General features: G+C 38.0%; 1 protein-coding gene across 1 annotated transcript; it reads right to left on the bottom strand.

The window, feature by feature from the left end:
• Positions 1-14,739: 14,739 nt before the first annotated feature.
• On the bottom strand, positions 14,740-99,884 carry MTX2 (metaxin 2). Its single transcript, XM_049773499.1, has 10 exons — positions 99,624-99,884; positions 59,655-59,702; positions 58,653-58,699; positions 37,315-37,387; positions 31,931-32,007; positions 29,932-30,024; positions 29,451-29,489; positions 28,937-29,062; positions 26,881-26,957; positions 14,740-15,194 (listed from the first exon to the last, which is right to left on the bottom strand). Exons 1-10 carry the CDS (start codon positions 99,661-99,663, stop codon positions 15,014-15,016), a joined length of 801 nt encoding a protein of 266 aa, XP_049629456.1. The 5' UTR covers positions 99,664-99,884; the 3' UTR covers positions 14,740-15,013.
• Positions 99,885-144,179: the final 44,295 nt, after the last annotated feature.

Here is a 144,179-nt window from a genome sequence, read left to right on the forward strand (position 1 = left end):
AGTATTCCATTGGGTAAATGCACCACAGTTTCTTGAGCCACTCATCTATTCTCCGGCACTTGCATTGTTTCCAGATTTTGGCTATTTTGAAAAGTGCTAAAATAAATACAGGAGAGCAGATGCCCTTTTTACATTGTATTTTTCGGTCACTACAGTATATTCCATGAATATATCCAAGTATATTCCATGAGTAATAATACTGGGTCATTTGGAAGCTCAATTTCTATTTTTTGAGGAATTTCCATATTGTTTTCCAAAAAGGCGGATCAATCTACATTTCCACCAACAGTGAATGAGAGTCCCTTTCTCCCTCCATCTACACCTGCACTGCTTATTCTTTTCTTGCTCTTTATGATGTGTACCAGTTTCTGTGGTTCACTTGAGATTATATCTCATTGTTGTTTGATTTGCATCTCCCTGAACAATTTTTTTTTTTGATTTTTGGGTCACACCAGCAGCACTCAAGTGTTACTCCTGGCTCCAAGCTCAGAAATCGCTTCTGGCAGGCTCAGGGACCATATGGGATGCTGGGATTCAAACCAATGACCTTCTGTATGAAAGGCAATCGCCTTACTTCCATGTTATCTCTCTGGCCCCGTGAAACCATTTTTTATGTGCCTTTTGGTCATCTTTTTTTCTTCTTTGAGGAAATGTCTGTTCACTTCTTCTCCCCACTTTTGGGCTAGATTTTTTTTTTTCTTGTTAAGTTCTACTAGTGCTTTATATATCTTAGATATTTACTCCTTATCAGATGAGTACTGGGCAAGTTAGTTTCTCCATTCTGCAGGCAGTTTTTGTATCTTGGTCCTCCTTCCCTTTGAGGCACAGAAATTTATTAATTTAATGTAGTCCCATTTGGATAACCTACCACTTTCAAAGTAGCTTTACTTTCTTAAAGGTCACATATCCAAAATTGTTTCAATAGTCAGGACTATTTTTCAATTTACTATTAAAGTAGAAATGTAGTGAAGTATAAATATATTTCTTCTACTTATGTTATTTGCTAACAAAAAAACAACAAATAGTGTGACTGGCAACAACAATCTGTTTATAGTAAGAATATAAATAAATAATGAGAACAAGAAGGGAATGAAATAAACAGAAAAATTAGTCTAAACAAGCTGGTTCTTTTTTTTCTTAAATGCCCCTCTTAGTATTGGTAAGACCAGATAATGAGTAGCACTTTTTCTTTGTAACAATTCATTAATCAGAGAAATGATCCTTGCTAGTGTTTAGATGTTTTACTTAATTTGGTACCTCTGGCCTGCTGCCCCACTAGTATCAAAATTATTATTTCTCACCCAGCAGGTGATAAATAACAACTTCAGTCGTGATTAATACCATGAATCCTTCAACCTGACTAATGCAAAAAAATAAATAACTTGAGACCTAAAGAACAAGTGGGTGATAATTGTTGGGAGAACTGTTGAAGCTCTGCTCAGCTTCGGAAAAAAGAAATCCAGGGCAAATGAAGCGTTTGCCGCAGTCCAGCTGATCCTAAGAGGCTTCATTAAACCCATCTCAGTGGCATTCACCATTTGAATACCAGTGCTAGATACTTCTCCCTTCCAACTAAGTTGTAAGTATCTTCAGAGAAAAGAAGCACTAACTCTTTTTTTTCTTTTGCACACATTTAAACATTCATTGAATGGATGAATGAATAATAAATGAGAAAATAGGATTCTAGCCCAAGTACTAACCATTGTAATATGGGTCATTTGAGAGCTGTATATGGTAATCTTGTATCATTTCTGTAAAAGTATACTATTGCAGTTTTGCTAAAATACATAGCAAAATCAACATTCTCTGTGGCAAAAAAACAAAACTGCCAATAATGGTCAGTATCTAAAGCTACATGGTATCATCACTTGTTTATTATCATTTAGCTCTTGATACCAACATAGTTGACTAGTGCAGTAATCTAGTATCCCTTCTACTAGGGAAATATGAATTCCTTGAAAAGCTTCCCAGTATATTCCTTGATCAAGTGAGAAGATCCTTAAAATGTTATATGTTGAGACTGGAGCAATAGCACAGCGGTAGGGCCTTTGCCTTGCATGCAGCTGACCTGGGACAGACTCAGGTTTAGTTCCCACCATCCTTGGTCCCTCAAGCCTGCCAGGAGCGATTTCTGAGCTCAAAGCCCAGAGTAACCCTTAGCGGTGCTAGGTGTGACCCCAAAAAAACAAAAACAAAAAGTTATGTTTTAAGTTCCATGTCATTAAACTAGTAAAGGTGGTTAAATGGCATATAAACATACTTGTCTGGCAAGTTTCCATTTGTCATCTAAATGCTGGAGTAGAGGACTGCCTATTCCAGTTTCACATAGCCTCCACTATTCTCTACTGCCTTATTGCCCAATCTGTCTTGCTTTATTTGCTTATTGTTATATGACTGGCTAGTCTGTTTAGCTCTCGTTCATGGAAGGCAAAGTCATGCGGAAGAAGTATTTTTCAAATCAAAATCAATAATAATTTTCTCTCAATATAACCTTATTAGTAAGCAGAAAAGCTGAAATTAGTACATTTTAGTGCTGAAATAAGATTTAAGTAAATCGAATTATGTTTTAGAATTATAAAGATTGGTTACAATATAAGCACATGTGCTTAGCATTCTGGCAATTAGATCTATCAATTAAGTGAACTAAAATTATTCTAACTGATTTTAATAAAAATAACCTTGAAGAATTATAGTATAGCAGATCACTTTCCAAATGCCAGTCTGCAGTGGTGTGAGTCCCTCAGTGGAAAAGGCTGAAATCCACTGTCCTAGAGTGCCTGCCAATTCACTGAGAAATTCAAATGATGTCTGATGCAATCTAATCATTAATTATATTCTCTGGTTCTTATTTGCTCAAGAAAGTCATCCATGTAGGAAACACTGCTTTAATTTATTACAATGACTAAGGTTATTGTAATAATTTCTGTACAATAGAATAAATAATAAACTAAAGAGAAAGCCATGAACAGAACAGAATGACATATCTCGACATTTTTTTCTTCACGTCTGGAAAAAATTAAGTCAAAAGCAAATAACAAACTGAAGACAAATACTGAAAATAATAGATGAATTTATCTGTAATACAATGATCACATATAAATCAGTGAGGAAAAAACTAATCCATTGGCAATGGCAAACTAGGCATTACAAAACACAAAACATATATAATATATAATATATATAACAGGCACTCCAAATTGTTAATCTATTCCTCTAGGCCAATTTCATCATTTGTTTGTTTGTTTATTTGGGGGCACTCACCAGTCTTGCTCAAGGTTTATTCTTGGCTCTATGCTCATAAATTAACCCCAACAGTTCTCAGTGACCATATTGGTGCAAGGAGTTCAAACTGGGGTTCGTAAGATGCTAGGCACACACCTTACCCTTGCAGTCTCTTCAGACTCTCATCTTTGCTTCCATCTGAGTAGTCCTATTGTCAATATAACTTGTTGACCTACTCATTTGCTGAGTTTTCCAAATCTTGTATTATAGTAAATATAGGAGTGCATATATTTTTGAACTAATGTTTTGTTACATGTTTATACATGGTATTTTTGTATCTTCTTAGATATCTAGGAATGATATAGCTTTATTATACATGTGTGAAAATATATGTGTGTATATATATGTATTTGATCTGAAGGTTTTGGAGGTACATCCAGAAATGCTCAATGGCTACTACTGAATTGGTACTTGGGAAACTATGTGTCTAAGCAAATTCAGGTCTCCTGCAAGCAAAGCATGTGCTTAGTTTGTTGAACAGTCTCTCCAGCCAAAACCATGTCCAAATATATTTAACCTCACTTATAAACTAAAGATATAAATCTAAGAGTAATGAGATCCTTCTCTTAAGTTAGCAAATATTTAAATGTTTCATGATAAAACACAGTTTTATAGGGACATATCTTGATATAACGTGGTTATGTGACCTTGAACTAGTTTCTTTCATTCTTTGGGGGTGGGGGAAGCCACACCCACCAGTGCTCAGTTATTACTCCTGATCTGCACTCAGGAATCACTCCTGGTGGACTCAGGGAATCATATGGGATGTGGGGGATCAAACACAGGCTAGCTGCATGCAAGGCAAAGCATGCTACACACTATACTCTCTCTGCCCGCTGAACAATTTTTTAATAAATTCTCAAATTGAATCACCATAAAATATATTTACAAAATTGTTCATGATTTTTAGTCCTACAATAAACACTTTTCACCTATGCACATTTCCCACCACCTCTGCCCTCTCCCTGACAGCCTTTTTGGCAGACATTTTTCTTCTTCTTGACTCTCTCTCTCTCTCTCTCTCTCTCTCTCTCTCTCTCTCTCTCTCTCTCTCTCTCTCTCTCCTTTCTTTTAGATACTATGGTTTGCAATATTGTTACTGAAAGGATATCATACATATCACATTATCTTCTTTCAGCATCCAGTTCTTGTCTAGAGTGATCATTTCCAATCATCATAGTCATAGTGGTCATGGTGGACCTTTCTCTGCCTAACTGAACAAATTTTTAATCTCCCTCAGGCTCCTTAGTTTTTTCATCTCTAAAGTGGAATTACATTATAGAATTATTGTCAAGTTAGTCATTTAATACCTACAAAGAGCTTGCCTCATACACTAAAAGCAGTATCTGTATTAGTTAAATAACATTTTTAATTAAGACTTTCCCTATTTTGCAGTGTCAGAATTGAACTAGGAGCCTCAAATATGTGAAATATGCATCCTTAATACTAAGACTTAATTTTTATAAAGCAATGTTAGATTCACAGCAAAAATAAGAAGGAACCTAAAAAGCAAATTTAGAAGAAATCAAAATTCCAAGAAGCAGTGGAAGGCTCTAACCAAAAACTAATTTAATTAAGAGCAAGAGATAAGGGCCAGAGCGGTGGTGGAAGTGGAAGGGCATTTGCCTTGCACATGCTGACCTAGGACAGACCTAGGTTCGATCCCCTGATGTCCCATATGGTCCCCCAAGCCAGGAGCAATTTCTGAGGGCATAACCAGGAGTAATCCCTGAGTATCACCGGGTGTGGCCCAAAAACCAAAAAAAAAAAAAAAAAAAATAGAGAGAGAAAGAGACATGGCAAGTCCTTTGGTCAGTGCATTGTATACAAAAGCACAAAAAACAGTCTCAGGTATTGGGGTAAATAAGCTAAGATGAAAGGCCAGGGTGAGAGCCAGTGGGTAGGGTGTTTGCCTTGCACACAGCTGACCTGGGTTCTAGATTTAGATCCCAGCATCCCAATTGGTCCCTTAAGCCTGCTAGAAGTAACCTCTGGGCACCGCCAGGTATGCCTCCCCCCCCAAAAAAAATGGCTGATATGATAGAATTCTCCACCCCCTTCAGCTTTTTGCTAAGTAGCCAGTCGTCAATACCAGTATTTACTCTCAGGATAATGCAGTGCACACAGATCTTCAATTAGAAAGAGTATGGGGCCAGAGAGATAGCACAGCAGTAGGGCCTTACACACTGCTGACCCGGGACAAACCCAGGTTCAATCCCCAGCATCCCATATGGTCCCACGAGTCTGCCAGCTGCCAGGAGTAATTTCTGAGCACAGAGCCAGGAGTAACCCCTGAGCACCACTGGATGAAGCCCAAAAACAAAAAAAACAAAACAAACAAAAAGAAACAAATCATCCAAAGCACATCTTAGGCAGATTCTAGACATCTAGATAATCTTATCTAGAAAGATTTACTAGAATAAGTCTTTCTAGATAAGATTATCTACACAGCACTCCTAAAAAATAAATAAATAAATAAATAAATAAAGGCCCGGCAATCCTCAAATTCGAAGAAAATAAAACAACCAAAACCTGTGAAACGTAAAAGAAAATTACTCCCAGAAAAGACCTAATCTCAACATAAAAGTTATCATCAAAAACAGTGAAATTCTGTTTTGCGTGTGGCTAACTAGTTTTCCCAACACCATTTGTTGAAGACTTTTCCTTATTCCACTTCATACATTTTATTCATCAAATATTAGCTGTCTGTCCATTTCCCTGTCTCTAGATTTTCAAAACTCTTCCACTGACACTGACCTGTCCTTACTCCAGTAACAATGTTTTAATTACTACAGCTTTGTAGTACAGTTTGAAATTGGCATGAGCAATGCCTCTTTTTTCCTACGATTACTTTGGCTAGGGCAGATGGGGGATACTATTATCCCATATGAATGTCAAGAGTGTTTAAACTATTTCTTTGAAGAATCTCATTGGTATTCTTTTTTTGGCGTTTTTGGGAAGATACACCCAGTGGTGCTCAGGGGTTACTCATAGCTTTGCACTCAGAAATCACTCCTGGCAGGCTCAGGGGATCATATGAGATGCTGGGATCGAAACTGGGTCAGCAGCGTGCAAGGCAAATGCCCTACTGCTATGCTATCACTCTGGTCCCTCTCATTGGTATATTCTTACAGAGACTGCACTGAATCTGCATAATGCTTTGGGGAGCATTGCCATTTTGACAATGTTAATTCTCCCAACCCATGAACTGATGCATGTTTTCATTTCTTTATGTCCTCTTTAATTTCTTTTAGTATTATTTTGTTTTGTACATAGGTATACATCTTTTATCTCTTTTGCTATGCTGGTTCTCACATACCTGATTATTCTGAGGCACATAAGTGAATGGAATTCATTGTTCATTTTTTTCTCTTACTTGCATATAAAAATGAAGTAAACTTTCTAACACCATTCATTAAAGTCAAATCAAAATGGATTAAGGACTTCAATCTCAGACTTGAATCCATAAATTACATTGAGGAAAATTTAGGCAGACTCTCCATGACACTGAAGCTAGAGGCAATTTTAAGAAGTTAACTGGCCAAGCAATTGGAAGCAAAGATAAACTAATGGGGCTACATTAAATTAAGAAGCTTCAGCCATTTAAAGGAAGTGATGAACAACACAGACACCTAGAAAAAATAATTGCTGACCAATTATCTGCGAAAGGGTTAATATCCAAGATGTATAAAACCTAGATAGAACTTAACAAGGGAAAATAAAATAAGGCCCGGAGAGATAGCACAGCGGCGTTTGCCTTGCAAGCACCCGATCCAGGACCAAAGGTGGTTGGTTTGAATCCTGGTGTCCCATATGGTCCCTTGTGCATGCCAGGAGCTATTTCTGAGCAGACAGCCAGGAGTAACCCCTGAGCACTGCCAGGTGTGGCCCAAAAAACCTCCCAAAAAAAAACCCAAAATAATAATAATAATAATAATAATAATAATAATAAATAACCCCATCAAATAAATGGGACAGTGAACAAAAACTTCCACAAAGACATCCAAATGGCCAAAATGGTACATGAAAAATGTTCTGCATCACTTATCAGGGAAATGCAAACCAAAATGAGGTAACATCTCATTCTAGAAACTTCTTACACATTACAAAGAACAAAAGCAATCAGTGTTGTAGATGTGGGAAAAGAAGGGACTCTCAAAAAAAAAAAAAGAAGGGACTCTCGTCCAATGTAAGACTCTTATCCAATGCTGATAATGACTGGTTCCAGTCTTTTCTGAAAACAATATCAACACTTAAAAAAAAAACAACAGGGAATTTAGCTCCCAAATGATCAAGCAAATACACTTCTTGGCATCTATCCAAGATAAAGCAAAAATCTATTCAGAAAAGATATTTGCACTATGTTCAGTGCAGCACTATTCACAGTAACCAGAATACGGAAACAACCCAAGTATCTAAGAATAGATAACTGGATAAAAACACTATCATATACAATGGAAACTAATGGGATGCATAATTAAATCATGCGATTTGCTGCTACACAAAGATGGAGAGTATCATGCTGAGTTATGAGTCTGAAGTAGGAACGCAGAATGATCTCTCTTATATGTGGAATATAAAGGAATATAATAGGGGTATAAATGCAACAAATTCATAATAGGGATATAACAAAGGCAATAGAAGATGAGAAAAGGTCTTCAGTAACCTTGCTACAGGGGAGCATTGGGCTGTATTAAGGTAGAGAAGGACACTGGGACAATAATGGAGGAAAGTGGACATTTTGGAGAAGGTGTGATGAAGGATTGTCATGCATAAAACCTTATCAGTAAGTGTTGTAGTAAACAGTTGCCTAAAATTAAAAAGAATATTTTATAATTTGATGTGCTTGGGAAATTCATAAAATGTGTCTTCTTGGTATTACTTTTGACATCTGATTTTATTGTTTTGGTTTGATCTAGTTTTTGGACCACTCCTGGCAGTGCTCAGAGACTACTTCTAACAATGCTTGGGGGAATATGTGGCATCAGAGATTGAACCCAGACCTCTCACACACAAAACATGTTCCAGTCTGTTGAGTTTTTGCTTCAAACTAACATACTTAAAAAATAGTAATTGATAAGGCATATAAAAGTTTATAAGGAGCACGCTAAAGTACATAGTAATGTGCTCAACAGTGTACAATATAAACAATAGATTGTTTCCAGATATCTAGATCTATGACTCTAAAAATGCAGAACTCTTAGACTGTATCCACCAAATGGATTAAAATACAGAAATCAGTCATAAATTTCAAGCACCACTTCCTACAAAAAGCAAGGCCTGCCTATTGTGTATTCCCATGAATGACAGACCCCAAATTTAAACACAAATATTAGGAAGAATTCCTAAACAAAGCACAAAACCTCACAAGAAAAGAGTAAACTCCATTTTGAAATGGCTATATGAAAATTAAGTACATGGAAGATACTCTTCTGTATAAGAAGACACTATTGGAGTTGAAAAGACAAACCACAATCTAGATCTCCTCCCTTCCCCTTCCCTTCCCCCTTCCCTTTCCTGTGGTGCTCAGGGATTACTACAGGCTCTGTGCTCAGAAATCACTTCAGGCTGGCTTAAGGGACCATATGGGATGCCAGGGATCAAACCCGAGTCCATCCAGGGTCAGCTGTGTGTGAAGCAAAAGCCCTGCTGTGCTACTGCTCTGGCCCCCTATCTAGGAGACACTTCTAATGCTTATAACCAAGTATTTAATAGTATCTAAATACAAATAGAACTTACATAAATCACTATGAATAGGTCAACAACCCAAAGGAAAAATAGGCAAAGTTAGTAGAAATAATTTCCACTTTAAAAAAGATAATAAAGCACGCTAGCCTAGGATAGACCTTGGTTCAATCCTCCAGCACCCCAAGCCAGGAGTGATTTGAGCACAGAGCCAGGAGTAATCCCTGAGATTCACCAGGTGTGCCCCCCCAAAAAAGATAATACAGGAGCCAGATATCAACAAATATCAATCAATCAATAAATTTATCAATCGATAGTTTGAAAAATAAAAATAAAAATAGAAAATGCTTGTTAATAAACAAATTTGTTTATTATGGTATTATGATAATATAAAAATTTCACACTGGAATTAGCTCTTGAGCTCTGACACAGAAATTTTCCACAGAGGGAAAAACGTAAGTGTAATCATTTCAAGTGTTGGCACAAGATGTAAGTAAATGTATATGTATCAACTGGAACATACATATAGGAAGATAATTTAGAATTTCCCTGTAAAGCTAAATAAACAAATACTTGACAATGCACAATCAAGTGTAGTTCAAAAAAAACCAAAAACATCAACCAAAAAAAAAATTAAACTTCCAGGAATTTTATACCCAAATCTATAGAAAACAAAACCATATAGTAACCAAGCTCAATGGAACAGAATTAAGAGCTTAGAAATAAACCTTCAGCTGTATGGACAATTCATTTATAACAAAGGAGCAAAATACACAAAGTGGAGTAAGGAAAGTCTCTTCAACAAGACTGGGGAAACTAGGTTGTCACATGAAAAGAAAAAAAGAAAAACCCTCTAATGCTATACACAAGATTAATTCAAATTTATCGAAGACCTATTAAATCTGCTTAATATAAAATATATTGAGAAAAACAAAGGAATGGCTCTCTAAGATTTGACCTCAAAGTTTTCATGTTATGATCTCTCTAGCAAAAAATAAAAATAAAATAAACAAAAGTAGATATAAATAAGTGGGACTATATCAAACTAAAAAACTTCTGAAACTGCAATAGAAAACAGAATCTATACTAGAGACCCTAACTGGAAGGAAATATTTGCATTTAATACATCAACAAATGGTTAGTATCCAAGATATACAAAGCTCTACAAGAAGAAAACAAAGAACCCTATCAAAAATGTGGAGAAAAGGCCAGAAAGATACAACAGTGGTTAAGGTACTTAAAGGTAGCCATGGTTTGGTTTGATCTGTGATGTGACGTATGGTCCCCTGAGCACTACCAGGAGTGATCCCTAAGCAGAGCCAGGAATAAGCCTTGAGCATAGCATGGTATGACCAAAACTCCCTTCTTCACACACACCCATACACAGAAAAGCATAATCCATATTTTAGGTTTATAAAGTTGGAGTTCATAAGAATTAAAAACCTATTCTCTTCTAATGATACCAGTGAGAAAATGATGACAAGACACAGGTCATAATAAAATGCTATGTATTATTCAAATATAGGCTCTGTTAGAGATTTATACTGTGTGGTTCATTGGTAGAATGTATGCTTTGTGTTAAGTGACCACAGTTCAATCCCCCATACCACAATATAAATATTTTAAAAACCCTAAGTAACTACTACCAAGAAATTTGGTATAGTAGTAAGCCAAAAATAGATAGTTTTTAATTCAAAAGAAGAGCTAAAAAGAAATACAGAATAGCCACAATAAGTAGAACAAAATCCGTGGCAAATCACATATTTTAATCTTCCTACATAGATAACAGCTTTAAGTGAAAACACCTTAGAAACAATTAAAAGAGACTATCAAGTAATTCAAGATGCAATTCTAATCTGTTTATTTTTTTAAATATTACATAAAATTTGCATCATAAAGGGTCAGTTTTCTACAAATAAAACCTAACCCCAAATGTATAATACTTAACAAGAGGTTTTCAAATAAAAAGCCACAATTCAACACTTCTAAACAATATACAATGTCTCTGTTACAAAATAAGCAGTAAACAAATTAATAAGAAAAAAAGGATATGAGCAACTATCAATAAACTAGATAAACTTAACATTTATTAAATACTCTAATAAATTTCATTATCTATTATTTGTGGAACAGTTGCCAAGATAAACTTCATTTTGGATGACAGGACAAACAAGAGCCACTGCATGTCTTAACAATTTTAAAAGAAATAAATGTTTTAGAAATACAACAGAACTAGAAATCAATAACAGAACAGAATGATATATGGAAAAAACATAGTTTGAAACTAAAGAATATATATAAATATCCATTGGGTCAAAAAAGAAATCACAAAGGAATTGGAAAATATTTTGAACTGAATAAAAATAAAATAACTTAAAATATTAAATTCCCACAAATTAAAAACATATTAAATGTGTACATTAGAATTTCAAAAGCCTATGCATCTACTTTAACAAACTATAAGGCAAATTATAATCTAAAGTAAGAAGAAATAGCAGAAAAGAAATTGAGAATAATCAGATAAAAATATAATGAAGCCCAAAGCTGGATTTATAAAAAAAAATTTAAAAAAAAATTCAGGAATATCGATAAACCTCTACCCAGACTAGAAAAAAAAAGAGTGAGGGACAAAAACTCCAAAAGATGAAGTAAAAAAAAGGCACATCAGTACAGATGTTGCCGACATCAAAAGAATAGCAATGCAGTACAAAAACAAAGCTATTCTGACCAACTAAATCTACGGAAAACTAATTCTGTAAAGGCAACTGCCATAGCTCAAAGAATCAAAAATTTCAAAAATCCTAAATCTCTTAATATAATAAGACTTTAAGTTTAATCTCTCCATAGCTGCATTTGTAAATTCTACCGAACATTTAAAATATACCATATTTTAAGTTTTCCTGAATATGAAAGAACAAATTCCCAATTCCTTTACTGAACCGTGTGCTACTTTATATCAACCAAAGTCTGATAAGCATCTCTAAGGAAGATAGATGCAAAAAATCCATTCCTCAACAAGGTCTAGAGTTATGAGAACGGTGCTCAAATTGTAGTGCACATGCCTTTCATGTGCAAGGCTGAGTTCATCCCTAGTACTGCAACGCCCACCAAATATTCTGAAGTGAACCAGCAGTCCAACAGTGCTGTTCCCATAAAGCTATGCATTACTGAGCTGAGATTCAAACCATCAGGCCAACATCACTGGGAACAGCCTTGGGGCCACTGAGGAGCAGTGGGGAGGGCACTATTGGAACAAAAACAATGATAAAAGACAACTGGGGCCGGGGAGGTGGCACTAGAGTTTGCCTTGTAAGCACTAGCCAAGGAAGGACCATGGTTCGATCTCCCCGCGTCCCATATGATCCCCCGAAGCCAGGGGCGATTTCTGAGCACTTAGCCAGGAGTAACCCCTGAGCATCAAATGAGTGTGCCCCCCCCAAAAAAGAGAAAAAAGACAACTATACTGACATTAAGAAAACTAGTCATCAAAGAAACTATCCCTCAAAGAAGCACCAAAGTATTTCTCAGACTGAAATATCATTTCTATTTTTCTAAAATTAGTGCACTAAATGAATACTAGTTACTCATTTGCTATCAAAGGCAAAGAAAAAGAATCTGTATTTCAAAATGACTTCATAGAAAAATTAAGCTGTCTAGATTTGGCATTTCTATTTATGATTAAATAATTATGCAACATAAGATTCACTACATACTAAGTATTTTGATAGCAAAACATTTTACTCTTTTGTCAGCAAACTAAAAACAAGTGAAAATTTTCGTTGCTGTAACTTGCCTTTATGTAACCTTATTTAAAATATAAATATAATTATATATAATATTTTATTTAAAATAGAAAACAGGAGCTCTGCACATTTTGAATTGTCTCCAAAATAAAAAAAATTAGAAAGGTAACAGAATCATCATGATGGGATGATAATTATTCTATTGTTTTTTGTTCTGAAGCTGATTTATTCAATATAAGAGAAACAAGACATCACATATATCTTTTGCCTTTTACTAAGGATTTCCAGGCCCAGAGAGATAGCACAGCGGCATTTGCCTTGCAAGCAGCCGATCCAGTACCAAAGGTGGTTGGTTCGAATCCCGGTGTCCCATATGGTCCCCTGTGCCTGCCAGGAGCTATTTCTGAGCAGACAGCCAGGAGTAACCCCTGAGCACTGCCGGTGTGGCCCAAAAACCAAAAACCAAAAACCAAAAAAAAAAAAAAAAAAAAAAAAGATTTCCATGGAGAGGAAGACTCCCTTGAAAGTAATTTTTGCATACTAAATTCTAAATAAGAGAAAATAACCCAATTTAGAATGTCTCAATGTTCCTTGGATTAAGAATACAGCCATGGGATGGAAGTGGTGGCACAGGATGTAAGGCATCTGCTTTGCATATGTTCACCTAGGATGGACCGAGGTTCAGTCCCACGGTGTCCCATATGGTCCCCCAAGCCAGAAGCAATCTCTGAGTGCATGCCAGGAGTAAGCCCTGAGCATTACCAGTGTGGGCCAAAAACCAAAAACCAAAAACCAAAAAAAAAAAAAAAAAAAGAATACAGCCAGCTTTAATTATTGAGATCAAGATAAATTAATAGTAAAATACAAATAAGTACATGCCATACTATCTTTATATCTCAAACTACTGAAGAAAAAAGCTTAGATCTTATACACTGTGGCACTGGGAGTACTTGATCAATTAAGGGATCATAGCCTGGAGCTATAGCATAGCTAGTACAAGGTGTTTGCCTTTGCACTGTTGCTGGATCCACAGCACAGCATATGGTCCCCTGAGCCACCAGGAGAGCAAAGCCAGGAGTAAGCTCTGAGTATCATCAGGAGTGGCCCATAGAAAACAAAAATAAAAAAAATGTTAGTATTAAAAAAGTATCAAGCAGAGGGCTAGAGTACATGTCTTATAAGCAGACAGCACAGGTTCAATCCCTGGCACTCCACATGGTCCCTTGAGCCATACCAGGAGTGATTCCCTGAGAGCAGTACTATCAGGAGTGATTCTGGAGCACAAAGCTAGAAGCATATATAATGAGCACAGCAAGGTGTGGCCCCAAAACTACAAAATACACATACTTTAATCCGAACCATTTAATCTGTTAAGCTTTAAAGTTTACTTTTAATAAAAGACAGAATCAGTGTTTTAATCTTTAGAGATATTTTTCTTAAAAAAAATAAAGAATAAAGTAAAGTGCGCAAAAAGATATATATTGAGCCAAAGACTGAACCCAGGTCAGCTGCATGGAAGGTAAGTTAAGTGCTTTAGCCACTGTACTATCTCTCTCATTCTAATGAAACATATTTAATTAAAATCTAAGAGTGAAGGATGCTCTTAAATTATACTAATTGCTTTGAAATCACTCACATTTTCTTTCCTTTTTGTGGGCAATGGTGGTGGAGGGGGGTTGGGCCACACATCAGCAACTAATCCTTAATCCTAACTGAATGCTCAAGAGTGACCACTCGGTACTCAGGAAACTACATGAGGCAGGAATTAGAACCAGGATAGAGGCCACTACAGTCTCAGGTTAAGTAAGTTCACTATATCCCAAACTTGGCAAAATTACTCATATTTTTTAAGTATATACTGTTAGGAACATGTCTTCACATACTAGATTCACAAATACATATTGCAAAGTGATCTTTGGAGAATGGAACACAAAGAAGTTGCCTTAGAAAAGTCATAATTCATTCCTTGAAATAATGTAAGACTGGCTTTTAGAAAAATCAGTAAAAGACAAAGCATATATACCACCCATACTGTTGTTTAAGCTTTATTTTTATATGCATACATGTTCTGAGAAAACAAATTTCAAAGACAGAGTACAATAATGAAAGAAAGTCACTGAAAATTATTTTAATGTGTATACAAATAATATAAAGTACAAGTATAGGATACATATAATTTGTTGAAGTTTTAAAATGCATTTCTTTTTGTTTTACAATTCAAATATTAACTTCTTCTGCAACATTTAAGCAGAATATTTTTAAAGTGACTTTTTAAAAAAATAAAACAACTAAACACCAAAATTTTACAAGTCATGTAATGGAGCACGTTTGCCACGCTCTTCAAAGTAGTGCTGTTCAATTCTTCTACAAAATTCAAAGAGGTTGCTATAGTGTTTCACCTTCTCAGAAAGCTCCTCACTGGGCAACTGAGTGGTAAGAATGGTGTACAGGTGGCCAAACACCAGAGCATCTAGTTCAGTAGGGCTAGAATAAGCAGAAATGAGAGCAACATAAATACCACATTGTTTGCATAAAAGGAAAAGACATCACTTATAAAACGTTTATTCAACTATCTAACAGAAAACCATAAATCCTAACCTAACTTAAAAGAATTTAACGTTTCAATTTGAAGTTTCTGTCATAAAGGAAAAGGAAAAGTAGTCAATTATGATTTGCTAGTTGTTTGTAAAAGTTGTGGCATCATGTAATGTGCCAAATAATATTGGTGTAAATCCTTTCTTTAATTATTATTTCATTCACTAACTATAGTAGATCCTCAATTTGCCAGGTTTTACAGCAGATGCTTATTTATATGGAATCAAGAATAATTTAAGCAAAAGCACAAAGGAAAAATGACCATAACACAATTCAGTAACTGTTTCTAATTGACACAGAAATGTTGTCAAAGCACCGTGAATTTAGCTGGGATAAGTGATATCTGATGTAAACTAAATTTTACCATTTTAAATGTAATAGCTATTAAAGTAGAAATTTCTAAAAATAAAAAATAGAATTCCCTTATTAGGCAGTGTTATCACTTCTTGGCATCTACCCACTCAAACATAAAAACATCATTTTGAAAGGACATGTGCACACCTATTTTCATTGATACACTTAGTAAAATAGTCAAGTGGTGGAAACAACCCAAGTCCCCAACCACAGATGTCTGAATCAAGAAGTTGAAGTACATATACACGCAATGAAATATTAAGTAGCTCTAGAAAGAGCAAAATCAACTAGAAGTCATCATGCAGAGTCAAAAGGAAAAGAACCGGGGCCAGAGAAATAGCACAGTGGTAAGGCATTTGCCTTAGATGCAGAGGATGGTGGTTCGAATCCCGGCATCCCATATGTTCCCCCGAGCCTGTCAGGAGTGATTTCGGAGCATAGAGCCAGGAGTAACCTCTGAGCGCTGCCGGGTATGACCCAAAAATCATACAAAAAAAAAGAAAGAAAAGAAGGAAGGAAGGAAAAGGAAGGAAAAGGAAGGAAGGAAGGAAGGAAGGAAGGAAGGAAGGAAGGAAGGAAGGAAGGAAGGAAGGAAGGAAGGAAGGAAGGAAGGAAGGAAGGAAGGAAGGAAGGAAGGAAAAAGGAAAAGAACGAATATGAAAAGATCCACTCATAAGTGAGACTTAAAGATATACAGTGAGGTAGCAATGAAGATCCAAGGCTAGATAATGGGAGAATTGAACCACAAAACCAAGTTGGGAAGATAAAAAGGAGGGACATTGGGGTCCTTGAGGGAGAGAGATTAGCTACACTGGTAACAGATGTGATGTTGGAATTCTGTGCACGAGAAATCATTAGTAACAATATTATAAACCAAAAAATCTCATAAAAATGAAAATAAATTAACTAATTATTTAATAATGGGGCTGGAGCAATGGTGCAGCGGGAGGGCATTTGCCTTGCACACAGCTGACCTAGGACAAACCACAGTTCCAACCCCCCGCATCCCATATGGCCCCCTGAGCCAAGAGCAATTTCTGAACGCAGAGCCAGGAGTAACCCCTGAGCATCGCTGGGTGTGGCTCAAAAACAACAACAAAACTGAAATTAATTTGGGCAATATAGAGTGTTGCATTAAATAATTAATAATGGTGGTGGATAGAGGGATTTTTCTCTCCCATCCCAGGCCACGTGGCTCCGCACTCCCCATTCAGCTGGCAGGTCCCAGGTTTAGGTGAACGGCGGCGGAATCAGACTCATCCAGAGACAGGCATCAGGAAGTATCAGCTTTATTCATGCCCTATTCACCACATGTGTGGCTTATATCATAACCTTTCAAGCACAGCCATTCTTCACTAGCCCTGCATCTTAACTCCTTTCAGTCATCTTCCCTTTCACCTCCATGCTGGCCAAAGACCAAAAGGGCAGAGACCCAAAAAGCGCTGAATCCCCTGGGTCAAAGGTTTTATCTACCTTTTCCAAGACCCCTCCCAGGAATGGGCAGGGTCTTGCAGGTAAGGTGAAGTTACCTAGGGAGAAAAGAGGGATGAGGCTTCAATAGAGTACAGCAGGTAGGGCACTTGCCTTGTACATGCACAGTTAACCCTGGTTCCATCCCAGCATCCCAAGCCCACCGAGAGTTATTCCGGAATGCAGAGCCAGGAGTAACCCCTGAGCACTGATCTATGGCCCACAGCAATAAAAAAATAAAACAAAATAAATAATAAAAAACAACAGCTTTCTGAATACAATAAAATTTATAAAAGCCTCAACATAAAATTTAATTTTCCCCTTTAATCATTGCTGTCAGTTCCACAGAAATAAAGTTTTTGAGATATGTTAGCCTACCTAAATGTGAAAATATGAAACAGTAGTATGATTTGGTAGAACAGCTTTCAAGGACTATATCTGAACTAAATATGAATCTCTTTTTATTTTACTCTTTTTGGTTTTTGGTTTCTGGGTCACACCCAGGTTCAGTGTCTACTCCTGGGGAACAGGAAACACACTGAAGGAGCCTTTCCAGCAGTGCAGGGAATCAAACACAGGCTTCCCATACAAAGTATGAACTTCAGCCCTTTGAGCAATGTCCCTGCCACTTTACTTACTAGCTATGTTGCCTTGATCTGTGCTGGGCTGTACTGACCAAACAGGCTCAATGCTTAAATGCAGCAATGCAGTGCGACTTGGACCCACCCAGCAGCACAGGGGATCACCATGGATACACCATATGGGAGATCATGTCAAACTGGGAAAAGAATTGGAGGCCTCAAGGATGTTCGGCATGCACTCCAGCCCTTTGAGCTATCTCTCAAGCAGTATTTTCTCTCTTTCAATCCTATAATCTAAGTTTCCCATTCAATTTTATCTAGTTTCAAACATTGAACTTCTTCTTTTAGGTAAGAAGTTTTTTTTTTTTTTTTTTTTTTTTTGGTTTTTGGGCCACACCCTGTGACGCTCAGGGGTTACTCCTGGCTATGCGCTCAGAAGTTGCTCCTGGCTTCTTGGGGGACCATATGGGACGCCGGGGGATCGAACCGCGGTCCGTCCTAGGCTAGCGCAGGCAAGGCAGGCACCTTACCTCCAGCGCCACCGCCCGGCCCTAGGTAAGAAGTTTTAATTTAGAAACCAGATATACAAGAGTTCGATTGCCAACATCCCACATGGTCCCCCAAGCCTGCCAGGAGTGATTTCTGAGCACAGAGGTAGGAGGAGCCCTTGAGCACCACAGGGTGTGGCCCAAAAACCTAAATATATAAATAAAATAAAATAAAAATAAAAATAGAATCTGTTATCTTGATGGTGGTCCCTTTTGGGGAAGAGGGAAAAGGGGAAGGTTAAATGGGCCAGAAGAACAACTGACATTGATTAATGGTAACCAACCTTTTGTTGTTGATCACAATACAGTCTATATACAGGTATGCATGGATAAAGCTGTATGCCTGGGGCTGGAGAGACAGCATGGAGGGAGCAGAGGGGAGCGGAGGAGATAGGAGGGAAGGGGAGGGGAGGAGAAGGGAGGGGAAGAGAAGGGAGGGGAGGGAAGTAGGGAGCGGAGAGGAGAGGGGAGGGGAGAAGAGAGGAGAGGGAAGGAGAAGGGAGGGGAGGGGAAGGAAAGGGAGAGGAGAGGGAGGAGAGGGGAGGGAAGGACAGGGGAGAGGGGAGGGGAGGGGAGGAGAGGGAAGAAGAGGAGAGGGGAGGGAAGGGAAGGAGAGGGGAGGGGAGGGAAGAGAAGGGAGGGAAAAGGGGAGGAGAGGGAGAGGGGAGGAAAAAGGGGAGGAGAGGTTGAGGGGAGGGAAAGGGAGGGGAGAGGAAAGGAGAAGAGAAGGAAGAAGGGGAGGGGATAGAGGAGGGAAGGGGGAGAGAGGAGGGGAGGGAGAAGGGAAGAGAGGGGGGGAGAGGAGGGGAGGGAGAAGGGAAGAGAGGGGGAGAGAGGAGGGGAGGGAGAAGGGAAGGGAGGGGAGGGGAGGGGAGGGGAGGGGAGAGGAAGGGAGGGGAGGGGAGGGGAGGGGAGGGGAGGGGAGGGTAGAGGAGGGGAGGGGAGGGGAGGGGAGGGGAGGGGGAGGGGAGAGGAGGGGAGGGGAGAGGAGAGGAGAGGAGAGGAGAGGAGAGGAGAGGAGAGGAGAGGAGAGGAGAGGAGAGGAGAGGAGAGGAGAGGAGAGGAGAGGAGAGGAGAGGAGAGGAGAGGAGAGGAGAGGAGAGGAGAGGGAGGTGTCACTAAGATAGCTTTCTAGCCTCTTAATCCTCAGCACCTGTATCTGGAAAAAACTGAGGAAATGGATCTAATTCTCAAAAGAATTCCCACTCCACCCCACCCTGTCCCAAAAAAGGCCAGGAAGAGAGCCATGTAGTAGTGGAAATAGGGTACATCCAATGGATCTCCTGCCAGCTGCCTTACCCAAGGTGAAGAGGTCAGGCCAGCATGATACAGGAAATAGTCCACACAGGGGCAGTGGGCCAGGGTGTCATCGTGTAGGGGTGCAAGTCACAGATGGAGAACTCCTGGGACTTGGAGAAATAGAAGGGGAGGACGCAAACTAGAAGGCCCTCATCAGAGTCATTTGCTTGGAGCAAATCCCCACTCCTGGCCCCGAAACCTGCTTAGATATACCACAGCTGGTAAGCTCTGGACATTTTTTATGTTTTTGTTTGTTTTTCATAAATGGTTCTCAAAGAAACTGCTCAGCTGCTAAATGATAGTCTTCTTCATGGCATCTAGCAACTCTGAGATTTGACTTGAAGGTCAAGTTGTTGCTTTGATTCTGATTCATTTGGCCCAGTTGACATAAGTGTAAATGGAAGCAAGAGACCATTTCAATGGTGCCAATGTGAAAAGAGTAAATACTCTACTAGAAAAAGGCGGGTTGGGAGAGAAAGGCAGTTTCTTGTTATCAGTGCCATTGACAGTATAGAGTTTTGGAAGGGATAGAGAGACAGTAGTGCAGGGATTTAAGGTCCTTGTGGGCACACAGCCAACACATATGGTCCTCTAAGCACTATCAAGAGTGAACCCTGAGCACAGAGCCAGAAGTAAGCTCTGAGTACCATGGTGTACCCACCCCAAAATAATGATGTGGTTTTGAGGGTTCTAGTGTGTCTATGAAGGTCTAACTAGGAATTCAAATTCCCTTAAACTTCTTCCACTTGCTGACTATAATTACACTAATGACACCAAGAATGTTTGGAGAAACCCTAAATCTACACTGCAACTGTTTGTTGCTTCCCAATTAAATTTTCTTCAGTTTTCTCTCTCTCTCTCTCTCTCTCTCTCTCTCTCTCTCTCTCTCTCTCTCTCTCTCCCTCTCTCCCTCCCCTTCCTCTCTCTCCCTCTCCCTCTCCCCCCCCCTCTCTCTCTCCCTTCCTCTCCCTCCCCTTCCTCTCTCTCCCTCTCCCTCTCCCTCTCCCCCCCCCCTCTCTCTCTCTCCCCCTTCCTCCCTCCCTCTCTCAATAATATCCAAATCTCAGGAGGACCAGTCCATGATAGAAAACTTGCCACAAAGAGCAGTGAGTGCAGTTAAGAGTCTATTATAAAAATGACAGTTAGAAATGATCACTCTGGACAAAACTGGGTGCTAAAAGGGGATAAAATGACATGTATGGACCCCTTCATTAACAAAAGTTCAAACCTCAGTGTCAAATAGGAAAGAAAGAGAGAGAATGGCAGAGAGAGAAAGAGAGAAAAGCAAAATGCCTGTCTTAGAGACAGGCAGGGGAATGGGGGTGGGAGGGAAATGGGGAACATTGGTGGTGGGAAAAGTGCACTATTGAAAGGTGCTATGCATTCTGTGACTAAAAACCAACTATAAACAACTTTAACCATGATACTTAAGTAAAGGAATTAAAAAAGAAAGAAAGAAAGAAATTAACACAGAGCTGTCTGTGTTTCTTTTCTTTCTTTCTTTCTTTCTTTCTTTCTTTCTTTCTTTCTTTCTTTCTTTCTTTCTTTCTTTCTTTCTTTCTTTCTTTCTTTCTTTCTTTCTTTCTTTCTTTCTTTCTTTCTTTCTTTCTTTCTTTCTTTCTTTCTTTCTTTCTTTCTTTCTTTCTTTCTTTTTTTTTTGTGGTTTTTGGGTCACACCCGGCAGTGCTCAGGGGTTACTCCTGGCTCCATGCTCAGAAATTGCTCCCGTCAGGCACTGGGGATCATATGGGATGCCGGGATTCGAAAGGATGACCTTCTGCATGAAAGGCAAACGCCTTACCTCCATGCTATCTCTCCAGCCCCTGTCTGTGTTTCTTGAATACCTGAAGGTCTCTTCAGAGGCCTAAGGAGCGCACCCCCAAAACAACTGCATTTTGAAGCTGCCCAGTGAGTAAACTCTGGCTGTGGGGGTCGCCATCCAATAAGCTGAGCTCTCTAGCCTGTGGAGGCTCTACCCTGCTGTGCCTTTGATTACTCTGAGGACTTCAAGGAAAATTTCTCCTGTGCCTGTCTGTGTTTCTCAAATACTTGAAGGTCTCCTCAGAGGCCTAGGGAGTGCACCCCCAAAAAACTGTCAACTAGAGGAAGCAAAAGAGCACGGCCGCTCCTCTTCACTTCATGGCCGCGCACTCTTTCTAACCAATAAACCCCACAACACACAGGAAAAACCACACTACAAGCGTGACAATGGGGAAACCTCACAGGCAAACACCATGCACAGAGAATGAAGATGAAAGCTCGGATGACCTAATAAATTCCAACCACCTGATTAACCTCTTGGATAAGGAACTTAAAATAGCAATATGGAAGATGTTTGTAGAACTCAAAGAAAGCATAGATCGATCTGAACAGAACACAAAGACAGAAATCAGAAAACTCCAAACTGAAATAACAGATCTGAAAAACACGGTAGCTCAACTGAAAACCTCAATGATGGCCTCGCTAGCAGGGTAACAGCAGCTGAGGAGAGGATCGGCATACTGGAAGATGTGATGCAGAAAAACTCAACACAGCAGAAGAAATTGGAAAACAACCTTAAGACAAACGAACAAGCAATGGAAAAAGTACTCAAGGAATGTGAACAGATGAAAATACAAGTCTTTGATTAACTCAACAGAAACAACATAAGAATCATTGGAGTCCCAGAGACCCAGGTAGGAGATCTCCAGGAAGAATCAACTGTCAAAGACATCATCAAAGAGATACTCCCAGAGTTAAAGGCTACATGCAATCAAATCCTGCATGCCCAAAAAGTACCAGCTAAAAGAGACCCAAAGAAAAACACCCCAAGACACATCCTCCTTACAACGACAAATCCCACAAATAGAGATAGAATACTGAAAGCAGCAAGATCAAAAAGGGAAATTACATTCAAAGGAGCATACTAAGACTTACAGCAGACATGTCACAAGAAACTCTAAAGGCCAGAAGACAGTGGTGGGATATTGTGAAAAGACTGAATGAAATGGAATGCCTCACCGAGAATACTGTACCCAGCCCAACTCACGTTCAGGTTTGAAGAAAGAATACATAGCTTTATGGATAAACAACAGCTCAGAAACTTCACAGATGAAAAAACAGACTTAAAGGAAAGACTGACAGGTCTACTCTAAGACAAGAGAGACCAACAAACACAGCAAACTTATCTACAAAGATGACATTAAATCCTATGACAATCATCTCCCTCAATGTCAATGGACTAAATTCACCAATTAAAAGACACAGAGTGGCAAAATGGGTCAAAAAGATGAATCCAACCTTCTGCTCCCTACAAGAAACACATCTGAATAGTCAGAACAAACATAGACTTAAAATCAAAGGCTGGAGGAAAATCATCCAAGCAAACAACACCGTCAAAAGAGCTGGGGTGGCCATATTAATATCTGATGACACCAACTTTATACTCAGAAAAGTGGTAAGGGACAAAGATGGACACTATGTACTAATCAAGGGATATGTGCAACAAGAAGAAATCAAACTATTAAACATATATGCACCCAATGAGAGACCAGCAAATTATCTAATACAGTTACTGACAAATCTGAAAGAAGAAATCAATAATAACACAATAATTGTGGGAGACCTCAACACGGCCCTATCAACACTTGATAGGTCAACCAGACTGAAACCCAACAAAAACATAGTAACCCTGAAAAGAGTAATGGAAGAAAGAGGACTAGTAGATATATATAGGACACTCCATCCCAAAAAACCTGGATACACATTCTTCTCCAATGTACATGGGTCATTCTCCAGGATAGACTACATGCTGACACATAAAACATACCTCCATAAAATCAAGAGGATAGAAATCTTGCAGGCTACCTTTGCTGACCACAAAGCTCTGAAATTAGATGTGAACTACAAAGGCACACAGAAGAAAAACTTTAACAATTGGAAATTAAACAGCCTGTTACTGAACAACCAGTGGGTCCGAGATGAAAGCAAAGAAGAAATCAAAACTTTCCTGGAAACAAATGATAATGAAGAAACAAACTGCCAGAATCTATGGGACACAGCAAAAGCGGTCCTGAGAGGAAAATTTATAGCTCCACAAGAACACATCAGGAAGGAAGAAGGGGCATACCTGAATAACTTAATGACACAGCTCAAAAAATTAGAAAATGACTAACAAAAGGAAACAAAAATAGGGAGACAGAAGGAAATAACAGAGCTGAAAGTAAAATCAGTGAAGTGGAAAACCAAAAAAACAATCCGAAAGATCAACAAAAGCAGAAGTTGGTTCTTTGAAAAAAATAAGATTGATAGCCCATTGGCAAAACTCACAAAGAGAGAGAAATCTGATAACCTGTATTAGAAATGAAAAGGGGAAGATCATGACAGATATTGCAGAGATCCAAAGGGTAATCAGAGACTACTTTCAGAAACTTTATGCTACTAAATATGAGAACCTAGTAGAAATGGGTAAATTCTTGGACACTTATAACCTTCCACAGTTAAGTAAGGAGGATGTAGCATATCTAAACACCCCCATCACTACTGAGGAAATTGAAGCTGCAATCAAACATCTGCCCAAAAAGAAAAGCCCAGGCTCAGATGGATTTACTAATGAATTTTTTCAAATCTTTCAAGAGTAGCTACTACCAATCCTAGCCATGCTCTTCCATGAAATTGAAAAAACGGGAACACTCCCAAACAGCTTTTATGAAGCCAACATCACCTTGATACCAAAACCAGACAGAGATGCTGCCAAAAAAGAAAATTACAGACCAATATCCCTGATGAATGCTGATGCAAAGATCTTCAACAAAATCCTGGCAAATAGGATCCAATGCATCATCAAGAAGATCATACACTATGACCAAGTAGGTTTCATCCCAGGAATGCAAGGATGGTTTAACATCCGTAAATCTATCAACATCATACACAACATCAACAACAAGAAAAATAAAAATCACATGATCATATCAATAGATAGACACAGAGAAAGCATTTGATAAGGTCCAACACCCGTTCTTCATCAAAACTCTCAGCAAGATGAGAATGGAAGGAACCTTTCTCAATCTAGTTGAAGCCATCTACCACAAGCCAATGGCAAATATTATCCTCAATGGAGAAAAAACTAAAAGCCTTTCCTCTAAATTCTGGTACAAGACAAGGCTGTCCGCTCTCACCACTCCTCTTCAACATAGTACTGGAAGTGCTTGCTATAGCAATCAGACAAGAAAAAGATATCAAGGGAATCCATATAGGAAAGTAAGAAGTCAAGCTCTCATTGTTTGCAGATGACATGATACTCTACTTAGAAAACCTAAAGACTCTACAAAAAACTTCTAGAAACAATACTCATATAGCAAGGTGGCAGGCTACAGAATCAACACACAGAAATCAATGGCCTTTTTATAGCCCAATATTGATAGGGAAGAGAAGTAAGTCAAGAAGGCAATCCCATTCACATTAGTGTCACAAAAACTCAAATATCTTGGAGTCAACTTAGTCAACTTGACCAAAGACGTGAAGGATCTATACAAAGAAAACTATAAAGCCCTGCTCCAAGAAATAAGAGAGGACACACGGAAATGGAAACACATACCCTGCTCATGGATTGGCAGGATTAACATCATTAAAATGGCAATACTCCCCAACGCATTATACAGATTTAATGCAATCCCCTTAAAAGTATCCATGATATTCTTCAAAGAAGTGGATCAGGATCAAACACTTATGAAGTTCATCTGGAACAATAAACACCCTCGAATAGCTAAAGCACTCCTAGGGAAAAGGAAAATGGGAGGCATTACTTTCCCCAACTTTAAACTGTACTACAAAGCAATAGTTATCAAAACAGCATGGTATTGGAATAAAGACAGACCCTCAGATCAGTGGAATAGGCTTGAGTTCTCAGACAATGTTCCCCAGACATACAATTACCTAATTTTTGACAAAGGAGCAAGAAATCCTAAGTGGAGCAGAGAAAACCTCAACAAGTGGTGCTGGCAGAACTGGTTAGCCACTTGCAAAAAAACAAGCTTAGATTTTCAGTTAACATCATGTACGAAGGTAAAATCCAAATGGATTAAAGACCTTGATATCGGACCTGATACCATAAGGTATATAGAACAACACGTCGGTAATACATACCATGACATTGAGACTAAAGGCATCTTCAAGGAGGAAACTGCACTTTCCACACAAGTGGAAGCATAGATCAATAGATGGAAATACATTAAGCTGAGAAGCTTCTGCACCTCAAAAGAAATAGTGCCCAGTATACAAGAGCCATCCACCAAGTGGGAGAAACTATTCACCCAATACCCACTAGATAAGGGGCTAATATCCAAAATATACAGGGCACTGACAGAACTTTACAAGAAAAAAACATCTAATCCCATCAAAAATGGGGAGAAGAAATGAACAGACGCTTTGATAAAAAAGAAATACAAATGGCCAAAAGGCACATGAAAAAATGCTTCTTGTCACTAATCATTAGGGAGATGCAAATCAAAACAAGATGAGATACCATCTCACACCACAGAGATTGGCACACATCACAAAGAATGAGAACAATCAGTGCTGGTGGGGATGTGGAGAGAGAGGAACTCTTATCCACTACTGGTGGGAATGCCGTCTAGTCCAACCTCTATGGAAAGCGGTATGGAGATTCCTCCAAAATCTGGATATTGAGCTCCCATTCGACCCAGCTATTCCACTCCTAGGGATATACCCTAAGAACACAAGAATACAATGCAAAAGCCCCTTCCTCACACCTATATTTATTGCAGCACAATTCACAATAGCCAGGCTCTGGAAACAACCAAGATGCTCTTCAACAGACCAATGGCTAAAGAAACTGTGGTATATATAAACAATGGAATATTATGCAGCCATCAGGAGAGATGAAGTCATAAAATTTTCCTATACATGGATGTACACGGAATCTATCATGCTGAGTGAAATAAGTCAGAGGGAGAGAGAGACACAGAATAGTCTCACTCATCTATGGGTTTTAAGAAAAATAAAAGTCATTTTTGTAACAATCCTCAGAGACAATGAGAGGAGGGCTAGAACTTCCAGCTCACTTTATGAAGCTCATCTCAAAGAGTGGTGAGTGCAGTTATAGAAATAACTACACAGAGAACTACCATAAGGGACTACATGTGGGGGTGGGGTGGGATGGAGGGAGATTTGGGACATTGGTGGTGGGAATGTTGCACTGGTGAAGGGGGTGTTCTTTACATGACTGAAACCTAATCACAATAGTATATGTAATCAAGATGTTTAAATAAAGAAAAAAAAAGATAAAAAAGTAAGAAATTAACACAGAGACACAAATTTTCTTACTGCTTATTGAAGAAATACGGCTGTGATCCCAGTCTTTGAGCAAGAGCTTGAAAGCACTGATCCACATCTTCTAGAACCTAGTTAGGCAATATAGACCAAAGGAGGGGAAAATATCATCAGAATAATAAAATATGTCGAAAACTCACTTTGTATCAAGATTTTAACAAAATATAAACTTTGGGGCCTTTTACTAAAGCAGAAATTCTACATATACTCTCCATTTATTTATCTATGCATCTACAGTGTGTGTGTATATATGTATACATATACATATATATTTATGCTATATAAAAATGATGAAAGAGCATTTAAAAGAAATTTCCCTAAATTCAACTATATTGGGACCAAAGAGATAGTACCGTAGATAAGGCACACAAGTGGTTGACATGAATTCAATCCCTAGTAGCCCATATGGTTCCCTGAGCCTGCCAGGAGTAATCCCTGAGCACAGAGCCAGGAATATGCCCTAAGCTCTGCCAAATGTAGCCCCCAAAATAATAAAAGAAAAAATTTAATAATAAAAATAAATTCAACTATATTCAAGTTACTTAAGTATCACTGAAGAAATGTTAAGGGCTTAAGATACAGTCCAATGATTTGAGCACATGCTTTGCAAGAGAGATGCCCAAGTTTAATCCAAGAGTACATGGTTCCCAAACAGAGAGCCAAGAGTAGGTGCCAGCACTGCAGAGTGTGGCCCAGCAAACAAAAAATGATTTTTCTGAAACCTTTATACTCCTATAAAAATGTTTCCCTGAATTCATATCATTATATAGATCTGTATGCATGTATACATGTCTAGATGCATATATGTAAAATATATAGTCTGTTTCATAAAAATGACACTGCTGACTATTCAAGAGTGAAAGCATTCAAGTTATTTTCCCACTAGTAGAGACGGATCATATTTATTTCGGCCCAATTCTCTTCTCCAATTCCCCTTGTGGCCAACAGCAACATCAATAGAAGTCTAGCCAGGATAGGTAGAGCCTGGGAAAACATTTAGAAGTTAATAAATCTTAAAGCCCTGACCTTGACAAGACATAAATGTTTTTTGGTTTTTTGGTTTTGGGGCCACACCCGGCATTGCTCACTGTCTGCTCAGAAATAGCTCCTGGCAGGCCCGGGGGACCATATGGGACACCGGGATTCGAACCAACCACCTTTGGTCCTGGATCGGCTGCTTGCAAGGCAAAAGCCGCTGTGCTATTTCTCCGGGCCCGGACATAAATGTTTTTAATTTTGATACTCCAGTAAGTTTGAAAACAAAGAAAAATAGATGTATTAAGCACTACATTTAACAAGGATTATTTTTTAAGTCCTGGTGTAGCAGATCTATATTTATTGGCATAAAAGATGCTCACAAAGTATGTGGAATGGGGTAAAAAAAAAAACAGGTTATAGAATGGCAAATATAATGATTTCATTTAAAAAATAAAAACATGCTAAAAGACATCTAAAATAATGTCCTCCAAACTTTGTATAGTAACAATTCCTAGGTAGTACAACTTAAGCCCATTTTTAAGAGCTTGCCAGAAAGTTCTGGAAGGGGAGTGCAGCTATTCTATACATTTGACTTAGAAGGATGATCTTCCTACAAGCTGGAGCAATAGAGTACAGCAGGTACTTGCCTTGCACACAGACCATCTGGAGTGCAGAGCCAGGAGTGAATCATAAGTACCAGCAGGCGTGGCCCAAAAGCCAAAAAAATAACCAACAACTAAATAAATGGTCTGTCTCCTTTCAGGAAAGTCATCCTCTTTAGAGTGTAAGAAGATCGGAAGGCAAGAAAGACATGGGAATCAACCCTGACTATAGATGGAGAGCAGATGTCATGGCCACATTATCCTCATATCCTTTTTTTTTTTTTCAAACTGCCCTGTAAATATATCGTTTATTTTATAATTAGTATGAGTGATCTGTAGAAAACAAAAGTACTTTGTGTTAGAGAAATTAAGAAACAGTTGCTTTCGTTATTAAAGATTTCTCAGTCTCCCAAAATAAATTCCTTTATCCTTTAAAACAGAAAGGTGTGTCAACTTTAGTCTGAACTGACCTGGTCCAGAGTCTTGTTACCCCAGCCAATAGCTTTCATCTTACGTTTAACTTCCCATCGTTTTTGATAGGCCAAAATATGATTCAGAGGCCAAGGATAAGGAGATCCATATCTAGCATGAGTTATCTAAAGAAAAAAGGTTTTGTTAAAATATAATTCTAATCAAAATAAAGACGGCTTTAAATAAAAAGAATTCTAAGAAAAATATATTTTCAAAGAACATGAATACAGCAATGGGAGGAGAAAAAAACAAAGCTTGCAATTTAAAAAATTAAAATTTTAAACCATTCCCTTTAAAAATATATAAACGTTATGTACTTTGCAACCAGTTATATCAAACAATGACACATAGCTTCCCTAAAATGTATGTGCAAGCAAAATTAAAGTAAGTGAAAAACTATATCACTAATGGTATAAACCACGATGTTTCATTTATGAGCAGGGACTTACGATTCTGAGCAAAAGTGTTTTCTCATTAAATTTTAATTAAGATAAATGTTACTGAACCACTCACCTCCCCTACTGTAGCTTCATCACACCACTGAAGATACAACTAGGAACAAAGGAACAGTCACTAAACTTTAGAATACCAAGAAGAAAATGGATAAAGAAAGTTATCTCTTCCCATAATAATTTTTATAGGCATCCATTATAATACCTATGTGAGAGTTGGGCTTTTTCCCCTTGGCTAAAGTTAATACACAGAATCATAAAATTTAATGTAGTACTTTATAAAAATAGTTCTTATTGTACAGATATTATTAAAGGGAAATAACAAGTAGATAAAAATCATTCCTGTTTATAAAAAAAGAAACTAGAAATAAAAATATTGGACAACTTGTTCAAAGATAATAATCAAATTCATGTAATAATCCTAGTCCCAGTTTGCTTAATTATTTTCTAATTTCTCTAACTATAAAATAACTCATAAGGAATAGTATCATTTGAGAATAAAGCCCTATTATATATTAAATATTAGATATAATATATTATACCTCAGCAGTCAACAGCATATTGTTGACTAATTCCATGTAGGCTTTCATTTCTGCTTTTTGGACTTCATCCAGCCCATCACTAAGAGAATGGCCCTAGAGAAAATTAAAAAAATTTAAGTGTACCACATTAAAAATATAAAAACTTTCAGTTATCTTCTACCAAGTAATATAACATTACTTGGTAATATAACATTACTACATATGTTCAATGGATTAATCTCCAAAATATCTTCTAATACAAATTATTTTATTTTCAATAATAAATAATACTTAGCCACCATTATAAAATATAAATAAGTAGTTTCTTTCACTATAAAAATATCTCTGTTCTCTTTTGATTTTAGGTCACATCTGCTGGTGCTTAGGGACTACTCCCAGATCTGGACTAGGAGTCTGCTCCAAGCAGTGCTCAGGAAACCAGGCAGTGCTAGGGACTAAACTCGAACCCCTGACATGCCAAGCATGTGCTCAGCACATTGAACTATCTCTGGTTCAAAAAACTGTATCTTGCAATTAAAAAAAATTATATTACTATCTTATCAAAAAAGAAACCATAATAGCCAGTAAACTTTGTTTAGTAACATAAAATAAATGCTAGAAATTAAGATATTGTAACTTATAATGTGGTTAAATATGAAAAATGTGAGTAAAAGTGTACTGAAGTAGATACGAACAGATATCCTATAATACTGCAATGTCATTCCTAGGAATTAAATTTATCCTAAGAAGATAGTCTGATAAGTGTAAAAAAAAAAAAAGTATGTACAACATTATTTATCCTTTATCCTTACACTAAATAATATGAAAAAATAGTAACAACTTAAATAGTTCATCAATAATGACTCAGTAAAACTATTGTTATATACATGTGTATAACAATGCAGTATAATAATCTTGAAGGGTTATTGTTTTATCTGGGGATCACACCTGGTAGTGTTCAGGAGTTACTCCTGGCTCTGCACTCAGAGAGCATTCCTGACACTGCTCTGGGAGCCATATGGGGTGTCAAGGATCAAACAAAGGTTGGACCTGTGTAAGGCAAACATCCTACCTGCCTTACTATTGCTTCCACCCAGCAGGGGACCTCAAACTTTTTAAACAGGGGGCCAGTTCACTGTCCCTCAGACCATTGGAGGGTCTGACTACAGTAAAAACAAAACATATGAACGAATTCTTATGCACACTGCATATATCTTATTTTGCAATGAAGAAACAAAACAGATACAAATATAATATGTGGCCTGTGGGCCATAGTTTGAGGACCACTGCATGGCTTATTTTTATGTTTAGCTAGTATTAACATGGAAGAATTTCCAAATACTCTGATGATTTTAAAAGGCAGGTTACAAAATAACAAAACTTATTTTGGACATGTTGTTTAGGCTCTGAGAAATTTCTGGAAGTTTCTCAAAAGGTTCACAGATTTTTATCCCTTGAGAACTAATGAAAAGAATACTAATTTAAATGGATAAACTGAGACACTCAACTTCTGAACATTCTATATTCCTTTTCCCAAAAGTTAATCTTTTTGTTTTTGTTTTTTGGCCACACCCAGCGGCACTCAGGGGTTAATCTTGGCTCTGAGCTCAGAAATCACTCCTGGCAAGCTTAGGGGACCATGAGGGATGCTGCGGATCAAACCCAGGTCTGTCCCAGGTCACCTTGTGCAAGGCAAACATCCGACCACTGACTATAGCTCCAGCCCCAATCTAATAGTTCTTAACAACTTAATAGTTTTCTTTTAAGGCCAGCTTCTCATATGCATAAGCTACAAAATTATCTACCATTTTGTAAAGGTTTTCTTTTACTCTTTTTCCTACTAATACACACATTAGGGAAGAGGATATGACTTACATTTTAGAAATATTTATCTAGTAGTTTGTATCAGCATTTTATAAAGCTATGTAAAATCAATTTAAATGTTAAAATATTAAAAGAATGATAAATGACTTATTTAAGAATAACTGTGATCAAATGTATTTAATATTTTTTTTATTACCTTTGCTTTAACAAATTGGACTATTGGGCCAAGTTCCGATACTACTTGATTTCCTACATGAATAAAAGGTACTTTACCTGTTGAGAAAAAAAAATTTATACATATATGTAAATATAATATATATGTAAATATATATACACACATACACGTATATGAAACACTCAGTAAATTAAGGCTTGTTCTAATCACAGAAAACACAAACTGAAATATGTATTAATACAAAGTTTCATAAAACTAAGTCTTGAAAAGTATAGTCATGCATGTTAAATTCTATAAAAATGCTTAAACACCTACTACAAACAAAAATGAAAAAAGTTCAAGGAGTTCGTTCTGAAGATATCACTTGACTTGAATGGAGAAACATCACATTCTTTTCAGAACTAATACTAATAAATCATTATCCACTGGTATATTTAAATTATTCCCAACCAAAAGCAAACATTGGTTCATAAGCACTGATATATTTCAAAAAAGTGCACTAGGACCTTCCTGCAGAGTAAAATTAATAGATGTACATTTAAAACTACATTAAGAAGCCTCTTTTATATCTTCTAATTTCAAATCTCAGATATCTTTTTTTTTTGTTTTTTTTTTGGTTTTTGGGCCACACCGGCAGTGCTCAGGGGTTACTCCTGGCTGTCTGCTCAGAAATAGCTCCTGGTAGGCACAGGGGACCATATGGGACACAGGATTCGAACCAACCACCCTTGGTCCTGGATCAGCTGCTTGCAAGGGAAACACCGCTGTGCTATCTCTCTGGGCCCTCAGATACCTATTAAGGTAAATTTTAATCATGAAAGCTCGTTAATAAATGTCTTTGACTCGACAATATTAGGAATTAAGATATTACCAATCTTTGAAGGTATGCTATTTTATAAATTGTAATACCAGGTACGTTCCCAACACGTTAGAAAAAAAGAACAAGTAATATATTTACAAAATCTGGCTTCTCCAAATAAACACCATGTTAAAAATCTAGTATTTCATTCTTATAAGTACTGTGATTTAATTAAATTAGCAAGTGATGTTAAGAACAAAATAACCTTCATATAGCAATGAAGTCCTCTCCAAAAGCTAGAGATAGAACTCACTATCAGACCTAGTTCAAAGAGTTCATACTAATATCAGGCTTCTTCCTGGTCCTTTTCAATATTCCTCTGGCTCAGTCAGCTAGAGAGTAATGGATGAGGTGCATAGCACCAACAAAAGCTTCATCGCATCCATAGGACTACATGCGTCACAAAAAAAGGCAGGCATTTGGTACCCAAAAACTCAATAGATAAGGCATTTCCATGTTACCAATATAAAATACTGAATTCTAATTCTGCCTTCTTTTCTCTGCTTTTTAAAGCTTGGTAAAAAAAAAAGAATTTATTTTCTACATATGTATTAGGTAATGTGAGATAAAAATCTTTCTCGTAATAAAATTTTTTGTAACTACTATATTGTTTAAAATAGTACAGATTCACTGTGTAAAAATAAAACAAAAAATATCGTGATGAGGGCCTAGATCAAAGGTTATTTGGGGATGTGGCATTTTAAAAATTTATTTATCATTTTTAATAACTAGTCAGTGTTCTTGGAAGAGTTTAGTTTTTTCCTTAAAAATACTTCGATCGTTGTAGGTTATGAAGCAGTGAAGCAGTATTACCAACTGTGTAATAAAATCTCTAAATAAAAAGAAATGAATGCAACAAATTAGAAGTGAATAATTCTGTCACTACACTTACTTAAAGTGGAGCTAATACTATATCCTCATTAAATTAGGTGTCAGGCAAAAGCATAGGAAGACAGTTCCTGAGGGTCTGATCTTCCATCTTAGGCAGTATAATAGTTTTTAAAACTTTAAGGGAAGCAAGGTGTTGCCAAGCAGTTTCAAAGAATATCATAAAAAGAAAGAAATCTATACATGACATATAAGTCAACAATCTCATATTACTGATAAAGTAACTAAGGTTCAAAAAATATAATTTTTCAAAGAAAAATTAAACTTAAAATCTCTGAAATCTGTCAAGCATGTTGACACTTTAAAAAGCTATACCAAGATCAAGTAAATAAAACACATTTTGTCCGATTACCTCAAATCATATGGAGAGAATAATAACAGATATGATTAAATCTAAACACCTTAATAGAAAACATCAGTTTATATACCTATAAGGCTCTTCCTATAAATATATGTATGTAATGTAATCTCAAGATTTATTTGCCTTTCATATGAAAATTTCATAAGATAATTAGCTATGTAGGTGATATTAAGCACATTAACACAGTAATTTAGGAAACAAGCAGATAAACTATGTATTTCTATCACTGCCAAAAATATGATCTTTAATATTATATTATCTCTTGTATGTATACCTATACTCCGCATAACATAGGCAAATACAAACAGAATGCAATATAATTAATTTCATTAGAATTCAGCAAAATTATAAAAAAACTGATACATAAATTTAAGATCAAATGTGCCAATAAGTGACTTTTAATAATTTAAAATGACTTCATAACTCTAGAAATTGTTCTATTTTAAATGTACACTGACAAACCTGTAAATTCAAATTTATTCAATATAGAAGAGGATATCTTCACTGATCTTGATTTTTTTTTTAATTTTTATTTTGATCATAGTGGTTTACATAGTGTTGACAATAATATTTTAGGTACATATTTACATAAAATCAGGGGGGATTCCCATCACCAAATTGTCCTCCCTACACCTCCGTTTCTGTCCTACCTCCCATTTCCTCTTCCCTAGAATATGTGGTCCCCTCTGTATCTAACCCACACCTTAGTAGTCTTGCACCTGTTTGGTCTTGATGCCTCCCTTAGTTCCCCCTCTAACTGGAGGCAGGACTAGCTAGTTCCAGTTGCGTGGTTTTGTTTGAAAACGAGAAAAGTAATACTGGGGTAAGGGTCTAATACACCGAAACTGGGCGGAATCCTTCTAGAGGCTCTCATCATCGAATTGAGAGATGGAGAAAAAGAAGGTGAAACACTCCACCAGTACCAAAAGAAGTGTCAAATATCCAGTGAGGGCTCGAGTTATATCGATAAGCACCACAAAAAAAAAACAGGCAAACAAACAAACAAAAAAAGCAAAACAAACAAAAAACAAACAAAAACAAACAAACAAAAAAACACGCCATGGTCTTGAAATGAGAAACATGGCATAGCACATAACGAAAGAAAAGAAAGGAAGAGAAAATATAAGTATGATTGGGGACAATTTCAATACTCACTCCCAAACAGAGAAATCGATCAAAATAGATAGGTAAATAAAAATAATAATAACAATAATAAATGGAGGTAAAAAAATATATATAGATAATAACCAAGGTTTTGTGCTTTTTGTATTTTTGTTTTTTCCCTCCTGCCCTGGATCTTGATTTTTTTTCACCCCTTGGCCACATTCAGCGACACTCAGGTTACTTACTCTTGGTTTTGCACTCAGAAGTTGCTCAGGAACCATATAGGATGCTGGGGATCAAACCTCTACAAGGCCACATGCAAGGCAAAAAAACCTACCCACTGTGCTATCTCACTTTGGCCCCCTGATTTTGACTATTTTTTACCCCTTAAGAAATTTAAATGAGGCGCCAGAGAGATAGCATGGAGGGGGGGCATTTCCTTGCATGCAGAAGGAAAGTGGTTCGAATCCCAGCATCCCATATGGTCCCCTGAGCCTGCCAGGAGCGATTTCTGAGCACAGAGCCAGGGGTAACCCCAGAGTGCTGCTGGGTGGGACCTAAAAATCAAAAAAAGGAAAAGAAACAAAAGAAACAAAAAAAAAAAAAGAAATTTAAATGAAAAAATACTTAACACATTACTATTATCATCCCAATAAAGAGAGAGAAATGTCTGCATTTAGCTCAATGACACACTTAGTGTGTCACAACAGACTCATTCATAAAAGAGTGATTCTAGGGTTAGAGTAATAGTACATTGGGTATGGGTAGGCACTAGCCTGGGATGCGGTCAACCCAGTTCAATCCTCATCATCCCATATGGTCCCCCAAGCCTGCCAGTTGTAATTTCTAAGCAGAGAGCCAGGTGTAACCCCTGAGTTCCACTAGATGTGGCTCAAACTCTCCCCCGCCTCAAGGAGTGATTCTGTATACTGTTATAGCTCCAGCAAAACCATAATCCTAATAATCCATCCCAATCCTACTTAGCACTTTTATCAGACTTATGGCATTGTACTTTTGTATTAAAATTATTGGAGTATTAAAAAAATTATTGGAGTATCTATTGAAACTGTATTCTAACCTGCTACCATATAAAACACAGAAAAAACAATGATGGGGGAAAAATCAGAAGGGCTAAAAATTTCACTTAAAGTATCTTAAACATCTGGGCCAGAGAGATAGCACAGTGGTAGGGTGTTTGCCTTGCACACAGCGGATCCAGGATAGATGGTGGTTCGAATCCCAGCATCCCATATGGTCCACCGTGCCTGCCAGGAGCGATTTCTGAGCACAGAGCCAGTAGTAACCCCTCAGCGCCGCCCGGTATGACCCAAAACAAAAACAAACAAAAAAATTAAATATCTTAAAAATCTGTCAAAATTTCATTTTTGGGGGGTGGGGGGTTACATCTGGTTGCACTCAGGGGTTACTCCTTACTCTGCACTCAGAAATCACTCCTGGCAGGTTCAGGGAACCATATAGTATGTCAAGATTCAAACCAACATCTGTCCTAGTCAGCTGCGTGCAAGGCAAATGCTCTATCGCTGTGCTATCTCTCTAGCCCCCTAAAATCTGTCAAAATTTCTAAGAAAGAATTAGAAACCAAATACATTTAGAGATGATATCAACAACTTTTGCTTCCATAAATGTCCTTTTTGTCTACATATAAGAGATAATTTAGATAATGATTCATTAATATTATGTTTTCTGAGTAGCCATATATGACAAAAGAAATGAAAGATCATATTTGCTTAATATTTAATTAAATTATTTTTTATAATAGATTAAGTGACAAGGTTATAAATATTCAAGTTTCCAGTATTGATGCACAAAAGTCAAACCATAGTCCTGTCACCTCATTAAATTATGTGAATCTATGATCTTTCCCTTTCTTTCACCCTGCCCTCATTTTCTGTTAGCTGTAGTGTTGGTGCATACTAAAGAAGGTAATAATATGCAACATTTACTATTTAAAACAATACCTTTAATATTCTAGAAACCATCACAGATCAGATTTAAGTAGTCATCTCTCCACCAAAGTCACCAAAGTTTGCGACTGTACTTTACAAAACCATCAGAAAAATTTAAGTGGTAGCCCCCACTCTCCTTTAAAAAAAAAACATTTTTAAATATAGGTACAAAAGAGACCAACAGCGCTATTTCATCAGCACAATAACTAAGGGGGGAAGCACTTACCTGATGGCGACATGTATTCAGCATTTGCCCTACAAACCACTTTGACAGGCAGATTACACATTTGTAAAAAGGCCTGTAAATCAAGAAAAATACACTAAGTCTAGTATATATACATTAAAGTATTTTTATTTTGAATATAACTTTTTACTCTTTTCTAAACTCAAACATCAAAACCCTTGGAAAAGAATAAATCAATTTAAGATGAAAAGTTAGTCATTTCATTACTAAAAATCAGTATGATTTAGACAGCAATAAATGAAGTTCAAAACATTTATATATTGTTATAGAGGAAAGTTAATTATCCACTAATTTTATAGGATAATATTACTATAATATCACTTTGATTTTCCTTATCAGATGACTAAAATCCAAATTTGTTTATTTTATATTTGTTTATTCTATTGCCTTTTACAAGAAAGATCATTTTGTCTGAAAGGGAAATGTCCAAAATGTTATTTCAAATAAATGTTCTGAAAATGTTGGGAATGTTAATTGGTGCAGTTACTATAAAAAACAGACACATGTTATTACTAGAAATAACACTTTTTCCAGTTACTCCACTTCTGGGTTTTTCTCTAAAAATATAAAAACACTAACTCAAAAACAGTACTACTTACAATAACAAGACAGGAAACAAATTAAGCTTAATATATTGTGATAAAAATACATCTAACATCTACACAATGAACTACTTGCTCAGCTATAAAATAAAGAATTAAATCTTGCCATTTGCAAGTGTGAATATCCATTGAAGATATTAAGATATTAAATTAAGTGAAATAAATCAAATGAGGAAAGTCAAATATCATACTATTTCATTCACACATACACTATAAGACACATTGAACAAACAAAATAAAAACAAACTCCAGGAAAACAGATTGACAGATTGGTGGCTCACTGTTCCCCAGGGAAGGGACTGGGGAAAGGAGTTGAACTAGCTAAAGGAAGTTGATTACATGATAATGGACAGAAGAATTGTGATTTGCAGTATCTATATTTCCTCAGTTCTATAAAGTTCTAGAAATCAGTCTTAAGACTATTGTAGTACTAATAGTCTACTGTGATTTCTATCTTGTCTACAAAACTCAATTTATATAAAAGGACATCAACTCTTCTTCAGACTTGTTTACCCAGGACCAGAGAGATTCTGGGGTTAAGGCACATGCCTTGCATCTAGCCAACCCCATTTCATTCCCAGACACCATATGGGTCATACCCCTCCTCCATTATTAATGGGTATACCCCTAGAATACCCCCAAGCATTGCAGTAGTAACCCAAAATAACCCCCAGCGTCTTCACAGAGCCTCAGCAGCACTACACTTACAGGCCCCCAGACTAGACCAGTTGTCGGAGAATTCGAGAATTACCAAGAAAAAAATCACAAATCCTGCTCCTCACACCTCTCACTACTAACTCACCAGCACAACTTGGGAGACCAGTACCTGCCTCCAAAGTAAATGACACCACAAACTCCAGCTTTCTTGGAATGCTTCTAAATTTAGCCATGGTCTGATGCCACTCTACTTATAACTCTGATTCCTGCTTTCAGCTCCTCAAATGCAACTTTTTTTTTTTACTTATTTAATAAGTGATTATTTTACTTATTTAATTAAAAGATAACAGTAAATTTTCATGCTTAAACATTTAATTTACCACAGATCTCAACAGATAACAAAACTTTGGTTAGCTAAAAATGTTACAGCACTTACTAAAATTATTTAATCCCTGATGCAAAAAACAGTATTGAATTAATCTTTAGCTCATAAAGTCAAATTCATAAACTTGCTATTTTTGCCCAAATACTAAAAATACAAAGCAAAAACATTACTATAGCTTCTCAAATATATAAAACCTTTAAAATCTAACTAGACCTTTGATTCAAAGAAAAATATCTCCAAGAGGTTTGAGAATCGTACTTTCTCCTTGACTTCCATCTTTAATCTCTTGTCAGCAACCTCAAATGTTTTTCATAGGAATGAGAGGGTTTAACCTACATCCAGCATGCTCAGAGATGACTCCGAGTGATGCTCAGGGATCACTTCGGGTGATACTCAGGGATCATGCCTGGTGGTGCCTGTGGAGACCACATGTGATGAAATCCAAATTGTGTGCAAGGCAAGTGCTGAAAGACCTGTACTATCTCTCTAAACCCAACCCAAATACTTTTAAATAAGCACGCATGATTTGTCAAACTAATGAAACACTTTTATTTTTATTTTTGGAATAACAACAGTTTGATTCTTACATAGTGCCAAAAAAAATTTCAGTTCCAATTATAATGAACATAAACAAGCTTGCTTACCATTCCTTAATTTAATATTGTATTCCAAATTAATGTGACTAGCAACATAAAATAATATGAAGCAAAGATTAAAATAATAAAAATGATCTCTGTACTGTACCAAATGTCTAATAGTCACCTTATTATTAAAGTCAATTTTCTTTCTTTTTTTTTTTTTTTTTTTTTTTTTTTATTTTGGGCCAACCCGGTGACACTCAGGGGTTACTCCTGGCTATGCATTCAGAAATCACTCCTGGCATGGAGGACCATTTGGGGCACTGGGGGATCGAACCTCAGTCCATCCTGGGTCAGCCACATGTAAGGCAAACGCCCTACTGCTGTGTCATCGCTCCAGCCCCTAAAGTCACTTTTAAATTGACTAAAGTTGAGCAAAATCTTAAATGATGGCTCAGCAAGAGGGCCCAAGTTTGATCTCTACTGCTGACCACATGCACCGAGCACATTTCAAGCATACATTCCAGGCATCTGCTATAAAGTATCCCAGTGACTCAACTGAGTATGCCACAGTCAGCAATATACAAGGTATACTACAGCCAAGAGTGCAATCCCCTTGAGGATACCATAGCCAGATGTGCTCAAGCAACACAACTTATAAAGTACAAGGCCTTTGAGTACCACAACCAAGCATGTGTGTTAATTCCCACTCATCAAACAACAAAGAGGAAATTTTGTTTAATTTGGTTTCCTGGTCATACCAGCCACATTTCAAGGCTCCATGGCCACATGTGACTAGTGGCCAAAAAATTTATCAGACAGCATAAATAAAAGAATGTTTCCATGATCGCAGAAAGTCCTATTGGATCTATAACCACAATAATCAGCCCATAAAAGAAAGCTCAGTGAGAGGTTGAATCATCTGAAAATGATTAGGCTACATAAAAAAAAAAAACCTAAATAATAATAGAACAGTGTCCACAAATCCTGCATGTGATCAATCAACTTTTGATGGCAGTGGTATATTAAATACCATTATATTTTAAATTTCAGAAAGGCTTCCTCATGTACTGAACAACTCCAACTACTAAAATAAGATAACTTTATGAACATGTGAAAACTAAGAACTAAAATAATTAAAAAATTAAAAGTATAACATAAATACACTTACTCTATGAAAAAAGAATTTACTGAGTACCTAAGCACACGTGGTAGAAATTTTTTAAGATATACACATACATACAGGCAGACTATCATACCCAGTACCTGCCTCGACAACCCTGAAATTTAGTAAGCCTGATGTAGTTTCAACATATTGAATAAATTCATTACATGCATGACATCAAAACATTCATTGAAGTAGTAGGGTGTCTATAGCTCTTGTTTCCTAAAATAAATTTTCAAAAGAAAAAAAGTAAAACCAGATCATTGATAAGTAGTTAAACATGAAGGACTGAATTTACATATTTATCTCTGCAACATTTCAAAAAACCTACCCAAGTAACTAAAGAAATAGAAAAAGTATAAATCGGGAAAGACACAAAAACTAGGAGATTAGACCCAAGCAGAACAGAAATGTCAGATGATTTTTCTAAGATGGAAAGCAGACTTAGCAGAGCAGAGGAAGCTGAAACCTAGAGCTAGCAGAGAAAAAAAATCAATATAGTTGTATCACAGAAACAAGGGATACCCCAAACTTGAAGGCACTACCGGTACCATATGAGGCAGAAATGAGGTAAAGGACCAAAAATAGGAGAATTAAAGAAAAGATTGTATAAGCATCAAATTGATTAGCCTGCTGCTAATCTGGCAAAAAAAAAAAAAAAAAAAAGAGAGAGAGAGAATTTTATTCCCTAAAGAACAGGCTGACTCAATCCAACCACACAGAGGGCCCTCTGTGAAAAGAGAAAAGAGGAAGGTGGAAGCAAGGTGTGCAAACTAACTGAAGACACTCATGGCACCCCTCTCCCACTTGGCTGCCAAAACTACCTGGCATCCAAACTACCAAAATGTCCCTCTGGAGGAAGACCTAGAAACACTGATGTTTGGATGGGGAATGGGCATAGAATGGGTCAGTGGTCAACAAAAAAAAAGGGGTCACACAGTGGAAGTGTACAGTAAAGATACACATGAAAAAATGAACTCTGGTGAAAGGACTGGTGTTAAAACATTGTTTGTCCTAAGCATAAGTAACTTTACAGTAATTTCACAGTGACTTAAAAGAAAAAAAAAAGCCCCTCATCTCCACATCACTTTTTAAATGCCTCACTCTTAGCAGAGATTAATATTTAAAGAAAGCCACAGAGGTGGTGAGTTAGTGCAGGGGTTAAGATACTTGCCTTGCATGTGGCTTACCGCGATTTCAATCCAATGCAGCACTACACATGATCCCACAGCCCCTCCGCCTTCACACCGCCAAGAGTGATGATCCCTGTGCAAGGAGAAAGTCCTGAGCACTGCCATGGTGTGCCCATGTGCACATTTAAAAAAAAATGTTATTTTTGGAGTGTCCTTTTTCAGAAAGTGAAAAATGTGTGGCCAAAATAATAATAATAAATTTAAAAATGTGTGGGCTGTGAAAATTAGAGGTCTTAAGGAAAAAGCAAGAAAAGCCCCTAGACAGTGATAAATAGCAATCATAAGAAAATAGCTCTGAAGTCAGCCATAGAAAGGAACTAGTCCAATTAAAAGAGAAGGGAAAGGGTTTTTTAAAGAACTATCCCCTTGGGGCTGGGGCAACAGCGCAGCGGGTAGGTAGGGCATTTGCCTTGCACGTGGCCGACACAGGACAGACCCGGGTTCAATTTCCCAGCATTCCATAAGGTCTCCCGAGACTACCAAGAGTGGTTTCTGAGAACAGAGCCAGGAGTAACCCCTGAGTGCTGCTAGGTGTGGCCCCAAAACCTAAATAAATAAATAAAGTACTATCTCCAAGAAAATTTAGAAAACATGCATGATGTTTTTGATCTGTGACTTTTACAGTTCAATTAGAGAGTCTAAAGGAAAGAGGTACTCAAATGAATTAAAGTAATTACCTATGGCAAAACAATCGCATAGAATATGTTCACAGTATACTGTCAAGATATATATATATATATATATATATATATATATATACACAGCCAAGATGAGTGTTTAATTCTAATTATATTATAAACAGCGTCAATTTTAAAATATGAAAACTACTAAAAATGGAAAAGGGGAAATAAATGCAAGAGGTAAAGTTCATGGTAAAATTAATTGATAAATTAAAATTTTAAATAAAAGAGCAAAATAAGCACCTTATGAAAATAAGAATGCTAAATACCAGAAAAAACCTAACTAAAATAATCTCTGGCTATTAGGATAGAGGGAGAGCAATAGTAAAGAATAATTCCCGGGGCCGGAGAAATAGCATGGAGGAAAGGCGTTTGCCTTTCATGCAGAAGGTCCGTGGTTTGAATCCTGGCATCCCATATGGTCCCCTGAGCCTGCCAGGAGCAATTTCTGAGCATAGAGCCAGGAGTAACCCCTGAGCGCTGCAAGGTGTGACCCAAAAAAACAAAAAACAAAAACAAAAACAAAAAAAGAATAATCCCGCCCCCAGTAAGCTTCTCTACTGCTAGTAGCAAAGAATTTTTTTAACTGATCTAACTACTTAGAAACTATTTAGTAATAACTAATACTAAGTATATGCCTACCCTATTAGTTAATGAAAACACCCCCAGAAATACGACAAAAGGAAGTGAGGAATAGTCACTAACATACATGTAACAAGAAATTCAAAATGGACTGACAAATCAATAACAATCTAATATTGGGACCAAATCAAATGTCTATTAAAAGGAACAAATTTGACCCTAAAATTCCTTACCCAGCACATATATAACATTTCACTAATTGCTATTATAAGAAAAGGTACAAACTGATTACCATTTTCTTGACTGAATTTTTAAAAATAACTTAATTGGGGGCTAGAGAGATAGCATGGAGGTAAAGGCATTTGGCTTGCATGCAGAAGGACTATGATTCGAATCCCGGCATCCCATTCGGTCCCCTGAGGCTTCCAGGAGTGATTTCTGAACATAGAGCCAGGAGTAGCCCCTGAGCACTGCCGGGTGTGACCCAATAATAATAATAATAATAATAATAATAATAATAATAATAATAATAATAATAATAACTTAATTGATTAGGAACTTTTATATCAGAAATTCTAAAATCAGACCCAGAAAATATTGTCTGTGGTCCTCTAAGAAAAGCCTAAACTTTTATTTCTTCAGTAAGTGCCTCTGAATCATTTCTTTTGGGAACTCTAGCTCAGACATTTCATAAAGCTAGTTTTGAAAAATATACATTTCTATATCTATAAATAATTGAAAGCAAGGCCAGAGCTCTTAAGAAACAAGATTTATAGGGGCCAGAGCAATGGCTCAGCAGTGGGGCATTTGCCTTGCATGTGGCTGACCCAGGACAAACCTGGGTTCAATCCCCTGTGTTCCATATGGTTCCCCTCACTAGGATCAATTTCTGAGCAAATAGCCAGGAGTAAACCCTGAGCATCATCAAGTGTGATCCAAAAAACAACAACAATAACAACAAAATGTTAGCAATCAATTTAACCCTTAAAAGTACCTTAAATATGGGTTAGGGGACTAACCAAACTGGTAGAGCATATGTATGAGAACTTAACTCCATCTCTGCTCCTGCACAGTGCCCCACAAAATATTGGCAGGTGTGGCACCACCAAGTATCATTTCCCCCAAAAATGAAATGCAGTATGAAACTAATGCCATTATATGTATAGTAGTTAGATAAGATGTTAGACCACAGGTCCCCAAGCCACAGAGACAGCTAAGAGAGAACAATCCAACTTAAAGACATGGAACAAACTAGTGTTAAACTGACATATCTGAGGAACAGTCACAAGTCACAAGACCAGTGTGATAAAGCAAAGTAAGTGACTAATAAGAAATGAGCACAGGAGACAAGCAGGAGACCATGTACTACTTATAGATGATTACAAGGATTCTGGCTTTTACTCTGAGGTGAACGGCCTTTTAAAGAGGTTAAATTGAGGACTGCTGGAATCTGGCAGACATTTTATTTATTTAATATTTTTCTAGGCAGACAGTTGAAAGAATTACAAATTGCTACACAGAGATGAGATTGTAGGGACCATATGACACAAGCAGGACAACTAATTATGAAGATTCTGCAAGGACTCAAGAAAGAAATGATGGTGGCCTGGACCAGAAAAAAAAAGTGCTCAAGGAGGTTAGAAGTCAGATTCTGTCCATGTATTTCCCCTGAACTCCCTTTCGCTATTGTGAGCTCATAGGACTGAAGTGTGCACACACAGCTGCAATGCTAGCCAAGAGTTGCAACCTTCACAGCCGTATCACACACTTGGTGGCAGACGTCAGACTCCTAGTCAAGGAACTTTCACCATATGCCAGGGGTCAACTCTTTACTGCAGTACTGGTACATACCTGGACAGCATCAGAGCATGCACACTGCTGTTACAATAGATCAGAGCCTCGGAGGCTGACACAGGTAAGAGTCACCAGGGATCAAACTCACAGCTTCAGGCTTCCAAGGCAGATACTATTTTGCAATTCAGCTATGCCTGGGCTCTTTTCTACTTTTAAGAAAAGGACGAAGGCATTTGCTAATAACTAAAAGTGGATATATAAGGAAAAAGAGAAGACTCCTAAGATGACACAAAATTTCTGGTAAAAGTGCTGTAGTGACAGTACAGCGGGTAGGGCATTTGCTTTGCATGCAACCAAAGTCAATCCCCTGCATCCCATATGGTCCTCTGAGCTGAGCCAGGAGTGAATCTTGGGCACAGAGTCAGGAGTAAAGTACTGTCAGGTATGGCCCAAAATACAAAAAAAAAATTTTTCTGGTAAAACGATTAGAAAGCTGGAGTTGCCATTTATTAAAGAAAACCTCTGGAAAACAGGGTTTGTGGAAGGAAGGAAGGAAGGAAGGAAGGAAGGAAGGAAGGAAGGAAGGAAGGAAGGAAGGAAGGAAGGAAGGAAGGAAGGAAGGAAGGAAGGAAGGAAGGGAGGGAGGGAGGGAGGGAGGGAGGGAGGGAGGGAGGGAGGGAGGGAGGGGAGGGGAGGGGAGGGAGGGGAGGGGAGGGAGAGGAAAGGGGAGGGGAGGGAGGGAGGGAGAGGGGAGGGAGAGGGGAGGGGAGGGAGGGAGAGGAGAGGGGAGGGAGGGAGAGGGGAGGGGAGGGGAGGGAGAGGAGAGGAGAGGGGAGGGAGAGGGGAGGGGAGGGGAGGGAGGGAGGGAGGGAGGGAGGTAGGGAGGGAGGGATCTTTAGCAAATCTTTTTGGATCATCCATTCTGTTAGCCATCTGACAGGATAGAATCAGCAGAGAACTCCACTGGATGGCACTGCCTTGCTGGTGCTAGCCTAGGAAGGACCATGGTTCGATCCCCCAGCTTCCCATATAGTTCCCCAGCATCTCATATGGTCCCCCAAGCCAGGAGCGATTTTTGAGCACATAGCCAGGAGTAACCCCTGAGTATCACTGGGTGTGGCCCAAAAAACAAAAACAAAAACAAAAAAAAAACTGGAATAGTTAATTTAGTTGGTTAAATAAATAGCTTTATGGAACTAAGCAGCCAACTACTCAGAACTGTATTTTTTTCTTAAAAGGTATTGGGAAATTACATACCAAGGAACCACTATTAGCAAGACTGTTTTATTTAAATTCCCAGCAATAAATAGAGAAGTGGCTCAGTGGAAGAGCACTTGCCTTGCAAGTGTGAGTTACTGGGTATAATCATCAATGTCAAAAAAATAATATTAATTAAACAAAAATTGAAATCTCACGTGCTGTGGTCTAATCTTCAAGATACTTAAAATAAGCATGTAGTAATTAAGATTAATATTAGTGATAAACTCGATAGATAAGCAAATGGAACTCCTAAAATCTCAAATATTATGCAGATCAAATTTTTCGTAATCTTTATTTCCAGAGTAATAAACCAATTGTATTCCAGAGAGAAATATAGAATAAATCAATCTAATTAAATATAACCGCCCCAAATCATTTATTTCTTTAACAAGAAACTATTATATCATGGCTCCTATCAGGTAAGGGAATAAAATTTACAACACTGAAACCATAAAATACCCCTTTTAAAATCTGTATTATTTTAAGAAAATGTACTTAGTTCAGAAAAGGTTAAAGAGCAATCAATCCTGGCTAAAAAAAAAAACACAGTCAGCCTGAATTCAAAGAGCTCTAAGTAGGGGCCAGAGAGATAGCATGGAGGTAAGGCATTTGCCTTTCACGCAGAAGGACGGTGGTTCGAATCCCAGCATCCCATGTGGTCCCCTGTGCCTGCCAGGGGTGATATCTAAGCACAAAACCAGGAGTAACCCCTGAGCACTGGCACCAGATGTGGCCCCCAAAAAACCAAAGTAAAGCAAAATTTGTTACCTAACACATAAAAGGCTCATAAGAGATACAACTTTATTGGGTGTTGGGGTACGTAGGTCACACCTGGCTATACTCAAGGCTGTACTCCTAGCTCAGTTATTCCAGGTGGTACTCTAGGATCATATGCAGTGTCAGGGATGGAACCAGGGTAAACAGCAAGCAAGACAAGTAACTTAACCTCTGTGTCATCTCTAGATACTTGACTCATTGTTAAATATATCAAGATCTAAAAATTTGGGGGGTAGGGGGATGACTCTGCAGAAGAGATGGATTCAGAAAGAAATAAACAAGCAAAAAAACCCAGTAATTTACCAAAATAAAGCTTTCCTTTTTAGAGTTAAACATAAATAAAATTAATTTTTAGGATTAAAATAAGCTAAAGAGATAAATGAGTTCTAAGGCACAGGAAGACTAATTTTTGTAATGCATAACTAACACTGAACAACCTGGGAATGAAGAAAGAAAACTAGTTGTTTTTTTGTTTTTTGTTTTTTGGGTTTTTTTTTGGTTTTTGGGCCACACCCGTTTGACACTCAGTGGTTACTCCTGGCTATGCGCTCAAAAATCGCCTCTGGCTAGGGGGGACCATATGGGATGCCAGGGGATCGAACCGCGGTCCTCCTACGCTAGGCTTGCAAGGCAGACACCTTACCTCTAGCGCCACCTTCCTGGCCCCAGTTTTTTTTTTTTATTTCTATAAGAAATTTTAAAAATTCTTTTACTTACATATGAAGTATTCTAAACTGAGGGATAAAGAAAATATCAATGAAATTCAAAATTCTTAGATTAAGAAGATGGCCTTTGCCATATAAAATATAAAATATATTAGTTCCACTTTAAAAAAAACTATTTTTAACTTAATATTTAACCATTTACCAATGAGAAATATCAACTATCTCCTTTCTTCTTCCTTATTCCAAAAACAAAATGAATATTTATCTGCGTTAGAAGTAAAATACATAATACTCTAATGCACTTAAGCAATAAAATCAGTAGTTTTCCAATAAAAATATTAAAATAATTCAAAATTTTAAGAATTTTCCTTAATAAGATTTTTAAAGATTTTATGTTTTACAATGATTAATACCATAGAATCTAAGGACCTATAAACATAGTTTCTAAATGTATATAAATCACATTAATAAAGTTATTCAAATTCTAGTTAGGGAACAATCTATTTTTAGTCCAAGTAGGTAAATTTATCCTTAGCAGCCCTGAGTTTTCTTCCTTAAGATAGTGTCCATTCATTCATAATAAAATTTGTAATATTTTATGAAGAATTCACTAAGGACTATGTTAAAGCAGTTTTAAGGCACAAATTAAAACGGTCATGAATTTTAATTCATATCTTACTTGATCACAACAAAAGGAAAATCCATGACAACAACGGAAGACATTTTCCAGCTTTCTAAAAAGGCAAGTTTTAAAATTAAAAACCATGAACTGATCTATCTACCAAATAATCCATTTTATATCAAACAGCTGCAGAGCCTATAATTGAACTAATGTATCAAAGGTTACAAATGAAAAGTGTTAGGTATCATTCTTGAAGTGACATATTAAGTTCCTAATTCAGTTAAAGTAATAGCTGTATTTGTAGTTTAACATAAATTAAGACCTTAATTATATTGTGACTATTTTAAACAAAGTAACAAATTCCTTTGTACCTGGGAATGTAATTTATAGCAAAGCCAGGTTCATTTTCTAAACCTATCTATTTCACACCGAAGGAGTATTCTGGGATAATGGTATAATGTAATTCTTGTTGCAGAATGTTGAAAGAGTAGAATCGCTAAAAGCACAAAAGAGGTTTGAAGATAAATGAAGATGCTATTCATTCAAGGGTAATTTCATCTTAGAACTATATGAAAGATGTTTCGCTCACTTTGGATACTATATGGCCTCAAATAAAAGTGTATTTTCAACTCAAATATAATGCCGCTAGATCGATTATGTTGATACTGGATATCTAATAATGAAGAATTCTAGCCTTTTCTGTTTAAGAAAGAGACTGTCACTTTTTTCATCTTACTGCTATATCTTTATTGTGAGGCTTAACAGCAGCCGAACTTAAAACCCTGCTTGCTATTTACTTTGGAAGCACAAAAGTAGATGGTTGGACTTCCAATCTTTCAGAATTATAGGGATGTAAAAATTATATAAAGTTAAAAAATATATTTATATTAGTAAACCACTGTCTTGATGACAACAGATAGCCAGTTCATTTTACTTTAAATGTATCTTCACAAATCCTAAAAAACTAATAAATGCCATGCTATTTATATGTTTGAATAAATATTAATAATAAATTTAATAAAATTTTAGAATGTGGGGCCGGAGAGATAGCATGGAGGTAAGGCGTTTGCCTCTCATGCAGGAGGTCATCGGTTCGAATCCCGGCGTCCCATATATGGTCCTCCCGTGCCTGCCAGGAGCAATTTCTGAGCCTGGAGCCAGGAATAACCCCTGAGCACTGCCGGGTGTGACCCAAAAACCACAAAAAAAAAAAAAAAAAAAAATTTTAGAATGTGCTATATTCTGTCATTTAAATTTAGTTATCTATCTATTCAAGAGACTTTATGTACCTAAAGCATTTCAGGTTTTATAAGCATAAATCACCAAAATGTTTTAAAATACTTTTGATAGGGGCTGGAATGATAGCACAGTGGTAAGGCATTTGCCTTGCATGGAGTCAACCCAGGACAGACCTGGTTTGATTCCCAGCATCCCATATGGTCCCCTGAGCCTGCTAGGAGCAATTTCTGAGTGCAGAGCCAAGAGTAAACCCATACACAGCTGGATATGACACCCAAAAAAATACTTTTGACATAATGACATTTCATGTGAATAATTTAAATTCATTATTATCAATAAAACTTATGCAACCTCCATATCACTACCTTTAGAATACCAAAAAGAATTCTGAAAATTCCCTTATGTAGTAAGGAAATTAAATTTCTTATTATGAAATGATATGAAATTCTTTTTTTTTTTTTTTTTTGGTTTTTCGGGCCACACCCGTTTGATGCCCAGGGGTTACTCCTTGCTAAGCACTCAGAAATTGCCCCTGGCTTGGGGGGACCATATGGGACACCAGGGATTCGAACCGCGGTCCTTCCTTGGCTAGGGCTTGCAAGGCAGACACCTCACCTCTAGCGCCACCTCGCCAGCCCCGATATGAAATTCTTTTTTTTTTTTTTTTTTTTTTTTTTTGGTTTTTGGGCCACACCCGTTTGAAGCTCAGGGGTTACTCCTGGCTATGCGCTCAGAAATCACCCCTGGCTTGGGGGGACCATATGGGACACCGGGGGATCGAACCGCGGTCCATCCACTTGCAAGGCAGACACCTAACCTGTAGCGCCACCTTCCCGGCCCCCCGATATGAAATTCTTATTAATGAAATTAAATTTCACTAAATTTCTCTTCCCCATTCCTACTGCTAACCCTAAGTATGGATAAAAGACTCATTTTGCAAAGGATAATCAAAGTGAAAGTAGAAGATTAACTTAAAAAATTGAAAATGATGGTTTATCAAATGTTACTACAGTTATTTCCATGTTTTTTTTAAAGACAGTTCTCTCCGAAAAGGTGGCACAGGCCATTAAGGCATCTGCCTTGCCAGAGCTAGCTAGACGAACCGAGGTTCGATCCCTGTCGTCCCATTTGGTCCTCCAAGCCAAGAGCAATTTCTGAGCACATAGCCAGGAGTAACCTCTGAGCATCACCGGGTGTGGTCAAAAAAAGAAACAAAAAAATAAATAAATAAAAATGAGGGGCCGGAAAGATAGCATGCAGGTAGGGCATTTGCTTTGCATGCAGAAGGACAGTGGTTGGAATCCCGGCATCCCATATGGTCCCCCAAGCCTACCAGGAGCAATTTCTGAGCACAGATCCAGGAGTAACCCCTGAGCGCTGCCGGTGTAACCCAAAAACCAAATAAATAAATAAATAAATAAATAAAGACTAGTTCTCTATTAATTCACCATTAAAATATATCCACAGGCATCATCCTACTTGAACCTATCAAGATTAACTGCCACTTAGTGACATACAGTTAGGAACAAACTTGCGTAGAGCAAAAAATATATACACGAACTTAAATTTCAAAGTTATTTCTTCTAATATTCTGCAGGTAAGCCATTCACTATGGTTAAATGAATGGCATGGCTAGCTTATAATAAGAAAAATTTATTTTCATAATCCCAGTTGATTCCCTAAAGTAGCAACTGATCAAGTCCCAAAGGAGATGATATTCTTTTCTGCTCTTCCCCAATCACTACAGATGTTAGTATATTTCCATGTAACTATTAATTAATATTTCAACCTAAAAAAGTATCCTTTTTAGTCCCTTTTTTGTTTAGCTAAAAGAAATAAGGTAACAGGGCCCGGAGAGATAGCACAGCAGTGTTTGCCGTGCAAGCAGCCGATCCAGGACCAAAGATGGTTGGTTCGAATCCCGGTGTCCCATATGGTCCCCCGTGCCTGCCAGGAGCTATTTCTGAGCAGACAGCCAGGAGTAACCCGAGCACCACCAGGTGTGGCCCAAAAACCAAAGAAAAAAAGAAATAAGGTAACAGATTTATCAAAATAAAGGAGCAGGATAATCTATCAATAGATCTGACATATAGTGCTCATGGCCCACCATTAGTGGCACTTCAAAAAGTTTTTTTTTATGTTATATTTTCATCAAAAGAAAAGGTTTATTCCCCCCCCCATGCCCCTATTTTTATCCCTTTTATTTTGTTTGTTTTGGGGGTCATATCCCATAGTGCTCAGGGGTATGCCTGTCTGTGTTCAGGGATCACTCCTGGTTTTTCCAGGGTGGTCACATACGGTTTGGGGGGACTGACTGTATGTGGTACCAAGGATCAAACCTAGAACAGCTTTGTGCAAGGCAAGAGACTAATCTGCTGTATCTGTCACACTGCCAAGACAAATAGCCTTCATGTGTTCTATACTCTTTAGTATAATTGATATTTTAGAAGATATGACCTGTAAGGAAAATGTCAAAAATAATTTTAAAAAAATAATAATTTTATAATTACTTGTCTAAATTTTAGATAAAAATTCAAAGATCTTTTTCATTGGGACAGACCAATATGCAGTTAAGTATTGTGAATAAATTCTTAATTTCAGACTCACTGGATTTTACAATCTAGCTGGGCCAACCACTAATCTATGTAAATTCAAACCAACTGCTTTTGCTCTCTATTTCAACTTTCTAATCCATAAAATAAGAATACTACTACAACCTACTTTATTAGGACTGTTATATATGAGGATTATCTATGAAACTTAAACATATCAAGGTTTGGCACACAGAGTAAGTGCCCTATAAATTTTAACTACAGAGTGGGAATATTCTAGCTCATAAAGGTAGAAGGATTAACAAAACTAGTAAGAATAAGTATTCAGGGGCCAAAGCAATGGCACAAGCAGTAAGGCATCTGCCTTGCACACACTAGCCTAGGACAGACCACAGCGTCCCATATGATCCCCCAAGCCAGGAGCAATTTCTGAGCTCATAGCCAGGAGTAGCCTGAGCATCACCGAGTGTGGCCCAAAAAAATAATAATAAAAAAATAAGTATTCAGAACAGTTTTGAGCGCCAGGTAGACAATGGACAAATGTTGCTTTCTACTTGTCACCACATTTTGTGGGCTCCAGGATCATGATCAGGGCTTCAATTTCTACTTCTTTTTAAAAAGAGATTAACAATTGTACCCTATACTAGCTACTGGAAAGGATGAAAGACTTTACATAAAAACTCACAGAATGAAGCCTTATATAAAAAGATCACTCAATAAATATTCAATTTCCAAACATATCCTAGGTAGGGCTAGAGAAACAGCACAGCGGGAATGGAACTTGTCTTACACAACCTGGAATCACCAGAAGTGATTCCGGAGTGTAGATTCAGGAGTAGCCTCGGAGTATAGTATCGGTGGATGTGACCCAAAAAACAAAATAATTTTAAAACTATTTCATTAAAACAATCTTCAGGTTTGAAAGATAGCTCAAAAAGCTGGATGGTGTGCAAGGATGCTTTACATACAGGAGGACAAGGTTCCTGTTCCAGTGGCACACAGTCCCCTGAGCACTGAACTGAAAATAGTCCCAAGTACCACTAAATGTAACCCTAGTGCCCTACCACAAATGTACCCAAACTTAAATACATAAATAAATCTCATCCAGTGTTATTAAATGTTTGAATAGACGGTATTCAGTGTTAACATGTCCAAGGAAAGGTATCAAAGAGCAATCACAAAAATTATTAATGAACATATAAATTTTAAAATGCCCAAAAACTCTCCTTAAACCCAATAGTTCTTCAACCTATTACTTCAGTGTTTTTAGACATCAAAAAAAGCTTTCAAACTTCCATTTTTCCTGCAGACAATGATTACAGAAACCTTTATCAAATAAAAAAATATGAGGAAATGACCAAAATTCACTGTGCATTTAACATATACCAAATACTTTTCTAAGTGCTTTTAATAGTTAACACACTCAATCCTCATGATACACAACTGATAGTTTCTATTTTTATCTCATACTAGAAAACTTGAAACAAAACATACCATTTAAAGCATACTGTATTTGGAACAGAAATAAATAACTCATTTTATTTGAATCTAGTATAGGAGATAATGTAGATAATCTAGACTGAATCAGTAAAGACACAAATTTCTTGATGAAGATCAAATAAAACTTCTGTAGAAACCATGGAATTCACCTAGTTTTACTTCTGTTTCATATGTAAGTATCACATATAATATGTAATACATATCATATATACACATATCATATGTAAATATCACCAGTTACATATAACTATATTCCTGAAATATGACTATAAAAATTGGTATACTAGAAATTAAAATATACATAATTTAAACTTAATAAAATATAAAACAACCCATTAATTCTGTGCTATATATTTTAATATAATGGATGTAATTAAATATATTAAAATATGTTCAACCTATTTCTTTTGCCTGTATTAATATGGTTACCAGAAAAAGGTTAAACCATGTTATATAATCATCTTTCTAGTGGACAACTTGGATTAAGTTACAAGATGTGGATAGTAAAAATGACTTATCAGAGCTGGGGAATAGCTCAGTGACAGAAAAACATTTGTCCTACAAGTAGAAGATAGCCCCAGTGCTACCAAATATACCAAGCATGACCCTGGTAGCACTGCAGGATCACAGCAATTTGCAAGTACAACCTAGCCAGGTATGAGCACAAGTAAAGAAGGGCAGCACCCAGGGAACACTGCAGCTAAAAATTGTTTGGGAATCAGAGACTGTAAGTGCAACTCTCGTTATCATCTGTGCAAGCACTACAACCCGAATGGACGGCAACAACCAAACAAAAGAGTGCAGCTCTCAGCTGGCACCATACACAGTAAAGGAATCCAACTCTCAGCCAGCACCATGCCAGGCATATGTGTGGATCTCACCACCATTAACACAGCAACACAGGGACAAGAAATGGGAAATTGTTAATGGATCATCAAAAGTTCTTTCTCTGGCAATTACTTTAAAATTACTTCCTTCAAAATAGAACATGTGTACACATATAGCTCAAATGAAGCAAAGTAATATTTACTATACTCCATACTACTATAGTAATATTAACATCCACGGAGGATGTTATGTTATTTTCTTTTTTTTTTTTTTTGGTTTTTGGGTCACACCCAGCAGAGCTCAGGGGTTACTCCTGGCTCTACACTCAGAAATTGCTCCTGGCAGGCTCAGGGGACCATATGGGATGCCAGGATTCAAACCACTGGCCTTCTGCATGCAAGGCAAGCGCCTTACCTCCATGCTATCTCTCTAGTCGTTGTTATTTTCTTTAAAATGAAATCATAATGGTTCCTTTCATCACCAAGCTCCAAGCATTTATTTCCAGAGGCAATAATAAATACCAAGTCTGTGAGGCAAAGTAAGATTTAAATTTCCTAATGGGTTAACTGACTATTAAAATACCTAATGCTTGACATTGACATCTGGTATCTTATAAAAAAATCCAGAGTGTTGATACCTGTCGCATTGTTTTTGATCAATTTTACAGTTAAGTGATTTTTCAAAATGGATACTGGACTACTATAAAGAATAAAATTACTCCATAGAGTTTACATCAGATATCTAGAAAAGTCACATTTATAGTCATGGCTACTATCAGCTGTCAAGTCCAGGAATATTGAAGAAATCTAAAAATTTTAATATGTTCTGGTTAATTTATCATCTAAATGACAAATGCAGGATAACAAAAATTTTTGAAATAGTTGAGCAAAATTCTGCATTTTAAAAGGTTATTTTTACTGATTTTATTAATTGCAACTATGACTTGAAAAGCCATGGTAAGAAAGTAGATTAATAGGATCCAAAATAAAAGTTATTAAATAAAAGATATGCTAAGTATATTTTGCTCTTTTCCCCAGATTATTTTTAACAGTAATACATCTTTATCTTAGATTGTACTGTAAGCTAGTCAGTCTACAGTGGGATTTTGCAGCACTAACACAATATAAACTGGAGCTTGGTGACTTTTCTTTATAGAGGGTCTGTTCTGCACACTGAAGATAAAAAGCATCTCAGAGGCCAGAGAGATAGCACAGCAGCATTTGCCTTGCAAGCAGCCGACCCAGTACCTAAGGTGGTTGGTTCGAATCCCAGCATCCCATATGGTCCCCTGAGCCTGCCAAGAGCTATTTCTGAGCAGATAGCCAGGAGTAACCCCTGAGCACTGCTGGCTGTGGCCCAAAAAACCAAAAACAAAAAACAAAAACAAAAAAAAAGGCATCTCAATATCTATCTAAGGAATACCAATAGCAACCTCCCCAATAGACTTGACAACCAAAAATGCCTAAATTTTCCAATGCATCTGTGTAGCTAAAATTCTCTTGTTTAAGAAACAATAAAATAATGCTTGTTTAAGTAGCACATGCACATGTGCACTAAGAACCACTGATATGTTCGTAACAAATTTAGTGGAAAATATTCCCGTAAGTATTTCTAGGAACTCTTCATAGTGGATCCTGGACAGCTTCAGCACAGAAATCCATGAACTCTATAAATACATATGCAGACAACCCATAGTGTTCATGTACACTAGATGATTTTCTGGAAAAATATTCTGCATCAATTCATTAGATTCCAAAGGAGTTACAAAAATTACAACTTAAAAAAAGGCTTAAGAGGGGTCAGTGAGATAGCATGGAGGTAAGGCTTTGGCTTGCATGCAGAAGGACGGTGGTTCAAATCCCGGCATCCCATATGGTCCCACAAGCCTGCCAGGAGTGATTTCTGAGCATAGAGCCAGGAGTAAACACTGAGCACTGCCGGGTTTGACCCAAAAACCAAAAAAAAAAAAAAGGCTTAAGAGAGACCAGTGGGGGGGGGGGGGGAGGGACCAGTGGGAGGAGGGAGAGAGGGACCAATGAGACGGTACAGTGTGTAACAAATTGCTTGCACATGACAAACCCAGTTTCAATCCATAGCACCTCATACAGTTCCCTGAGTACCACCAGGAATGATCCTGAGCACAGAGCCAGGAGTAAGCCAACCATAGCTGTTGGGTTTGCCACCCTCCCAACACCCCCCCCCCCAAGATAAAGGGTTAAGAAACAGTGTTTCTGCAGAGGAAACTGCATGAGTATTGAAAGTAGGTGCCTAGGATGTGTGGGACCTACTTTTTGATTATGGCAGATGACCAACCTCTACCCCACCACCACCAGGTATACAGCCCTGGAAGGGGCCCAAACATTTTAGGGTGGCCTCAAATAAAGAAAAAAGAATTGTGTTTTAACTAAAATATTCACTGTACTTTGAAGTTACCACTTAGAAGATATAATGATCAAAAATACAATTTTATATACACACAAAAATATGCTTATGCTATCAGTTCAGGCAGGCTTTTAAATCTTGAATCTCCTTATTCAACACACATTTACTGAACACAATCTATATGCTAGGCATTATAGTATCAGTATTTAAGAGTTAAATTCCATCTATTTCCAAAGAAAGCCCAATAAATTATACTCTAAGGTTCTTTTTCATCACTGAAGCAATAGTACAGCAGATAGTGTGGTGTGCTTGCCTGCCAAGCAGCTAGCCCGGATTTGAACCTGGCATCCTATATGGTCCCCTGGCACCATCAGAAGTAGTAATTCCTGAGTGCAGAGCAAAGAGTAGCCACTGAACATCACTGGGTATGGCCCAAAAGCCAAAAAAATTTTAATTTAAAAAAAAAGTTATTACTTAGAGTATATAACCAAAAGAGAACTTGATACTCAAATTTTAACAATAAAAAAATATACTAATGGGGCCGGGCGGTGGCGCTGGAGGTAAGGTGCCTGCCTTACCTGCGCTAGCCTAGGAGACGGACCGCGGTTCGATCCCCCGGCGTCCCATATGGTCCCCCAAGCCAGGAGCGACTTCTGAGCGCATAGCCAGGAGTAACCCCTGAGCGTTACCGGGTGTGGCCCAAAAACCAAAAAAAAAAAAAAAAAAATACACTAGTTAGAATACTAGTGCCTGAAGATAAAATAGAGACAAGTAAAATAAGTATACTTTATATTTTTGGTAAAAGGGTATAAATAAATCTTCTGAAAAACTTAGATATTCATATTCATACATACAAGTCATTGTCAAATATTTCTTTCCATCTTTTCCCTTCTTGCCTACCTGAAAACAAAATAAAATGCATTAATGATATACTATATATCAGACATAGTTATGAAGGCCAAAAGATGGTGCCAAGATAAACTCCAAAAAAAAAAAATGTAATGAAATGACCCAGAACATTATGCCTAAAAACAAGGCACACAAGTCCACACTTTCTTCCATTCCATTTTCCCTTTCCTCAAGAAACTAAGTTTGTCTTTTATAAATATCATATATCTTAGTTTTTCTTTTACCTTTTAGATGCTGCATGTTAAAATCCCCTTTGCAATCCACACCATAAAAGCTAACTAAATTAAGAGCAACTCGGTAAAATGTTTGAATAATTTTAATTCTATAACCTACAAAAGAACATTTCTCTCTTTCTAAAAGCATACACCCCCTAAGAATCCTTTATTTTATCATGGAGTTCAATTTTGCTTATGGGGTCACTATTCTTTTCCTACTGCACAACTGTGAAATAAATTGAACAGCTATTACATTCAATAAGTGTGCTGGGGTAATAGATGTTAATGTAATCAATAAAAATACAAGGCAAGACAAAGGAAGGATATATTTGCTTTTACGAATATCAGTTAGTCATATTAAGATAAGAATGAACATAATGAGAATGCTTTAAAATACATAATAATTTTTTATAAATAAACCAGAAAATAATTCTGAATTTCTAAACATCATCCAAAATAATACCATCATATCTCACCACAAACAAAAGAACTACTAAGAAACAGAACATATCTAGCACAAAAGTGATTTTCATAAAAAAGGATGAAAAATGAAGATTTGAATGCTTCTCATATTTGTATATTGACAAAAATTAACACAACGCAATCAAACCTCACAAAAGCATTATGTTGATAATGGTAAATCACAGAAAAATTATTTACAATAGCAAACTGTCAGGATGAGAAAAAGTAATTACAACTCAAAGTAAAAAAATATGACATTATTTACATATTTACCTGCACAGCAAGAGAAGCTGCATTGTCAGAAAGCAAAATCTGCTCCCCTGTGGAAAAAAATGAGACAAAGTGTGATTGCTAAAAAAAGATCAAAAATACTTATAGTTTTATTTTGAAAAGCTATTTCTACATTTTAAAGCTATAGCCTTTCACTAATATAACTAATCAAATTTCTATCAATGTATTTGATATTAATAAATTATGGTAATATGCAAATTTTAATTAAACAAGACCATTTCCTCTAAAACTATTTGCTCCTTTATTGCATTTTATCAGCAAGATGTAATTAAAATAGCCCATTTTAAAATGAACTCATTTTTCAGGTTTTTAAGAAATATTCCTCTTCTTTTCATTAAGTAAGATAGTATCTGGTTAAACCTCTCTAGTTAAAAGTGAAAGCATTCAAAATCATATAAAACCAGCTTGCAGTTAATATTGCTCAGTGTGTCTAGGTCTGTCACACAAAAGAAAGATGACAAGTTCGCTGCAATAAAAATTCCATGCTTAGAAGACTAGGGTTGCTGCCTATTAGTCTTCATTACTTTGCAGTCTTCTGACAACTGTAGCAGGCTGCTGAGCCCCAAATGGGGTCCATAATGTGATCTGATGATATATGAAGAGCTGCTAAAGGGAGCCTGAACCGTCCTAGCCTATACATTTTAACAGTCCCTTTCTCCTGAAAGCCCACTTTACCACAGGACTTCGAAAATCTGCTGTGTCAGCTATTGGTACAGTCAATCTGCCAACTGCTCCTGCAACCACATCATTTTACACTGCCTACAGCAGCCAATATAATGAGTCAATAATAAACTAAGAAACTCACAGGCCGAGAGCATTTGGTTTTCACAGATACAAGTTTAGATAAAATCTCTTAGACAAATTAGACGAGTATTCCCCCTTCTCTAAGGTCTTACGTTCTCTTTGCAGTAAGTTGTATTATTGAGAAAATTTTTCTAATAAGTATATTTTGATACAAAACCATTTTTAATTGTGAACAATTACCTTTCAGCTGCTGATATAAAGTAGCATTTTCAGGCCAAGGTTCTGTAGCTGCAGAAACAAAGCAGAGATAATTAGGCATACCAAGCAAAACACATCAATAGTCAACCAAATAAATAAACACCAATGTTTGCCTAGAGCATTTAAAGTCCATTGCCAAGTTATCTTAAATATGGAGACTAATCCACATTACCTTAGAGTCTATGGTAAACTAGACAAATTAGATCATTTTGTTTTAAATTCATATTTGGACTACTATGTGTGATAATAGGATTTTTATGAAGAGAAAATAGAAGATATCTTGCCCAATCAAAAGAAGAAAAATTTTAATAACACAGCCTATATGCTAATATATCTTCACCTCTTTTAAACAAAATCTCTAAAGACATCTCAAACGTTTTAGTTTAACACATTAAAAATTACTAAATTTTGACTCACTAAAAATAAGTGATACTTAATACTCATAACAATGTTTTGTTATTATAAATACTGGTAATATTTATAAATTTTAGCAAAGCAAGTTTCCAAAAAAAAAAAAACTCAACAAAGAAACCAAATATAAGGACATTAAGCCCAGCATTTTATAAGGTAGTAATACTTAACATATGATGACTTCTTTCTGTATTCTAGGATATTTCATCCTTTGAAACCACCACTACCCACAAAAGAGAGGAAAGTAAGAAATAGGATTGAAGCAATATATAACAATGTAAAATTAAGCTACTGATAAAACAAACTTTAGGCTTGACCTTGATTCTTAACCTCCCATCTAAGGAGTTTAGGTACAAAACAAACAAAACAAAACAAAAAAAAAATTAGCAATCCTCCAGTGCTTGGGAAAGGCACTAAATTTAAATTTTCTCTTATTAGCCACATTGAGGAAGCAAGTCCCCACTGATGGGATATCATTTGCTAAATAATAATTTGTAAAAGCCATTAAACATCAAAATCACCCATTCTAATACAGCAACTACATTTGTTTTCAGCAAAAAAGTAAACAGATGAAAATAAGAAAATTTTCTGCTAGTTTGAAATAATCCAGTCTCTACCATACATTAAATTATAATTCCAGCTTTATTTTTAAAACAAATGTGTAGATGTTAACATTATTTTCTTCATTTTTGTTTTGGGGTCACATCCGGCAGTGGTCAGGGGTCACTCCCAGCAACTGACAGGGAATCAGGTAGTGCCAGAGATTAACACGGTTCCCACATGCAAACCATACAGTCACTTCCTTGAGCTATCTCACCCATGCCCTCCTTTTTTTCTTTTTCTTTGTTAAATTTTTTGGTTTGGGGCTACACCCAAAAGTGCTTAGTTAGGGTTTCCTCCTGAGGCACTGTGCTCAACTTGGGTACTAATGGCACTGCTGGGGATCAGAGAGGTTCAACCCATGCAAAGTAAGCACCTTACTTCTTCCTGTACTAGATCTCTAGCCCACATTTGTTTCCTTAAGGCTCATCTTTAAGATATATTAAAATAGCTCTGAGAGTATATTCCTTAACTTACTCTTACTTACATAGACTATAAAAAAAAACACAATAGTATTATTATGCATTATAAAATTATTATGGTGGAGCCGGAGAGATAGCACAGTGGTAGGGCATTTGCCTTGCATGCAGCTGATTCAGGATGGATAGTAGATTGAATCCTGGCATCCCATATAGTCCCCTGTGCCTGCCAGGAGCGATTCTGAGCACAGAGTCAGGAGTAAGGCCTGAGCACAGCCAAGTGTGACCCAAAATCAAAAAAAAAAAAAAATTATGTTTGGGCTATACAAATCTAGATTCAGACTTAAAGATAATAATATGGATTCACCAAGCAAAGAGGGGTCATACATACTTGGGGCTAAAGAATTTCAACTAGCTATGTATGAAAAAAAGCAGCAAAAACTAAATAGTTTCTGTACATTACTATATACTTTATAACAAAATAAAATTTCAGTATAAACCAATTAGCTTGTTTTAAAAATAAAAGGGAAAAAAGGAGCTGGCATCAGCAAATTATTCAAAAATAACCTTTTAGAATAAATTGTATGGTCAGCACGGTCACACTGCTTACATCTGTATGAGAAACAATACAATAAGCTCTATTTGTTAAGAGTCTATATCATCAAATATTCAGCTATATTCAATATATTAGTATTACTTAAGCAACAGAAAAGAAGCTTACAAAATTTCACAATACCGAAGCTGAGTTCTTTGTAGATACAATTTGTCATGTGTTTCATCCATGTTTCCCACAGTGCATTCATTTTTAATGATGGTTGTTATTCATTAAATGAATAGATTTTGATTAAATCTGCCACCATATTCCCAAACTATTTTGGCTAATATAAACTTTTATTGAGTTTAATATTCTCAACTATGCTAAAAAAAAAAACCCCAGGGTGTTCTAATTAGATAGCCTAATAATTTAAACTACTGGTTAGTCATTTTGTATACATACCAGACATAAATTAGAAACAGAATAACATGTTTTACATTCATTATTTGCTAAATACTAAAATGTATTTTCTTTGATAAATCAAAAGTTACTTAAGTACTATAATATTGCAGAGTTCTCATAAACAGTTTATTTAGTAATTCTAGTTAATTTCTGATCACCCTATGGATTTCACTTTATGTCTAATAGAGCAGACATGTGTGAAAGTCAAAGAAATCTTGCTCATATTATCTGACTTCAATTTAAGAAAAAGAGTTCCTTACAAATGGAAATAGAAATAATGCTGGCATTTTCTCCTTGATACAACTGTGTTACACAAACTTAGAAATTAGTATTGAAAGCTTTCTGAACAGCCAAAACATCAGATATTATCCTTATACTACGACCTATCATTTAAAAAGAGAAGGTATATTGGCAGATATAACTCTAAAATCATACCGTTTTAGTTCCTAAGAATTTTACTGCAGTCTTGAATCAGGAGGCAAGCAATGGTAGAGTGCATAGGTAATGAGTACATACAGCATGAGCAGTTTAGAGTATACAAACAACACTAATTTAAGCATATCACCCTGAATCATTCCAAATAATTGCCATAAAAGTAAGACATCATGGGACCAGAGCTTGCACGCAGCTAGCCCAAGTTTGATCCCCAGCATCCCATATGTCCCTCAAGACAGCCAGGAGTGATTTCTGAGTGCAGAGCCAGGGGTAGCCCCTAAGTGCTGCTGACTGTGCTATTTGATAGAGTACCAAAAGTGAAAATCCTAAATTGTGTGGATGTGACATGGCAATTAAATTACCAATCAACTATGTAGGTGGTCTTCCTAGAAAATAAATTCTGCATTTGTCAAGTTCATGAATCATCATCACATATAACAAAGTACAAAGTCAAGCTCTCCATCTGTAATATGAATTTTAGCTTTTGTTTGTTTGGGAGCCACACCAGGCGGTACTCAGGAATTAGTCTTGGGTCTGTGCTCAGGAATCAATCCTGGTAATGCTCTGGAATGAGATATTGGGGACTGAACCCAGGTCACCACTTGCTAAACAGGAACTTTACCCACTGTACTATCTCTCTAGCCCAAAAATTTTATCTTTTATATTGAGAGTTTCTAGTGAGTGAAAGAACAATTCAAAAATAAAATTGCTTATGTACTCAACTTTCCCAAGGTCATTTAACAGCCACCTCCACAAATCTTACTCCCAGAGTAAGTATAAAATAAAAAGAGGTTAAGAATTGAGAAGTGTAGTGCTAACAGCAGATCTTAAAATATTGCAGCATTGAGGGGCTAAGAGATAATACAGCAGTAAGTCACTTGCCTCGAATACTCACAACTCATGTTCAATCTCCAGCATCCCATACAATCACGTGAGCACTGCTAGAAATATTCCTGAGTGCAGAGCCAAGAGGAATACTCCTGAGCATCATCAATTGTGACCCAAAAAGTTCAAAAATAATGGTTAAAGCATTTAGGGTTACAGTGATTAGGGTACATACCTTGCAAGCACCCAACCCCAGTTGGGTACCCACCACTATATCATCTCTGGGTGTAGCCCTGATGGCTCCTGGCACCACTGAGTATAGCACTTACTGGCCCACTGGTCTGGTTGGCAAAAATCACTAGAAGTACATTCTAGGCACTCTGAAAACTATTTAGAAAGCTCTTACCTCCCCACACTCCAAAATTCCATAGATTTGAAGAAAAATCTCTTTAGAGCAATTATTTTTAAATTATCATCTTTTATTAGTTTTATTTCAGTTACCTAAAAATATATTTGACCAAAGACTAATCCAAAAGGGAATAAAATATCATGATTAACCTACAATATATATATATATTTTGTTTGTTTGTTTGTTTGTTTTGATTTAGATTTGGGCCATACCCAGCAGCACTCAAGAGTTACTCATGGCTCTATGCTCAGGAATCACTCCTAGCTATGCTTGGGGATCATAACTGATGTTTGGGATTGAACCTGTTCATCCACCTTCAAGGCAAATGAAGGCTTCAAATATATGCTGTCAACTAAAACTAGTGTGTACCTACTGGGATGACAGTATTAAAAGATTCAGAATTTTCATGCGGTCACAAGATCCAGGAATTTCAATCACTTTGGCTGATACTGTGGCTTTCATGGAACATGTTTTCAACTGCCAGAGCTTTTGGAAGTATGAAAAGGCAGGGGGAAGGTGCCTGCACTCACTCCAAAAAAGTCCTGGTAACGTCAGCCTGAATACAAGAATAACTGGAGTTTTTTGTCAGATTGATGTTTCTGCAGAGAGCTGTAGGTGAGTGGTGAATTTGAATCACTGACAAAACGGTGATTGTGGGTGGTGGGTGCAGCTGTATGGCATGGCAAGGCAGAAACTTGGCCTGCTCTCCTGATACTGCCACCTTTCAGCTGCACAGCCAGTGTACCCATAATTTTTCACTGTTTGGTTTCATCTCTTTCAAGAATATATTGAATCTAGGGAGCTAGCCAGATATAGCAACTGCATTCAGAAGCATCAAAAATGTTTTGTTTTTAATATTAAAAGTGCCTGAAACCATTGGCAGAATCGAATTTCATAAACATACCTATCTAGTTCTATCTACTGACCCTAAATCTGGACGCTGGTTTCTAGTTTTTAGAAAATATAATTTTATTTGGAAATTACTGGTATTATACTCCTAAGTCTAATAATATAAGGCCTTCAACCATGTGACAAGCCATTTTGTTAGTCCCTTTCTACAGGCTATAACTTGCTTGCATACTAGGAGCCCCATTTGTTCCTAAATATTTTTTTTTTTTTTTTTGTGGTTTTTGGGTCACACCCGGCAGTGCTCAGGGGTTATTCCTGGCTCCAGGCTCAGAAATTGTTCCTGGCAGGCACGGGGGACCACATGGGATGCCGGGATTCGAACCGATGACCTCCTGCATGAAAGGCAAAAGCCTTACCTCCATGCTATCTCTCCGGCCCCTTGTTCCTAAATTTTTATTGTGGTCAAAGTGAATTAAAAATCTTTCACAGTAATATTTAAAGCACAAAGTGACAATGAATGAGGGGCATTCCCACCACCAGTGTTGTCCTCCCTCCACCTCTGTTCCCCACATGCATCCCACAGCTCCCTCCTTTACTCCCTGTAATGCTAGTGCATCTGTTCCCCCATTGTACAGCTTGTTGTAGATTGGATATCGATACTGTTGTTGACTTTGGATTTGGTATTCAATTCTGATTTTTTTTTTTATTTCCACCAAATGAACATATGACTGTCTGGTCTTGGTACCATCCATTTCTCCCCCTCCAATTATGAGGCTGATCAAGGTAATTTCAGTAATGGGGCTCTATTGAGGATATATAAAAAGATATGAGGCCAGAGAGATAGCGTAGAGGTAAGGCATTTGCCTTGCAAGCAGAAGGATGGTGGTTGGAATCCCAGCCTCCCATGTGGTCCCCCGAGCCTGCCAGGATCGATTTCTGAGCACAGAGCCAGGAGTAATGCCTGAGTGCTGACGGGTGTGGCAAAAAAAAAAAAAAAAAAAAAAAAAAAAAAAAAAAAAAAAAAAAAAAAAAAAAAAAAAAGAAAAAAGAAAAAAAAAGATATGAGAGAAGAAAAGAAAAAAAGAAAACTAGAAAAAAGAGAAAAGCAAACAAAAAAGAAAAAAACTAGAAGTCTGTCTAGGTATTATAAATATCCATTTAGGGGGACGGGCGGTGGCGCTAGAGGTAAGGTGCCTGCCTTGCCTGCGCTAGCCTTGGATGGACCGCGGTTCGATCCCCCGGTGTCCCATATGGTCCCCCAAGCCAGGAGCGACTTCTGAGCGCATAGCCAGGAGTAACCCCTGAGCATCACCGGGTGTGGCCCAAAAACCAAAAAAAAAAAAAAAAAAAAAAAAAAATATCCATTTAGAAGAAAGGGAAATAAAAGAAAAGGTAACAAAATAAAACAAGACCAAAAAAAACCAGACCAGCAACTTCTTAAAAAAGGATCGTGTTTCTTATTATTTTTTTCCCTTTTTGCATAAGCACACTAGATACTGGGGAAATTAGAATGGTAATTCCCTTGGCCTAAGAGATACAGGGTTTCTCTGCCCTTGAAGCATACTGTCATGTGAACAACTACAGGCTCCATACTCACTTATTTACACACCCCAAGGTTTTTTTATGGTGTAAGAAAACTTGCCGCTCAGATGTGGATGATGACATCCCACCTCTGTAACTGAAGATCTTGTTATTTGCATAGGTCATAGGGCGAAGGCTAGGAGAGATGTTTGTTTTTTTTTTTTTTTTTTTTTTTGGTTTGTTCGGTTTTTATTATGGTTCTAGGGGTTCTGTTCCATCACTGTTGTTGTAATCTGTCTTCTGTAATTAGTGATCTTGGTTTTTGCTCAGATCCTAGGATAGAGCCTAGGCTATAGTCTTTCAGTATGATTTCAGAAGTTCTGCTCAGTTGCAATTGTCAAAGTCAGACCTCTAGGATTAGAGATTTTGGTTTTTGTATGAGTCCTAGGCCAAGGCCTAGTCTAGGATCTTCCTCTTTAGTCCCTTGATAGGTTCTGTCCAGTCTATGTTTGTCAAAGTCAGTCTTCTGTAAATAGCGATTTTGGTTTTTGCTTAGGGCAAAAGATGAAATGTCTCCTGATTGCATCATAGCAATATCTTAGGTGATAAGATAGGGCATCCCTATCTTAGCTCAAGTTGTTGCCATTTCCTCATGTCAGGATGTCATGTTAAAACTAGATAAGTTGGGCCGAGAGAGAGCATGTTGGTAAGGCACTTGCCTTTCATGCAGAAGGATGGTGGTTTGAATCCTGGCATCCCATATGGTCTCCGAGCCTGCCAGGAGTGATGCGATTCCTGAGCATAAAACCAGGAGTAACCCCTGAGCACTGCTGGGTGTGACCCCCCCCAAAAAAAAAAAAAAAAAAAAAACTGGACAAGTTGGTGCCAGAACAGTAATCAGAGTTTTCCTGGGAGAAGTTTAGTTCCTGGTACTATTGCTGGGACCTGTGGGATTCTGGGTTGGACGGTCGCTGTTCAATCACATGGAGTCTAATTTGGGTCCACATGACACATGTTCAGGGAGCCATTATAAAAAGTATTATAAAAAGTATGGGTTCTTATCCCTAGAAATAAAGAGTTTTTTTCTATGCATAACACTTCCCTTTATTTAGAGTGCCTATGCAAAAGGGTATGGTGACATATTATATTGCTGGTGGATTTGGCGGTAAGAATAATAGTCTGCACAATCTCTGTGCCCTAGTTTTTGACCCGAGCTTTTATCCTAGGCAAGACTTTTCTTGTAGATTTTCATACCAGGCAGAACCAAAACAGGTAACAGGTGAAGTTGGAAAGAGAGAGAGAGAGACAGAGAGACAGAGAGAGACAGAAAGAGAGAAATATATAATATATATAAAAATAGAATAAATAAATAATACATTTTAAAAAGGCATCAAAGAAAATATGCTGTTTACGAGGTTAACTTACTTTTGGGAATAAATAGACTAGGAGGTAGTATTATGGAGGTATTAAACACATAAAGAAAATATAGACTTCCTTATTGAGTCTTTTGAGATATTCTTGTGGGAGTGGAATCCAGGGCAGTTTTTCATCACACATCATGTCTTGTTGAGTTTGTGAAGTTATTTGTAGCCATGAGGTAAGTGTCCTTGTAGAAGCCCCATTTTTTTAAAAATTCTTATCCCATAAATGACATTTGAGCATGTAGCCCAAATAGATTTAGAAATCATACGGTGAGAATCAGAGAAATAGTACAATGGATAAGGCATTTGCTTTGCACAGTGCCAATCCAGGTTTGATTGCCAGTACCGCATATGATTCAAAAGTGATCCTTAAAAAAAAAAAAAAAAGTGATCCTTAGTTCAGAGCCAAGAATAAGCCCTGAGCACTACTGTGGCCCAAAAATATAAAAAATAAAAAAGAAATTATATGGTTGTACTGCTGAGCTAATAAATCATGTACATTATAAAGCATATACTAAAAATCTAGAGTTGAAAATAAACAGAAATTCTATTTCCTTTATTTTTTCTTATACTTCAAAAAAACTTATCCAGGTGTCATTAGAAAAAGACCTCACCCCACTCTAAAAAACAGGGTTCTAATTCATAAACCACTGAAAGTCACTCATACCACTGTATAAGTCAGAGTTGCTCTATTCTGTGAAACCATCTTTTTTTTTTAACAAACATACATAGTAATAAATACAGAAGCACCAGAAACAAGTGGGGGGTCCTTATTTTTACTGGATAAGACCCTATCTCCTACTGGAGTAGGAAATTTCATACTCCCTCACTGTCCAGATCATATTCAAATTGTTCACCACAAACATAAATTCTACGCCCTTTCCATTTCCAAGGCCAATTCTAAATGCTACCTCCATAAAGACAGCTTTATAACTAAACAAAACTAATTTCTCCTTTATCTATACTGTCCATAGCAGTTTGTACTTGTCTTATATCATATATTACTTTCTATCCTATTCTATTATTATGTCAATATCTTATCTCCCTTTCTAGGCACTGAGTTCCTAGCATGTGAAAAATTCCTATGGTTCAAAGATTATTTATTACAGACGCAGCTCCTCAAATGCTCCAAAGTGAACAGGGTATTTGCAATAATATGCCAAAATCTGAAATTTAAACAAAATTAAAGCATTTTGGTCAAAGTTTCACTTAAAGCTACGATCACAAAATCTTTTAAATCTTTCTAAAACTATCTTTCACCTTTCAGAAATTATGTATGTTATGGGTCTCCAAAGAAACACTCAGGGTCCAGGGGGTCACTCCCAGTGATACTCAGCTAACCACACTAACTGGTCCAATGATAAGAACTCCCAGTGATACTCAGCTAACCACACTAACTGGTCCAATGATAAGAGACCAGCATTGTGCACTGCAGAGGCCCAGAGGCACTAGGAAGCTACCAGTTACAGCTGGTACTGCTGGGGAACTAAGGAATGCTGTGCTGGGTATAAAGCTCAAGACCTAGTGTAAACAAAGCATGTGTCCCTGACTCATCTTTCCAGCTCCAAAAATTAAATCTTTCATAATTAAAAATACTACTCTATAATTTCTAGCAAAGCAATAACTTATTCTAGAGTACTTTAGTGACCTATCTTAATTTAGTCTTTAAGATAGATTATTTGCTAGATAGCAAAAGAATCATTACATCTTTTATTATTTATATTGAGAAAAAAAACTGTTCACAGCTTTAAGGAACATTTAGAAAGAAAGCAAATATCAGAGCACTGCCTACTAACTTTCTATCCAATCAACAATTACTGTCTTTACCAGAACTAAAGGAGTATAACCCCAGCAAGCACATGCTCAAGAACTGCAACTAAACTGCCACCCTAGCAAGTACCAGGGCAAAATATGCAAGCACAGCCAGGCCAGTGTAACTCTTGATCATTACAACAAAAAAAGGAAGGGGAAATGGAAAAATCTTTAATTCAAGTATCCCTTTACCTACTTTCCAATTTTGTCCTGACTTTTTTATACATATAATGTCTCTTACGAATAGTAAAAAAAAAAATCTGCTACACAAACTTTCTGACTTTAGTGACATGGAGAGGTTAGTTGTAGTTTTTTTTTTTTTTTTTTTTTGGTTTTTGGGCCACACCCGGTGGTGCTCAGGGGTTACTCCTGGCTGTCTGCTCAGAAATAGCTCCTGGCAGGCACGGGGGACCATATGGGATACCGGGATTCGAACCAACCACCTTTGGTCCTGGATTGGCTGCTTGCAAGGCAAACGCCGCTGTGCTATCTCTCCGGGCCCTTTTTTTTTTTTTTTTTTTTTTTTAATCTAAACAAGTATGTTTAATCTTCCCACACACATTTCAGTTTCTGTTTAGTTATTCTCAGGATTTAGTCCGGGCTCTGTGCTCAGCAGTCAGGGGACCACTGTGGAGTGATACGAATTGAACCCACATTGGCTATATGCAAAGCAAGCACCTTATCCAATATAGTAGTTCTCAAAACCTGTAAATTATTTTAAAACTTTCTCCATTGCCATATTTATTTTGAGGGGGATCTAAGTTCAGATAAAAAGAGAATATACACGAGCACAGCTATAACATAGTGAATAGGGCATTTGCCTTGCACACAGCCAACCTGGATTCAATCCCTGGCCTTTCATATGGTCCCCAAGCCTGCCAGGAGCAATTTCTGAGCACAGATCCAGGAGTAACCCCTAGATGTGACCAAAACACAAAAACAGAAAGATAGATAAATAGATAGACAGGTAGACAGATGGATAGATAGATACGATAAAGGATACACAGACTTGTACTTTTGAAATAAATTCATATTGCAAAGTGTCAGAAATATGCATATGGTAAAACAACACACTGTTTCTCTTTTAACTATCTCTAAGGACCCAGTACTTTTCAGATTCTGTCACTTAATAGAAACTAGTGGACTTTATTAATTATGTATAATTTTTGAGAACTGACTATTGACTAGTAAAGTTAATTACATATCCAGAGGACTCAAAAAACTATGTTTTATCTGCACTATTCTCTCAAGTATCAAGTTAGGTGATAAGTCATTCTTGTGGCAGATGATCTATGTATTCCATTCACTTCAGGGTGTTTCAGTGTGAAAAGTGCTCTGACCTAATAAGCAAATCAAATTCAAAAAAAGTGCATCTCTTGAAGATCTAATCTATGAGGATAAAGAAGGCCATGAAAAGTGGTGCCCTCTGTTTTTGTTGCTGCTCAAGTTCTGCACTCTTCATGTACAAGATGACTCCTCTGGCATATGAATGTAGGTGAAGACATAATTTGTAGAATAATAGGCACTAATATTACACGCTGCTTCAGTACTGTCATATTTCCAATCCATCAAATTGATTAATGCTATAATAACTCCACAAACCTATCATTTGTGCACTAATGAAGTCAAACCCAGTTTATCCTTAGGCAACTTGATTTCAAAAGCTCATCTATGTCATTTCTTCAGCTTACTAAGACGACTTAGTGTTATCCAGAAAAAGAAACACACATATAGCCCATCTCCAAATTTGCATGGCTTCCTGCCAAAGGTATAAATGTAAATACAACTAATAGCAAAATGCTACAAGAGCATCTAACAGTTCCTAAACATGAATAGTTGCCACAAGACACATAAAGGAGGAAATAAATTTACAGGCTTGACATAAATCCTATACCAGTGGTATCAATAATACAGACACTAAATTTAAAATCTATCACGTTTTGGACAGTTATGATAAGGCTCATTTAAAACAGATTTATTAATATTTAAGACATAAATATCTCCCTCCCAAAAAAGGGGGGTGCACCATATAGCACCAAGTTAAAGCTTATGCAATGCATGTAGCCAACCCCAATTAAATCCCTAGCACCACATGGCTTCCTAAGTGTCACAGAAAGCAGGCCTGGAGATGCTCAAGTACACCCCATAATCAGATAATCCTCCTAGCAGTACAATGCCTGAGTGACCTCACATCCTTTGTTCCTCACATTGAACTAGTGGCCCTCTTAGTTGAAAATCACTGGGAGGGGTTACAAAATCTCTCCTAAACATTGTTTAGATCAAAATTAGAATTGTAAGAATTTCATTGTTAGATTCAAAAGCAATTCAAACTGCAAACAATAGTACAATTTAAAAAAAAAGTACTATGACCTAAATACTCTATGGCATGATTAAAATCTGAAATATGAAAATATATACAATGTGCCAGCAGACAATGGCTCATCATACATAGTTAAAAGGCATTTCCCTATCACCACAACAGTCAGTGACATGTTCATGTCAGAAATGGGCTCATGTGGGAGATTGAAACAGTGTTAAGACAACTTACTTAGATCATTTGACAAATTACAAAAAGTGTGTGTGTGTGTGTGTGTGTGAGTGTGAGCGTGTATTTTATAGATTGGGTAGCTTAGAAACAACAGTTTGGAAATGGGAGTGTAGGGGGAGTGTGGGTGTGTGTGGGTGTATATTTTATAGACTGGGTTGCTCAGAAACAGTGTAGGGTCCAAGGATGTAATTCAGTGGTAGAGTACATGTATAATGTCCTAATTTTAATCCCCAACACTGCCTCCCATGACAAAAAGCAGATTCCTGGCTCAGCAACAAGTATAATACCCTAACCCCCAAACTCACTATTACAAATAATAAAATCTGTATAAACTAAACAACAGAAATGGATTTCTGACAGTTTTGGAGGGTCAATCAGAGTGCCAATCTGGTCCGATTCTGCTTAAGAAGACTTTTTTTTTTTTTTTTTTTGGTTTTTGGGCCACACCCATTTGACGCTCAGGGGTTACTCCTGGCTATGCGCTCAGAAATCGCCCCTGGCTTGGGGGGACCATATGGGACACCGGGGGCGGTCTGACACAAGCACTTGCAAGGCAGACACCTTACCTCTAGCACCACCTTCCCAGCCCCAGAAGGAAGACTTCTTACAGGTCAGTCCTGTGACTACCTACCTCACATGAAGGCAGGGGTTCAGAAACTTTCTAGGATCTCTTTTATAAAGGTGGTAATCCAAATCATGAAGTTTCTGTCTTGTGATCTAATCCCCCTCAAGAATCCACACCTTCAAGTAGAATCATTTTGGAATTTAGGATTTCAATACATAAATTGGGAGTGTGAAGGCATTAAATTAAGGTTCCAGTAATTACTTTAAAAATATACAACAAACAAGTGCAGGTTCAAACATTAAAGACTACGCCAAAAATAAGCGCACCAAAGAATAAAGCAAGTATTCTAAAACACAAATACAAAGATTCTCAGACTCTGAAAGAAGATCCAGATCACAATTTTTTCCTTGAATACAAATTATCATCAGTCCCTGCAAGCAAATGATAATAATGATGATGACAGCAGTTAAGATTCAATAAGAATATTCAACAATACTTCAGCGGGCATTTGCCTTGCACATGGCTGAGTAGGGTTCAATTCCCAGTCCCAATATAGTCCTCCAAAACCACAAGGAGAATCCCTGAGTGCAGAGCCAGGAAGTAAAAGCCCTGATGACTGACTGCCAGGTATGGTCCCAAAAGCAAAAAAAATTTTATCAAGTCTCATATAGCCTATATTTGGAATATGTAAGAACTCTTGCAATCCAACAAAAATGACAAATAATTTTACTTTTTAAATTGCCATAGAATTTGAATAGTTTTCTCTAAAGAAGAGATAAAAAAAAATGCCACAAACACATGAAGACACTCAATATCCTCCATCATTAGAGAAATATAAACCAAAACTATAATTTAACATAAATATAATATCTCTTCACTTGATTGTATGGCTACAATCAATAATTCAGAAAGAAACAAGTGTTTAGTTTAGAGAATGGGGTGGCAGGGACTAGTTCAGCAGTCTTACAAAATACAAAGCCACGAGTTGATTCCCAGTGATACCCATAAGCCCTAAGCATAAACTCTGCTGCCTGCAGCCACAATAGCTATAACAGTGTGTGCAATCTCTGGGGCACAATCAGATAGCACAAATACTACAACTGAAGTAGATGATTGTCAGTGACCATTACTACTAAAAGCAACACAAGCACTACAACCAAGAGTTAAGTAAGAACCCTGTCGAGCATGTTTGAAGACTACAACAAATTGAGAACAATAAAGCCAGAATTGCAAAAGCACCACAACTAAAAGAATATACACTCCACAAGTACTGCAATTCAAGTGCGTGGCTCCCAGTAAGTACCACAACCAATGGCATGTCATCCCTGACCAAAAAGAGGAGGCAGAAAAAGAAGACTTTGGATCTCAAAACTACTGAAGGAGTGCAAAAAGGTGGGCAGTGCCTCAAAATTATTGAATTGGGATTATCATAGGGCCCAGCAATTCCATTCTTTGTTATCAATCCAAAAGATATAGTGACAGACATATATCCACAACAAACACTTGTACATGAATGCTCACTGCAGCACTATTCACAATGGTCAAAAAGTAGAAATAGCCCAAATGACCATCAACTGATGCATATGCTCACTCCATAATAATAGAACAGTATATGGCAATAAAAAGTACCCAGTAGAGCCAGAGAAGTAGTACTATTGTAAAGCACTTGCATGAGGCAAGATTGAACTGAGTTCAATCTCTGAGACCCCAAGTCTATCAGAAGTGATACCTTTCATAATTGCAGAAGTAGGAGTAAGCACTGAGCACAGCTGGGTGTACCCCCACCAAAAAGAAGACACAAGAATTGATACATGCCACAGTATGGATAAAGTTCAAAAGCATTATGTCCACAGGAAAAAAAGCCAGTCACTATAGAAAACATGCAGAACAACTCCTCATAATGTTCAAATGTTCATAAAAAGCAATTCTGCAAGAGCTGGAGTGGTAGCACAGCGATAGAGCATTTGCCTTGCACGCAACTGACCCAGGAGAGTTGTGGGTTCTATCCCCGGCATCCCATATGGTCCATCCAAGCCAGGAGTAATTTCTGAGCACAGAACCGGGAACCCCTGAGTGCCACCAGGTGTGCCCTCCCCAAAAGAAAAGTTATTCTGCAAAGACAGAAAGGTTAATAATCATTGACTCAGATTAGGGATTAGAACTAGAAAGTAATACAAATGGACAAAGAATTTATTTTTATTGTGACAGAAATAATTCAAAATTAGACTGTGACAATATGCACAATTCTGTAAATGCACATTGTTTGTTTTAAAAGGGTATATACATTATACCACAATAAAGTTAAGGTAAAATATTTTTTTAATTTTATTGGGTTTTTGTTTTGTTTTGTTTTGGTTTGGTTTTGGGGGCACACCGGCAGTGCTCAGGGGTTATTCCAGGCTCCATGCTCAGAAATTGCTCCTGGCAAGCTTGGGGGACCATATGGGATGCCGAGATTCAAACCAATAAGCTTCTGCATGAAAGGCATACGCCTTACCTCCATGCTATCTCTCCGGCCCCAATTTTTAAAAAATTTAACTCTCGAGACACTTGGGGGCCTCCCCAGGCATCCCCTGACGGCTTGCCTCGGCTGAGGTGAGTGTTTGGGGGCCGGAGTTGCGGATCAGGCTGACTGCTGGACCCCTAGGCCCGGCAGACATTTTGGGACCTCCCCCAGCCTGCATCAACCTGGGAACTTTGACCTCATTCAGCATTAATCTCTTCAAGGCGTGTCTCGCTGAGGCTGTGTTTTCTGTTGGAGTTGTGGATTGTGCTGGTTTCCTTTGCTTGGCAGACACTTGGGGGCCTCCCCAGGCATCCCCTGACGGCTTGCCTCGGCTGAGGTGAGTGTTTGGGGGCCGGAGTTGCGGATCAGGCTGACTGCTGGACCCCTAGGCCCAGCAGACATTTTGGGACCTCCCCCAGCCTGCATCAACCTGGGAACTTTGACCACCTCGCCAATGAGTACCACCACAACACGTAGAAAAACCCACAACGTAAGCGAGACAATGGGGAGACTACGCAGACCAACTTCAACCATAGAGAATGAAGATGGAAACTCTGATGACCCAACAACGACCAACTACCTAAGCAGTCTTTCAGAAATGGAGTTTAGAGACGAAATATGGAGGTTGCTAACAGATATCAAAGAAAGTATAAATCAGAGCACTAATAAAAATCAAGAGAATATGAAGATAGAAATCAGAAAACTCCAAACTGAAATATCAGATCAGATAACAGGTCTGAAAAACTCAATAGACGAATTGAAGAACATAATGGATGAGTTTTCCAACAGGTTAACAGCAGCTGAGGATAGAATTAGTGCTTTAGAAGACGAGATGCATAACAACTTTACACAGCAGAAGAGATTAGAAAAAAGCCTCAAATCAAATGATCAGACAATGGAAAATTTACTCAAAGAATATGAGAAGATGAAAATAGAAGTCTTTGATAAGCTCAACAGAAACAACTTCAGAATCATTGGAGTTCCAGAGACCCAAGAAGAAAATCTTCAGGAAGAATCAATGGTTAAGAACATCATCACAGAGAAACTACCAGAGCTAAAGAAAACATGTGACCAAATCCTGCATGCCCGAAGAGTACCAGCTAAAAAAGACCCCAGTAGAAACACCCCAAGACACATCCTAGTCACCATGATGAAACCCACCGATAGAGATAGAATACTGCAAGCAGCAAGATCGAAAAGGGAAATTACATTCCACGGAGCATCCTTGAAATTTACAGCAGACCTGTCACCAGAAACACTCAAGGCCAGAAGGCAGTGGTGGGACGTAGTGGCAAAACTCAATGAAATAAATGCTTCGCCAAGAATATTGCACCCAGCAAAACTAAGTTTCAGGTTTGACGGATGTATACACGGCTTCACAGATAAACAACAGCTCAAAATCTTTGCAGACTCAAAACCAGCCTTAAAAGAAAAACTGAAAGATCTACTCTAAAAACAAGACAGAACAAAAAACACACCAAACTTCTACACAAAGATGGCAATAAATCCCATGACAATTATTTCTCTCAATGTCAATGGACTAAATGCACCAGTTAAGAGGCACAGAGTGGCGAAATGGATCAAAAAACTGAAGCCAACCTTCTGCTGTCTACAAGAAACTCACCTGAATAGTCAGAATAAACATAGACTCAAAATCAAAGGCTGGAGGAAAATCATTCAAGCAAACAACACCCTTAAAAAAGCGGGGGTGGCCATACTAATATCAGATGACACAAACTTTATACTCAGAAAAGTTGTAAGGGACAAAGATGGATATTATGTACTAATCAAGGGATTTGTACAGCAAGAAGAAATCACTCTCCTAAACATATACGCACCGAATGAGGGTCCAGCAAAGTATTTAATACAATTGTTGACAAATCTGAAGAAGGATATCAATAATAACACAATAATTGTGGGAGACCTCAACACAGGCTTGTCAACACTTGATAGGTCAACCAAATGGAAACCCAACAAAAATATACTAGACCTGCAAAGAGAAATGGATGAAAGAGGCCTAGTAGATATATATAGGGCACTCTATCCTCAGAAACCTGGATACACATTCTTTTCCAATGTACATGGATCATTCTCCAGGATAGATCATGTGCTGGCACATAAAACATATCTCCATAAAATAAAAAAGATAGACATTTTGCAGGCTGCCTTTGCTGACCACAAGGCTCTGAAGTTAGATGTGAACTGCAAAGGGACACAGAAGAAAAAATTTAACACCTGGAAGTTAAACAGCCTCATACTCAATAACCAGTGGGTCCGAGATGAAATCAAGGAGGAAATCAAAAGGTTCCTGGAAACAAATGACAATAAAGACACAAACTATCAGAACTTATGGGACACAGCAAAAGCAGTACTGAGAGGAAAATGTATAGCTTTGCAAGCACACATCAGGAAGGAAGAAGGAGCTTACCTGAGTAGCTTAATGACACAGCTAATAGAACTAGAAAGTGCTCAACAAAAGGACCCAAAAATAGGGAGACAGAAGGAAATAACAAAGCTGAGAGCAGAAATCAACGAAGTGGAAACCCAAAAAACAATCCGAAAGATCAACGAAAGCAGAAGTTGGTTCTTTGAAAAAATAAACAAGATTGATAGACCATTGGCAAAACTCACAAAGCAAAAGAAAGAGAGAAACTTGATAACGCGTATTAGAAATGAAAAGGGGGAGATCACTACAGATACTGCAGAGATTCAAAGGGTATTCAGAGAATACTTTGAGAAACTCTATGCCACTAAATATGAGAACCTGGAAGAAATGGATAAATTTCTGAATTCATATAACCTTCCACGGTTGAATAAAGAAGAGGTAGCATATCTAAACACCCCCATCACTATTGAGGAAATTAAAACTGTAATCAAAAATTTACCCAAAAACAAAAGCCCAGGCCCTGATGGATTCACGAATGAATTCTTTCAAACGTTTCAAGAGGAACTACTACCAATACTGGCCAGGCTCTTTTATGAGATCGAAAAAACAGGAATACTTCCAAATAGCTTTTATGAAGCCAACATCACCTTAATACCAAAACCTGATAGAGATGCTGCCAAAAAAGAAAATTACAGACCAATATCCCTGATGAACACAGATGCAAAGATCCTCAACAAAATCCTGGCGAACAGGATCCAGTGCCTCATCAAGAAGATCATTCACTTTGATCAAGTAGGTTTCATCCCAGGAATGCAAGGATGGTTTAACATCCGTAAATCTATCAATATAATACACAACATAAACAACAACAAAAATAAAAATCACATGGTCATATCAATAGATGCAGAAAAAGCATTTGATAAGGTACAACACCCATTCTTGATGAAAACTCTCAGCAAGATAGGAATAAAAGGAACCTTTCTCAATATAGTCAAAGCCATCTACCAGAAGCCAGTGGCAAATATTATCCTCAATGGAGAAAAACTAAAATCCTTTCCTCTAAATTCTGGTACAAGACAAGGCTGTCCTCTCTCACCACTCCTATTCAACATAGCACTGGAAGCACTTGCTATAGCGATTAGGCAAGAAAAAGATATCAAGGGAATCCAGATAGGAAAGGAAGAAGTCAAGCTCTCACTGTTTGCAGATGACATGATACTCTACTTAGAAAACCCTAAAGACTCTACCAAAAAGCTTCTAGAAATAATAGATTTGTATAGCAAAGTGGCAGGATACAAAATTAACACACAAAAATCAATGGCCTTTTTATACACTAATAATGATAGGGAAGAAATGGACATTAAGAGAACAATCCCATTCACATTAGTTCCACACAAACTCAAATATCTTGGAGTCAACCTGACTAAAGATGTGAAGGATCTATACAAAGAAAACTACAAAACACTGCTCCAAGAAATAAGAGAGGACACGCGGAAATGGAAACACATACCATGCTCATGGATTGGCAGGATCAACATCATTAAAATGGCAATACTTCCAAAAGCATTGTACAGATTTAACGCGATTCCTCTAAAGATACCCATGACATTTTTCAAAGAAGTGGATCAAATACTTCTGAAATTCATCTGGAACAACAAACAACCTCGAATAGCTAAAGCACTCCTTGGGAAAAGGAATATGGGAGGCATTACTTTCCCCAATTTTAAGTTGTATTACAAAGCAACAGTTATAAAAACAGCATGGTATTGGAATAAAAACAGACCCTCAGATCAGTGGAATAGGCTTGAGTACTCAGAGAAGGTTCCTCAGACATATAACCACCTTGTTTTTGATAAAGGAGCAAAAAATCCTAAATGGAGCAGGGAAAGCCTCTTCAACAAGTGGTGTTGGCACAACTGGTTAACCACTTGCAAAAAAGCGAACTCAGACCCCCAGCTAACACCATATACAAAGGTAAAATCCAAATGGATTAAAGACCTTGATATCAGAACTGAAACTATAAGGTATATAGAATAACATGTAGGTGAAACACTCCAGGACATTGAGACTAAAGGCATCTTTAAGGAGGAGACAGCACTTTCCAAGCAAGTGGAAGCAGAGATAAACAGATGGGACTATATTAAGCTGAAAAGCTTCTGCATCTCAAAGGAAATAGTGCCCAGAATACAAAGGCCACCCACTGAGTGGGAGAAATTATTCACCCAATACACATCAGATAAAGGGCTAATATCCAAAATTTACAAGGTACTGACAGAACTATACAAGAAAAAAACAACTAACCCCATCAAAAAATGGGGAGAAGAAATGAACAGACACTTTGAAAAAGAAGAAAGGCAAATGGCCAAAAGGCACATGAAAAGATGTTCAACATCACTAATCGTCAGGGAGATGCAAATCAAAACTACTATGAGGTACCACCTCACGCCACTGAGATTGGCACACATCACAAGAAAGGAAAACAAGCAGTGCTGGTGGGGATGTGGAGAGAAAGGAACTCTTTTTCACTGCTGGTGGGAATGCCGTCTAGTACAACCTTTATGGAAAGCGATATGGAGATTCCTTCACAAACTGAAAATTGAGCTTCCATACGATCCAGCTATACCACTCCTAGGAATATACCCAAGAAACACAAATATACAATACAAAAAACCCTTCCTTACTCCTATATTCATTGCAGCGCTATTTACAATAGCCAGACTCTGGAAACAACCAAGATGCCCTTCAACAGATGAGTGGCTGAAGAAACTGTGGTACATATACACAATGGAATACTATGCAGCCATCAGGAGAGATGAAGTCATGAAATTTTCCAATACATGGATGTACATGGAATCTATTATGCTGAGTGAAGTAAGTCAGAGGGAGAGAGAAAGACGCAGAATGGTTTCACTCATCTATGGGCTTTAAGAAAAATGAAGGACATTTTTAACAATATCTCAGAGACAAGAGAGATGAGGGCTGGTAGGTGCAGCTCAGGACATGCAGCTCATCACATAGAGTGATGAGTGCAGTTGCAGAGATGACTACACTGAAAACTATCATAAAATGTGAATGAATGAGGGAAGTAGAAAGCCTGTCTCGAGTACAGGTGTAGGGGGTGGGGAGGAGGGAGATCTGGGAAATTGGTGGTGGGAATGTTGCACCGGTGAAGGGGGGTGCTCTTTACATGACTGTAATCATACAACTATAATCATGTTTGTAATCACGGTGTTTAAATAAAGATAAAAAAAAAATTAAAAAAAAAAAAGAATTTAAAAAAAAAAATGTGTTACCAGCATATTGATACAAAAATGCAAAATGAAGTGTTAATTTATACCACTGATTCCTTAAAATATGTTTCTCTCAAGATTTGATTTTAAAAAATTGTTAAGTCTAGTAAGCTCCTTGAAGAAATAATATATATCTCACTATAGATGCTTAGTTTAGTAAATACTGTTATTAAATACTATTATTATTAAAGTATTAATAACTAATTATTTATTAAAAACTAATAATATTATAAGTAAGCAATACTCTATAAAATATAAATAAGCAAAAAAAAAAATTTAACTCTCAATGAATTAAACATAAATATGTCTTTTGTTTTGGTTTGCTTTTGGGGCCACATCAGGGATGCTCAGGAATTATTCCTGGCTCTGCACTAAGAAATCACTACTGGCAGGCTCAGGGAACCATATGGGATGCCAGGTATCGAACTTGGCCCACATATGCAATATGTTGACTATCACACAACCACCTTATGAGGTAATACTACCACAATTATGCCTATTTTACAATAAGAAAACTGAAACTGAAGCATAAGTCATTTGGCCAAAGTCAATGTCAGGAAGTGATAAGACACCATTTGAATCCAGGTGTCTGGCACAAGATTCAGTGAAAATAAAAACTTACTAGCTAAACCTTACAGAGTGCACAAATTAACATTCCTGGACAATAATCATTAGAATTAAAGCAACTATAATAATTCTGTAACAGTAGTTCTCACTTCTTCACGCAAATACATCATCTAAGTAACTTTATAAATTGCGTATTTTCAGACAGAAGAAACTGTACCAAGGTTAAAGCACTTGACGAGCATGAGCTGCATCTGCAACCTTCTTGGTTCCCCCACTACCAGCATGGTTTCTAAACACAGAGAGAGATGCGCCCAAAAACAAAAATGGTGTATTTTCACAAATCCCTAAATCAATAGATACTGAAACAGTAGAGATGTGTTTTAAAATTTTTAGCTTGCCACAAGCACTCCTGGTAAATGTGATGAACAATGTTCAAAAAAATAATAATAATGATAGAACTGTGTCCTGGTCAAAGAATACCCTTGAAATAAAATTGAGTTATTTTCAACTATTCATTTGCCTCATAGAATGCTATAGTGAGGATCCATGTAGATTAATTTTATCCAAAATTTTTGTCTATCATACTCTACTTAAGAATTTGTGATAATTGGGGCTGGAGCACTAGCACAGTGGAAAAGTGTTTGCCTTGCACGTGGTCATGGTCGACCCTGAAGAACCCAGGTTCAATTCCCAGCATCCCATATGGTCGCTGGGTGTGGCCCAAAAACAAACAAACAAAAAAAAGAATTTGTGATTATGGCTTAAAGTCATATTTTAAAACATGCCAACGTAAAATGCTATTTTTTACAGTGTTCCAGAATAAGTCATTAAGATTAATGAACTGAGGTCTCACTTATTTTGGAACCAATGTGGTTAAAGGATAGCTTTTTCCATTAGAGGTAATCAATAAGGAAAATGAAATTAAGTTAGTAATTATGGGACTTGACCATGAGCCATCTAAAACTATGTAATACTAGACATCAATTTAAAAATGGTATCAAGAATTCATTTCATAAAACTGACAAATTTCTGGAGGTTAGTAAGGGTCAAGAAAACAAATTCACAGCATCTACAAACCAATAATTGGAGTTGACATGAATATAAGTTAAATATAAAACCTTCCATTCTGTCTTAATAATAAGTGTGCCATGCTTTCAAATAGCTATATCAGTCTGTCCCATTATAAAAATGATCTACCATTTTTCATTAATTTCCAATAAAAAGCAGATTAATTATATTTAATTAGAAATAGATATGAACCGAAGTCGTAAGGACTACTCAAATTGTGAAAACTTTTTGGGTGGTGGCCACACCCAGTAGGACTTGCAATGCTCCTAGTGATACTAAAGGACCATATGATGTCAGGGATAAGCCCAGGTCTCCTACAGGCAAAGCATGCAATCCAATCTTTTGAGCCATCTCCCCGGCCCTGATTTTTTTTTTTTGACTGATTATCTGATACTCATAAACAAATCAGAAACACTGGTAGCACATCTCAGCTTCTCTCATAAACACAAGATCAATAGCAGGACTTCTCAAAGACTAAATTAATGGTTAATATTAAAATTGCAGGGCTGGAGTATTAGCACAGAAGTAGGGCATTTGCCTTGCAAGTGGCCAACCTGGGACCAATATGGGTTCAATTTCTGACAACCATATAGTCCCCAGAGCCTGCCAGGAGTGATTTTTGAACGCAGAACAAGAAGTAACCTCTGAATGCCACAGGGTGTGGCTCAAAAGCAACAAGCAAAAAATATTAAAATTGCAGTTCTAAACCTTATACAGTAATTATGATTACAGAACCAATTTTTTTCCAACTATCTACTATATGCTCACTGATCTAAGCATTTTTGTATATTGAATCAACTGATCAGATTAGCAAAGCAAAAGCACTCTCTGCCTCCCCCTGAATTCTGCCAAGCAGCCTTGAAACTAAAGCTCTACAGAGAATTTGATTTGTCTTTACACCTTCTGAATCCTGGCAGAACTGCAGGATTCCCCAAGACGGGAGGGCAGGAGCAGGTGAGGGATGACAAGAAATAAAATAACAGCCAAACCACCATATTTCATTGTAGGAGTGGAAAATCCTCAGAGACTTAGAGATGAGAATCAAGTGCATTAACTGAGCAAACACAGATTCTTATACTTACAAAATTGCAAAATATTACATAAAAAAAACAGGTGAGTATAAAACTGCCCTGTCATTGCTCTCTAGGATCTAATTTTATTGAGTAGAGTGGGGCCAGAAATGAGAGAAGGTGACAAATTCACATAACTACACACAATCCAGTAAGACTGGGGGTGGGGGGAGAATCTTAATTCTGCCAAGGGCTATTTGTATATTAATAACAGTATTCATGGGCCATACAGTACAACCAAATGGGTTGCAGGAAGCAAATAAGAAGCATCTCAGTGTTTGTCCCATCAAGTACCAGGGCCAGACCACTTCATTTCACAGGTGTTCTACAATTCTTGGGCTGGAAAATTCCCAGCTCCCGAAAATAAAGATAGATGTTATAGGGGAAACCAAATCTTGGAAGTCAGACATGTCTGTATGAACTATCCCCAATTCACCCCCAACTCCACAAAGAGCAATTCCCACTTCAGCCTGAGTTCCACAGCTCACCAAGAATCAGTTGCAGGAATCATTTCCCACACCAGGCAGAACAAGTGGGACTCGGGTGTGCTGGGTGACTGGCTTCTGGGACTGATCAGATGTGATCCATGCTGGTGCTTGGAGCAACTCTCATCAATCCTAGATTTCTCAGACAGTTCCCTGAGTGACAAATGTTGGCAGAGAGGGAAGCAGCCACCTTCCTGAGGCTGCCATCTTTCACCTCCTACTTCACATAAGCCACAGGTAACAATAATAACAAGCAGTCCAATAAGTTCTATTAGAACCTCACTGCCACACTTTTCCCTATCCACCACAATACCTAAGTGAGGTCCATTCCCCCATTCCCCAAGAATATGAGCAGATCTGTAACTCCCCAGTGACCAACCAAACAGAACAGTGAGAATGATGCAGAGATAATACCATGACAAGCCCAGATTGGATATAGACCTTTAGAACCCAGTGGCTGAGGCTCTGAAAAAGCCCAGACCATAGACTGAAAACAGGTTTCAATGTCCAGAATTCAACCCAAGATGAGTTCCTAACCAACATCTATCTACTACAGACATGAGAGTTAAGATGCTTCCAGATGTTGCCAACCTTTACCTGTTGGATCATCCATAACTAAGTGTTCATAGCTGGAGATCCAGACATTAAGAAAGAGACGAGCAATCTCCCCTGTGACCTATCTGAATCACAACCCACAAGGTAGAAGCATAACAAAATGGCAGTACTGTATCCTTAAGGTTGAGGTGATTTGTTACTCTAATGGTAGCTGAACAGCTACAGTTTGGTAATTACAATTCACAGTCTCAACTACAATTACCAGTTAGTTAATAAATAGTTTTCATCCACCATTGAAATTAGAATGCTAAATTAGTAACAGAAAAAAATAACCTAACAAGGGCTAACAAAAAAGAACAGTATTATTTCTTTTTAAACTGGCTTATAATTCATTTTAGATTAGGTAGGAACATGAACCACAGAGACAGCACAGCTAAGATAGGATGCTTGCTTTGCATGCAGCTAACCTGGGTTTAATCCTCAGTATCCTTTATGATCCCCCAAGCACTGCTAAGTGTAATTCCTGATTACAGAACCAGAAATAAGCACTGAGAAGTGCTGGGTATTACCTACTAACTTAAAAGAAAAAAGTAGGAACATTACCTGTAGATTCCAAAATCAAAAGACTACAACTAAAGACTAATAGAAACATTTACTAGTGAAGAATAACCAAAAGAAAAGGAGGTCAACATAAGCTGAGATCATTAACGAATTCACTGCCATATTTTATCCATAAAATATAACTTACACTTCAAGGTTCTTGAGTATTAACAAAATTTCTCTTCATGTCTATCAAACAATATGATTTATTTCTATAAACTCCTACTCAGTACTCTGGTAGGATAATGAAATATGACACACAGGATAAAACCCATTATAATATCTAAAGATACTAATAAATATCCCAGGGCCATTGGGATAAAAATACATAAGTTGTTTTGGATTTTTTTTAATCCAAAGCAGGCAGACTAAGTAAGCTTCTTTTCCTTGTAAAATTTCTTAGAGATAAAATATATCATCAGCATAGAAGAGCCAAGTTTGTAAGGACAATGAATGACTTTTATGGTTTTTATTTTACTAATGCAGTTATAGTTAATGAAAATTGTCATGACAAAGATGTTTTTATGAAAAGGACCTTCTTTATTACTAACCAATCAAATTTCATTTTATTACTACTGTAGAAAAGTCCAAAACCATTATTCATTTATAGAGCATACAAAAATAAGAAAAGTGTTCAAGAATAGAATAGATCATTTACAAAGCAATAAAAAATTAAAACATGCATTTCTCTTACTTGACAAGGCAAATAATTCTACAAATAAATGTCTGTAGTTAGATATGCTGTATCTTATAACTTCTTCTGGTCTCTGAATTAAAAAATTGAGGTCAGAATTTAATATTTCATCTCAACTTGATTATTTTCAGTCTGATAGTTACTCATCAAGAACTTTGAAAAATGTTTAAGTCTGATGACTCTTTTAATTTTCACTTAAATATGGAAGGCTTCTGATAATATTAATAACTCAAATAAATAATACTGGCAAATTCTGTATAACACTAATCACCAAAATATTTTATGCCAAAACTAAAAATCGTCTCATTTCAGAGTATAGTATTTTAATTAATATGTAAGAATTAAAACACATTATGCTTAACTTTCCATTATCTCAAGTTCAGTTAACAAAACTTTAGAATAAATTTTTTTTTTTTTTTTTGGTTTTTTTGGGTCACACCCGGCGGTGCTCAGGGGTTACTCCTGGCTGTCTGCTCAGAAATAGCTCCTGGCAGGCACGGGGGACCATATGGGACACCGGGATTCGAACCAACCACCTTAGGTCCTGGATTGGCTGCTTGCAAGGCAAACACCAATGTGCTATCTCTCCGGGCCCAACTTTAGAATAATTTTATATCAAAAATATTTAAAGGCAACTACCTAGGCATAATTAGGTACAATAAAATAAAATAGTCCACACTATCATCAATAAATTGTAGTTTGTCACTAATCTGAAGTAAAATCTATTTTATCTTTGTTTCGCTTCTCTGAATCTGCAGAGAGAGAGAGAGAGAGTGTGTGTGTGTGTGTGTGTGTGTGTGTGTGTGTGTGTGTGTGTGTGTGTGTGTGTGTGTGTGTGTGCATAAAGTAAAGGAGTTAAGGAGCTTGCCTGCCATGTGACCTGCCCAGGTATCCTATATGGTTCCTAGAGCCTACTAGGAGTGATCTCTGAGCGCAAAGCTAGGAGTAAAGCCAGAGTACCACCAGATATGGCCAAAAATTTAAAACAAGAATTTAAAAATCAATTTCACATATGCTCTATAGTATAAGACAATACATATGACTAATAGGAAGGGGAAAAAAATCTCTGACATATGATGACCAGTTCAGCAACTTTTCAATTCCTCAGTGCCTTACCCAAAACTAGAGAATCTTTAAATTACTTAGTTAAATAACTAAAATGTTACTTTTACTTACAAGAATAAGAGAATGAATACATGTTTTTCAATTATCTACAATTATCATCACTTGGTCTTCAAATATCCAGATGTAAATAAATTTACAATTTTCTTCATTCTTAATAATCTTGTGAAAAACAGCATTACTTCTACTTCACAAAGAATCTGTATATATTTTTTCACTTCTTTTTTTTTTGGGGGGGGGTCACACCCGGCAGTGCTCAGGGGTTACTCCTGGCTATCTGTTCAGAAATATCTCCTGGCAGGCACAGGGGACCATATGGGACACCGGAATTTGAACCAACCACCTTTGGTCCTGGATCAGCTGCTTGCAAGGCAAACACCGCTGTGCTATCTCTCCGGGCCCCATTTTTTCACTTCTTTAAGTCTCTTGAAACCCTCCTGAATTTGTTTTAAAGTTCATAATTTTCAAAGAATGCTTTAATGCAGAAGAAAGATGGGAGGAGGGAAGGAAAGTAACAAAACAAATCAATACTGGTATAAAAACAAAAAATCTTTTAAGATGCCTATTTTGATCATACTGAGTGTCAATGTACTTACATATGAGTACCATAGAATCCTGTAAAACTGCTTTCCTAGATTATTCTATAAATTAATGGTAGGGCTAGAATGAGCCTATTAATAAATGTAAATAATTAAGCAGCCATATGATCACAATGTGATAAATGACGTATTTCCAGTTCTCTTTTTTCATCCTTCATATAGTTTACTGACTCTAAATAAAGAACAGAAAAGATCTTGTCCTAATTTTAGAAAATTAATAGTTACCGTATGATGAAATTAACTCATATGCTTAAAATATAGCACAGCAAAGTAGTGAGGTAATAAGATCATGCCCCAAAAATGGTATATTTAATATAATACTTTTAACATTTTCTGCTCTCCAAAATGGTAATGGAATAGAATTATAAAGATACCACCCTCCAACAATCTTAAGTAATAAAATAAAAACTTGAATATTTATTATGAATCTTATACTGAGTGTTAAATATATATTATAAAATGTGATCACTTTTACAACTAAGCATGTTGTGGCCCAGAGAAGCAAGCCAAAAACCATAGAGCTAGAAGAAAACTGAACCTAGAAAAAAATTAAATACTATTAAAATGTATAAAAGTTATATGAAACCATAATACTCCATGAATAATCAAAATAATCCATAGGGGCAAGATGAGATGAGAGGTATTGCATACCCTGACTTTATACTCTAAGGCTATAGAAACTGAAACAATCTAATACTAAAATTAAAACAGACTTTCAGACTAATGATAAAAAATTAAGTAACCCTTCACATAGTCAATTTATGACAAAGAAGCACCAAAAAAAATTAATAAAATAAAATAATAAAGAGGGGCCAGAGAGATAGCACAGCAGTAAGGCATTTGCCTTGCAAGAGGCCGACTCAGGACCTAAGGTGGTTCGAATCCCGGCATCCCATATGGTCTTGTGACTGCCAGGAGTGATTACTGAGCACAGAGCCAGTAGTAACCCAAGTGCTGCCGAGTGAGGCCCAAAAACCAAAAGAAAAAAAAAAGAAAAGAAAATCTCTTCAACAAAATATTTTGTGAAAATCAGTTAATTATATGCAAAAACTTGAAAGTGGAACTACTACCTTATACCACACACAGAAGTTCATTCAAAACAAATTGAAGATCTCAATATTGGGACCAAATCCATAAAATACAGTGAGAAAAAGAAAGGAAGAACTCTCCATGAAACTGACTTCCGAAGTTTCCTCAAAATTCTACCCCATGATGAAGAAAGCAAAAGCAAAAATAAACCAATGATTCTATCTCAAGCTAAAAAGCTTCTGCACCACAAAATAAATTATGGCTAAAATAGTATGAGGCAGGAAAGCAAATACAATGCTGAAGGAGTTTGCCTTGCAAGCAGTTGACCAACAGTTCAATACCCAGTTCTACATATGTTTTCCCCAACTCCTCAAGCACTGTCAGAAGCAGAGCCAGAAGAGATAAACTTGCACATTCCACTCTGGAATCAACTATGTAATATGGCTTTTTTTATTTCATGGGGCTCCCTTCTCCCTCTAAACAAATTTCCATTTTCTCAAACACATTACCTTTTCTCTCACCCCTTTTACAAAATTATTTACTAAAAAAAGAGAGAAATAGCACAGTAGGTAAGGTGTTTCTCTTGCATGCAGCTGACCTGGGTCAATACCTGACATCCCATCTGGTTCCCTGAGACCACCAGGAGTAATTCCTCAGTAATCCACTGGGTGTGGCTCAAAATTTAAAAAAAAAATGTAATTAAAATTTAAAAATAAAATAAAAATACACCCTACTGAATAGGATAGAATTTCTGCAAACCATACATCTGACAAAGGACTAATATCTAAGCATCACTAATAGAAAGCACTCAGCAACATAAAAATAATACTATCGGAGCCAGAGTGATGGTTCAGGCGGTAGGGTGTTTGCCTTGCACGTGCTAACCTAGGATGGACTGTGGTTTGATACCCAGGAGTCCCATATGGTCCCCCAAGCCAGAAGCGATTTCTGAGCACATAACTAAAAGTAACTCCTGAGCATTGGTTGTGACCCAAAAACCAAAAAAATAAATAAAAACCCTATCAAAAAATGGGGAGAAGTACTGAAAAGACACTTTTACAAGATGGTATACAGATAGCCAATCAGCCCATTAAAATACATTCTTCACTGATATTCAGGGAAAATCAATCAAAATGACAGATATTACATCACAGCAGTGGCCTTGAGAGAGAGAGAGAATATGTGTGTGTGTGTGTGTGTGTGTGTGTGTGTGTGTGTGTGTGAGAGAGAGAGAGAGAGAGAGAGAGAGAGAGAGAGAGAGAGAGAGAGAGAGAGAGGGGGGGGGGAGAGAGAACCAAAACTGATAGCAAGTTTTGAAAAAGAAACCCTGCACACCCATTTTTTATTTGTTTTTAGTTTTAGGGTCATATCCAGTGATGCCTGCGCTAGCCTAGGATGGACCGCAGTTCGATCTCCCAGTGTCCCACATGGTCCCCCAAGCCAAGAGCGATTTCTGAGCACATAGCCACACCGGTTGGTCCAAAAAAAAAAAAAAAAAAAAAAAAACAATTAAAAAAAAAAAACAGTAACAAAATAGGACCCTGGATCTGACACCAGTGGCCATAGAAAATGTGAAAACATGAAGGGATCCACTCTGCAGATTTCTGGTGAGTGGTGCTCAGTTCCCTTTTCTCTCCCTTATGAGTGTTATCTGGTGTCATTGTGGAGCCCTCAAACCTAAAACATGCCTGGCAAAGGGATAAGCAAATGAGTCAGGCCTGCCCATCATAAAATTTCCTCCATTCTTTTGGATCCAATGGCTGCTCTAAATTTGGTAACACAACCTAGCACGGCTAACTGAACTATTTCCTAAAATATATCTCCTATATTTAAAAAAAAACACCTAGAGGCCAGAGAGATAGCATGGAGGTAAAGCATTTGCCTTTCATGAAGAAGGTCGGTGGTTCGATTCCCGGCACCCCATATGGTCCCCTGAGCCAGCCATGAGCAATTTCTGAGCATAGAGGCAGAAGTAACCCCTAAGCACTGCCTGGTGTGACCCAAAAACAAAAAAATAAATAAATAAAATCCATTAAAAAAAAAAACAACAACACCTAACCAGAAATAGGCTGGAAAAATATTTGATTAAAATAAACAAAAGAAAGTAAAAATTTGGGGCTGGGCGGTGGCGCTGGAGGTAAGGTGCCTGCCTTGCCTGCGCTAGCCTAGGACGGACCGCGGTTCTATCCCCCGGCGTCCCATATGGTCTCCCAAGAAGCCAGGAGCAACTTCTGAGCGCATAGCCAGGAGTAACCCCTGAGCGTCACAGGGTGTGGCCCAAAAACCAAAAAAAAAAAAAAAAAAAAAGAAAGTAAAAATTTAAAATACACAATCTGAAGGGGCATTTGCCTTGCACGTGGCCAACCCAGGTTTGATACCAGGCATCACATTTAGTCCACTAGCAGGCCAGGAATGATTTCTGAGCACAGCGCCAGGAGTAATCTCTGAGCATGCCAGTTGTGGCCCAAAAACCAATACATACATACATACATACATACATACATACATACATACATACATACATACATACACACACAGGCTGTTACAATAGATTTTGAAAATCATAAGTATCCCAGAATATTTGAGAGTGAAGGGATAAAAAGGGGCAGAGAGGGTGAGAAACTTGGCATTTAAAAATTCATACAAAAACTGAAATTATAAATGTATATATTTAAATATATATAATATAACACAGGTTATAAAAAATTATAAAATATTTTTAAAACCATTTAGTATCCATTACTTTTTTTTTGAAGGATGTATTGCAGGTTCCTTTTTATTCCTGATTTTTTTTTTGGGGGGGGCGCACCTGGCGGCAGCACTCAAGGGTTACTCCTGGCTCTCCACTCAGAAATTGCTCCTGGCAGGCACAGGGGACCATGTGGTATGCCAGGATTCGAACCACCATTGGTCCTGGGTCATCCGCTTGCAAGGCAAACGCCCTACCACTGTGCTATCTCTTAGGCCCCTTTATTCTTGATTTTTCTCTGGCTTATCATGCTAGGTTTCCAGGGTCTAGTTTCATATCTCTAAAAAGTGGATCATACTTACCACACTTCCTATCAAAATGCCAGTACCATTCTACTACCAAAGGAACCCCTCTCTTTTTTCCTCCCACCCTATGGCTCCCCTCTCCTACCAATTAACTCCTCCAGAAGTTAATTTTAGTTTTTACTAATTCATTTACTTTATTCATACTCAGGAATGAAACTATCCACTGTCTTTTACTTCCTGATTTCACCTCCTGTTCTAGACATTTTGTACCAAAGGACACATGTTTTCATTTGTAAAAGAGCAGTATTCCTCTGAGTATACATATCATAGTTCACATACATGGCCACCTTTGATGGGCATTCAGGTACATTTCAAGTTTTGGCAACTGTACTTTGAACACAAGAATCTAAGTATCCTATTGAATTAATGTTTTCATACCATTTGGATAAATTCCCAGGACTGATACTGTACAAAATAATATGATTTCCAATTTTTCTTTTCTAAAGAATCTTTGTACCTTTTACATTCCTTTGTACCTTTTAATCTTTTACATTCCCATCAAGAATGTACCAAGGTCCATTTTACTCCACACCCTCACTAACACTTGCTGTTTCCAACTTTTTTTAACTAGACAGTTCTCACCAGGCAGGTAATATCTCACGTACTGTGATCTGTACTTTCCTAACAAGTGTTGAGAAATTATCCCTAGGGCCCGGAGAGATAGCACAGCGGCGTTTGCCTTGCAAGCAGCCAATCCAGGACCAAAGGTGGTTGGTTCGAATCCCGGTGTCCCATATGGTCCCCGTGCCTGCCAGGAGCTATTTCTGAGCAGACAGCCAGGAGTAACCCCTGAGCACTGCCGAGTGTGGCCCAAAAACCAAAAAAAAAAAAAAAAAAAAGAAATTATCCCTAAGGCCAGAGAGATAATACAATGGGTAGGATAGTGTGCCTTGCACACAGCGAATCTGAGTTTAATCTCTCACACTCTATAAAGTCCCCACCAAGTGTAGAGCCACAGGAGTGAGACCTGAGCACTACCGAGTGAAGTGCAAAGACAAACATCTTCCCTCCCCCATTAAAAGGATTCCTGTGTCTCTGGATCATCTGCATGTCTTCTTTAGAGGAACAAGTCTATTCAGGGTTTTTTGTTTTGTTTGGATTTTTTTTTTTTTTGGCAGGGGGAGGGTTTGGGCCACACTCAGTGATGCTCAGGGGTTACCCATGACTATGCACTCAGAAATCACTCCTGGCCAGGGGGACCATATGGGATGCCAGGGATTGAACCACGGTCCGTCCAGAATCAGACATGTGAAAGGCAAATGCACTACCACGGCGCTATCGCTTGGGACCTCTATTCAGGTTTTTTTTTTTTTTTTTTTTTTTTTTGGTTTTTGGGCCACCCGGGGGATCGAACCTCGGTCCGTCTCCTAGGCTAGCGCAGGTAAGGCAGGCACCTTACCTCCAGCGCCACCGCCCGGCCCCTCTATTCAGGTTTTTATTTACGTATTTTATTGTGTTTTTGTTTTGTGTGATGTCTGTTCTTATATAATCAAAAAATTAGCCCCTTTCAGGTGTTAGTCTGTTCTTCTCCCAATTACTAAGTTGCCATTTTAGTTTCATGGTACTTTCTTTCACTGTTAAAGTTTTTTAGTTTAACATAGTCCTATTTTTTAATTTTTGTTTGTTTCCTTGTCATTGGAACTGAGTCTCCAAATACATCTCTGGTATTGAGGTCCAGAGTATATAACCTGTGTTTTCTATTCTGGGTAGTTTGTGGTTTGGGTCTAATACCTAAGTGTAATCTGCTGTGAGTTTATTTTTTTAGGTGGTATTAGTGATCATTTCACATTTATTTCATTGGGGACTTTTTTTGTTCTAGCCTGGTTTAGTGTTTTTTTGAAATTTTAGGGTGGTGGGCAGGGGGCACACCTGCTGTACTCTGTGTTCAGGAATGACCCTATAGTGGGAGGCACAGGTAGGGGGCCATTGGTGGTACTGAAGAGTTAACCAGCTCCTTAGAAGCAAGCACCTTAATCCTCTGCACTGTTTCTCCATCCTGTGTTACACTGGCTTGTGTATGGCTGTCCAAATCTCCAAACTCCATTCCTTAACAGTAGGTTTCTTATCTCAATTGTACGGACTGACTCCTCCATTATAGATTCATTGTTCGTGTATGTGTAGACCTATTCCTGGAATCTCTGTCCTAACACATTGGTCTATGTGCCAGTCATTGTTCCACTATCACACTTTTAATTACTACTGCTTCATAATATAATTTCAAATCAAGTAGTATTTTTCTTCTTTTCTTTCAGAATTACTTTTGTATTGCTATCCATAGTTCTAAAATTTTTGTTTTATTTCCTTGAAAAATGTCACTGGCATTTTGAAAGACACTGCATTTTGAATCTGTAGATGACTGTAGATAAAGAAGTCCATTTTAATGATGGCTATCCTCCTGATGCATAAACAAAAAATGACTTTCCATTTGTTTGTTTTCTTCTATTGCCTTTAATAATGACTTTTTATTTTCAGTATTTATGTTTTTGCCACTTTTGTTAAACATACTCCTAATTTTTTCTTTTTTAATGAAATTGTAAATGGAATAGTTATTTTAAATGTCCCTGCCATCCAAGTCACTATGTACAGAAAGAAGACAGTATATTAATACTGTCTCCCAATTATTCAAATACTTAACCAGTTAACTGCTGTGAATAGATTTTTCTGCTATAATCAAAGTCCCTAATCAGTGACCTTTATCTTAATCAAAAGAGATATTATTCTGGATATATCTGAATCATATATAGCTCTTTAGAGATGTCTCAGTTCTATTAGGGACCAAAAGCTACAAAAAGTTTGCTACCTACATGGACTCCTCCCATAGCCCTTTTTATATCTCCAAGAAAGCCACATTACTAGAATCACCTTGATCAGCATCATAATTGGAGGGAGAAAAATGGATGGTACCAAGACCAGACAGTCATTTGTCCATTTGGTGGAAATAATAAATGATCAGATTTGAACATAAAATCCAAAGTCAACGACAACAGAAATGATACCCAAACTGTACATGGGGGGAACAGTTGCACTAGCATTACAGGGGGTAGAGGAGGGAGAAGTGGGATGCATGCTGGGAACAGGAGTGGAGGGAGGACAACACTGGTGGTGGGAATGCCCCTCATTTATTACTACTATGTGCCTTAAATATTACTGTGAAATATTTGTAATTCACTTTGCCCACATTAAAAAAAAAAGTATTTGCTAAAGATTCTCTTTTCCTCTTAGATCTCCCCTTCCTGAATATGTGCCATGTGAATGTGGTACTTTCATGGTCAATGCACAGAACAGCAAAAACCAATTCCTTGAATGTTTGTTTATAATGTATGTATAATTAGAGCAAGAGATTGAGATTGAGACTGAGATTCTGTAGTTTCTGCCTCTATGTTTGAGCTAATATAAATGGAAGATTATATAAGCTTTGGTTTCTTCATTACAACAAAAATACTATGCAATCATTTAAAATTATGTGGGGGCCAGAGATGTATTGTATTGCCTTGTGTGTGGCTGTGGAGGTAGTGACCCTGGTTCAAATCCCCAGCACCACATGTGCCCTGAGCAGTACCAGGGGTCATTCCTAAATACAAGCCTGCCAGGAATAACCCCAAAAACTCCTGAAATTAATAAATAATGTTGGGTCATGATACTTGCAGCTCAGTTGGTAAAACACACCTCTTAGGCCCTGCGTAAATCCTAGAACCAAATAAAATGAGGTATATAATTCCATTTATAATCATGAAAAAGAATTCAAATGTCTTAGAACCAAAAACTCTACAGAAAAAACATAGCTAGAGAGAGAGAGAGAGAAAGAGAGAGAGAGAGAGAGAGAGAGAGAGAGGATGTATCTATGACAATTTTTCTTATTTAGAGATCAAATAAGATCACTTGCTTACCAATAAGAAAAAAGTTTTGAATTCTTTTTTCTTTTTGGTTTTGGGTTTTTTTTTTTTTGTTTTTTTTTTTTTGGGGGGGGGGGGGGAGTCACACCCAGCAGCACTAAGGGGTTACTCCTGGCTCAGTGCTCAGAAATCGCTCTTGGCAGGCACAGGGGACCATATGGGATGACGGGATTCAAACCACCATCCATTCTGGATCAGCAGCATGCAAGGCAAATCACCCTATTGTTGTGCTATCTCTTTGGCCCCTGAGTTCTTCATTTAAATGATGACTTCAGGTACTTTTTTTTTTTTTTTTTTTTGGTTTTTGGGCCACACCCGGTAATGCTCAGGGGTTACTCCTGGCTATGCGCTCAGAAGTTGCTCCTGGCTTGGGGGACCATATGGGACACCAGGGGATCGAACCGCGGTCCGTCCAAGGCTAGCGCAGGCAAGGCAGGCACCTTACCTTTAGCGCCACCGCCCGGCCCCTTCAGGTACTTTTTACTTTATTCCTTTTGTATTGAATTAATTTTCTATAATGACTATAATGTTATGTTACTATCAGAAAAAAATAATAAGTAAAAAGCAATATTTTTTATTTGAAAATAGAAAATAAAACAGGCATTTGGTTAAACAGGTACACAAAATCTTAAAGGAAAAAATATTTTAATTTGTTTGGAAACTATCCCAAGCAAAGTACCGTATTTGCCAGCATATAAAATGACGCTTCAACCCATGAAAAACTTCCTAAAAGTCGGGAGTCATATTATATGCTGATATACGGCATGCTGAAACTTGTTCTAGCTTCAGGGACGAGTAATCCGCACCCCTCTTACGTTTAAGAAGTAACTTACTTTTAAGACTTTTAGGAAGTTTTTCATGGGTTGAAGAGTCGTCTTATACACCAGCAAATACGGTAGGTATTTCAGGCATGATGGACAAACACTACAAGTAGTTTAGAAATGTAAGAGTTCAAGGAAATATGTGACAGCTGAGGCTGAATTGAGATACAGAATTGCAATAACTTATGGAAGGCTGTATTTGACTCAAGCCATGTACAATGAGGAACCAATATAGGAGTTACAAAAATGAGTGATGCTTGCATTTTAAGGAGGGGTGGGGCTGTGAAACACCACAAAACCTGACTAAGATTGTAGTGTGGAAACTATTTTGGACAAAGGCTACTAGAATGATCCAAGTGAAAAATGTCAAACCCCCAAACTAAGGGAACAGCTTACAAGTTAGTATTTCAAATAAAGTATTTGACACACACTTTTCACCTGCTTGCTAAAATATATTGTAATGCTTTAATTATAATCTTTTACAAATAAAATTTGTTCACCATAACTAAAAAATGTAGTTCAGAGAGCTAGTGCACAAACCCTGACCACAGCTAGAGTGACCTTACAGTCATCTGGTCCCCAAAAAAGAAGACAGGTACTTTCAAGATAGGTACTTCAGCAGATGGGCTGTGGCTTAGAAGTAGAATACTTGCCTTTCATATCAGAGACACTGGGCTCAATGCCCAGAATTGCAAAAAGAAAGTGTGGGAAAAGAGTGATATGGTTACAGTGGCATGGCTATAGCTCAAAGAACTGTAATATTCAGCTCTTTAAATATGAATAAATATAAGCTAAAAATATAGGGGCCAGAGTGGTGGTACAGTGGTAGAGCGTTTTCCTTGCAGCAGCTGACCTAGGATGGACCACGGTTCAATCCCCCTGCATCCTATATGGTCCCCCAAGCCAGGAGCGATTTCTGAGCAGATAGCCAGGAGTAACCCCTGAATGTCACTGGGTGTGATCCAAAAACCAATATATATATATATATATATATAGATATAGATATAGATATATAGATATAGATATAGATATAGATATAGATATAGATATAGATATAGATACAGATATAGATATATAGATATAGATATAGATATATATTGGTTTTTGGATGGAAAAATGAATATATATATATATTCATTTTTCCATCTGGTGAGATGGAAGACTATTGTCAGTAATGGATAGTATCTTGTCATACATTCATTGAAATTGTTTTCCACTCATAAATAGCGTTTTTCGCACTTTCCCTTCAGACTGGTAGTTAGTCTTTTTTCTCAATAATTTGTAGGCATTTGTCTTAATTATACAAGCTTTTTTCAATTACATGTAAATCTCCCACTTTCTCTCCCAAAGTCTTTACTTAGGCCTCAGAATCAAAGTTTAGGCCTCCAATTATACCCACAATTACTAAAATAATCTTTGGTGGCCCCCCCAAAAAGTACCCCAAAATAAATATTATTTTTATTTATATCTAATTATTTTAATCACAACTTAAATTTAATTCTTATTTTATGATTGCATGTGCAATGAGTGTGGAATTTACTCTTGTAATGATATATTAGATCTGTTCCAACACATTTGTTGTATTACTTATCTTTATCCTCCTACAAATAGCTATAGTGTCAGAAAAATATTTTAGAATTTTTAAATTTCATTTAAAGAGAAAATGCCAGGCCAGAGCGATAGCTCAGCGGTAGGGTGTTTGCCTTGCACGCGGCTGACCCATGACGGACCTGGGTTCGATTCCCGGTATCCCATATGGTCTCCCAAAGCCAGGAACGATTTCTAAGCCCATAGCCAGAAGTAATCCCTGAGCGTCACCGAGTTTGGCCAAAATAAAAATAAATAAAGAGAAAGAAAATGACAAACTTACTAAATATACATTGAAATGAATTCATCCCTTTTCTTCAAACAAAATCATGTACAGAGACATATGCATACAATATACCAATAGCAGCATACTCTCTTAAAAAACAGAGCAGCACTACTTAATGATCATATAGTTGTTTGGACTTGGTACCCTCTGTACCAAGTCCAAACAACTATATGATCATTAAATAGTAATAAAAATGATCAGACTTAAACACCAAATCCAAAGCCAACGACAACAGAATCCATACCCAATATACAACAAGCTAGATTCAGAGGGGATCACTTATACTAGCAGCCCAGGTGGGTAAGGGAGGGGGATATCAGATGCATGCTGGGAATGGGGTGGAGGGAGGTCAACTTCGGTGGTGGGAATTCCCCTGATTCAATGTTAATATGTACCTAAAACATTACTATGAAAGATATGTAATTCAATTAGATTAAAAAAATAATAAAAAATAATATAAAAAAATAGAGCGGCAATCTAAAGAAAGGCAATGATCTAACTACAAAAGTCTGTTAATTTACACCATAAATGGTAAAATAAAATCTAATCACTGTTTGAAATCCTCAATATTCAGATCACAAATAGTCTACTAAGCAACAAGTGCTCTGGAAACAATGGGGAACAAGACAAGTTTCTGTCCCAGCAATCCTGAAGCTTGCAATCTCTCCTGCAAAGCAGCGTATTTGAGTGAGAAAGGCCAAGAGAAATTTTATGTTCACACACATACAAAGACATGTAGCAAACTTTGATAATACACGCTGCGCTTCTAATTTCAAAGTGTTTTCCATTCCAATTCTTATTTCAAATGCAACAATTTAACCTCTTAACTATTAATTGATTAATTAACTCCATTTAAAAATCACCCTAACTTACTCTTCAGCTTATACCTACAGTAGTGAAGGCTCATTTCCTCGATTCCTTAAAAACTGCTTTCAGGACAAGCTCAAGAGCCTCAACAGCAAAAGGTAATTTACATGAAGTGAAATTCAGTTCAGCGAATCAAAGAAAGGTGTTTCAAAACGTACGTTAATTGGAGCTGCCAAGATGTTTCTAAGGGTCTTTAAGGGCCTAGCAAATGGCAGTATTGTGTCGCTAGGAGAGGAAGGAAGGAAGCAAGAACTTTCAGGGGACCCCCAATGTGACCCTCAAAGGTGACAGGGCGACCATGAGGGGCAATCACCTGAAACTAGAGATTCCAAGACTGAGAGACACCCCTGTTGCCACGTCCCCCAATTCCGACCTAGGCCCCCAATTCCAAGACCCCCAGCTCCACAACCCAAGAAAGAGCTGGCCCAATCAACTCCCAGAATCATTCCCAAGACGTGACCTTGACCCATCGTCTCCTCCTCAGTTTTCCGATCCCTCAGGATAGGAATCTGCTAGTCCTACCTACCCAGCCAGGGTGGGTGAGTAAAGGTCTCCAGACTTGGGGAAAACTGCAACCCTCGTCTCTGTCCTGTGCCCCCCCCCCCACGACATCCCACCTGGGCCCCGCCTCGGCCCGCGCTCCGCAGCCACGCGCGCTACCTGCGATCTGGGACACGAAGGCTTCCGCCACCAGAGACATCTCGGCTGAGGCGGCAGTGCGTCCACGCTGCCCGCCCGCTCCCGCTGCTGCTTATTTCTTCCCTCGGCAGCTCGGCGGTTCCAGGTTCCTAATGGGCTCCCACTCGGCGGAGACCCAGTTTTGCAAAGCCCATGCAACGGGGGCGGCGAGGTGGCGTGGCGGCGTGGCGGCGAGGAAGCCCAAGGTTACCGCCAGGCACTGCCGGGAACTTCCGGCGCGGCTGACAGCTGCGCACGCGCTCTTCCGCCGGCCCCGCCCCGGCCCCGCCCACTTCCCAGTCGGCGCGCGCCTAAGGCTCCGGAGCCCCGCCCACTGTCTCTGGGTCGTGGGCGTGGCTACAGCCTTGTTCCCGCCTCCCGGCTCCTGCTTTGGTGGGGGTGGAGCGCATCGCATCCCTGCAGGCGTTTCATTGCCTTTTTTTGCACGGGAGGCTTTGAAAACTGGGAGCATACTCTAGCGCACACTAGATCGCCAGCACCTTTCAAGATGTTTCCGCGTTCACTTTCACTTCATCCTCTAAAACATTGTTCTTGCCATTTTAACGGAGTCTAAAAATCTCACTCGGGCCCGGATTCAGAGTTCCATTCATTCTACTACTACTTAGTTGGATTGGTTCATGCACAGACATTAGTGTTTAATGATGCCCTTCTTGGGTGATGGGAAGGTTGCACGGGTGAAAGGGGGGTGTTCTTGTTATGACTGAAAGCCAACTACAATTATGTTTGTAATCACGGTGTTTAAATAAAGAAATTATTTAATTAAAAATAATAATAATTAGGGGCCAGTGAGGTGGCGCTAGAGCCAAGGTGTCTGCCTTGCAAGCGCTAGCCAAGGAAGGACCGAGGTTCGATCCCCCGGCGTCCCATATGGTCCCCCCAAGCCAGGGGCAATTTCTGAGCGTTTAGCCAGGAGTAACCACTGAGCATCAAACGGGTGTGGCCCGAAAAACCAATAATAATAATAATAATAATAATAATAATAATAATAATAATAATGCCCTTCTTCGAACGTGCTTACCCCAGGAGTAAGAAGTTTGAGCACCGCCTAAGGCCGGAAATATTTTGCTCTTCACCTATATGTGCTGCAAAGAAGCTGTCTGGAAGAATAAAGATAGAAATTTCAGTTTCAAACATTTCTCCACATTCTGGCATGGGATGGGGCAGAGAAAGGAAGCACTAATGCTCCCTGCTAACATTTTAATCGGTTAGGTAAAAGAAAAAAAATAAAAGACTTCTTGAATTTCCTATGCATTTTAAGAAAAATCAAAACGAGACTTAGAGGCATATAAAACTGTTAAAGTGAAATGGATGCAAAGATATAGAGAGCCCAAGCCCCAAATGACGGATGAGAAATAGATATAAAAAGGTGAAGCAATTGACTTTCCATCAGGAAGGAGAACAGAATGCCACACCAAGTTTCTGCAGAGGAAACCGCCCATTCTCAGAATTACCATTTCAGATGAAGAAAGCCAAGATTAACTCAAGGCCAGGGCACTCACCATGGCTGAGGTCTTCCTGGGTCCTCAGATCCTGTCCCTGTACGGGCCACTAGTTGTTGATTAAATTTAAAATATGAAGTCCTAGTGTGGTGGGTGAGGCCTTTCTTGGCTCTGCCCAGCACCTGTTGTTCCTTTGGCCAGCAGGTCTGAAGTTTGCAGGGTAACAGCAGAGAAATGATCCACAGGCAGTCAGTTAAAGTTTCAGGAAATATCCAGCTTTATTTCAAGGCCCTAACTGCCATGTGCATTTTTCCACATGGGTCTAAGCCAGCAGCCTCTTTCCTGCTTCTTTGTCTCTCTCCCCTCCCCCCCAGGCAAGGTTTATATTCCCAACTGCAGACTCTTCCCAGCTGTGGGTGGGTCCGACCATGCAGGTGATATTAGCATATGGAATTGGGGAAAGGGTAACAAATAAAGATCTTGGGAGGTGAGATTTTCTACCTACCATGCCAAATAGTAAGGTTTTAGGGGGCTGGAGAGATAGCATAGCGGTAGGGCATTTGCCTTGCACGCAGCTGATTTGAATAGATGGTGGTTCAAATCCTGGCATCCCTTATGGTCCCCCTTATCTGCCAGGAGTAAGTTCTGCGCACAGAGCCGGGCCCTGAGCGCTGCTGAGTGTGACCCTCCCACCCCCCACCCCCCAAAAATAGTAAGGTTTTTAAAGATGTTATTTGACACCAACATACACATAAACAGCAGTGCTTGTGAAGTGACCTCTCTGGCTAAGATTCAGTTGACAGAAACTGAACAGTAGAGATTTAATGTTGAGTTTCTCTTGCTGTTCTGAGAAAGTTACTACTAATGTCAAAGAGTTATTCTATTTTATTTCCTCTCCTGTGGATGATACTGGCCAAGAGAAGAAACTATTCCAAGTGTTTGATGTCAAATGAAAGAAAAGCTTGCTTTATCTGTTCCTATCTATTTCTGTCTCTTAGAGAATTATGACTAACTCATCAAAGTGAAAAAGAAATATCTATTTGAGTTCTATTACCAAATTTGAAAAGTCAAAGCTAAAATGTTATTTGCACAGCAATGAATCTGTGGGAATCTGAAGGTTTTTTTTTTTCTGAAGTTTTCAGAAACTACTAAGTATTCAAAAAAATCAAAAAAGTCTCAAGCTCAGAGATAGAACTTTATGAGAGGTAGCAGGAGCTAAAGATGAGTTATATGCAAAATCAGCAGCCAGAATGGAGGTCAAGGGATGGCATTTGCCTTGCAGTAACCAACCTTGGTTCGATTTGCACCATATATAGACCTTTGAGCCTATAAGAAGTGATCCCTCAATGTTGTTTCGCTTAAGCTCTGAGCACGCTGGGTTTACCCCCGAAAAAGTTTACTTTGATTATGACTGACTCCTAGATGCCATGACCCCCCCCCCAAATAAAACCAATAAACTTGTGTTGAGCTTTAAAAAAAAAATGGAGGCCAAGATGAATGCACCTGAAGTTTCCATTTGTTTTTTTTTTCACAAAGACATGAATAAACTGGGCTGACTCAAAGGTATTGGGCTGAGAATTGACACCCACTCTCTTCCAGAAGGATTTTTTTTTTAGGAGAAGGGGATGTTCTGGGGTTACTGGCTCTACTCAACCTTTTCTTCATTGTGGCTAGGGAAACAGAATCATCAGCACCATATGGATTCACTTTGGGTCCCTGACTGACAGTTTCTTTGCTTCCCACACAGACTAATTTAGACTGGAAAGAATCTATAATGTGGGAGGTCTTTATTACTAAAAATTAAATCCAATAAAATGCAGATGTCCTGATGGTGCCCACAAACAAGCTGTCTTTGTAATAAATAGCCAACTGGAGAAAATATATTTATGCATCTGTATAAGAACAACTGGCAGATTTTAAACTGAGGATCTGTTTAAAATCACCACAATTAAGGAAAATACAAGAAAACAAGCCACTGGAATTTTTAAGAATGAGGTTATAAAACAAAAGTGCTAGAAGATCCATATGTTACTAAAAGGATAATCACACAATTATTTAAAATAAAATATTAATGCATGCCATTAACAGCTTTATTGTTTTTCCTAATAAAATCACTATTCTTGCAAAACTGTTCTGTCATAAGAATGTCTTCAAGTCAGAAGTGAGAGGAGGCAGGTTTGCTAAAGTAACTGTAGTGATAGAAATATATTAGCTGGTGGGGTCTGAAAGCATGATGGTAGAGTGTCCTTTCACACAGCCTACCCAGGATGGACCTAGGTTCGATTCCCAGCATCCCACATGGTCCTTTGAGCCTGCCAGGAGCAATTTCTGAGTGCAGAGCCAAGAGTAATCTCTGAGTGATGCCTGGTGTGGCCCAAAACCCAAAATAAAATAAAATAAAATAAGAAAAAATATAAATGTATTAACTTTAGATGCTACTAAGGCTGACCATTCTATCCTATAACAGATTTTAAAAAATAGTTTTCATGTCTCAGGCAGACTTTATACTATGGTATTGATTAGAAAATATACAGCTGTTTTGATGAATATATACATCAAAATCTAAAGTAGTTAATTGGTATTTCACTTTTCTGGAAGAATGTTAATTGAAAAGTAAGGGTTATTTTTAATGTCTGTAAAAGAAAATTGAAGACTGTGATTACTTCGAAATTATACTATTTAACAATGATATGACAAATCCATGTCTCTTGTCAAGCTATCCCTCCTCTTGAACCCCAAAAACAGAATTAATTACAGTTAATTCAACAAATCCAAATAGAACATTAACATGGTGAAATACTATGGTAATCATGTTATTCAATAGAGCTTTTCTGTTCTATATTAACAACCTTGACTTCTTTAAAAAATCATGAAACTGTAGTTTACTGGGACAGGGGAATGGTCTCGGTTTCTAAGGAGTTGAGAACTGAGAGTAAAGAGGATTAAATAGGGAGATATAATGATCAGGATTGAGGGGGTGAGAGAATAGACTAAGTTTTGTAAGGTGGTGAATGGGGTGGGGGAGGGATAATATATAACAGGGGCTATGCACAATATAGGCAGCCAAAACTGAGCAAAATATTTCCTGGCACCATAAAGAAAGACCTTGGGATTTTGACAACATGTCCAGAGCTGGTAGTCAGTCTCATGACAGTATGCTTCAAGGGTAAAGACACACTGTATCTTTTAAGCCAAAGGAATTTTTTTCCCAATTTCTCCAAAGTTTACTGCACCTATGCAAAAAAAAAAATCATAAAACTGTAAACTATCAGTAATGTAATATATGGGTTTTACAAATATAATTGTTCAAGGTATAGTAATGTGACATTTATGCTTAGATTTCTCAGCTACTCTTCCTTTCATTTTGTTTAATTCCTAAGAAATCACCACCAATCAGAACTACTAAGTTCTGTACCCTTTTTATTATGTTCAGTATACTTTTTTTTTAACCTAAAATCTCTTTTATTTTAGGCCTTTACCTTTTCACGTGCTCTACAGACATAACACACTTTGAGGAATGTTCCATTATTGCTTGTAGTAAGCCGAGATTCTCCCCTCCTTTTTTTTTCTTGGTTTTGGGGCTACACTCAGAAGGGCTCAGGAGTTACTTCTGGCTCTGTGCTTAGAAATCACTCCTGGCAGACTCAGAGATCATATGGGATGCTGGGGATAAAATCTGGGTTGGACTCATGCAAGGCAAATGGCTACCCACTGTACTATTGCTCTGACCAAGATTCAAATATTAACTGACTTTCAAAATAAATTAAAATGCTATACTTGTATGTTCTGTCAAAATGGATCTAATGGTCTTTAACTTGACCTTATTTTAGTAGTTTTGCGTGCTAATTGGAGCTGAGTCTTTTAACTCTATTAAAAGTGTTCTTCACTGGCGCCTGATAAATGTCTTATCTAAGAGGACAGGAGAAATAGAAGCTTTTCTGGGTGCAAGTTATAAAAGTACAATGAAACCTAGTTTGTACAAGTTTAAGTTTATTGCCTTACAGAAGCAGAAAAGAAACTATAAACAAAACAAAGTGAAGAGTTCCAGGAAGTAGGTCCTTTGTGCTTGGACCCTCTGTCCACTTCTCATTTCTTTCAACATTGTTCTCCTGCACAAAGACACTTCCTCCCAGGTGGCAGGAAGACTAGCTGCCAACTACACCAACTTAACATCTTTCTAGCAACTTACATAGATTAATCCCAGAGAAAAAAGGTATAATTTCTTGAATATTGTCACCTCTAAATTAAATACAGAGTCCAAAGGATTAGGGTCAATAATCAATTATGTCAGGGAGGAAAGGAAACTAACATAAAAAGGAAAATGGAAGAAAATATTCTGGGCAGTCATAATCATAGTTCCATGATTTATAAGAACCAGGAGCATTGCTAGAGAGAAAGGATAGGGATCAAAGCACTTGCCTTACATATGTTTCCCTTGGTTTGAATTCTGGCACCACCTATAGTTCAGAGCACCTGAGCCAGAGTCAGGAATAGCTCCTAAGCACCTCTGGGGATGGCCCAAAAAGCAAAACAAACAAACAAAAATAAGTAAATAAAAGTATCTATTTTACTATTTCTTTTAATATTTAAATAGCCAATTACAATCTGTATTTTTTTCTCTTTCATTTTTCACTTCTATACGGTAATATAAATATAATGAGACTTAAACTTTAGCTCTTGGGATGGGGAAGGACAGAGGCTTAGATGAATGATAAGTAACAAAAAGCTGCAGGACTAGAGAGAATACAAAGGTTCTTGACTTATACTGAGTGGACCCTGACTCAGTCTTAAGCAATACCAAGAGTGGTCCCTGAGCACAGAGCCAGGAGTAAGCCCTGAACACCTTTGATGTGATGCCAAAACAAGGCATCTTGATATGTGACCTTCATTGGCTGATCACTGAATATTATGCTGAAGAGTAAACTTAGTGCAACAGAAACATGTAGATTTTGCTAGTGAGGTTGAATCCTGGGTGAGTAGAGAGTTTACAAAAGACATTCCATGAGCCACTTGGGGGTGAGGTGGGGGGATAATTTACTTTATGTTGGGTGGAAATCGGATATTTATTAACTGCCTCAGCCAATCAGGTTAGGAGAAAGTAGGGTGTGAGCTATGTGTTTAGGGGATTAGGGAAAACAGAGTGTGTGCTTAATTGAGTTTGGCTACAAAACATACATTCTTGCTGTGGATGATGATTTGGCATTAACTTTATTTCATTTATTGTAGTTTTTGTAGTTCCAAGAGTTTCAAAGTAATTCATGTTATCAATGTACACATTTACTGTACATCACAACCACATAAGTGCCCAAAACTCTTCTTGGCATTAATTTGGCATTAATTTTAAACTAAACCTCAATTGTCATGTTGTTGGTTTTTTGGTTTTGATTTTGGTTTGGGGGCTACATTCAGTAGTCTTTTGGATTAGTTCTGGCTCTTCACTCAAAATCGTCCTTGGCAGGCTTGGAGGACTATATGGGATGCTGGGGATCAGACCTGGGTGGGACAAGTGCAAGGCAATCTTGCTGTACTATCACTCTGGCCTTGACCAGTTGTCATGATTTAACATTGTAGCAAATAAGCCAAAGATTAATGCTGATAATTAAGGATCCTGAAACAAAAGTATCTACAATCTGTGTACCAGAAACAACTGGTAAAGATGAGCTTTAAGCAGTAGAAATTTGAAAAGAACCCTGGGAACTAAGAACTTATTTAAAGAAAGTGTAACCATGATGAAGGAATAAGCCACTCTTAAAGTCAAACTGGTATCTAGACGGTTATGCTAGACATGATCATCACTATATTTTTAATTTATTTATTAATTTTGAACCTTGTTTTTATTGGTGTCCACACCCAGCACTCAGGGGTTACTCCTGGCTCTGCACTCAGAAATCTCCTGGGATACTCGGGGGGTGGAGGTGGGGGGACCATATGGGATGCCGGAATCAAACCCTGGTCCATTCTGGGTTGGCTGCATGCAAGGCAAATGCCCTACCACTGTGCTGCTGCTCTAGCCCAAACCCCATTTTTCAATGCTAGACCCTCAACCAGATCAGAGAGAAACTATGGCGAACAAAATTCAATCTAAAACTGGGAGACAACTAAAAGGGCTGCAGAGCACAGCCCCATGGTTCATCCCAGCACAGTATGGTCCCTGAACACTACCAGGTGTTGCCCCAAAACAAAACAAAATAGAAACTTGGTGTCTGGGCCTGGAGAGATAGCACAGCGGTGTTTGCCTTGCAAGCAGCCAATCCAGGACCAAAGGTGGTTGGTTCGAATCCCGGTGTCCCATATGGTCCTCTGTGCCTGCCAGGAGCTATTTCTGAGCAGACAGCCAGGAGTAACCCCTGAGCAACGCCGGGTGTGGCCCAAACAAACAAACAAACAAACAAAAGAAACTTGGTGTCTAATTTGGATTATGATCCAACTGAAATGATGAGTTTGATGAGATATCCAAGTATACATTCTCTGTTCGCTGAGCTCAATAAAAGTTAAGAAACTGTCCAAACCCATTAAAAGCTAGCTAAAAAACATTTGAGGTTGTTGTGTTACCATATACCAGTCTTCAGGGTAAAAGCCCTACCAGAAAGCCAAATGCATTATGAAATCAGGGTATTTGATATATAATTGCTTGAGGGTGTGAAGTTTCAGCAATATAAAAGCTCATCAAATACCTTAGTCTTTTGAAATAATAAGAATATTTGGCACAAGTTTAAACACTACAATCTCTCAGAGCACAAACATGCTTCTGTTCATGGCAAGTCTTTATTGTTTCTACATTAAATTAAAATATCTAATGATATAACTCTTCAAAACTAAGGGGCTGGAGAGATAGCATGGAGGTAAGGCGTTTGCCTTTCATGCAGAAGGTCATTGGTTCAAATCCCGGCATCCCACATGGTCCCCCCCCCCCCCCCCCCCCCCCCCCGGCCTGCCAGGAGTGATTTCTGAGCCTGGAGCCAGGAGTAACCCCTGAGCGCTGCAGGGTGTGACCCAAAAACAAAACAAAACAAAAAAAAATAACTCTTCAAAACTAAAAGCATCCATTTTAAGCTCTTGATCAATGTGACATACTTGATAACTTGCCAACTTCCATTTAAAAGCATACAGAGTATCACAAAAATGAAGGCTAGCAAGACAAAACGATAGAAACAACTCCTTAAATGGCAGCACCCCTTGGAATTCAGAAATGGTGCCTGTTTTCCATCTGGAACATGTTTATAAGTATTTGATAGCCATAATGATAGTGTAGCACGTAGGGCACTTGTCTTGTGCATGACAGATCCAGGTTTGATCCCTGGCACAGCACTGTAGGATATGAAGATATCCAAGGAATTAATAAGTTTAGCTAGACAGTTGATAATCTTTCTTATCAACTTTTTGGCTGAGAATAGGGGGAAAAGATGATTTAAGGACTCTTAATTTGAATTACCTGAATGCAGGCATCATCAAAGAATGCTTGGTTGATGAGGGTCCTGTATTACTCTTTTGCCTGCCATCTCTCCCAAAGGAAGACAATCCACAGAGAATCTTCCCTTTACACACCTCTTTTGAAATTCAAGACCCACTTGGGCTTGATTAGCATTTGATAGGTACTTTTGTCTGTTACTAATGTGCCCTTCCTCCCAAGTTGAATGTCCCTAAACAAGAAATACTGTACATGAAGGATAGTACATGAAGAATACTCAATCCACGAGACTGGAAGCCCCCCTGATCTTATGCTTTTCTCTCTTATGTCTGTTTTCTTTTTTGTTGTTGTTGTTGTTTTTGGTTTTTGGGTCACACTCGGCAGCACTCAGGAGTTACTCCTGGCTCTAGGCTCAGAAATCGCCCCTGGCAGGCAAAGGGGACTATATGGGATGCCGGGATTTGAACCGATGACCTTCTGCATGAAAGGCAAACGCCTTACCTCCATGTTATCTCTCCGGCCCCTCATGCCGGTTTTCTTAATCTTCATGGCACCCTGCTTCAAACCGATCACCTGGGGCTAGTAGACTCTAGCACCCCCATCCCCTCAAGTACCATCAGAAATGCAGAGCCAGCGGGACATGAGACATGAGCAGCATTGAATCAAAGGACAGAAAAGGGAACTGAATGTTCCTCACTTCACTAATGAACCTAGTAATTCACATGAACCCATATGGATTTTACCTGTATCTCCTATTTGGTTTTGTTTACTTTTTGTTTTGTTTTTATTTTTGGGCCACACCCTTTGACTCTCAAGTGTTACTCCTGGCTCTGATGTCAGAAATCGCTCCTGGCTTGAGGGACCATATGGGACGCCAGGGGAATCAAACTGCGGTTCCTCCTAAGTCAGCTGCGTGCAAGGCAAATGCCCTACCACTGCGTACCACTCAAGCCCCAGGTTTTGTTTACACTTTGATGTCAATAAGATATCAAAGATTTAAATGTCTAAGTATAAACATGGCAAATAGCATCTGTCTCTATTTTGTTTTGTTGTTGTTTGTTTTTGTTTCATTTTTGAAGTGTGTGTGTGTGGGGGGGTGCTGGGTTCTATAGATAGGGTTCTATAGATATCTATGGATAGAACCCAGCACCACACAGGTGATGCACACATTCTATTGCTAAGCCACATGCTGGTCCCACTACTTTGCTTAAATCTGTATTTATGGTAGAAGGATAGTTCAGTGGGCTAGAATGTTTTGCGTGCAGAAAGCCAAAGCTGAATGATTCCTTAGCTCCACTTGGTTCCTCCAAGCAAATCAGGAGGGATTTTTTAAGCAACAGACTTGGAGTAACCTTTGAACATCACCAACTATGAGCCAAAGAAAAAGATGCTTTTAGTTTACAAAATAAAGTTTTAATGCTGCCAATTGTAATACAAGCAGTATCATTAGGCTACTATCCCAATTTGTGAGAAAACGTTATTGGCTGTCAGACTCCCAAAGCATGTTATTTGCATTTTAACTGCAATCCAAATAAAGAATTAAGAGATAGCACAGCAGCGTTTGCCTTGCAAGCAGCCGATCCAGGACCAAAGGTGGTTGGTTCGAATCCCGGTGTCCCATATGGTCCCCTGTGCCTGCCAGGAGCTATTTCTGAGCAGACTGCCAGGAGTAACCCCTGAGCAATGCCGGGTGTGGCCCAAAAACAAAAACAAAAAAAAGTTTAAATAAGGGGTCCAACATACAGTGTACAGGAGATAAACTAGTGTATGTTGTGTATGTGTCCAACCCATTAAATCCCCAACACTGTATATGGTCCTTGATCACTGTCATGAATGATCCCTGAACACAGAGAAAAAAATAACAGATCATCACAGGTGCAGCACAGCCCTCCAAAAAATAAATTTAAAAGGTCTTTCACTGAAGTAAGAAGGCAGAGGAGAATTCAATTTTTCATCTAGGACTCCCTAATATTGTAGCAGAAATTGGAAGCAAAACCCTTTCTAATACTGCTAGAAGAAAACCCATCTACAAAGTTGAATCTTTATATCTTTATAGTCATAAGTATATAAGAACAAATATGAAAAACAAAAACCTCCTACTGCCAAAGACAACCTTGCAGATAGTCTTTTCCAGTTCTATTCCCAGTATCATAGATGGTCCCTCAGACACAATAGGGGAAACTCCTGAGCACAGATTCAGGAGTACCACCAATTACCATCTAAGTACCACCATGTGTGGCCAAACTGCTTACCCCCAATTACATTTTTTTCTTCTTCAGTCAAGGAATTGACCATTTTCTAGGAAACTGGTTGTTTGAAGTGAAAAATGACATTTAACCAATTTCTATTTTTGAGTGGGGGACACACCCAGCTGCTCAGGGGTTACTCCTAGCTCTGTGCTCAGAAATTGCTCCTGGCAGGCTCAGTGGACCATATGGAAAGCCAGGGATTGAACCTGTGCCCATCCTGGGTCAACCACTTGCAAGGCAAACACCCTAATGTTGTGCTACCACTCCTGCAGTAGAGAACAATTTCTAACAGGGATATTTGTGGCAGGAAATGTGCACTGCGTGTTAGATATTGTATAACTAAAACTCAGTCATGAACAATTTTGTAACTATCTCACAGATGTTTCAAAATAAATTAAAAAGAAAAAGAAAACAGTTTCTGTTTGCTAGGTATACTCAATGTTTCCAGCAGCACCTCCTCATACATACAAGGATATGTGTTTCTAAAACCATTTATACCCATCTCTATGTATTATTAATATAAATATGCATAAATAATATATGAGTTCATACTGTCATGAATTCATACTGCCACCTGCAAATTTGGGGGGGATTGGGTCACACTCAGAGGCACTTAAGGGTTATTCTTGGCTCTACGCTCATAAATCACTTCTGGCAGGCTCAGGGGACCATATAGGATGCCGGGATTCGAAACACCATCTGTCCTGGGTCGGCTGAGTGCAAGGCTAACACCCTACCGCTGTGCTATCTCTCCAGCCCCACCTGCAACTTTAATCCAACATCAAAACATCTTACCTTTGCCTTTGCTTCATTGGCTTCTCCTTGACTTCTCCTTAATAGATTTATGCATAACAGATTTTCTTATTTGTTCAATAGAGTACACAATATAAAATAGTTTCAAAATTAAAATTCACACATTCCCATAAGAAACAAACTTGTTCACTAGAGTACAAGACTTTTGTACAGAATTATTTTTGGCTTTACTGTTTAGAGTAAAAATTTATTTTTGAGGTTAGATTCATTCTCTTCATCTCCAGCCACTTGTGTGATTATTCTTTGACTAAGCTTAGGTTTGTTCATTACTTTTCATATTCCATTTTATATTCTCCCAAAGTCATGGCTGATTTTAATTATTTAGAGGAAGAGGGGGCATATGAAATACTGCCATGGCTCCAAAAATTAAAATAAAATAAAAAACACTAAAGTCACTCTGTCACTCTCGTTTCTATTGCCTTCTCTTTTTACCATATTTCAATCAACTCCCTAAAAGTAGTCAGTTTCATGAGTTCTTATTTATTTATGTCTGGCTTTCTTTTGCATAACTGAGTAGATAAATGTTTGTTTTCTCAAATTCGTCTTCCTTCTCACATTAAATCATTTATCTTCTGCAATGTCATTTTGCATAATGTTTTGGGTGGTCTTGCATATTTATTTCCATATAAACTTTAATATCAGCTTATGTTTATGCATTAAAAAGTACATTGAGCATTGCAGAGATAGTACAGTTAGTAGGGCACTCACTTTACACATGACCAGCCAGGGTTCAATCACCAGCATCTCATATAGTTCCCAAAGCCCAACCAGGAGTGAGACCTGAGTGCAGAGTCAGAAGTATGCCATGAGCACAGCCAGATCTGGCCCAAAATGCAAAAATAAAATTTTAAAAGCAGATTGGTATTATTATGAGAATTAAAATTCTCATTAAAAAATTGAAAATTAAAAATTTAATTAATTGAAAAGTCTTATAAAAATGAAAATTGATTTAAGTACAAGTAACATCTTTCTAATGCTGACCTATCATCCTATTCAAAAATAGAGATGTTTTCCATTAATCTAAGTCTACTTCTTTTGCCTTACAGGAGTGCTTTAAATTTTTTATGTAAAAAATGGTCTAGAGTTTTACATTTTCTTATTCTGTGTATTTCTGAATGCTTACTCTTATTTTGAGGCACAGGAACTCCAGAACAGTGCTTAGGGATACCTAGTGTCTAAGGGTGCAATGCTGCTTGGACTATACAGTTACCAGGGCCTGTATTGCTCCCCAAGGGTCACCCCAGCAATGCTCTGGGGCCATTAGGTACTAGGGATCAAATCTGAGATGGTAGCATGCAAAGCATGTGTCCGAATTCCTGTATTATGTTATGTCTGGCTTTATTGCTACTAAAATGGATTCATCTCTAACTTTAAGGATTGCAACTGGTTGTTGTATATGCACAGAAAAAGATGCGCATGCTGGAACCAGAGCGGTGGCGCTAGAGGTAAGGCGTCTGTCTGCCTTACTAGCCTAGGACGGAACTCGGTTCGATTCCCCCAGTCCCATATGGTACCCCCAAGCCAGGAACAATTTCTGAGCGCATAGCCAGGAGTAACCCCTGAGCGTCAACAGGTGTGGCCCAAAAAACAAAAATCAAACAAATAAAAAAATAAGATGTGGGCCTGGAGAGATAGCACAGTGGCATTTGCCTTGCAAGCAGCCAATCCAGGACCAAAGGTGGTTGGTTTGAATCCCGGTGTCCCATATGATCCCCCGTGTCTGCTAGGAGCTATTTCTGAGCAGACAGCCAGGAGTAACCCCTGAGCAATGCCAGGTGTGGCCCAAAAACAAAAACAAAACAAAAAAAAAGATACACATGCTGGGAGAGAGAAACTTCTATATGTTCAACTTGAGAAGGCAATAGAATATGCAAATTTAAATGCTCTAGAAACATTTTGAGATGTAAGACTAGAGCTCAAAAAGGTAATAGACTTGACTATTTAAAAATCCATAGATAGGTAATGATTAAAACCAAGAAATGTAATATGATTGTGACCATAGAATTGTATCTAAATAAAGGAAGTTACTTAGGTAAAGGGGGATGGATGAAAGAAGGGAGGGAGGGAGGAAAAGAGGGGGGGGAGAGGGAGAGAGAGAGGGAGAGAGAGAGAGAGAAAGAGAGAGAGAGAGAGAGAGAGAGAGAGAGAGAGAGAGAGAGAGAGAGAGAGAGAGAATAAGTAGCCAAGTAGCCAAGGTATGTCTAAAACAGGGATGAAACAGGGTTGGATCTAGGATAAGATGCCCTGGATCCCAAACTTAGAATAATAAGACTGGTAATTCCAGACCCTATTTACTTATGAAAATGGGGTTTCCAATCTCTTGACAGGCTAAGACTTTTAGGAGTTTAAGCAAATTTAGGTCATAGAGTTCTCTGAAACAAGCACAAATAATTCACATGATTCATTATATTTTCTTTTTTTAGATTTTGGGCTACACCAGACAGTGACAGTGCTCAGGGGTTACTCCTGGCTCTGCACTCAGAAATCACTCCTGGCAGGTCAGGGGACCATATGGGATGCTCGGGATCAAACCTGGGTCTTCTGGTAGCAAGGCAAAGGCCCTACCATCTATGCTATTGTTTTGTTCCCAAATTCACTGTATTTCTATATACTTACAGTAAGTCCTTAGGACATTCTTTAAAATACAAAATTTCACATCATTATTGTGTAACAAAGTAATTGTCATCTCCTTTAGTTCACTACAATATATTGTGCAAAACCTTTTAAAAAAAAAAAACACAAGATAACTTTATCTAAATGAGTTTCACTTATCTATCATTCCTGGAGATCTTAGGAGACCAATCAGAATGCCCGGTATCTAACCCAGGTCTGTAGTGTGCAAAGCAAATGCCCTAAACATGGTACTATCACTTCAGCCCCACTGTCACTCTTTTAAGATGTTTATTAAGGAGTACTTTCTCCTCTTTGGGTCAAACTTTGTGCAGTTCAGCGGAGGCAAAATTATTTCCCCCATTTTTATAAAGAAATGATGTATATGCTAGAAAAAGTTTCCACCCTAACTTAACAAATATCTGTTGCACAATTACTGTCAGGTACTGTCAGGTCCTGTCACATCACAGAAAGCAAGACAGATGTACCCCTTGGTACCACAATTTCTTTATATTCTAACAAATTCTTGTAAATAATCTTTCCCCATTTTATCATGCCCTTTTCTCAGAGCCCATGTTTCAGAGCTGGTGACCAGATTGTTTTTTCATTATATCATTTACTCAGGAGACAGTGAAAGGATGAGTTGGGTTGAGCTGGATTGAGAGAGTTTGAGTTTGATTTTTTTTTCTGTGATATAGTGGGCATAAAAATGATTTCCTGCCTTTGTTAATATTACATGAGAGTGGTATGTTAGGGAGATATTTTTTGTTAGAACTTGAAGTTTGACAGCCTGCAGAATGCCAGGTAGAAATGTATAGAATGAAAGATAAATAAGCACTGTCATAAAGATGGGAAGAGGTGACCTGGACCCGAGCACCATCCTTTCTATGCCATGGCACTCATTCTCATCATAGGTACAGATAAGATCATTTTATGAAAATGTAAGTTGCTGAAGGTTTCTTTTCTAAAGTGCTGAGTGGGCTAAACGATCTTGTATTTTATTTCGTTTCTTCCTTGAGGGCATTTTATGACAATAACGAGTCTGCTCCCTTAGGGCAAGAACCTTTCCAATCCAGCTTTACACCCCATAAAGACTTGCACACTATATGGATTCAATAAATATTTGTCAATTGTTCCACTGTGTCAATGTTAGAATCTGAGACACATCAATAATTTCCCTAGGGTGAATAAAAGTAATTGTAAACAGTTGGATAGTCTGATGTACTGCAGGCTAGCTAAATATAGCAATAATAGCTACCACATTTACTAAAATAACAGCTAAACTGCTATACACAATTTGGGATTAAAAACTCATTAAATAACAATACAATTCTTTCCAGTCAAACTGACTTACTCACTATTCCAAGACAGAAGTAGGATATTCCTGCCCCCAAGTTCCTGATAACTTTACCTTGGAAAGATTTTATCATATGTCTCTGTGTCCATTTCTCCAACCTTATAAGCTTTTTATACAGACCAGTCTACGAAGGCTTTCTAAGAACTCCAGCTCTAGATTCTCTAGTTATCATCACTCTTATTCCTTAGTTTGATCTCTCCTCTTTTCCAAATCATACTGATGAGGCATCATTTAAATTTGTTATTATTCTACTTGCATAGGGCAACAGGGCAGACTATTTTTGCTGCTGATTTCAATCAAAAGACAACCACCAAATAAGTCATAGGACCATAGAGAGTTGGAGACAGAAGAAACAGAGCTCAGAAATACAAATCTAATGTTTATCAGACAGTCCTCAAATTGGATCACAATCTAAATGACAATTTCAGAAAGTAGTACCCAAACACTTGATATTAAGAGGTTCTGACAGTGAAGCAGGTGAGAACACTACATGAACCCAACTTTCTTATTTTGTTTTTGGTTCTTTTTTGTTTTGTTTTGTTTTGTTTTTTGTTTTTTGTTTGTTTTTTTTTTTTGGTTTTTGGGCCACACCCAGTAACGCTCAGGGGTTACTCCTGGCTATGTGCTCAGAAGTTGCTTCTGGCTTGGGGGACCATATGGGACACTGGGGGGATCGAACCGCGGGCTGTCCAAGGCTAGCGCAGGCAAGGCAGGCACCTTACCTTTAGCGCCACCGCCCGGCAACTTTCTTATTTTGTAAATCAAGAAATTTAGTTCAAAAACAAAACAAAATAAGTTCCCTACCTTCAAGGTTTTTGCACAATGCCAAAATATTTAGAAAGTGGTACCTCAACCTTATTACTTAGAAAACATTCACACATAACAATTTTCCCTGTCTGATCTTTTTCCAGTGGTAGGCCACTGGCATTTCAAGGGCCACATCTAGTAGTGCTTGGGTATCATATGCAGTGTCAATATTTAGACATCTAATGCAAGCGTTCTTTGTGTTCTCTTTGGCCCCTCTGCTTTCAGTAATGACATTTTGAATTCAATATCTTTGAAATAATTAAAAATTGTTTGGGGGGTAACCAAAATAATTTCGTATTTCAAAATGCTCATTGTAGGGACTCAGGGAATAGATCAGGTGGTAGAACACAGTATTATTCTGAATTTGTACCCAACACCACATGGTCCTCTAAGAACTAGTCCAAGACAAAATTCAGATATTGCTGTACAGAAAAGTTGTCCACTTTTTTTAAATGCACTTTCTGGATTTTACTACTAAGTTCTACTCTAAATAGAATAAAGAAAGAGAAAGCTTCCAGAATATAAGTGTGTGGGCTACTATACTTGCTACCATTCTCACAAGAGTAGGATGCTATGAAGTACTAAATCACCCAAAATATGGTAGGCATAGCTTCTTGAATTTTGTGAAATTGCCATGTTTCACTTTTGCTTTTATCACATTAGGTACAATTTAATTGTCTTTAAAATGTAGGACAAGGGCAGAACCAATAGTGAGTAGGACCCTTGCCAGTCACATTGAAAACTGGGTTTGATCTCTGACATCCTGTATGGTCACCTGGTCCCTGCTAGGAGTAATTACTGCCTGCAGACCAGAGTAACCCCTGAGCATCACTGAGTGTGGCCCAAAAACTAGAATAAAAAGAAAAGAAGTACTCTTTACACTGCAGGGTCAAATAGCACTCTGGGTAAGTTAGTGGGTCCATTAATTAATCCATCGAAATCAGTTGGCTAAGTGTTGCTGGAAGTGGCCCCTGGGCCTTTGGGCACTATTCAAGAGGCTTCCCCACAAAAAAAAATATAGAATACTTTGTATGTATATCATGCTTTAATCATGTCAATACTTAGAAAGAAATTAAGAAATTGAATATTGTGACATCTTCTCAGTCTGGTAATGGTAATTCTCAATACCAAATTAAAAAGCTATTCAGGGCTACAAAGATAGTATAGAGAGTAAGATCTTGCACACTGCTGACCCTAATCCAATCCCTGGCATCCCATAATATCCCCTGAGTATCTCTAGGAGGGATTCCTGAGCTCAAAGCCAGGAGTAATTCCTGATCATTGCCAAGTGTAAACCTCCACAAAGAGAAACAAAAGGGAAACAAAAACCTATCCACTATGATCTGTATTCACTAAGAATTTGAAGATACTATCTCACTAGAAGTGTAAAACACATTTAACATAAGAATTAGTTTCTTGCTCTTTCCCTTCCCCCATCATTTATGTTAACAATAAAAAATGAGAATATTTTTCAGACAATTTATTCAGTCTTGCTATTGTTATACCTCCAGGGACTAGATTTACATTTTGAACAAATACCACGATGTACAAATGTGCATAATTCTACTCAGCCAACGTATCATAGATACTGTACAATAACATCTGGGAGCATTAAACTCTGCCTTTACTGGCAACCCAGTTGGCATCTTTAATTTACAGTGCAGATGTTTTATACTGATGTGTTTGGGAACTATTTGAAGTATTCTCAAGACAGTATTCTGAGGTTTCTGCAGTGGACCACTTTGGTCTTTTGAAGTTCTCTATACAATGGGATACATGCATAGATTTTCCAAAACATGCATTAGTGGGGAGCGGGGAGAAGAAAAGTTCAATTTGGCATTATACAATGCTTCCCTGAGTGGGCTGTACCAATTCCCTTTTGGCACTGTCTTGGCAGTCAGAGAGCTTTAAGATACCCATTTGATGAAACTGTTCCTGTTCTCAGACTGCCTTGTAGAATTGAAATCACTTTAATGTCTTGGGTTTATAAAACAATCATACTTCTAAAGTACATATATGTATTTTTAATTTGATCCAAAAGCACATCATATTTTGGCCAGTATCCTCAGGGCGGTGACCCATGATAGATATTACTGTATGTGTGTGGCCAAGGAGCCAAGTGTGTGATGAATCCTTCCAGTGTGTTCCCATTTAACATTGGATTCATTCAAGGTCTCTGTCACTTCTTGTGGTTCATGCTCTGATTTACACCACTGACTTTTTAACTTGAGCACTGTCTGGCTTTGTTTAAAAGAGGCAGTCTCTGCTAGAGAGATAGTAACAGGAGGGAAGTCATTTGTCTTGTATCTTACTAATCCCCCTGGCTTCAAATATGGTCCTAGAGAACCACCAGAAATTATTCCTGAGAAGGGTTTGGGTGTGCTCCCCCAAAACCTGAAAAGACAAATAAGTAAATAGAACAGCTTTGAGCCAGGGTGAGAGTTCAATGAATTGAATTGAATGTGAGCCCCAGCAATGTATGGTCCCTAAGCACCACCCCTGAGCACCATTTCCCTGGGCACTGTTGGGTGTAAACAATACAACAGGGGTCAGAGTGATAGCACAGAAGGTAGGGCATTTCTCAGCTCCATTATTTACTAGTTTATAATTTTTTTGGTGGTGGTGCTTTGCTTTGGGAGAAGGGGCTGTTATCTCCTGGGTCTGTACATAAGAATCACTCCCTTTGTACAGAAACCATATGTGATGATGACAATCAAACCAGGGTTGACCACATGTAAGTGCCTTAACCCCTGTACTATCACTTCAGCACTGAGGTCTGATTTAGAATATAAGCTGGCTCTCAAATATTTCTTCTTCTATGCTGGACAAGGCCATATGTTCCTGATTAGGCTGCAGTTTAGATTATATAAAAGAGATGAATAGAAGCTTCCCACAGAGCACACTTGTATTACAAGTGCAATTTCAATTCTCTGCAATTACAATTCTTGGGTTAAAGTGTTAAACTTAATAGCATTTGATTCCTTTCATAGTAATTTAAAAAAAAAGGTACCAGTTCAACTATTTTAGGGTATATTCCAGAATCTTCTGGAGTGTTGCATCACACTTTAGCCCCAAGATTTGGTGCCTGAGTCATCGGGACTCTACACTTTGTTAGTATTCAGAGAACCATGACATATCAAGGATCAAACTCAAGGTGAGCATGCATTTCACTCTCAAGCCAGGTGCAATATTTTTTTTTAAAAATTAAGCTTTTGGGGCCGGAACAGTGGCATAAGTGGTAAGGCGTCTGCCTTGCCCCCACACACAGCCTAGGAGAGACTGTGTGGGATCCCCTGACATCCCATTAGGTCCCCCAAGGGAGCTATTTCTGAGCACATAGCCAGGAGTAATCCCTGAGTGTCACCGGGTGTAGCCCCCCCCCAAAAAAAAGCTTTTATTAATTCACTTATTTGGGGGACCATATTATTTAGTTGGTGGCACTAAACCATCTATTCGGTTTACTCCTGGGACACTCCTGGCTGACCAGGAAACCATGTGCACTACTGGAGATCAAACCAGGTTCACATTTATGCAAGTAGAGTGCCTTACCTCTTGTCGTATCTCTCCAGTCTGAGTTAATATTTTTCTAGTTTGAAAATATAAGATATTAAGTAGAATAAGTTTTTTATGTTTGACAAAGTCCTGGAATAAATATTTATTGTTTTCATAGTTCTAGAGACCAAAATATTGTAAAACACTGAAGAAATCAATGACAAAGATTCTTCTAACATTAGAATAGTCCATACTCCATATAAGTTTCTTTCCAGAGTGACTCTCCTGTCTACCTGAGCCTGGTTTGCTGCCCTTCTACTTTTCTTATCAACTCAGTAGATACTCAGCTTGATCTCATAAGAAGCATATTTGTTAAGCAAATATTGCCAGCACTTACAGACACCACCTGCAACAGGTTTCTCCTGTATCTCCTAAGAATAGATGGGTCAGCATAGCTAAAACAGGACTGTCTGTACGTCTGCTTGAACTGTCAAACGAAAGAGAAGAAGAATCCTGCAGGAAGTAAAAGAGTCAATGAGACAAATTAACGGAAATAAAGAATTCTGATGTGGATTGAACTGACAAGCTCAAGAACAAAATGATAAAGACTTTTACATCAGAAAGTCTATAAAACTGTGTAAGTACAAGGCCTAGAAGACGTTAATAACAAACCTTTCCTATTACATAAGAGACAAAATGAGCTGCCAACATTTCAGAAAGGTCAGCTCTATCATATATTGTATCTGTATTGAATGCTCATCCTGAAAACTAATTAAGTTTAATGAAGAATTTGCATGAAGAAATTGAGTGATCTTTCTTAGGAATCCAGTGATTTAAAATAAGGAAGGTTCTTCAACCCCTGGAATGGCCATGAGGACCTGCCTAGTCTCTACTATTCTAAGATGACATGCAGGAACAGCAGAACTGTCTGACCCACCAGAAGCTTTCCCAAATCAATTCTTTGGCCCTATGAGAAAACATGCATGAAGGAGGAGGACTGAGAGCAAAGTGAGGTGAGCAGACAGAAATGTAGTACATGACTGCTCAGTGCTCAGGTCACTCAAAGACACAACTAGGATGTGATTTTGCCTTCTGAGTAGATGCAGCAGAGAGGACACATCACCACTTAGGAAACTACAAACAATGAAAACTCCTTTGAACATCCATATCTCAGGAGAAATAAGAAATCAAGGTCAGGGGCCGGTGAGGTGGAGCTGGACGTAAGGTGTCTGCCTTGCAAGCGCTAGATAAGGAAAGACCGGGGTTCGATCCCCCGGCATCCCATATGGTCCCCCCAAGCCAGGGGCAATTTCTGAGGGCTCAGCCAGGAGTAACCCCTGAACATCAAACGGGTGTGGCCCTAAAAACAAAACAAAACAAAAAAAGAAATCAAGATCAACAATAGGCAATCCAAAAAAATGCAAATTATGGGAAAACTTATAGAACAAATGACATTTTTAATGTTTTGTTTTTGTTTTTGGACCACACCCAATGACGCTCAGGGGTTACTCCTGGCTATGTGCTCAGAAATTGCTCCTGGCTTGGGGGACCATATGGGACTCTGGGGGATCGAACTGTGGTCTGTCCTCAGTCAGCTACATGCAAGGCAAACACCCTACCACTGCATCACTGCTCTGGCCCGAACAAATAACATTTTTTCTTCAATAAATTGCAAATAAGAGAAAGTATGAGTAATCTATTGCAGGGCTTCTTGAATTCTTCCTACTTTCCTATCCTGTGTTGCCTGAGAAATGCAACATGGGTGAGTGCTCTCAGAAACACCCAAGATTTATTACAGTTAATTTTGAATTAAATTTTTTGTCATTGAGTGTTCAGGACCTTTTGCTGTTGCCATATTTTTCACAACATCCACATTCAGTTACTAGATCACAACCTACAGTTTAAGAATCTAAAGTCTGGGGTGGGGATGAAGAACAGGAGGGACATATGGGACTTTGTTGGAGAAAATTGGGTTTTGTGGTTGTGGGTATGGTGTTGAAGGATGGATGCATGAAATTACTATTAGCAGTATTGTAAACCACAGCCCCTCAAAAACGTTTTTAAAGAGAAGCAACACTGTAAGTAGGATTTGGGGCAGAGAGTGGGTAAGGAGATTTTTTTGCATGAGACAAACCTGAATGCAATCCTCCTGGTTTCATATTGTCCCCAAGCATTGCCAGAAATGACTTTTGAACACAGAGCCAAGATAAGATTTGTCCAACCCCCATCCAAAAAGGGAAAGTCAAATATAAGAAAAGATATTTTTGGGGCTTGAGAGATAATTTAAAAGTCTCAAGTGCAAGTTTTGCATACTGGAATCCTGGGTTTAATCCTCATGGTCCAGTAAGCATTAATAGAAATGACCACCAAACACTGCCAAGTATGCCCCCTCAAAAATTTATGAGTCACTGTTGACAACTGTGATTGTGATGAACTTTTACTGGGACTACAAAGGAAGACTTTGTAGTCTTTTTTTTTTTTTTAGTCTTTATGCCTTTCAGGCATAGTTACTATGCCTGAAGCCTGTTGTTGGTCTTATGACAGGATGCTTCATAGGAAGATTCTCTCTGTTTTTAGGCCAAAGTTTTTTCCTTTCTATTTTCCCCATCTTTTGCTGTGCCTATGTAAGAAAAAAAAGCCACACACACCTTTTTTTCTTTTCTTTTCTTTTCTTTTCTTTCTTTCTTTCTTTCTTTCTTTCTTTCTTTCTTTCTTTCTTTCTTTCTTTCTTTCTTTCTTTCTTTCTTTCTTTCTTTCTTTCTTTCTTTCTCTTTCTTTCTTTCTTTCTTTCTTTCTTTCTCTTTCTTTCTTTCTTTCTTTCTTTCTCTCTCTCTCTCTCTTTCTTTCTTTCTTTCTTTCTTTCTTTCTTTCTTTCTTTCTTCTTTCTTCTTTCTCTCTCTTTCTTTCTCTCTTTCTTTCTCTCTCTCTTTCTTTCTTTCTTTCTTTCTTTCTTTCTTTCTTTCTTTCTTTCTTTCTTTCTTTCTTTCTTTCTTTCTTTCTTTCTTTCTTTCTTTCTTTCTTTCTTTCTCTTTCTTTTTTTTTTTTTGTTGTTGTTTCTTTTGGGTCACATACTGTCATGCTCAGGGTTTACTCCTGGCTCTGCATTCAGAAATCACTCCTGGCAGGTTCAGGAGACCATATGGGATGCAGGGAATCAAACCTGGGTCTGTTCCAGGTTGGCTATGTGCAAGGTAACTGCTCTACCACTGTGCTATCACTCTGCCCCTTCTTTTATATTTTTTTATTTTATTTTTTTATTTTTGTGGTTTTTGGATCACACTTGGCAGTGCTCAGGGGTTATTTCTGACTCCAGGCTCAGAAATTGCTCCTGGCAGGCACAGAGGACCATATGGGGCGCCGGGATTTGAACCAATGACCTCCTGCATGAAAGGCAAATGCCTTACCTCCATGCTATCTCTCTGGCCTCATTCTTTTTTTTTTTTTATCTTTTAATAGGTAATCTTGCCTTTCTCATAGAACCTTGAGACACAGATTACTTTGTTTTACCACATATTTCTTCACTTTTCTATAGAAATAAGAAAAAAAGAAAAAAAGAAAGGCTGGGGTCCAGAGGCCAAATGGTCTCAGATGCATTGGTGGGGGAAAAAAGTAAGGACAGAACTAAATATTCAAGCCAGTCAATGACAGTAAAATCAAGGGATCTAACCTTTAACTATATAAACTCAAAGGGGCCTGTTATATTGGCAGGCTAGGGGGCAAAGGGTGGTGGGATAGAACGCACCCTGGGCCATTAGTAGAGGTAGGTTGACACTGGTGGTGGGAAGAGCCCTGACTCATTGTATATCTAAAATTCAAAGATGAAGGACTCTATAGATCACAATTTTTTCAACAAAATAAAATTTAAAAAAAAAACTTATGAGTCAATCAGGAAACTTGAACTATTATTAGATATTTAACAACATTAGATATATTAGACATTTTTTAAATGAATTTCTATGGGTTATTTTAGAAAACCATTAAAGAGACTGTGGTCACTTTTTTAAAAGTCTTCATATTCCTAGTTCTGTGGTCAAAGATCATTCCTGGCAGTGCTTGATGTAGCATGTGTAATGCCAGGATTTGAAGTTGATGCTTCCAGCAGATCCATGGTTCAAAGCAAGTACAAGGTAAGCATTTAATGGAAGCTATTTGCTTCTATGGAGTATTGGTAGACTGTGCACACGTGAAGGAGTAAAAAAAATTTTTGAAGGAGTACAAAAAAAAAATTGGGGGTGGTAGTGGTTCACACCCAGCAATGCTCAGGGGCTACTCCTAGCTCTATGCTCAGAAATAGCTCCTGGCAGGCTCTGGGAACTATATGGGATGCCAGGATTTGAACCACCATCCTTCTGCATGCAAGGCAAACTCCTTACCTCCATGCTATCTCTCTGGCCATCGAAGGAGTACAAATTTTGAAAGTGAAATTGTCAGTTGTTGTTATGGTATTCTGTTTTGTTCTGACTAAGGAAAATATAATATGCATGTACTAGTTGAGAAGTACAAACTGAACCAGGGAGATGATTGGAGTGTATGTATACAGGAACATTGGATTCCATCCCAGCAACGCATAATTCCCTTGCCCCCAAAATACATACTGCATGATATTGGTGATTCTGCATAGCAACTAAAATGTTCCCTTATTCTGCACTTAAAACTACTACTCCAGGGGCTGGAGAGATAGCATGGAGGTAGGGCATTTGCCTTTCTTGCAGGAGGTCATCAGTTCGAATCCCGGCGTTTCATATGGTCTCCCGTGCCTGCCAGGAGCAATTTCTGAGCCTGGAGCCAGGAATAACCCCTGAGCACTGCCGGGTGTGACCCAAAAACCACACACACAAAAAAAAACCTACCACTCCACAGTAGAGAGAGGAATGGTAAAAAATCATGCCAATAGGTCAGAAGAGCTAGTAAGGGTTTCCCTGACCTTAGATCATCCCCCAACACTATATAAGGTTCCTAAGCATGGCCAGAAGTGATCTCTGAGTGCAAAATCAGGAGTAAGCCCTGAGTGTTACTGGATGTGGCCCCCAAAACAAACAATAGCCATCCTTTGAAATTGTATTTTAGTTGACTCATTAAAGAACAAATTTAAATTACCACAAGAAGTCAATAGAGAGACTATGGAAGAAATAAAAAAGAAAAGCAGGGCCCGGAGAGATAGCACAGTGGTGGTTGCCTCGCAAGCAGCCAATCCAGGACCAAAGGTGGTTGGTTTGAATCCCGGTGTCCCATATGGTCCCCCGTGCCTGCCAGGAGCTATTTCTGAGCAGACAGCCAGGAGTAACCCTGAGCAATGCCGGGTGTGGCCCAAAAACCAAAAAAAAAAAAAAAAAAAAAAAAAAGCAATTTCATATCTCAAATGGTACTTTTTCTCTGACCTTTGACTTGAGGCCATATTTTCATTTTGCACTAAATCTCACAAATTCTATAAGTAGTCCTTGCTACAGGTTCTTTGTGTGCCAGGGAAGTCAGCAGGAAGTATCTGTCTTCCATCCTGAAGCCATCCTTTCCCTTCCACAGCTGATATTTGGCTAGAGAAAGGACATCTTTATTTTGGCAAATGGGCAGCTGTGGCCAATTGATGCTGCAAAAGGCAGAACCACAAATGCTGGGCTTTAGTATGGTAAAGTATTTATCGATTGAGTTACTTTGTTACATTGGTTTACAACTGGGGATTTTTCACACAGAAGAGTGACTGTCAAATACATATTTTTCCTTTTTGCAAATGCCTAAGACTTCCTAGTGTTTTCTGGCTATCCACTTTCTCTTAGCATTCTGACCCAAGACTAACCAAAATACGAGTTAACTCTTCTGTGTTTTCTGTCATTGTCTCTGGCATGCCATCTACAAGTTATTTTCAACACTTGTATGGAGAGCCGTGGGACTAGAGGCTGAGATACCAAGAGGAACAGATAGGGTCTCTGGCCTGGAGGGATATAGATTTAAAAGTCCTTCCAAAGGAACTAATAAGGCCAAAACAGAATAGTTAGTGATCTGAGGTTTCCTGGGGGAAGTTCTTTTGGATTTTTTTTTTACACAAACCAATGGACTTCATTTTTTCCTGGCACATAAATCATTCCCTGTGAACAAGTTAGCCATATTAAGTTAACTTAGAGTACCACTGGAAAAATATATTATTGCTGCAAGGAAAAGGGAAAATCCTTCTTTAAAAAAACAAACAAAAAAACCCCAGTTGTCCTTTGAGTTCAATTTTCAGTTTCTCTGATTTGAAAATCTAAGTACAGGAATGCTGTTTTGAAGAATCTGACCCAAATAAAACTCCCCAAATCCCAAACCTGCGATTCAGAGTAACTCCAATCGCAATGATCAAGATCATTGCTCACGTTGTGACAGGGCCACTTTACAAGAAAAACTAAAAAACTGAAGTTTTTGTTTACCTTCTTCACTCTCTTTTCTTTATTCTCACACCTCCATTCAAAGGAATAACTTGTACTTTGTATCTAATACCACACTCATGCTTGTGACTCTGAAAAGGTTCCTGAACATGATCTCATAGAACCAAGGTGGCTTCTGTAATGTTGAAGGACAGAAAGTTTTTGGAATTGTTTTTATGTGCATCTTTTACCTGCAGCAATCACTAGTTATATCATATTCATCTATTCCTAATATCTATCCATCTTTTCTTCTTTCCTGAAACAGCACCTCTGTTTATCAGCTGAGTAGATGTCCATGTGGTAGAAATACATTTTCCAGCTTCCTTGTTAGTTAGGTGTGGCCATATGAGTAAGTATTCTATCATGTTAAATTGGCAAGATGCCTGTATATAATATCTCTACTATTGGGTGGGAAATAAATTTGACAGTTGGAGCTCTAGCAGCCACTTTGGATATAACTGGAACATACAAGACAGTAAAACATAAAGAATGAGGAATGTGAATTTATGATGACTTCAAGAACATTCTATTTTAGATTTCTATATAACTAAAGTATCAGCTTGTTAAAGTGATGATAATTTTGTTTCCTCTTCTTGCCATAAAACCTAATACTAACTGACAATGTTTGTTAGAGTTGTATGGTTCATTCTGCTGAGGTGACCTTATTTTTAATAATTGTATTACTTTTTCTCTACTTTGAAAATAATTGATGTTCTAGAAATTCCCTAAAGGGAGTTACCTTTTCTTTAAAAGGTACAATTAACTCATTCTAGTGATAATTCATCTGCTATTGGTTTGGGGTTTGGTCACAACCCAGTCTGCTATTGGTTTGGTCACAACCCACTGCTCAGGGTTTACTCCTGACTCTGCTCAGGAATCACTCCTACTGGTGCTCGGGGGACCATATCCAGTGTCAGGGATCAAACCTGCATTGATCACATGGAAGAGCAATGCCTTACCTGCTGTACTCTCTCTCTCTCTCTGGCCCTACAACTCACATTTCAACAGCTCAGTAGTTACAATAACTGATGTTGCAGTAAAGATCTTTGTCTTTGGGGCTGGAGAGATAGTATGGAGGTAAGGCGTTTGCCTTTCATGCAGGAGGTCATCGGTTCGAATCATGGCATCTCATTTGGTCCCCCGTGCCTGCCAGGAGCAATTTCTGAGGCTGCAGCCAGGAATAATCCCTGAGCACTGCCGGGTGTGATACCCCCCCCCAAAAAAAATCTTTGTCTTTATATCTAATGGCTGTCTGATACTACCTCAGGAGTATTATAATTTAGCATGGTTTCTCAAAACATTTCCATTTTTTCTTTCTGAGATTGAACCCAATCTTCCACACATTTTAGGTATGCACTCTACCTCTGAACCACATCCCCAGTCCCACATTGGGCATTTTGGCTATTTTAATTTTTAATAAAAAATAGCACAACCATGATAATCCTTGTGTAAGTGATGTTATTATCTATTTTTAGTTGATACTATTACAATGTCATTTATTTCCTTCTCTTTTTGGGGGGGAATTCACCTTTGAAGATTCAGGTTTTTTTTTTACATAGCTGGACAATAAATACATACAGAAAATTTAATATTAAAACACACGGAGCTTGCTCTACATCATGGGCAGTTTTCAATAGTAGATGAAGCTCAGTGAGCAAGAATATAAGACAAGGTGATATACAAGAGGAAGTGATGAGAGGTGATCAGCTGGCGCTACCATCATTCATACTTGATAAGTATATATCATGCCTACTTTGTGTCAAAAGTCACAAAGTAGAGAAGAATGAGGCTGGAGTGATAGCCCTGCACTCATCAAGCAGGGCTCAATCCTTAGCATCCAATATGGTCCCTAGAGCCTGCCAGGAGTAATTTCTGAGTGCAGAGCCAAAAGTAAACCCAAATGCTGCTGGGTGTGGCCCCAAAAACAAAACCAAAAAAGGTGGGTACAATAGGGGAGGGCACTTGTCTCTGGGTCTATTCCAAACACCATATGGTAACCTGAGTTTACCAGGAGTGATCTCTGAGACCAAAGCCAGGAGTAGCCAGAAGTAAGCTCTAAGCAACTCTGGGTATGGATAAATAAATAGGTAAATAAATAAATAAATATGTATAAATACATAAACTCAGCAAAATGTCTTAAAAAAGAATATAAGGGCCCAGAGAGATAGCACAGCGGCGTTTGCCTTGCAAGCAGCCGATCCAGGACCAAAGGTGGTTGGTTCGAATCCCGGTGTCCCATATGGTCCCCTGTGCCTGCCAGGAGCTATTTCTGAGCAGACAGCCAGGAGTAACCCCTGAGCATCGCCGGGTGTGGCCCAAAAACCAAAAAAAAAAAAAATTATAAGACAAAGAGAGAGCAGGAGAAAGGGGACTGGTGAAGGATTTTGAAAAAAAAGAGAGAGAGAGTGGAAAGTCAGCAAAACCCCTGGTTATTTAACTGTTAAGCTTATTGAACTATTGACTTTATTAACTATTGAGCATTGTATAATCAGGTACTGCAACTATCTTCATCAGCTTTTCCAGACACAGGGAAGAGCTGACACAGGAAACTTGCACACAGGAAACTTGCCTTTCCTGACCTATCAAATAGCCAATTATAGGCCAAAATCAGGTTAGAACTTAGGTTCCTCATTTCATAATCCAATGTGCTTGTGACTCACTGCAATCATCTGACTAAGGATTGTTCTAGAAAGACCACCTTCTCACTTAGAATTTGTGGGTGATATCCAATACAGACCTGGGGAGGACAAAGGAGACAGAGCACTGCTGGAGAGTTTCCCTTTGCCTCATGTGGCCCACCCTTGCCCTCTTCTAGATTTCTCTGAAGCAGAATGAGGCCTGGAAGGACCATTGCCCTCCAGCTTCTTGCTAATGCATCCAAAAAGATGGAGAGAAGAGAGGATTTATTCTGGAGTTTTATCAAACTAAGCTATATGACAAGAGCTCCCTCCTATCTATCTTATTGCCCTCTATGCACAGTATCTCAATCTTCAGGTTCCAGTAACTTCTCTGTGACCTAATATTTGCAGGATGATAGCACTTAAGGTCATTGAAGATATGCATTGCTTATTCTCTATACCGCATTCATACCTTTGCATTGTTTTTTTTGCCAAATTTTTCTCAAGTTATTTACAATTTTGAGTGAACCATCTGCCTAATACACCAGCATAATTGTGACTAGATCTTGTAAAGTGAACCCAGATAGAGAGGTTCTAGTTGTCCACACCAAATTGGTTTTGGTATATGCTGATGGCATAGGAAAGTGAGTGAAGTTATTCTGAGAAAACTAGATTCTTAGTCTTCTAGTCACTGGTAAGTTGGCATATTCCCTGGCACATATTTCCTGGTCACCTGAGCACCACCAGGCATGATTTCAGAGCACAGAGTTCAGAGTAAGGCCTGAACCTATAGGAATACCATCCCCACAAAGGTAAAAAAAAAAAAAAGTAAGATGCCATTTCCACTATTGGAGTCTCACCGGATTCAGAAAAGAAATCTAAATAAGGGCCCGGAGAGATAGCACAGCAGCGTTTGCCTTGCAAACGGCCAATTCAGGACCAAAGGTGGTTGGTTCGAATCCCGGTGTCCCATATGGTCCCCCGTGCCTGCCAGGAGCTATTTCTGAGCAGACAGCCAGGAGTAACCCCTGAGCACTGCCGGGTGTGACCCAAAAACCAAAAAAAAAAAAAAAAAAAATCTAAATAAGATGTTGCTCTGGATAATCCAGAGTGATGAGTCATAGGTACCTTGATGGCGGTGGCCTGGACTCTTCTGCAGAGTGGCCTGACAAGCTTAAAAGTTAGAGCTAAGAGGCTGCAGACAGCTTGCCTTACACATGGTGAATTCAGGTTCAATCCCCAGCACCCCAAATAGGACTCTCTGAGCATACCAAAAATGATCTTTGAGCACAGAACCAGAAAAATGCTCTAAGCAACTCTTGATGTGTGGGTCCAAAACTTAAAAAATAAAGTAAGACTTAAAAGGCCACCAAATCATCACACTTCATGCCCAATATAAGCACTTCCTAAGTAGTCAATATTTCTATTTGAGACCTTCAGATTTTGTTAAGGAATGACATAATGATGAAGAGAATATCAAAACATAATGGCATTGTTTGAAGGTCTCTCAATTCTGGAGAAAAGTTTGTCCTGGTAACCTTTACCAAGGTTAACAATCACCCTGATACTTTGTGCAGACAACTTAAACTTCAAAGAGCAGCCTTATTCACATCATATTCTCCCTGAGAAAGCTGTCTACATTTGATAGTATAGGATCAGAGCCTAAAGCTAACTAACTCTTGCATTCTGGGAGCAATCTTCAGTTCTGAACACAATAGTCCAACACAATAGTTCAACACAAACTCTACCAACTATCCATATGGCTGTCCTTACTTCCCTGCATCTAGGTTTAATTCTCTACCCATCGGTCTGCACTATGACTAGGTAGAAGGGGTCTTTTACAGCTACTCCAGCGGTGCATGTTCATTTATTAAAGCATTTGTTGAATAGGCAGTGACTAGGCTATAATAGGCAGCTGTAACTATAATGAGTACAGTTCTTTATGCCTAGAACCTGTAGTCTAATGGAGAATGCAAAAACACAAAATGATAATTATATATAAATATATCTGTTTCATATTTTTACCAGTCCTCAGCACATAAAGTTATATTGTTTTTATTATCAAATTTAAAATGATGTTCAGTTAATTTTTTTTTACACTTCCTGCAAGTAGTTTAGGGTTTGTTACTTGTCTGCCTAATTGTCTCTCTGTTAAAGAGACAATACAGTGGATAAAAACACTTGCTTTGTAAGCAGTAGGCCCTAATTTGATCCCTGTCACCACATATGTTCCCCTGAGCCGCACTAGGAATGAACCCTAAACACAAATCTAGGAGTAAGCATGGAGCAGAGTGACATGTGGCCCAAACCTGTCCCCCGAAAAAATATATGGAAAACTGTTATATGTCAATGAAATATGACCCAAGTCAAAGAAGGAAATCAGAATGGAAAGTGGTACTTGCTTAGTGCTCTCTACTCTCTGGGTCAGTCAACCAACAAGGTAATATAGCTCAAGATGTCCTAGATATTAGACCCATTTTCCAGTCTAAGCTTTCTCCATAGAGGGATGGAAATTCCTTATTGATGAGTCTCCAAATTTCACTGTACTGATAAAATTCTGGTAAGAAAACAAGAGAAAAGAGGGGTTGGAGAGATAGCACAGCGGTAGGGCATTTGCCCTGTATGCAGCTGATCCAGGACAGTATCTCATATGGGCCAGTGCCTGCCATGAAGGATTTCTGAGCACAGAGGCAGGAGTAACCCTTGAGCTCTGCAGGGTGTGACCAAGATAAAAAGAAGAAAGAAAGAAAGAAAGAAAGAAAAGAAAGAAGAAAGAAGAAAGAAAGAAAGAAAGAAAGAAAGAAAGAAGAAAAGAAAAGAAAAGAAAGAAAGAAAGAAAGAGAATAGAAAGAAAGAAAGAAGAAAGAAAGAAAAGAAAGAAAGAAAGAAAAAGAAAGAAAGAAAGAAAGAGAGAAAGAAAGAGAAAAGAAGAAAGAAAGAAAGAAAGAAGAGAAAGAAAGAAGAAAGAAGAAAGAAAGAAGAAAAGAAAGAAGAGAAAGAAAGAAAGAAGAAAGAAAGAAGAAAGAAAAAAGAAAAAAAAGAAAGAAAGAAAGAGAGAGAAGAAAGAAAGAAAGAAAGAAAGAAAGAAAGAAAGAAAGAAAGAAAGAAAGAGAAAGAAAGAAAGAAAGAAAGAAAGAACAAAGAAAGAAAGAAAGAAAGAAAAAGAAAGAAAGAAAAGAAAAAGAAAGAAAGAAAGAAAGAAAGAAAGAAAGAAAGAAACAAAGACAGAAAGAAAGAAAGAAAGAAAGAAAGAAAGAAAGAGAGAGAGAAAGTAGGAGGCCGGAGAGATAGCATGGAGGTAAGGCGTTTGCCTTTCATGCAGAAGGTCATCGGTTCGAATCCCGACGTCCCATATGGTCCCCTGTGCCTGCCAGGAGCAATTTCTGAGCATGGAGCCAGGAGTAACCCCTGAGCACTGCCGGGTGTGACCCAAAAACCACAAAAAAAGAAAAAAAAAAAGAAAAGGAGAAAGTAAAGGAGAAAGAAAAAGACGAAAGAACAGAGAGTTCTTTGGCTGAGCCAGGTTCAGCTCTCAGGGATAAGAAAATATTGGCCGAGGGGCTGGAGCAATGGCACAACCATAGGGCACCTACCTTGCACACAGCTGATCCAAGACTGACAGCGGTTCGATTCCCCATCGTCCCATCTGGCCCCTCAAGCCAGGAGCGATTTCTGAGCACATAGCCAGTAGTAACTCTGAGCGTCACGGGGTGTGGCCCAAAAACAAAACAAAAAACAAGCAAACAAAAATATTGGCCGAGTGAAGCCACTCAAGGCTGCTGGGGAGATTTTAGCTGTGGTTCACTAGTGTTCAGTCACACCTATGACTGCAGTTTCCTGACTAAACTCAGAATATATCCTGCCACTGACTGATACGTTGTGTGATTGCTTTTCTAGGACCAGATGTGCCTAGTTATTCACATGAGTATATTGGTTTGGGGAATGGTTCATTTCAATTATTAATTTAATATCCTCTATTCCTTTTAGCAAAAATAAATTTCATGGCTGAGTATGTCAGGATTTGATGATGAGAAGGTTCTTTGAAAGGAAATGGAATAATTTAAAATAGAAATTAGCCCTTATATTGATCCCTTTTATTTGATATTTAAACACCCCTTCCATCTAGAGTCCAGAAATTTCAAATTAAAGAGTCAAATTAATTATAGAATAATAATTACTTCTGTAATTTATCCAAATTGAATTTTTTTTTTTGGTGCCACACTCAGTTGTGCTCAGCATCTGTCTACTCCTGGCTCTAAACTCAGGGATCAGTCCCGGTAGATCTTGAGAGACTTTGTATCACCAGGGTTCAAAGCTGGGCCTTCTGCTTGAAAAGTATGTGTTCATCCCATTGATATCTCTCTTCAATGCCAAAAATTTTTAATTTTGATGTAGTTACCTCCTGTTTGTACAATCATTTTTTTTAATCTTAACTACAGGTATGAGCTCTGTAATAGTTACCCCTGAACACTAAGATAGGAGTAATCCCTGCACACTGCCAGGTATGGCCCAAAAAGCAAAAATAAAATTGCTATCTAAACCTATCACCAGGTTCAACTCATAGTTCTTGTCATTTGCTAATAACCTTAGACTTTATTTTTCATTTTAAGGCCTCTATACTTTCTTCAGTATCTCAGGGAACTAGGTAAACTGATTCTCTGAAGTTCACTCAGCTGCTAAACTAAAATGCTAAACTGCTTTCTTGGCAAGTGAATGTTCCTACACTGCACCAAGACTCTCCACTGATGACTGTAACTTAATATTCTATAAAATTTTTTTGTTTGGGGCCGGGTAGGTGGCGCTGGAGGTAAGGTGTCTGCCTTGCAAGCGCTAGCCAAGGAAGGACCACGGTTCGATCCCCCGGCGTCCCATATGGTCCCCCCAAGCCAGGGGCGATTTCTGAGCACATAGCCAGGAGTAACCCCTGAGCGTCAAGCGGGTGTGGCCCAAAAACCAAAAAAAAAAAAAAAATTATTTGTTCACCTATTTTTCACCTTGTCATTTTTGTCCTTTGGAGCAGAGGCTCCCCAAACTATCTTCTGACTTAACATCATTGGCCTCTCTTAGCTCTCTTATTTCAATGCTTATCACACACACACATACACACACACACACACACACACACACACACACACACACACACACACACATACACACACACATGCTTGTCACTGAACTAAGGTATTAAAATAAGGGCTCTTTCTTTAGGCCACACCCAGCAGAGCTCAGGGGTTACTCCTAACTCTGCACTCAGAAACTGCTCCTGGCAGGCTTAGGGGACCATATGGGATAATGGGGGATTTAACCCAGGTTCGACCAGGGTGGTCCGCATGCAAGGCAAACGTCCTTCCCGCTGTGCTGTAGCTCTGGCCCCAATGAGGGCTCATTTTATCATCCAATTGGATCTGAATATCAGCTTATGACTAATTTTTTGATAATAGGATTCAGCAACTTTTTAGCCCAGTTTCAGCAGAAGAAAATCAGAAACATCTAAAAATACTGGAAATTTTCTGCTTCTAGGATTAAAAGGAAGTCTCTAGGGACTTTTTCTGAATTGGTTGAGGTAGAGGCAATGAGTATAGAGTATAGGGATGAGGAACAGGCCGTAACCAATATCTCAGAATCAGAGAATTCCTTTCTCTTACTGCCAATGTAAGGATTTCATTTTGTTTCTCCTTGATTGGAATGTCTTTGAATCTTCTAACGTGGGAATGATCCCTTACATTATAATTCGGAAAAAGTTCAGGGAGAGAATGAGAAGATGATCAAGGGGGAAAAAAAAAGCCCAATTGGATGGTCTGTCACAGTCACATGATGTTTAACTATAAAAACTGGCACATTTCCAGGCCAGAGAGCTAGTACAGCAGATAAAGACACTTGCCTTGCATAAGGGTCACTTAGGTTCCCCAAGCATTGCCAGGAGTGATTCCTGAGTGCAAAACAGGGAGTAACCCCTGTGCTTCACCCCAAACAAACAATAATGCTGTATATTTCACAGAATAAAAACTCACACTTTTCCAGTTTAGGGACTGGGCATCACTTTTCCAGTTGACTGAAAAAACTGGGCATCCCTAACAGGTCAATGACACCAGCAGCAGAGAGGTATGAGTTGTGGGCAGGAGTGAGTGGGGAGGGGAGGGAGTAGAGGAAGGGGGAGATAGTACAGCAGACAGGGCACATGCCTTACACACAGCTCATTGACATTCAATCCCTGACATCCTGTATAGTCACCAAAGCACCTCTAGAAGTGGTTCCTGAGATTTGAGTACTGCCAGGTCTGGCCCAAAGACCCCCTCAGTCAAAAAAAAAAATGATGTGTGGGATAAAAAGGAGTACATTAAGATGTCTCTCTTCCTAAAGGAACCAAAAAGGCAAGCAAAATATGCATTGACTATGAAGTGATATTAGTATCTAATTATATTTAGGTTGCAAGTAAAAACTGCTCCTGAACCAGAGAGATAGGATGATGGATAAGATATTTGACAGCATGTAGTCCATCTGGATTCCATTCCCAACATAGCAGATAGTTCCCCTAATGTCTACCAGGAGTGATCTCTGAGTACAGAGCAAGGAGTTTGCCCTCTGAGCTGGCCATGCCCACAAAGAGCAGAGCCAGAGGAGCCCAGTCACTCATCTTTGCTCTGAGGCTGAGGCTGTGCACAATTCCTGGTCAATGGTCCCCAGCACAATAAGTGGAACATTTCACACTACAAGCGTGACAACAGGAAATAACACAGGCTGACACCATGCATAGAGAATGAAGATGGCTGTTCTGATGACTTATCTAGCCTCTCAGATAAGGAGTTTAGAAAAGAAATGTGAAGGATGTTCATAGAACTCAAAAAAGCATAGATCAAGCTGAACAAACCACAAATAAGAATCAAGAGAATATTAGAATAGAAATGAGATAACTTCAAACTAAAATAACAGGACTGAGAAACTCGGTAGGGGAAGTGAAAACCTCACTGGAAAGGTTCTCCAATAGATAACAGCAGCTGAGGACCGAATCAGTTTACTGGAAAATGAGATGCATAACTACTCTTTACAATAGAAGAGATTGGAAAAGAGTCTTAAAGCAAATGATCAGACAATGGAAAAAAATCCTCAAGGAATATGAACAGACAAAAATAGAAGCCTTTGATAAGCTCAAGAGAAGCAACATAAGAAAAATTAGAGACACAGGAAGAATCCCCATGAAGAATCAATAATCAAGGGCATCATTGCAGAGAAACCCTTAGACCTAAAAAGTGCATGCAAGCACCTTAAATAGCTTCACTAGCATGTACAAGGCCCTGAATTTGATCCTTACTACTATATGCCACTCCCTTTCGCTTTTCTTCTTCTCTTTCAATTTTATTTATATTTATAGCTTCTAGATAGAAGTCCTGCCTTTTTACTTTTTTTTTTAGAACCATTGAACATGAATCATCTGGTTCTGCCTCAATTTGTGTCTCCCTACAAAATGAGAAAAGGAAAAAAACAAAGTGAACAGGACCCAGGGCCAAACGACCCCAGGAGCATAGAGTGGAAATAAAAATGATCAGCCCTAAATACCCAAACCAATGTCAATGACAGAAGAATCAAGAAATCCAAACTTTAACAAGCTATACATTAAATGGGCCTAGCAGTTACGCTAGCAGTCTAGGGGGCTGAGGGTGGAGGTACAGGATACATGCTGAGAACTATAGTGGAGGGAGGTCAACACTGTTGGTGGGAATGGCCCTAATTCACTGTCACTAAGTTATGAAATACAATTGTGAAAAACTTGTAAAAAATATATAAAAAGTGTGGGGCTGGAGCAGTGGCACAAGTGGTAGGGCGTTTGCCTTGTACACGCTAACATAGGACGGACCAAGGTTTGATCCCCCAGTGTTCCATATGGTCCCCCGAGCCAGGAGTGATTTCTGAGTGCATAGCCAGGAGTAACCCCTGAGTGTCACCGGGTGCGGCCCAAAAGTGTGTGTGTGTGTATATATATACATATGTATATATATGTATAAATTAAAAAAGTAAAAACAGACGAAACAGCTTGCACAATTGCCCACTCAGGATTGCCACTCAGGATTGAGTCTTCACTTAGATCAGAGCTTTGAAAGATAATCTTTGAGAAAAGGGGCACTTCCAGCACTGTCCAGACCAATTCAGTCTAGAATGATGCTTAACTAAGCTTTTCCCTGCAGACACATGTATGAAAGATTTGTTTGCTGCAATGAACAACTTTAAAACGTGAAAGGAGGGCCCAGAGAGATAGCAGAGCGGCGTTTGCCTTGCAAGCAGCCGATCCAGGACCAAAGGTGGTTGGTTCGAATCCCGGTGTCCCATATGGTCCCCCGTGCCTGCCAGGAGCTATTTCTGAGCAGACAGCCAGGAGTAACCCCTGAGCAATACCCGGTGTGGCCCAAAAAACAAACAAACCAAAACCAAAAAACAAACAAACAAAAACAAACAAACAAACAAAAAACGTGAAAGGAGCTTCTAGAGAATGTAGAACTCTCTCCCACACACCTCTCTCAGAGGCTGCTGCTGAGACTCAGACATCTGAGAATTCTGAGCATGGTAATTTAAATTCAACTATAGTGAACGAAAAATTGTTGCTCCAAATTATCAGTTCTCTCCAGCCAAAGAAAACCTTTTGGTTTTTCTCTCTTAAAGCAAGAAGAAATACAATTGATTTTCACTGTTGCTGTCATTTTGGAGAAGGCTTTATTCAACATAGAGTAAGCAAAAAAAAAAAAAAAAAAAAAAAGACCATGTCCTAATCCCAGAAATGTATGAATCTGTTAGGTTTCACAACAAAGAGGAATTCAAATTGCAGATGAAACCAAGATCATCAACAGATCATCAAGTAGATTTTCCTGCAAGCGTCCTTAAACATTGAAAGCGAGGGGTCCAAGTGGTAGCACAGTGGTGGGACATTTGCCTTGCACGCAGCTGACCCAGGATGGACTCTGGTTTGATCCCCAGTATCCCATATGGTTCCCCAAGTCAGGAGCAATTTCTGAGCACACAGCCAGGAGTAATCCCTGAACGCCTCTGGGTATGGCCCCCAAAAACCAACCAAATAAACGAAAGAATTGGGGTGTCATCTATTTTTCTATTGGTGGTTTGGGACTGCTGTGGAAGTTTGGGGTGTGTGTGGAAGTAAAATTGCAAAGTTAACTTTATTATTATGATAAGCTATAGGTCTTTGAAATTATAGTTCATAGGTATAGGTTAAGGGAAAGTTCTGGTTCTGAAAAGGCAAGTTGTATTAACAATCAGCTTTTTATGCCAAAGGCACATGGGTAAATGTGGCTGTCTGTTTAGGGTTTTTATCTTTTGCAAGCATTAAATCCTGGGAAAATTTTCAAATGTTATCTTGTTTACAGGCCTATAAGCAAATAAAAACAGCCACATCTCAGTCATTAGAACTTAAAGTGGGTGCATTTTTATTTTTGTAGTGATGAGGGAAACAGTATACCTCTCTATCTATCCTTTCATAGCTGGCTTTAAGGAATACAACACCTCTAAGGAACTGGAAAGGTGAGGAACCAGCTAGTCCCTATGGCTTCTAAAAAGAAACATGAGGGGCCCGGAGAGATAGCACAGCGATGTTTGCCTTGCAAGCAGCCGATCCGGGACCAAAGGTGGTTGGTTCGAATCCCGGTGTCCCATATGGTCCCCCGTGCCTGCCAGGAGCTATTTCTGAGCAGACAGCCAGGAGTAACCCCTGAGCGCCGCTGGGTGTGGCCCAAAAACCAAAAAAAAAAAAAAAAAAAAAAAAAAAAAAAAAAAAGAAAAGAAAAGAAACATGAACCAATCAACACTTTAATGTTAGGTAAATGAGAGATACATCAAACTGATCTCCAGAACTGTAATATGATAAATTTAAATCACTCAGTTTGTGATAATTTGCTAAGGCAGTTATAGAAAACAAATAATTTGGGACTGGAGAAGTAGTAAAGTAAGTAGAGGGTTTGTCTTATACCCTGCTAACCTGGGTTTGATCTCTGGTACCTCATTGGTCCCCCAAACCTACCAGGAGTGAGTCTTGAATGCAGAAACAGGAGTAACCCCTGAAGACAGTTGGGTGTATCCCACAAACAAAACAAAAATAATTTATTAAATAAAGTTTATTCAGTCTTAATTACATTGAGCATTTGTTTCACTAGGAAACATAGGAAGTTGGGGTATCTTCTTTGAAGGTCTGCTACAGAAGCACACTAAACCCAGTCCAGCAATCATCATAGTCACAGAAACAGCAGTCTAAAATTTCTCATCGACTTCTCACACTGAGTTGTGATAGTAATGTTCATCCACTACAGAAATTGATTTTAGTTGGTAAAGAAATTGGAAAGCACAGGCCTGTTTATGAATATAAAAACAAAGATATTGAACTGCTATACTGGATACTCTGAAAGCACAAAAGTTGTTTTAGTCAATGTTAAGTTCAAGCATTCAGAAACGTTTTGGCCAAGGCTGAAAAGGAAAAAAAAAAAAAAAAAAAAGCTTTTAATTCTCAAGTAATTTAAGGCACTTGATTTTTCTTTCATGAAAAACATGGGATGAAATTACATTAGTCTATTTTGGAAAGATAAAGAGCAAGAGCAAAATCATTCTCCAGGGATTCGGGAACATGTGATACATGTGATTCCAAGTAGTTTAGCTATTTGAAAGCTAAGGCTGTGGTGTAACAGACTATTTGTAGAGATGGAATCCTCTTACTTGAAAAGATCATGGAACTTTCTCTCCTTTTCCACCCCCACTTCAAAAATTATGAATGGAATGGAGACTAACAGATAAATGTGAATGTTAAGAAGTAGATTCTTCTACTGATGCACTTGCTAAGCTTCTATTAACACTTTGGGGAATTATGTGCAACTATCAGTGGGAGAACATGTCCCAACACTCTATTTTTTTCAATTAACAATTATGTTTAGTCAATCCCCAGCAGATTTGTTGGTACAATTGCTGGCTGCCTAATGCAAGTTTCTTTTCAGTTAGCCAAGCTAATTCTTATGAGCTCTTTTCACTTGATGATGTGCTGTTAGATATATCCAGTGTCTACCTAAATGCATTCGTGAATTAAATCTTGTCTGGGAAGGTTTGCTCATTCAATCTTGGGATTCGAATTATATTGACCCAAGGAGCAAGACTTGCTATATTTAGTCTGGGCTCAGTGCCAAACATGCACAGCCAGACCAAGGCATTGGGGGCTCTGACATCAATTTTTACTCATGAGTCCTAGAAAATTTCAAGGTTAGCAATGATGCTACATCATTTGAAAGAAACAAGTTTCAAATTATTTTAAATATGTTGTTTTGGAGTCTGGTTTTCAGGTTAATATTATTCAGTGCTTGAAGGAAAAGGAAAAGACCAGATCAAAAACCAGATCAAACCTTAGCAAGACTCAACTGATATATTTTTCCCACTGTTTAATAGAGAAGCCAATCCATAGTGAAGCTAATAACATTATAACAAGATACAATCAAATTAGTAGCTAGATTAGTACTCCAGTACTAACCTGACTTTAAACTCAAAATTTCATCACTTTACAGTTAATACTATTTTTGGTGTGAGAAAAAAAATTGGTGTACAGAGTTCATTTCAGTTGGAGACATGAGACTATTATAATAGAATGAATTCTGAATCTCCCAAGAAAGCTGAATAATAGCTTCTGACTCAAGCTTCGATCCTTTTTTAGACAATCATTTTCTTCTCCTTGTGCCTTTCCTTCCTAATAAAAGCACGAATGAAATTAAACATTAAAACTCCAGGAGGAAAAAACCTCCAGGAGAGCACAGCTTGTCATTTATCTCTGTAGCTCCAGTGCCTTGTACATAACCTGCCCAGATTAGGTGCTTGTCACTGGCTTGTCACAGGAAAGAAAGAATGAATGGATACACCAGTGGAGATTGTTCTATTTGCAATACTTATTTTAGCTGCTATTTCCCTCTCAAATGTGGGAAAGCATTGTGTTATTGTTTTAAGTCAGCTGTTATGAATATTTTAAATATTACAGATTTCTGAATTGCTTTGCTAAAGGGTTATTCTGGGCATGGAACTATTTTTCTCTCTCACTATGCACAGACATACATATATACATTTAGTATTGTTTTTATTGAGCTTACAAAAATTATTTGTTACAGCTTATATTCAGAGGTGTAAGCATTTTAAATTCTCAAGTGACATTCTCAACCCTTTAAAATTTCACGGGACTCAAGCAATAGTACAGTGGATAGGGTCCTTGCCTTGCATGCAACACATTCAAATTCAATTCCTAGCACTTACTTCATTTGGTCCCCGGTGCCCTTCCAGGAGTTATCTTTAAGCACAGAACCAAGAGTAAGCCCTGAGCACTGACCAGTGTGGCAAAAACAAACAAACAAACAAACAAACAAAAAATCTCCCCCAAAAAAGAGAAAAATAAAATATAAAATTTTATTCATTAAAACATAAGATCTGTGGGGCATGGAGGTACGGCATTTGCCTTGCATGCAGAAGGTTGGTGGTTCAAATCCCGGCATCCTATATGGTCCCCTGAATCTGCGATTTCTGAGCGTAGAGCTAGGAGTAACCCCTGAGTGCTGCCAGGTGTGACCCAAAAAAGAAAGAAAGAAAGAAAGAAAGAAAGAAAGAAAGAAAGAAGAAAGAAAGAAAGAAAGAAGAAAGAAAGAAAAGAAAAAAGAAAGAAAGAAAGAAAGAAAGAAAGAAAGAAAGAAAGAAAGAAAGAAAGAAAGAAAGAAAGAAAAGAAAGAAAGAAAGAAAGAAAGAAAGAAAGAAAGAAAGAAAGAAAGAAGAAAGAAAGAGAAAAGAAAGAAAGAAAGAAAGAAAGAAAGAAAGAAAGAAAGAAAGAAAGAAAGAAAGAAAGAAAGAGAAAGAAAGAAAGAAAGAAAGAAAGAAAGAAAGAAAGAAAGAAAGAAAGAAAGAAAGAAAGAAAGAAAGAAAGAAAGAAAGAAAGAAAGGAAAGAGGGGCCGGAGAGATAGCATGGAGGTAAAGTGTTTGCCTTTCATGCAGGAGGTCATCGGTTCAAATCCCGGCGCCCCATATGGTCCCCTGTGCCTGCCAGGAGCAATTTCTGAGCCTGGAGCCAGGAATAACCCCTGAGCACTGCCAGGTGTGACCCAAAAACAAAAAAAAAAAAAAAAAAAAAAAAAAAAAAAGAAAGAAAGAAAGAAAGAAGAAAGAAAAGAAAGAAAGAAAGAAAGAAAGAAAGAAAGAAAGAAAAAAGAAGAGAAAGAGAAAGAAAGAAAGAAAGATTAAGAAAGAAAGAAAGAAAAAGAAAGAAGAAAGAGAAGAAGAAGAAAGAAGAAAGAGAAAGGAGAGGAGAGAGAAAGAAAGAAAGAAAGAGAGAAAGAGAGAAAGAAAGAAAGAAAGAAAGAAGAGGAGAAAGAAAGAGAAAGAAAGAAAGAAAGAAAGAGAAGAAAGAAAGAAAGAAAGAGAAAGAAAAGAAAAGAAGAAAGAGAAAGAAAGAAAGAGAGAGAAAGAAGAAAGAAAGGAAAGAAAGAAAGAAAGAAAGAAAGAAAGAAAGAAAGAAAAAAGAAAGAAGAAAGAAAGAAAAAGAAGAAAGAAAGAAAAGAAAGAAAGAAGAAAGAAAAAAATGAAAGAAAGAAAAGAAAAGAAAAGAAAGAAAAAGAAAGAAAGAAAGAAAGAAAAGATCTCTTAGAAGGACCTTGGTTTGACCCCCTGGTATCCCATATGATCCCCCGAGCCAGGAGCAATTTCTGAGTGCATAGCCAGGAGTAACTCCTGAGCATCATAGGGGGTGGCCCAAAAAGCAATAAATAAATAAATAAATAAATAAATAAATAAATAAATAAATAAATAAATAAATAAGATCTCTAAAAATAAAAGCCTTCATAAATGTCTTTCAAATATAAATATTTTTCAACTGGATTTGTCAATTTTCATACTATAATGTTAAATGGTTTCAAATATTTACATGTGGGGGAAGTCATCATTCACAAGAAATTAAAAAAACCACATATTCAAAATCTGACTGTAGTGGAAAGAGCAGTTATAGATGTTTATATCTAGACAACCTTAGCAGTCAAAATTCTCCGTTTTTTTTTTTTTTTTTTTTTTTTTGGCTACACTTGGCTGTACACTCCTGACTCTGCACTCAGAAATCATTCCTCATGGACTCAAGGGACCATATGGGGTGCCAAGGATCAGACCCAGGTTGGCACCATTCAAGATAAATGTCCTACCCATTGTTTTATTGCTCTAGCCTCAATAGTCAAATCATTCTGAAAGCCATATATATGTACACCTAGTATATGTAATTATTTATAACACAAAATATACTAATATTTCCCTTATAAGGTATTTTTCAAAGAAGAAAGTATGGCATCATATCTTTCTCACAAAAATAAGAATTAGAATTTTTATTACAGAATACTTTTCCTTGTTTCCTGGTGGAAAACAGTTAAGAAATTGCAATTATATTTGCTTTTATAAAAATGGCCCTTAACAGAAGTTTATTTAGAACAAAAGTGGGACATTTTTTGTAAAATACTTTAATCCATAAGCTTGAAAATAGAAATATTTTAAGGTATTCATAATAATAATACTTTTGAAGGCTGTATTGGTATAATGAAAATGTCAATACACATAGGTCATACATGAGGGGCGTTTGAATTGATTATGTGTTCTAATAGCCTGAAATCTAAATGAAGAGGTTTTTTAATAAGAATGTAATAGGACTATAGAGATCTTTGTATGGCATAAAAATACATGGGAAGGTATATTGTAATGTGAATAAGACTAAGTGATCCTCTTATTGGAGAAACACTTATCTCAAGATGAAAAATGGCCACATTGTTGCTTGACATTTGGATTGTCAATGGCTTGACCAGAAGAAACCTTAGTCACACACTGCAGAGACATGAACAGTTCAAGAGAGCACTTGCTAGCCAAAGGTCACTGATGGAATAATAGGGTTTTTTCTTCCTTCACAATCTAAAGAAAATCATCTGATGCTGCCTTTATCTCAGTGAAGGGGAAATAAAATGAAGACCAAAAGTCATGGTATTATTAAAAAATGATGTGATTAACAATCAATATGAAATTGGAAACAAAATCCAAATTTTCTCCATCATAAAATGCCTCTGAGGTACCTCTCCCCCAATGCCCTATGTTAATATCACCTGGATGGTCAGATCCACTCACACCTGGAAGGGCTCTATGGTTTGGAATAAAGAATATAAGGTTGCCTAGGGGGCAGAGGAGTCAGAAAAGAAGAAAGGAAGCATGGAGACCAGCAGGAAGGGAGACAGAGAGAGAAAGAGAGGTCCTGAGAGAAAGAAATGAAATAGGCAGACCTGGCACAAAATCTGCACATGGTGGA

The sequence above is a fragment of the Suncus etruscus genome, chromosome 5, assembly GCF_024139225.1.
Source record: "Suncus etruscus isolate mSunEtr1 chromosome 5, mSunEtr1.pri.cur, whole genome shotgun sequence".
NCBI classification, from domain to species: domain Eukaryota; kingdom Metazoa; phylum Chordata; class Mammalia; order Eulipotyphla; family Soricidae; genus Suncus; species Suncus etruscus.

Coding starts and splice junctions, on each gene's coding strand:
- MTX2 (XM_049773499.1), bottom strand. CDS start 99,663: ATGTCTCTGGTGGCGGAAGCCTTCGTGTCCCAGATCGCAG. Junction 37,388..58,652: donor CAGCTTCTCTTGCTGTGCAG/GTAAATATGTAA, acceptor CTTGATTTACAG/GCCTTTTTACAAATGTGTAA. Junction 29,490..29,931: donor ATATGCTGTTGACTGCTGAG/GTATAATATATT, acceptor CTTTGTTCCTAG/TTGTATCTTCAGTGGTGTGA.